This window comes from Neofelis nebulosa, chromosome 1 (assembly GCF_028018385.1).
Source record: "Neofelis nebulosa isolate mNeoNeb1 chromosome 1, mNeoNeb1.pri, whole genome shotgun sequence".
Classification (NCBI taxonomy): domain Eukaryota; kingdom Metazoa; phylum Chordata; class Mammalia; order Carnivora; family Felidae; genus Neofelis; species Neofelis nebulosa.
Genome location: NC_080782.1, coordinates 65960076 through 66093282, shown reverse-complemented (window position 1 = coordinate 66093282; position 133207 = coordinate 65960076). Strand labels below are relative to the sequence as shown.

Below are 133207 nucleotides of genomic sequence, written 5' to 3'. Positions count from 1 at the left end.
CCCAACCCTGGGGCAGGCAGGAGGTGGGGAGGGTGACAGTTGGTCATCAGAAGGTGATACCTAAGCCTCCCATCTCCTCCTGGCTGTTAAGAGGCCTCAGTGACAGGCGGCCTGTGGAGAAAATGAGAGAGTAGTTAGGCCAGGAGAAGGAACTAATAAGCAATCAAAATGGAGACTCCAGTGGACATCTGTGAGGTTTTCAGAAGAGAGTGAGGGCAACCTTGAGCTTGGGTAACATACTCTCCTGCCTACTGTTGCTAGTATTCCCCTCCACTGAGGACCTCAAAGGGTATCTACCCTTCCCCAGGGGCTCATCCACCCCAGGCTGGTGTTAAATACCATCTAGGTGCTGTGGCCTCCCAGCAGGGCCTGAGCCCCCAATTCCCCCTCCAGCCATGCGGGCCCCACCATCCATCCCTGTGTTGACAGAGGAGAAAGGGGACCCCCAATACAAGATCACCAGCCTCTTCTATGGTGACCCTCTCCTTATGGACAGGAACCCTACCTGACTCAATAGATACAGATCAGGCACTTTACAGGGATGTTTGTTCCCTACCCCCTCACCCATCATTCCTCAAATTTAAAATAGATTATCAAAGTACACATGCTTTGTGTATACCCATGTTCATAGCATACTTATTCGCATTAGGTAAAGCATGGAAACAACCTGATGTCCATCGACAGATGAATGGATAAACAAAAGGAAGGAAATTATTATACATGCTACAACATGGATGAACCTTGAGAACATTGTGCTGAGGGAAATAAGCCAGTCACAGAAGGACAAGTACCATACGATTCCACTTACACGAGGTATCTAAAGTAGTCAAATTCAGGGGCGCCTGGGTGGCTCAGTTGGTTAAGTGGCTGACTTCAGCTCAGGTCATGATCTCTCGGTCCGTGAGTTCGAGCCCCGTGTCGGGCTCCGTGCTGACAGCTCAGAGCCTGGAGCCTGTTTCGGATTCTGTGTCTCCCTCTCTCTGACCCTCCCCCATTCATGCTTTGTCTCTCTCTGTCTCAAAAATAAATAAACGTTAAAAAAAATTTTTAAATAAATAAATAAATAAAGTAGTCAAATTCATAGGGAAAAAAGTAGAATGGTGGTCACTAGGGGCTGGCGGAAGAGGAATGAGAAGTTGTTTAGTGAGTACAGAGCTGCAGTTTTTGCAAAGTTAAATGAATTCTGGGGGCACCTGGGTGGCTCAGTCAGTTAAGTGTGTGACTCTTGATTTCGGCTCAGGTCATGATCTCACAGTTAGTGAGTTCGAGCCCCGATTTGGGCTCCATACTGACAGTGGGGAGCATGCTTGGGATTCTCTCTCTTTCTCTGCCCCTCCCCTGCTTGTGCTCGCTCTCTCTCTCTCTCTCTCTCTCAAAAAAAAAATAATTAAAAAAATATTAAATGAGTTCTGGAGATAGATGGTTGTGATGGGTGCACAGCTTTATAAATGTACTTAATACTTCTGAACTGTACACTTAAAAATTGTTAAGATAGTGAATTTTTATTTTATTTTATTTTTCATTTTTTTTTTAATGTTTATTGTTGAGAGACGGAGAGAGACAGAGAATGAGTGTGGGAGGGGCAGAGAGACAGGGAGACACAGAATCCAAAGCAGGCTCCAGGCTCTGAGCCATCAGCACAGAGCACGCGGGGCTCGAACTCACAAACTGCGAGATCGTGACCTGAGCTGAAGTCAGACACTCAACCGACTGAGCCACTCAGGCGCCCTGAATTTTTTTTTTTTTTTAAGTAAGCTTCCCACCCAGCATGGAGCCCAACACTGGGCTTGAACTCACAACTCCGAGATCAAGACCTGAGCTGAGATCAAGAGTCAGACACTTAACTGAGCCACCAAGGCGCCCGGATAGTGAATTTTATGTTAGGTGTATTTCAGCACAATAAAAAAAAAAAAAAAAAAAAAAAAAGGAAGGAAAATATATGCTACAACAAGCTTAAAAAGGTGAAGAAACCAGGATGAAGGGAAAAGGTGTAGGAAAAACAAGGAGAATATAGGCCTGAATCGAATCCATAGAATATGTAAATATTTGCCTTGCAGTTCTGGTTGCTTGCCAGAGGTGGGTCATGAATTGGCTTCTGAGCTTCTCCGCAGGCAAAGCAAAAAGGGAAACAGGATCCATTAAGTCCAGCATCCAACCACTAAACACACACACACACACACACACACACCCCTTGGGTGAGTATGTTGGGGGCTAGAGAAGAGAGCATGCAATGGTCAGCATCTGGGAACCATGGTGATGTGAGATCTGATACCTGAGAACTCTTGTCTGTCTCCGAGGGGCGGATGCTGCAGGAGGTGGACAGCACCTGACGTGACTATTATAAGGTAGTTGTTAAGAGATGGGGCTCAGGGGCCGGACATCTGGGTTCAGTTGTGATAGGGCAAATGATACCATGTCTCTAAGCCCCAGCAACCCTGTCTGTGAATCACGGACAATGTATGAAGCCTCTCTCAGAAGGTGGTGGTGGGGATGAAATGGAGTCATGCGTTTAAAGTCCCGAGCACAGTGTCCAACACAGAGTAAAGTCTCAATGAATGCCAGTGTTTGTTGTAGTGTGGTGGGATTGCTGCTGACCTAACCACTAAGAAGAAAGGCAGGCCGCTCCCCCCAGCACTCTGGGCTCCGGGCCTGCCCCAGACCGAGGGAGTCAGCCTGGTCTCCCCGGCCAGCTCCAGGTAGGGCAGACCCCAGACCCAAGTCCCTGCTCCCCGTCCCTGCTCTGACACCTGGGACCAACAGCTCTGAGTCACTGCTATGGTCGCATGAGGGCATGTGCTAACCTGCCAGACCTTTGGACAGCATCTGCATGATCCAGGTGTGGCCAAACGGTGCCCTGCCCTTCTCAAGTGGCACCTGTGTGCCTGCCACAAGGCAGCCTCTGAAGTTCACTGAGCCCGGGCTGTGAAAATGCAGATCCAAGTAATAGCCCTAGGCACAGGCTCAGCTTCAGGAAAAGGCGGGCAGCCAGTCAGAAAGTGGAGCTAAGAGGCCAGGATGTGGATTCAGATGACTTGGGTTCTAATCACCGGCCCACTGCTTACCAGCTGGGGGTCTCGGGCATCTCCCTGAGCCTCAATGTCCTCATCTGTAAAATGTGTCTCGGGCATCTCCCTGAGCCTCAAAATGAGTGTAACAGCAGAACTCAACTCAAAGGTTTATTATAAAGATTAATCAGGGAGGTGCAGCTCGCTCTCTCTCGCTCTCTCTCCCTGTCTCTCGCCCGCTCTCCTATCTGGAGAGTGTACTTTTTGCTTTAATAAACTTTCCCCCTCATGTTACTCATTCCCATTAAAAAAAAAAAAGATTAATCATGTGATACAGTAAAGCACTTAGCACAAGAACAAGTGATAAAGAAATGTGCACATGAGATAGCAATTCAGATACACATCAGGGTTTCTTCCCAGCCACCGTTCTAAGTGTGTGTGTGTGTGTGTGTGTTTTTAAACATTTTTTTTAACATTTATTTATTTTTTGAGAGACAGAGAGAGACAGAGCATGAGCAGGGGAGGGGCAGAGAGAGAGAGAGGGATACACAGAAACTGAAGCAGGCTCCAGGCTCTGAGCCGTCAGCACAGAACCTGACGCGGGGCTCGAACCCACTAGCCATGAGATCATGACCTGAGCTGAAGTTGGAGGCTCAACCGACTGAGCCACCCAGACGCCCCTAAGTGTGTGCTTTTTAAATATTGTGTTCAGAAAAACTTCTCGTTGCCTGTCTTTGCTGGCAACCTACTGTGTGCACCCACTATGTGCTCAGAAATTGATCAAGTTGAAATCAAGTCCTCACTTGCCTCTAACTGGGTGACACTGGGCAAGTCACTCCTCTCTGAGCGGACCCTTCTTCATCTGCAACACAAGACACCATGTACCCTCACCTACCCCTCCACTCCACTGTGCAGCCTCACAGGTTGACCCGGAGAGCCTGAGCCAAGAGCGGCTCTTTGCTGTGAATGTGTTCAATCCCTCCTCAACTTCCTAGCCTTCCCTTCATGCCGCACATGGCTTTGCAGAGTACAAAATTCCTTCATTGTTCTGTTCTACAGTAGAGGGGCCAGCCCAAGAACAACCCCTTGGTGTCAGAGACTCCTAGCCTCCAATGCTGGAAAGAATTTGGGACAGAAGAAACTAACTCCTCCCCAACCCAGACACCTGGGCCCCTTTCCGGGGCACACATTTGCTCTAAAGCACCCTTTCCTAGTGGCTGTTCTGCCATGGCTTGCACACCTCCAGTAATAGGAAGCTCACCTTCTTACATGGCCTCCACTCCATGAGCCTAGTTGTATATGTTTCATTGAGTTGAGAGTTTCCCTGACCACTTCCCCTGGGTCTACCTTCTGAGAGCACCAGATCCTGCTTCCTGTCTCCACTGTAAGACGGCTCCTCCAGAGCTTTCCCTCAGGCTCCTCCAACCATGCCCCACTACCACCACACATAGGTATAGCCGCCAAGCCAACCTGGGTTCACATTTCAGCTCCCCCTTTCCTGGCTGTGTGACCTAAGGGAAGCCACTCTCCCTCTCTGAGCCTCAGCTTCCACATCAGGAAAATGAGGGTGGCTGTTTCCTTTCAGTCAAGTTAGTGGAGCTCCAAGATGGAACGTAATGTCTCTGGGCCCTCTAGGAACGTGACTCGATGCCACATGGCCCCCTCTGGGCCCCCTGCCACTTCAGTGTTCATTCAATAGACAGGGATTGAACATTCCCTTTATGCCAGGCACTGTCCTTGGTTCTGGGCACCAGCAGAGTTGGAGGGGATCTGGGCACTCCTGCCCCACAGAGGGATAATCTGTATGACAGCAGAATAGGCCAGGCCAAGAGGAAGGAAAGCCCAGGCAGAGGGAATAGTGTATACAAAACCCCACTCCAGAAAGAGCCCGGCCATTTGGGGAACTGCAAGAACAAGGCTAGAACTCAGAGGCCATTTGTTCAGAAGACTGGGCTTCAAAAATGATTGTACATTAATACAGCGGAATATACTATTCAGTGGTTTAAAGACAGCTCCATGTTCATGGCAGTATTGCTCACAGTAGCTGAGACATGGAAACAACCTAAGTGTCCATCAACGGATGAATGGATAAAGAAGATGCGGTATATCCACAGTAAAATATCATTCAGCCATTAAAAAAAAAAAAAAAAAAAGGAGGGGCACCTGGGTGGCTCAGTCGGTTGAGGGACCAACTTCAGCTCTGGTCATGATCTCACGGTTCTGAGTGGAAGCCCCACCTCGGGATCTCTGCTGTCAGCACAGAGCTCGCCTCACATCCTCCGTCCCTTCTCTGCCCTCCCCCCACCTCATGCTATCTTTCTCTCTTAAAAACAAATAAACATTGGGGCCCCCCCGGGTGGCTCAGTCGGTTGGGCATCCGACTTCAGCTCAGATCATTATCTCACGGTCTGTGGGTTCAAGCCCCGCGTCGGACTCTGTGCTGACAGCTCAGAGCCTGGAGCCTGTTTCCAATCCTGTGTCTCCCTCTCTCTCTGCCCCTCCCCCACTCTCACTTTGTCTCACTCTGTCTCTCAAAAATAAATAAATATATTAAAAAAAATTTTTTTTAAAATAAGTAAACATTAAAAAAATTTTTTAAAAGATAAGTTCTGGGATCTAATGTATAGCATGGTGACTACAGTTGACAATACTGTATCTTATCCTTGAAAGCTGCTATGAGAGTAGAGCTTTAAAGTTCTCATCCTAACAACAACAAAACGGTAATTATGTGAGGTGAAGGATGTGTCGACTAAGGTTACTATGGTAACATTTTGCAATTTATACATGTATCAAATCATCATATTGTACACCTTGAACTTACACAATGTCACATATATTTCAATAAAGCTGGCGGGTGGGGAAGGATCAGACTACTAATACATAGGACCTCAAAAATACTTTAACCTCTAAAAGGGGGCGGCATTTACAGAGCCAGTCATTCCATTAGCCTAAAGTTCTAAACACACATAACTAATCTATAGTGACAGATGAATAGTTATGTACGGAGGGAAATGATGTGGAGGGGGCAAGAGGGAACTTTCCGGAGTGATGAAAACGTTCTAGATCTTGATCAGGGTTTTAGTTATACAGAGGTATATATTTAAGAAAAATTCAATTATTGTAAGCTATACACATAAGATTTGTGCATTTTACTGTACATCTGTAAAATATACTCTAAATTAGGCCTAATTTAGATGCAGTTCTGAAGAAGGCAAGGGCAAGGAGAAGGGAGAAACATGTTTGTTGAAGGATGAACCAGAGTAAGGCAGAAAGCAGGCTCTAGGTGTCAGGGCTTAGTAGAGATCTTGGACCGCCTAGTAAAATCTCTTCCCCTCACTAATGCCTCAGTTTTCAAATCTATAAAAAATGGATAACTGGAAAAAAAAAAAGGGGGGGGGATAATATTTTCCCCTCACTGAGTTGTTAGACTTTAAGGAATAACCAAGTTAATTCACGTTAAGCACTTAGAATACTGCTTCGCACATGGTAACAAGTGGAAGCTTTAAAAAATTAGGTAGGCCTCCAGGCAGCAGGCAGAGGAGCAGAGACCTGGGCCGAGGTAAGAGGGCCCCCGTGGGGCAGCCTCTGAGGTCTGCAGGGACTACAACCACAGGCACGACCCAGCGTGGGGAGGGGCAAGCTGAGAGTTGTAGTTCTCGCCAGTCTAAAACAGCCACGGATGTGATGCGGGGCGACAAGGATGGGCTCCTGGGACCGGGGAATGCTGGGCCTGAGCAGGTAGCGGCCACGCTCTGCACCAGGCTGGCTGCAGAGATGGGCATATGCATCCTGTGGTCAATGGAGTCTCCTAACGTCCCGAAAGAGGTATCAACGCTCCCAGTTCGAAGACGAGAAAATAGGCTCAGAGAATGGCCCAAAGCGGGAAACCAAGATCGGCTGACCCCAGTCTTTACTCTTTGTATACCGACCCTGCCCCCCTCAATCCGAGGCGGAAGCGAGGGTTCTTTGAACGGCCACGTTGTCGTGTTATCTTCCCCATTTCACAGACGAGGAGACAGAGTCCGTCACTCATCCAAGGTCACTCGGGCAGTAAGCGGGAGGCTGGGATGCCAGGCCTTGGGCGCCTCGCCCTTGCACGCCCTTTGCCGCCGGACGCCGAGGAGCGGGGCCTAGAGACGCCCCGCCCCCTCCCCCCTCCGCTCCCGTGCGCTTGGTGCAGTCCAGGTAGTTTCATACACGCGCGGGAGCGGGGGTGAAGATGCGGAGCCGCCGTAGGCCCCGCGCGCGCGCCTGGGGGCTGAGATCCGCAGACGGTTCCACTGCGCGGGGCCGGGGAGGGGGGGCGCGGCAGGCGGCTCTCGGGCCGCCGCGGGACCGGGACCCCGGGCTGCAACGGGGAGCGACTCGCCGGCCGTCGGGTTGAGGTGGAGCCCAGCCGCGGCCCAGGTAACGCCTGGCCCGGACCCTGCGCCAAGCGCCCCAGGCGCGAGGCCAGCGAGGACGGAGTGATAGGGGGCGGCCGCGGGCTGACAGAGTAGCGCAGGGACTTCCAGCGTGGCCTCTGCCTGCACCTGCAGGGCCGGAGCTCGCTACCCCGGGACCCGGAGCCAGAGCTGCTCCGCTCATCAGTCCGCCCGCTAGGTCCTAGTGTCCTAGTTTGGGGACCCCCTGGGAACTACAAGTCCCAGCGTGCCCTGCGCCCCGCACGTGACCCGATCGCCGCTCGACCCATCCCACCACCATCACCGGCGGGTTCCGGCTTCAGCGGGGGCACTGGCAGTAGGGGACGAGAGTTGAGGAGGTGCAGCAGTCCTTTGGTTTTGTAACGTCGGTCCCAAACATTTTACCAGCGCTCCTTGGGCCAGCCGCTGGGGAGCCAGAGCTTCCCTAGCCCAGCCCTAGAGCGGCTGCTTGTCCGGGGAACAGACCCACTGCAAACCCAGCGCCGTTGTTACAGCTTTCAGGATGTCAGAACGCCGAGGGGTCCAGAGAGGGTCTGTGTCTTGCCCAGGGTCACACAGCTTCCGCTGCCTGAGGATCACTAAGCTCGAATCGAGCTGGTGGGGTGGGGGCTTCGGGGCGGCAGTGTGGGCAGGACGGGGGTAGGAAGCTGGCCCTCTCAGTAGGGGAGAAATATAAGATGGAGGGAAAATGGGGAATTCGGTTGGACTCCTCTCCCTGGGTTTGCCAGGCGCCCGCACTCCTGCAGCCTCCGGTTTTCATCTCTGGACGATGTGATACTACCTGCTCCCACCTCTGCAGACCCTGGAAGTCACAGTGACCAGAAGTGCAGAGGGAAAGGAGTCAGAAAGGTGAGCCCTTTCCAACACCATACCCACAAAGCTCACACATTGAAGTGCAGACTCAGACTCAGAAAGTTGGGCGGGTACCGCGAAGATGCACACATAGAGCCACTATTGATTCACGGAGGTGCTCTCACCTCCGTTTTACACCTGGCCAAACGGAGCCTCAAAGAGGTGGTGACTTCCTCAAGCTCGAGGACCTAATAAGAGGCAGAGCCATGTTCCAAGCCCAGAGAGGCTGGCTTCACATGTATTTAACCATCAGTGTATGCCTGTCCTCCTCAGTAGCCTATAGTAGATGAATAACAGTGGTGCACACTAAGTGCTCAGTAAATGTCATCTGTCACTAGGGTCACTGTTCTGATTTTACAGGTAAGACTGAGGTGGAGAGAAGCCAAATAACTGATCCGAGTCAAAGCCAGAGCCCCAGGTCCAGGAATACCTTTACAGACACCCCATCCTCCCCCCATGTCCACAAACACTTCTTTTTAGGGGAGCCAAAGCTTGGAGCTCAGATGTGAGGGCGACGTGTTCGGGCATGACCTGAGCAGAGAGGATTTGGCAGGGAGCCCATCAGTCCCCACCCGGTTGTGAGGCTCTGGGCTCAGATCTCTGATGCTCTGTGGTAGCTAGGAGGTCTGCATCCTGAGCTGGCTCTACCAGGCTGTGCTGTGTGTCCTTGGGTGATCCCTCAATCTCTGTGTTCTGCAAACTCCACCTGGGAAGGCTACTGGGCCCTGTGTCTGGAGGAGGATTTGAGGGGTCCTAGAAGAAAGGAATGGGGTGCTTTCTGACCCTGAGGGAGGAATGGAAGCAGCCAGCTGTCCAAGCTCTTGGCTGGCGGGGGGGGGGGGGGGGTGGTGTCCCGGGGGGGTCCCCTCCCCACTTCTTCCTGCCAAAGTGGAATCCCTCGCATCTCAAGAGGAGGCTTGGGGGTGGAAGCTGGAATGTAACATCCAGTGTTACACTAGGCACTAGGAGGCACTAGGATTTGAATCCTCTGCTGCTCATCCACCTTTGAGCCTCCATGGTCTACTCTTGCCTTTGGACATCTGTGCTTTTGACTGTTGAGCAACCTTTGCGGACTCTGCTTTGGCATTTGTATTGGTTCTGGTGTGAGATTAGAATGTGATCGCAGGTTTGCCCCTTGATGGCTGAGGCGTATCCCCTCACCCATTTCCTCATCTGCAAAACGCTGGCACCTAGCTCTTAGGTCATTGGGAGGACCAGTGAAAAGATGATTAGGATGGGACTTGCTTAGACTGTGCAGGAGACCCTAGAACTCTAATTTCTCCACAGAACCTCCCTGCAGATGCTTGGGTTAAGAGTGAGCTGCTCCCACCTGTGGCTTCTGGAGCCCACTGGGCCCCACTTCCCCAGATCTGAGGCAGGGAGAGGCACTTCCTGAGCCACTTTCCTCAGCTGTGAGATGAAAACACAACCTGTCTTCAAGCGGGCAGGGGTGGAGTTGGGTGGAGTGAGGAGAATGAGGCACACAGGTGTGCAGGCCACATCACCACATTGGGATTCCAGAGCAGAGGACCTGGGGGTTAACCTGAGGGGAGATTTCACAGGAAAACGGACTCGTGGCTTCTCTGGAAAATCTGGTAAAATTGAGCCTCCTTCCCACTTCCTCCAGAGTGATTCTGCATGTGCCCAGGAAGGTATTTCAGATCAGGAGGAGATGTGTTACTGGCCTCTGGCCGTGGGGGATCCCTGAGGGGCTGTGGGGATTTGCTGAGGGCCTCTCAGGGGAGTAAGAGGGTCATCATGAGAGAAGACAGGGCAGGGTTTTCCTGGCCCTGTAGCATCAGAAGTAAGAGTCAAGCCCAGAGCCCCTTCCTTGGGCATCCACCACCCAGTGTGAGCCAGCCCCTGCTGGGGTCGGGGAGCAGCCCCATGGAGATAGCTAATGCTGTCATGATGCAATGTGGTAGCAGTCTTGCTGTGTAATAAGGAAGCCAAAGCAGCTGAGTGCCAGAAGACAGGTCAGGGGGGTTCCGAGGAGGCAGTCTTTGAGCTGAACCTCAAAGGTTGAGCAGGATTTTGCCAGAGGTAAGGGGTGATGATGTTTTAAGTAGAATTGTATAGTCAGAGGTTTAGTAGCTTTAAAGTCCATGACTTGGTTGTGGGTGAATGCTTTCTCAGGGTGGAGTGGCCTCACTGTTCTCAGCGTGGCCTTGGGCAAATCATTTCACTCCTTAGGCCTCGGATCCTCACCCATAAAATGAGGCCTTCCAATGAAGACTGGATGATAGTGTATTTAAAAATTCTGGATCCCCTTAGACCAGAGGGGATTATGGAGACATGCAGCAAAATGACTGACAGTGCTGTGTGCGAATTAAATGGTATGAAGTGAAGGTTAGGGTAGGTCTAGGCCTGGGTTCAGAGATTAGGGAGTTCAGTACAAAATGGAGACCCCAGAGCTTCCTGTAAGAGGTGAGATGAGAACAGAGCCCCGAGGACAGAGAAGAATAGACTGATAGAAAGGAAGAGGGAGGGTATCTCAGGCAGGGAAGGTCAGCGGGTGCACCATCATGGTTGTGGGAGGACTGGGGAGAGGTGAGCCTGAAAGGGTGGGGGAAGTTTGTTAATTATAGCCCAAAAGGCAGGCAGCAGGGAGCCATTGCAGTTCTGTCCCTACAGAGGCAAGCAGGAGGGTGGTTTTAACAATGTAGCATCTTCCAATGAGGGAAAGATTTTCTAGTTGCTTTTACATAGTGGGGAAAAATAAAAGGTTGGGAGGGATATAGGAGAAGGGAGAGTTGATGATAAGGAAGTGGGTTAGAGAAAGGTATCACCGTGTACTTTCCCATTCATTCTCAAGCACGCCTAGTTTTAACTGATGGATAGAGTTTGGCAGGTAACATCTATAGTACTGCATCACGAACTTGATCTCCTGTGCTTAGGCATCTGCAAACCACCCCTGGGTACCATCTTCCTTGCGTTGCTGGCTGCACATCCACAGTGCTGTAACAGATTGTTGCTGGTCTAAACAACACTTGGATAAGCATCTCTGTTCCCCAAACCTCCTTCTGGATTGTTTCCATTGGATACCTTTTGAAGGGAGATTTTCTGACTTTAAGTGAACTGATGTTTTAATCCCTTTTTTTTAAGTATGTTTTTTAAGTTTTTAATGTTTATTTTTGAGAGAGAGTGACAGAGAGAGAGAGAATGTGAGCAGGGGAGGGGCAGACAGAGAGGAAGACAGAATTTGAAGCAGGTTCCAGGCTCTGAGCTGTCAGCACAGAGCCTGACGTGGGGCTCGAACTCAGACTGTGAGATCGTGACCTGAGCTGAAGTCAGACGCTTAACCGACTGAGCCACCCAGGCACCCCTGTTTTAATGTTTACAAGATTTAAAACATACCTTTACAGTAATTTTCTTCACGATTTTCTATAGGCTATATTGTACATGTTTTTTTCTCTTTCTTTATTGTTATTTTTTCAAAATGAAGAGTGTACTCTTTAACCCCCATACCCTATTTCACCCATCCCCCTCCCCAGATTGTACAGGGTTTTTTAAAAAGAGCAAATGTACACAAGCATATACAATAAAAAGTCTGTCCTCCTGACCCCATACTCTCTTCCAGTTTTCCCTGAGGACAGTTGTTAGTTCCTGAATATCCTTCCAAAAATATTCTATGGAGATATCATATATATCCAATTTCAGAAAAATTGATACATACTGTTACATTCTGTTCAGGAAATTGCTTTCAATTTTTATTTTTAAATTTGGGATTATGAAGTACACCAAAGAAGCATAGAAAATGACACCACCACACCTCCAGTAGGCCAACACAAAGGTTTAACAAATATTAACGTTTTGCACTGGCATCTTGTTTAGGGCTGTCTTGCAGGTGGCCCTATGTCAGTGCAGCCCCATGCAGAAGAGTCCAGTTATTGGTTATTGCACACATCATTCTTTTCGGCCTGTGCCCAGCTCTGGGATAGAGTATTACTGACTTTTATTCTTAAATAATCGATGTGGAGGCAATACCCTACTTTGTATAATGTCTGCCCCAGTATTATTAGGCAAAGGAGAACGAAGCTCGGTTTTGGTTTTAATTCAAATATCTGTTCAGCCACACTTCCTAGCTGTGTGACCTGGGGTGAGTGACGCCCACCCCGCCCCCCCTTGATTCTCTTTACCCATCTGTAAAATGTCGTGGTCATCCCTCCGTCTCATCGCTGCTGGGAGAAGTACAGTGGGAAACTGAAGACTCCACTGGGCTTAATTCCCCAATACCGTTAAAGCCCTCCGCTGAGGAGACTAAGCTCTCATAGCCACGCGCTGAAAGCACCCAGAGCTCCCGACAACTGCGGCTCAAGCTTCAAACTGTTCCCCGCCCCTTTCCCGGGCCACGCTGGGGGTGGGGCGGTTAAATGTCTCTGTGACGTCAGCGCAAGCAGGACCAATCACCCTGCCTCACAGGCGTTAGTTCGTTTGCCTGGGTTGCCCGCTATTGGTCCGTTGGGCAATCCAGGCCCTCCCAGCTTTTTAAAGCTGCCGCGTAGTATAAACAAGGAGATGTAGGGCGGCCAGGCCATGATGTCATCGCGGCGCGGTAGCTCTTGGGGCTGACGTCATCTCCGGGGAGGTTGCCGACCCAAGGCTGTTAGAGCCTTCCTAACCCACTCGGGCTGGCTTAAGAGGCCGCTCCCGCCCCGTCGAAGGTCAGTCCCATTGCACTTCAGTGTCTCACGCGGCGCCCTGTCCCGGAAGAGAAGACCATGACACAGTAAGTCCGGGCTGCGGCTCTCCTAGCGGGACTCATTTCTCCGGCAGGGAAACTGAGCCTCAGAGGCGCGAATGGTTCGCGCGTTTGCATATCAAGTTCGAGTTGCAGCCGGTTGGTCTTGCCCAACCCGGGGTCTCCCATCTTTAGCTCAGGCCATGTGGCCCCGCCCCTTGCCTGTGGTGACTGCGGTCACTTTAAGTGCGAAGGTGGGGGCAAGAAGGAGGTTTTAAAAAAAATCTGGCCTCAAGATGGCGTCCTGTTAATCACGTGCCGAGTCGCCGCAAGTGATTGGCTCTCATGGCGCCCGCGGGGCGGAGCTCTTGGCGGGGCTGCCGCGGGCAGCAGCCGGCTACTGTTTGCCGGAACCTCACGGCGCGCCCCCGCGAGCCCCCCTCCCGCCCAGCGCGCGACCCCGCCGCTTCGAATGTTGTGAATCAAATGTGGGGTTTGTTACATTCCGCTGCCGCCGCGGACAGTTCTTAAAGGGCCAGCGGCCCGCAGCTGCGCAAACCGGGCTGCGTCCTGCGCCGCCTCCCGCTCCCGGAGGGCCTGGGCTGAGGGAGGCAGACCGCGCGTGGGCCTCGCGAGGCAGACGCCGGCGGACCGACAACAAAGAAAGGGCCCCGGAAGGAGCTGTACTGCCCCCGGACCGGGGGGTGGGGAGGGGAGCACATTGTTCCGCAGGGCGGGGGCTCTTAAAGGGTCCAGGCAGCCCCCCTCCCCTCTGCCCAGCTTGGCCGTCCTAGATCGGGAACAAAGGAGCCAACGTGTGGCCTGGCGGCCGAAGGTGAGTAGGGGCCAGAGCCCCAACTCCCTATTTCCGCATCCCTGGAACTCCTTCCCCTCTCCCCTGGGGCTGGGGGCTGTGGTGTAGCTGGCTCTGCAGGGGTTAATCACGGGCGGTCCGGAGGGGGACGGCGAGACCTCTAGAATCAAGGAGGATTACCACCACCACCTCCCCCTCCCGCAACCTCCCAAGGCCAGGTCGAGTCTCCCTTCTCCGGAGACTGAGTGTTGCGGTTGGAGAGGAAGGAGCCGCCCCCTCCCCCTGCCACCGCCACTTCCTTTGTTGTTGCTTTTGTCTCACGCCGAGCACATGGTCCGGGATCCTCGGCTCTTAAAGTCACAGCGCGCTGGCCCCAACGCCGCAGTCTGGCCTCCCGCCCCCCCATGCCCTTCCGAGCACGGCACAAAGGAGTGAGAGGAGGACGTGGGAGACCCCTCTTCGGGCGGGTGTCTACATCTCGGGCCCCACTATCCCCGGGTAAGGGAGGCTGAGTAAGCTCCCCAAAGCCCCGCAACCCGCATCGAGTTCGCGTTGAGGAGGGGCCGGCCCCTCAGAACACTGGTTTCCCCTGCCCGCTAATGTGACCACCTGGTTTCTTGCGTCTTGTTTCTTCTGGCTTTATTTGGGCATTCTAAGAAGGGGAGATTTCCACCCCCATTTCACAGCTGTGACAACTGAGGCTCATGGAAGCAGAGAGATTTCCTTGATCAAGGTCATCTAGGGAACCTGGGCTGGCCAAGGACTCCTAGCCAGGAGCCTGATGGTCCTGCCCTCAGCTACCTCCAGGCAGCACATGTTGGGGAGCTCTGCTTGCCCACCAGGCAGTGGTGGCCTAGCCTGCCCCTTGGGGTGGAGGCGGCTTCTCATCCTGCCTGAGTCTACTCATGCTCTCAGAGGCTGGCTTTGCTTAACAGCAAAACAGCCCTTGTTCCTGCAAACATCACCCAGGGGCAAATGACTTGGCTGGGGCTCCCTAGACTAGGATTGGGATGGCTGTTTGGGGCCCTGGAAGTAGGGATTTGGCTACCTCCTGGGGGAGAGGGGTGGATGCAAAGTGTGGTTCCTGTTTCCAGGCAAGATTGGATTTAGGGATGGGACTCTCAAGACCCATTTGCCCAGACCTTAAGAGAGCACAGCACAGGACTATGGAAGGGCAGAGGAATTGATGAGGGTGGTTACCTGGCCACCCTTGCTGTTTGACCTTGAGCAAGTTGATAGCTCCATCTCTGGGCCTCACTTGCGTCACCACAATAGTGTTAGTCATGGGTGCCTGAAACAGAAAACTCTTGAGATCCCCTTTAGGGACTGGAAAAAGAGACTTGGGATAAGGTGGTTATTGGGGATACTGATGCTAATGAGAGAGTCAGGAGGTGGGGGCCTAGAGGGCTAGCCAGGCAAGACTAGTTCTGTTTCTCTGGCTTTGTGAGCTAGAGTAAGTTACTTCCTTTCTCCATGTCTCAGTTTCCTCAACTGTGAAGTGGGTGTGTCCCCTCTGTACAACTTGTGTTCTTGGTAGGACTTCCAAGAACCAGGTGCCCCTCACTTGCCAGCTGGAGTTTTCCCCTAGGGAGGCACATTTCCCAGCTAGCACTTAGAGCGCTTGAAGTGGCATCTCATTTTTGCTTGTGAGCCAGAGTCAGCTAGGAGGTCAGCCTATCTTAATTTCTGATAGTGATCATTCACACCTGAGCTTTGAAAATCACCTCTGCCCTTGAGCAGTCCTTGCCAGTCCATTGGGAAGTGGTTATTGGGCTGTTCCTATTTTATAGGTGAAGGAGCTGAGGCTCAGAGAGGGGAAGCGATGTGTCCAAGACTCTGGCCAGAAGTTGGGGTATCATGTGTAAGAATGCAAGGGTTGATGCTTTCACCTTCGGCACAATCATCTACAGCTGGAGGAGGCCCTTCTGTCTGCTGATCTGGTTTCTCAGCTCCTTGCCACTTAACCTTTCCTGAGGAATGGGTGTTTTTGAAGGGGCTGGCCACAGAGAAGATTCCCATGTACCTGGGCCTCTGTGGCATCCACACCCCCCAGAGTTCAGCAGGGCAGCCTGGCACAAGAGAAACCATTGAAGCCACTGCCTGGATCGTGTCCCAGTGCACTCACAACTCTGGCTGACAGGCCTTGGACCTCACCTCTCTGAGCCTCAGTGTCCTTATGAGGGTTGCTATGAGGACTCAAGATGACACATGCGAGGTGTCATAGTTATTATTGTTAATATTCCTCATCAATAGGACTGTGGGCTCCCAGGATCTCTGAGGTCCATTAGAGCACAGGTTCCCAAACCTGGCTGTGTTGTAGAAACTGCTTGTGAATTTGATAGAAAATATAGGTGTCCTTGTTCCCCAGCCTCCAAAGATTCTGATCCAGAAGGTCTGGAGTGACCTAGGAGTTTATTGTTTCAGATATTTGGGGGGTTTACTCTGAGTCTCTCTTGGCCTTTGTTTGCTAGGCTGGATTGTCAGCAAGAATCTGGAAGGCTGTGTGTGTAAGGATGTGCCCTTGGCCCACACCAGGGGTTACAAACCTAGTTACCTATGGTGGGCAGCTAGGGAATGGGCCTGGAGTGGCCTGGGGGGAAAGTTCATGCATGCTCTGAGTGAGGGCGCCAAGCAGAAATGAGGGCCTAATGGGACCAGATTGTCTCCTTTTTTTTTTTTTTTTTTTTCTTTCAGGGAAGGCCAGATTTTTATATAATCTCCCAATTGGAAAAAGATTTTTAATGTTTATTTTTGAGGGGTGGGGAGGGGCAGAGAAAGAGGGAGACACAGAATCCAAAGCAGGCTCCAGGCTCTGATCTGTCAGCACAAAGCCCAACATGGGGCTCGAACTCACTAACTGTGAGATCATGACTTGAGCCAAAGTTGGACACTTAACCGACTGAGTCACCCAGGCACCCCTGTAATCTCCCAATTTTTAATCATGGGCACCAACTTCATTGTTGGTAGACTGTGGCCTTGGACCTGTGTGATTGGCTTTCTAGTGTACATTTCCCAGATCAGTGCTGAACACAAGCTGGTCACTGGGCCCTGCCTGCCTTTCTGCCAAGTGCCAGAACTCAAGTTAGATGGGAGAAGTGTGAATTACAGCTCTTAACACTTCCTGGCTGTGGCCTTGGCCAGGTGCTGCCCTAGCAAGTGAAGAGTTTCCTCTGCAGCCTGGTTTTTTGAGATTTAGGGCCCAGGCTTGTAAAGCTGAGCACAGAGGAAATGTTCTTGCCACTGTTGGCAGGAAAAAACAAAATGTTGAGGGTGTTGTGTTGGTACACTGGCTCCCAAGCTGTGTCAGGGAGGCAACACTGAAAGCTGGGTATCAGAGAACTCACCACAACCCTGGGTATCAGAGATGCATAGGAGTTTTGTCAGATGGAGAAGGGGTGGCTAGAGGGGGCCTTCCTGTGGCAGGAACAGCAAAGGGCTGGTCCTATTTGATGCAACCTTTGGCTTTGCAGGGCCTGATAGGTTCTAGCATTCTCTCTGCCAGGGCCTCATCCCAGTGTCTGGAGTAAATAAATTGTGGCCCTGCAGCTTATCCCACTTGGACCCCCAACTCCTACCCGAGAGGAGACCTGCCCCACCCCTTTTCCTCCCAACTTCCTCCTTTAGGTTCTCAGTTCCCCTTTTTTCTCAGCAAGCCCCACCTCCACTTGAGGGCTGTGTTATGCCCCCAGAGCAAGGGCTTGGCTGTATGCCAGACCCACCCATCCACCAGTGGCCACTTCCTTCATCACCTCCTGTGAAGCCCTTGGGCTGGACCCCTCCCTGCTGGCAGCAGGGTGCAGTGAGAGGCTTGTGGCCAGCTCACCTCCCAGCTTTGAACACTTGGACAAGTCTCTTCCTCTCTGTGAGCCTCAGTCTTCTCTTTCTTGAAATGGAGCTGACAGGGGCTCCTGGGTGGCTCAGTCGGTTAAGTGCCCGACTTCGGCTCAGGTCACGATCTCGCAGTCTGTGAGTTCGAGCCCCGCGTCGGGCTCTGGGCTGATGGCTCAGAGCCTGGAGCCTGCTTCCGATTCTGTGTCTCCCTCTCTCTCTGCCCCTCCCCTGTTCATGTTCTGTCTCTCTCTGTCTCAAAAATAATAAAATAAACATTAAAAAAATTAAAAAAAAAAAAAAAAAAGAAATGGAGCTGACAGTGCCTTCCTTAAAGAGTAAATAAAGTCACATGTGGGTAGACACTGCGGGAGCTGGTTATGGAAAGATAGAAAACTAACTTGAATTTGGAGCCCCTGAGGGCAGGAACCAGGTCAGAACCTCTTACCTGGCAATACTGGAAAGAGAAAGCCTGATTGGAATTGACCCCGAGCCACCCCAGTAGAAGGGAGGAAGCTGGAGTGCCCTCCCAGGAACCCCAGCTTCCTGGAGATTGAAGTTGTAGACCTCCACACCAGGACAAGGTGCCCTGGGAACCCTACTGTGAGGGAACCATGCTGGCCAGCCCTCTGAACTCACCATAACCCTGAATGGGAACTTGACCCCATTTCATAGAGCAGGAAACTGAGGCCTGGGCTCCCTGTCCCTGATCTGTCATCCCTAAACCCCAGTGCCAAGAAGGCCAGACCCAGACAGAGTACACACTACACGTGGAGCACAGGGTGTGATGGACATCTGTGGCCCCTGGAATTGGACTCCTGAGATTTGATTCTGTCTCTGCAGTCCCTAATGGGGCAAGTGACTGGACTTCTTTGTGCCTCAGTTTGTTTATCTGTTTGCCTCCTAGGGTTGTGAGCCCTGGCCCAGCCCCTCTAGCCCTGTGCCACCCCTGATGCGACCATGGGCTCTGGCAGTGACTAGGTGGCCACCCTCTGCCCCTGTGGGTCAGCGGCAATTCTCTGTAGGACCCAGCAGTACCCCGGGCCAGCTCCGGGGAAGGTAGGAAGGAACCTCCTAGTCCTGCAGAGCCTAGAGCCCCTGGTGCTGGGGCTGTCAGCTTGGGTTGGGGAATAGGGGCTGGGAGGGTGGGGCATAGGGCCCTGAGCTTTCTTCCTTCCCCAGTGGGTAGTGACCTTGGCTTCTCTCCATGCTCTCTGAATGAGTGGCTCCCCTCAGTCCTACTGGGGCCTCCTCTCTGTGGTGCAGCCCCAGCCGCGAGGGCCCCCTGGCCAGCCTGCCTGCCCAGGATGAGCACTTACCCTCCCAGCAGCCACCGTCCCGACCACACCTCCCTGTAGAGGAGCACCGAGCCTCGGCTCCTGCCGGCAGGAGCCCCCGAATGCTGCACCCAGCCTCTCAACAGAGCCCGTTCATGGTTGATCTCCACGAGCAGGTAGGCAGAACACCCTTCACCTGTTTCCCCACCCTGCGGGGCCCCTCCCTACCAGTCTCTAGCAAACCTGTCTGAGGACCAGAGATAGTGGAGCCCTGATTGCACTTTCCTTAACTCATTGCATGTTCAGTGAGGCATTATTAGCCCTGTTTTACAGGCTGGTAAATCGAGGCCCAGAGAAGGAAAGGGCTGCCTTTGGGACTACACAGTGGATGAGTGGTTGAGCTGGAAGCCCCTCCCAGGTTTCCCAGAGGGTTCTCTCTGCCCTTTAGGGCTTGGGGCAGGGGGACAGCCAGGTCTGTACCTAGGTAGGACCCCACTAGAGAAGGGAAGGGAGCTGGTCCAGCAGGGTTTTCTCATTTAGGGGCAGCAGCATGGCCAGGTTTCCTCCCTACAGTTCTTGGGTTTTCTGTCCACCCACAGGTGCACCAGGGACCCGTCCCTCTGTCCTACACAGTCACCACAGTGACGACCCAAGGCTTCCCCTTGCCTACAGGCCAACACATCCCTGGCTGCAGTGCCCAGCAGCTCCCAGCATGCTCCGTGATGTTCAGCGGGCAGCACTACCCCCTCTGCTGCCTCCCACCCCCGGTGAGTGAGTGCTTTCACCTCCTGCCCCACTACTACCTGAAAGCCCCAGACACAGGCCAGCAGTAGAAGCAAGTCAAGTTTATGATAGCCGTCAAGGCTATCAAAGCATCTGCCCAGTTCCAGGCCCCAACACTGTTCAGTAAAGCATGTGTGCGCTCATGTACAGTTAGCACCTGGGGTTTAGGGACCTTCCTGCACCCCAGTACCTGCCTTTTGGTTTGGAATTGTTAACTAAGGGCCTTAAGAGTGTAGTGTCCTGCCTAAGTGGCCTCTAGCAGGGATGGGATGGTCCACAGGGCTTCTGTGGGGACCTCTCAATGAATGGAATGGCTCCTGGTTCTCAGCACAAGCATAGCCCCAACCCAGAGCCTAGAAGAACATTCTACAGTACACCCCCCACACCCCCTCTCTTGGCAGCTGATCCAGGCGTGTACCATGCAGCAGCTCCCTGTGCCCTATCAGGCCTACCCCCACCTCATCTCCAGTGACCACTACATCCTGCACCCCCCACCGCCAGCCCCACACCCCCAGCCTGCCCACATGGCACCTCTTGGGCAGTTTGTATCGCTGCAGGCCCAGCATCCACGTATGGTGAGTCTGGGCGATGGGTTTGATGCTATAGGGCATGGTATGGGGGGCGGGGCTTCCCTTGTTGCTGACTCTGGCTGACCCACCCTTGCCTCTTCCAGCCCCTGCAGCGGCTTGACAATGATGTGGACCTGCGGGGGGACCAGCATCCCCTGGGGAGCTTCACCTACTCCACCTCTGCCCCAGGCCCAGCCCTGTCCCCATCTATGCCCCTGCACTACCTGCCCCATGATCCACTGCACCAGGAGCTGTCCTTTGGTGTGGTAAGTAGCACCCCCACCCAGACTCTAGGGCGATCAGGAGACAGGCCCACTGGTCTGATCTGCACCTGGCACCCCTCTCACAGCCATATTCCCACATGATGCCTCGGAGACTGAGCACCCAGAGATACCGCCTGCAACAGCCGCTGCCCCCGCCACCCCCACCGCCACCCCCGCCACCGTATTACCCCAGCTTCCTGCCCTACTTCCTGTAAGTACCAGCACATCTGCCCCAGAGCCCTGGTGCTCTGGTCTCCTGGGGCCTCCAGTTGTTGGACCCAAACATAGCCCCAGGAGGTACCCAGGACCTCTGAAGCCATCTGGCGTTCCCACTAAACCACACATACTCTCAGCACCCACCAGCTGGGTTCCTTGCTCTCCTATAATGTCCTGGGACAAACACTGGAGCCCTGGTGTGAATGGTGCAGAGCTCTGGGCTTTGTTTCACGGAGGGAGTCGGGAGCAGCTCTGCACCCCCTACACCTACTGACCTTGACCCTGGGTCCCCCACACCTGTCTCCCCCAGCTCGATGCTGCCAATGTCACCAACAGCAATGGGGCCCACCATCAGCCTGGATCTCGACGTGGATGATGTGGAGATGGAGAACTATGAGGTCCCGTGGAGCACTGTCCTGGGAGGTAGGAGCTTGGGGGACCTCTGGCCTTGAGCACTAATGACCCTACCCTCCTGTCTGTATCCAGGCCCTCCTGAATCTGGCAGAGCGGCTAGGAGATGCGAAGCCCCGAGGCCTCACCAAAGCGGACATCGAGCAGCTCCCATCGTACCGCTTTAACCCAGACAGCCATCAGTCAGAGCAGACACTGTGAGTACTGTGCCCCTGTCTCCTCCAGGGGGACCCCTTCCTCCAGGGGACTTTGTGCTATGTAGTGAGCCTCCCTCTGCTGTTAGTATGGAAGTAACACTCAGTGCCCTCCTTCTAGATGTGTTGTCTGCTTCAGTGACTTCGAGGCACGGCAGCTGCTCCGAGTCCTCCCCTGCAACCACGAGTTCCACACCAAGTGTGTCGATAAGTGGTTAAAGGTAACGCAGCCCAGGCCAGATCCTGGGTATTCCTCATGTGGTGAGGGAGGTGGGTGGACCTTGGAGGGTTTCCCCCCTTATCCTTGTCATCACCCAGAAGTTGAGGCTCTGTTCAGGGGTCAAGTCCCAGAAGTAGAATAGACCCAGCTGAGGTGGGGGATAGGCAAGAGTGGAGCCTGATGTGTGCCTGCTCCCCCAGGCCAACCGGACGTGTCCCATTTGCCGGGCCGACGCCTCCGAGGTGCCCAGGGAGGCTGAGTGAGGCCCACAGCTGCCCAGGATAACCCTGCCCGAAGCTCTGGAAGCTCGGGTTGGGGGGACCTGGGGAGGACGGGGAGGGAGTGGCCCAGGCCTGCCCCGTCATTCCCGCCTGCATCTCCAGAGCTGGTGCCAGGGTCAGCCCCGAGAGAAGCCCCTGCAATAAGCCCCTGCATTTGCCAAGCTCCAAAGACTCCTGCCCCGATATGCCTGCCAGTCTGCCCACCACGGAGCTGCCTGAGTGTCTCTAACTCAGTCTTCCTCCTGTTTGCCCTCAAGTCCGTCTCCTTTACCTGCCAGCCCTGGGAGCCAGGTGTCCATCCCCCACCCCAGTGCAGCTGGGGGAGATCCTCAGCCCCAGGGTGGGCAAAGGGAGCTCCATCCTGGGTTGCCTGGTCTCTTGCACTGAAATGGTGTGCCGTCTGACTGGGTGGCACTGACAGGTGTGTGGACAGATGGTGGCATGAAGCCATTTCCTGAGCGCCCCAGGCCTGGGTCCTCCTGCCTTGACCCCAGACAGATTCAGGCAGCCAGCCCCATGCAGGCTGCTGTGAGGGGTGGGTCTGGCTCCCTCAAGGACTGTCACCCCAGTCACAACATTCCAGCCCTACCCCCAGGCTGGAGGGCATCAGAGCCAGCCTCCTGAGCAGGTGGGAGACAGGCTCTGAGCTGAGGTGGCATGTATCTTGAGGGGGCCTGGGCCATGCAGGGGAGAGTGACCTCCTGTGTTCTTCGTGGCCACCCCTCCCTGGCATTGATGGGGGCCAGACCCATGCCCAATCTCCCCTCTCTGTTGTTTTGCATGAACGTGAGGAGCAGTTTTTATTTATTCATTTGGCCCAAAATCGCGTGTAGGATTTGGGGGTGTGGATTTTTAAACAATTTATTTTCTTTTGGTTTAATGGGGGGATACAGGGACCAACCAGGACCAAGTGCCCAGGGGGCCGGGAATGGTCTGGTGGTGCCGCCTGGTCTGCATGCATGCGTGTGGCTGGGGCTGGGCTGGGCGGCTGGCGGTCACGGGTGGGGTTGGGGGGTGGTCTGTGCTCAGCTGATAACTGCCATGCACTGTACTGCACACGTCCCCAGAGCCTACCGGGACCGTACGCTTTTCAGGGCATTTCTCCCTCCAGCCAGGGCCCATCTCCCATCTGACTGGGCGAGTCTCCTCCTAGGAAGTCCCAGGAGGACAGGGACCAGGGAGGGCGTGGATCCCACCTCCAGGGGCCCCCTCCCAGCCTGAGCCCTGCCCTCCAAGGTCTGGAGGAGGCCCCCTGTAGGGTCTGGCTGAGCTCCCACCTTCTCCCTCCCTGGTCCCGTTCCTTTCCTGTCCTACCCCTAGCTGGGGTTGCTGCCCCTGAACGAACCGCGTGTGGGGCCGGCACATCCTAGCAGGCAGCCCCTGGCGCCTGCTGCCTCAGGGATGCTCCAACCACCCTCGTTCTCCCCGCAGCGGCCCTGGCTCCCTGCGTCCCCTCAGCCTGCCATGGGGCCCCATCAGCCTGGCCCCACCCCCGTGGAGAACCCAAAGTCTTACTGTATATAACTCCAGGTGACGTTTCTATATTTATAGCAGTGTTGAAACCCCACGTGTTTTACACAGAGAACCACCCTCTCCAAACCCCCCCTCCCTTTCCCACCCCAACAAAAGGTTTTCAGAATCCTTAAGGTTCCTGGGGCAGGCGGAAACAGGCTCTCGGATTGTGTGTCGGCTGCAGCAATGATTCCAACGAGCAGCTATGGGGGGGGAACACAACATTAAAAAAAAAAAAAATCATTAAAAAAAGATTTATAAACAATTATTTAGGATGTTTGTGATTTGCCGACCTTGCTATAGATGCCATGTTACCAATGATTTCCTGTGGTGGGGGCTTGTCATTGTTTACTCTTTTATTTACCAACTTCTGGCCTAGGCATGACAGTGGGCACCATCCCCCAGCCCTGGCTGGGCCCAGCACCTGTGTTCTGTGTTAGAAAGGTTTTATATATATATATGTATACATATATATATATATATATATATATGTATACATATATATAAAAATATATGTAATTGGGGGGCCCTGTTCCTTGCACATTTTACAGTTACCTCATTTTTCCCATGTATGTATTTGAGAAAATGCTAATATATAGAGAAAAAAATGGTTCTTAAAGCTTAAATGTGTGGTTTTTTCCATTCCATTGGATTCACATTGGTTTGTAGCATTTAACATAACTAGTATGTTGTATTATATATATGTGTATACTGATTGAAATTTTTAACAGATTTGTACTTTTTTTAAAATGAAAGTTGCTAGTTCTGCTTGACCAAGTAGTGCAATCATTATTTTTTTTAATATTGTTGCTGATTTCAGAGGGATATTCACTAATAAATGTATGATGTATATCAAGTATTGCCCAAGCTGCCTTTGGCTACCTGTGTTCTTTTGGTGGGAAGTGGGGGTAATAATGTCGGTCTGAGAGTGGGTAGGGGATAGGGATAAGGTGGGCAGAAAAGACTGTTCTGTGCTGTGGCACCTTGGGGGTACCTCCTGATCAAGAAGGTCTACCAAGCCAGGTTAGTGATGACATTGTGGGCCATCTGCTTCACACTCAAATTAGGCAGGATTCTGTTGACAAGTGGCAGAATTCCATCTAACTGGTTAAGGCACTTGTTGGTCTGTCATTTAAATTTTGGAGGTAGGTTCTGCCTCAAGCATGACTGAATCGGGCTCAGGCATAGTATAAGGAACCAAGACCTCCCCTCATTTTACAAGTTTGTTTTGAAGGAGCTGTTTCTGTGTGGTAGTTCTTGGTAGCTCTAGCTCCATTTTTTCTAGTTTAGCATAATTCCAGGGGAAAACCATTTTCCCCAAAATATTCTAATGGGATGGAGTCATTAGACGCAACTTGAATTATGAGTGCATCCCTGAGCCATTCGCTACCGTCTCAGGGAGCTACAACAGCATGATTGGCCTGGCTTGCATTACATACTCTCCCACCCACAGGCCCTACTCAGACTACGTGGACTTGAGTCCCTCATCCTCAGGCTCAGTGGGGACAAGGGGCTTGAGAACCACCCAAGAGACCAGGTTGGTAATGCAGTTGCATTCCTCTTACCTGTGATGGTGTATGGTGCTGCAGGGTTATCAGCTGACTTGTTAGCATGTCAAAGCAACATGGTCTGGAGCAGGAACAGTGGGCTGGGGTCAGGAGACCCAGGATCTGGTATGTGTGTGATGCCACTATCTGTAGCCTTGGTCAGGTCACTTTCCTTTCAGCTTCTGGATCATCTGCAAAATAAGGGACAATCAGTTGAGTGGTTCCCTATGTCCGTTTCAGAAAATGTGCTATGGGAGTGTGTGTGTGTGGCAGTGGGGGGGGGGGGGGGGGTTGGTTAAGAAGGGCTCTGTGGTTAAATAAGTTTGGGAAATTCCACACTAAAGGGTAACAGGAGCCTATATTGCAGGGCTTCTCTGAGCCTTGGCTATGCTGATGTGTTATAAGCTTCCAAGAAGTACTTCCTATGAGCAGTACTTCCTACATTTAGCTTGTTTGGCTACGGGCAATGTTCAAGTTGCATTTGCTGGAGTACACTGGGAAGTGCTGGACTAGACCAGTGGTAGCAACTGAGTTCCCAGGGCCCTAGTCTGAAGTCTAGGGAAGTTGCTAGACTTTTTTCAATATTTCAAAAAACCTGTGGGGGAAAAAATAAAAACATGAACTTACCAGTTGATGCAAAAAAAATCAAAACAAAAAAAAAAACACACCAAAATTCAACAGTTATCATGATAAAAAAAAAAAAAAACTCAGCAAGCTAGAAATAGAGGGTAATTTCAATGGGATAAATAACATATACAAAAAACCCAACAGCTAACCATATGTAATGGTGTGAAAGACTAGGTGCTTCCCCCTTGAGGTCAGGACTAGGCAAGGTTATCCACTCTTCACTACTTGTACTCAACATCATACAGAAAGTCCTAGCCAGCACACTGAGATATGGCAAGAAAAAGGAAATAATATTAAGCCTACAGACTGAAAAGAAAATTGTCCCTGTTTGGAAATTTGATAACCTATAAATTATCAAGATCTCATGGAGATTTTAAAAATCCCAAGGAATATACAAAAAAACTAGAAATGAATTCATCAAGTCATAGATTACAAGATGAATATACAAGAATTATATTCTACATAGTAACAATGAACACATGAGAATCAAAATTTGAAACACAATAGTACTATATAATCACTCAAGAGATATGAAACATATACATCTAACAAAACGTGTTATGAGATTTATATGTTGAAAATTACAAAACACTAGATGAAAGAAATCAAAGATCTACATAAATAGAGAAACATGTCATGTTCTTGGATTACAAGACTTGGCAGTAGGAAGGATACTATTTCTTCCCATATTAACCTGTGAGTTTAATGCAATTCCTATCAAAATTCTGGCAGTTTGTTTTGAGATAGACATTCTTACTTCAACATGCATATGAAAAGGCAAAGAAATAAGTAGCAAAGACAACCTTGAAAAAACAAGAATAAAGTGAGAAGAATCACTCTACCTGATTTGAAGAGTTACTGAAGAGCCACATTAAAGCAATATGGTAGAGAGATAAACAAGTAGATCAATGGGACAGAATAAAGATCCTTGGAACAGACCCTGTACAAGTATGACCAACTAATTTTTGAGCATTCAATGAAGGATAGTCTTTTCAACAAATACTACTGGAATAGCTGAACATGCATAAAAAATAAAAAAGAATCTTGCCTTAAGTCACAACACAAAAATGAACTGAAAATGGATCATTGATTTAAAGGTAAAACATAAAGCTAGAAAACTTTTACAAGACAAGTGAAAATCTTCACTACAACCTAGGGCTTGGTGAAGAGATCTTAGACATGACACCAAACGCAATACATGAAAGGAGGAAAAAATGATAAATTGGACTTTACCAGAAATTAAATGCTTAATTTACAAGTAACATATCTGAGAAATGACTCATGTCAGATATATAAAGAACTTTTAAAACTCAAGACAATCCAATTAGAACATGGGCAAAAGACATGAAAGGACACATTAAGCAGAGGATATTTCATTTGTTCAACATCATAAGCTATTAGGGAAATGCAAATTCAACTACAATAAGATCATTACACACCTGTAAAAACAACAAAAATAATAAATAGTGACAATATCAAATTCTGGTAAGGATGCAGGGAAATTGGATTTCTCATACATTGCTCTCATACAGCCACTCGAATATAGTTTGGCAAGTTTTTTTTTTCTTTTTTAACATTTATTTTGATACAATCTATCATAAGTAGAGGTTCCACTCTGCCACAGATGCATCTGTGAAGAGCCCTGTGCCATTCAACTGATGATCATCTAAATAGTGTCCCATCTTTTTATCTCAGTCACAGCACATACCTTCCATGTTATTTGTCCATTAATTGCTTCCAAACCCAGATGACCAATATAGTTCCTTATCCCTTAAGAAAGCTCAACATGATTGGTTCAGGCATACCAGGATTTGCACCCCCTTAAATTGCAGGTAAATCATGAGAGGAATAACACTCCAGTGGGTGGCAAATTGGCTACCCTTGAGGAGCTATGCAGCCCCTGCTTGGCCTCTTTGCTCAGCTTCACCATGGCAACAGCCTGGCAGTTTCCTATAAAACTAAACATATACTTACTAAATGACCCAGCACTCCTGGGCATTTATCCCAGAAAAATGAAAACATGTCCACACAAAAGCACGTACAGAAATGTTCACAGCTGCTTTCTTCATAATAGGGGAACAACTTAAATATCCTTTGATGAGCAAATGGTTGAATTATGACCCATCCAGATCATGGAATACTGCTTAGCAATAAAAGAAAGAAACTCAGGGTGCCTGGCTGGCTCAGTTGGTGGAGCTTGTGACTCTTGATCTCAAGCTCATGAGTTCAAGCCCCACATTGGGCGTAGAGCTCACTTAAGAAAAGAAACAAACTATTGATACATGCAACAACTTGGATGGATCTCAAGGGAATTATACTGAGAGAAAAAAAGCCAATCACTAAGGTGATATATCTATCCATTTTTATAACATTATCAAAATGACAACATTAGAGAGATGGAGAATAGATTAGTGGTTGCTGGGGTTAGGGATGGTGGAATAAGGGTGTGTGTGTCTCACTTATAAAAGAGTAGCAGGGGTAAGATCTTTGTGGTAATGCAACAAAGATTGCTTCTTGATTATGGTGTGGTTACATGAATTTATACAAATGATACAACTGGCAACTGCCCCCCCACACACACACACATACACAAATATGTATATGTAAAACTGGTGAAATCTGTGGATATTACCAATGTCAGTTTGCTGGTTTATATAAGATGTTATCATTGAGGGAAACTAAGGGTTAAATAAGACCTTTTTGTAATAGTTTTACAACTTCCCATAAATCTATATTTATTTCAAAATAAAAAGTAAAAAAAAAAAGCCTGTGGGAAATGGATAAATTATGACATTATGAATCAGATTAAAATCCTATCATTTTTGTACTACACATAGAAAATCCTAAAGACTCTACCAAAAACTACTAAAAATAATAAAAGAATTAAGTGACAGGATACAAAACTAACACCCAGAAATTGGTGGCGTTCCTATATGCTAATAATGAAGTAGAAGAAAGAGAAATTATGAAAACAATGCTATTTACAATTGCACCAAAAAGAACAAAATACCTAGGAATAAACTTAACCAAAGAGGTGAAAGAACTATCTCTGAAAACTATAAAACACAAATGAAAGAAATTGAAGATGACAAAAACAAATGGATTGGAAGAATATTAAAATTCCCATACTACCCAAAGTAATTTACAGATTCAATGCAATCCCTATCAAAATACCAACAACAGTTTTCTTTTTTTAACATTCTTTTTTAAATTTTTAAATTTTATTTTAATGTTTATTTATTTTTGAGAGAGAGAGGCAGAGACAGAGGGAGACACAGAATCCAAAACAGGCTCCAGGCTCTGAGCTGTCAAAACAGAGCCCGATGCGGGGCTCAAACTCACAAAACTGTGAGATCATGACCTGAGCCAAAGTCGGACGCCCAACTGACTGAGCCACCCAGGTGCCCCTTCTTCTTCTTCTTTTTTTTTTTTTTTTTTTTTTTTGTATTTTAAGAGAGTGAGAGAGTGAGCAGGGAGAGGGGAAGAGGGAGAGAGAAAGAATCTTAAACATGGGACTGGATCCCTCAACCCTGGGATCATGACCTGAGCTGAAATCAATAGTCAGACACTAAACCAACTGAGCCACCCAGGTGCCCCACCAACAGCACTTAAAAAAACAACAAAACTCTTTCTGCCCGTGGACGCCGCCGAGTAAGCATCGTGAAAGTCTCCCCTCCCACCGCCATCATGTCTAAGTCAGAGTCTCCCAAAGAGCCTGAACAGCTGCGGAAGCTTTTCATTGGAGGTTTGAGCTTTGAAACAACCGATGAGAGTCTGAGGAGCCATTTTGAGCAATGGGGAACGCTTACGGACTGTGTGGTAATGAGAGATCCAAACACCAAGCGCTCCAGAGGCTTTGGGTTTGTCACCTATGCCACTGTGGAAGAGGTGGATGCAGCCATGAATGCAAGGCCACACAAGGTGGATGGAAGAGTTGTGGAACCAAAGAGGGCTGTCTCGAGAGAAGATTCTCAAAGACCTGGTGCCCACTTAACTGTGAAAAAGATTTTTGTCGGTGGCATTAAAGAAGACACTGAAGAACATCATCTAAGAGATTATTTTGAACAGTATGGGAAAATTGAAGTGATTGAAATCATGACTGACCGAGGCAGTGGCAAAAAGAGAGGCTTTGCTTTTGTGACCTTTGATGACCATGACTCTGTAGACAAGATTGTCATTCAAAAATACCATACTGTGAACGGCCACAACTGTGAAGTAAGGAAAGCTTTATCTAAGCAAGAGATGGCTAGTGCTTCTTCCAGCCAAAGAGGTCGAAGTGGTTCTGGGAACTTCGGTGGTGGTCGTGGAGGTGGTTTCGGTGGGAATGACAACTTTGGCCGTGGAGGAAACTTCAGTGGGCGAGGTGGCTTTGGCGGCAGTCGAGGTGGTGGTGGATATGGTGGCAGTGGGGATGGCTATAACGGATTTGGTAACGATGGAAGCAACTTTGGAGGTGGTGGAAGCTATAATGATTTTGGCAATTACAACAATCAATCTTCAAATTTTGGACCCATGAAAGGAGGAAATTTTGGAGGCAGAAGCTCTGGCCCCTATGGTGGTGGAGGCCAATACTTTGCCAAACCACGAAACCAAGGTGGCTATGGCGGTTCCAGCAGCAGCAGTAGCTATGGCAGTGGCAGAAGGTTTTAATTACTGCCAGGAAACAAAGCTTAGCAGGAGAGGAGAGCCAGAAAAGTGACAGGGAAGCTACAGGTTACAACAGATTTGTGAACTCAGCCAAGCACAGTGGTGGCAGGGCCTAGCTGCTACAAAGAAGACATGTTTTAGACAATACTCATGTGTATGGGCAAAAAACTCGAGGACTGTATTTGTGACTAATTGTATAACAGGTTATTTTAGTTTCTGTTCTGTGGAAAGTGTAAAGCATTCCAACAAAGGGTTTTAATGTAGATTTTTTTTTTGCACCCATGCTGTTGATTGCTAAATGTAATAGTCTGATCATGACGCTGAATAAATGTGTCTTTTTTTTAAATGTGCTGTGTAAAGTTAGTCTACTCTGAAGCCATCTTGGTAAACTACCCCAACAGTGTGAAGTTAGAATTCCATCAGGGTGATGCCAGGTTCCATTTGAAATTTATTTGCAACCTGCTTGGGCACAGAAGCCGTTGTCTCCACAAACATTGGTGTGGTTGAACTGACAGTTAATGTGTTGTGACCTGGAGTTCACCGTTAAAAGGGTCACCCAAGCAAAGTCGTGGAGTTTATTTGGTTATTAATATGATTGTTGGCACATCCTATGCAATATATCTAAATTGAATTATGGTATCAGATAAAATTATAGATGGGATTAAAGCTTGTGTATCGTCCATTATCATGTGTAATCAATAAACGATTTAATATTCTCTTGAAAAAAAAAAAAAAAAACTAGAACAAATATTACCAAAATTTGTATGGAACCACAGAAGGCCCTGGATAGCCAAAGCAATCTTGAGAAGGAAGAACAAAGCTGGAGATATCACAAGTCCAGATTTCAAGATATAGTGCAAAGCTGTAGTAATGAAAACAGTATAGTGCTGGCACAAAAATAGACACATATTTTTCTCAGTGGAACAGAAGACCCCAGAAATAAACCCACAATTATATAGTCAATTAATCTATGACAAAGGAGGCAAGAACATACAATAGGGAAAAGACAGTCTCTTTAATAAATGGACAAACAGGACAGCTACATGCAAAAGAATGAAGTTAGACCACTTTCTAACACCATGTACAAAAATAAACTTGAAATGGATTCAAGAACTAAATATGAAACCTAAAACCACAGGGACACCTGGGTGGCTCAGTTGGTTGTCTGACTTTGACTCAGGTCATGATCTCACAGTTTGTGGGTTCAAGACCCACATTGGGCTCTGTGCTGACAGCTCAGAGCCTGGAGCCTGTTCCAGATTCTGTGTCTCCGTCTTTTTCTGACCACCCCCCCCCCCCCCAATGCTCTCTCTGTCTCTGTCTCAGTCTCCCTCTCAAAAATAAACACTAAAAAAAGTTTTTTTTAAATACATAAAACAAAAGAAACCTAAAACCATGAAAAGCTAGAAGAGGAAACAGGCAGTAATTTTTCTGACATCAGCCATAGCAACAGTTTTTTAGATGTCTCCTGAGGCAAGGTAAACCAAAGCAAAAATAAACTATTGAGACCACATCAAAATAAAAAGCTTTGTCCAGCAAAGGAAACCATCAACAAAATAAAAAGACAACCTACTGAATGGGAGAAGATATTTACAAATGATATATCTGATAAGGGGTTAATATCTAAAATATATAAACAACTTATACAACTCATCACAACAGCAACAATAAAACTGAGTAAAAAATGGGCAGAGGACCTGAATAGACTTTTTTCCAAAGACGACCTACAGATGACCAACAAACACATTAAAAGATGCTTAACATCACTAATCATCAAGGAAATGTGAATCAAAACTACAATGAAGTATCACTTTACACCAGTTAGAAAGGCTAAAATCAAAATGACAAGAAACAAGTGTTGGCAAGAATTTGGAGAAAAAGGAACTGTTGGCAGGAATGTGAATTGGTACAGCCACCGTGGGAAACAATATGGATGGACCTAGAGGGTATCAGACTGAGTGAAATAAGTCAGACTGAGAAAGACAAATACCATAGGATTCCGCTCATAAATAGAATCTAAAAAAATGTATTAAAAATTATTAAAAAGCAGACCTATAAATACAGAGAACAAATTGATGGTTGCCATAGGAGGAGGTGGGTGGGTGGGGGTTCAGCAAAATGGGTAAAGGGGAGAGGGAGATACAGTCTTCCAGTTATGCAATAAGTCACGGGAATAACAGGCACAGCATACAGAATACAGTGAATGATATTGTAATAGCAATGTAATGGAACAAGTGGTAGCTACATTTGTAGTGAACATAGCATAATGTATAAACTTGTCAAATCACTAAGTTGTACACCTGAAACTAATGTAACATTATACTCAAACAAAAAAGAAATTAAAAAAATTAAAAATCCTATCGTCTTGGAGCACCTGGTTGGTTCAGTTGTTAGAGCATTCAACTCATGATTTCAGGGTTGTGAGTTCAAGCCCCATGTTGGGCGTAGAGCTTAAAGAACAAATAAATATTTTTTAAAATCCTATCCTCTTTGGGTTATAGTTTTGTTATTTGAAGGTGTGGCAGCAGGTGGCGGGGCAGTACGGTGGTAGGAGGTCATTCTGGTTTCCTCCCTTGTATCAAAAGCTCTGCCTGCCAGCAACTACAGCTATGCCTGGCCCATGGTAGCCATTCTTTGAAGAGTGAATGAATTGGCAGTAAAATGCATCTTTACTTTAATAATATTGGTAAAACTGGCAACAACCCTCCAAGGGGTACATGCCACAAGTTCTTGGAGGGAAGAAGGTGGAGCTCCAGGACCAGATGCTTTCTCACCACTTTGGCCTTGGCCTCAGTACCTCAGAATCCTTTGAGCTCAGCCTGTATACTGATGGGAAAAACGTCCTTCTCTGGGCACAGAGTGGGTAACAGCCTAGATACTGTATAAGGGAAGTTTAACTGACACGGAGTCCTCAGCACCTTGTATGGTGCTTCCCATCTTGTTTGTGCTAAATAAAGTCATTCAACAAAACTGGCTGAGTGTTTCTGCCCAAAGCCACAAACTGTTCTAGGCAGTGACTGGGAACTCCAGTGAATGAGACCAAGTTCCTGCCTCCAGGAAGCTGGCATTCCAGAGGAGAGCTAGACAATATACAAGTAAACAATAACTTCAAATTAGGGGCACCTGGGTGGCTCAGTCAATTAAGTGTCTGATTTCAGGTTAGGTCATGATCTTGCAGTTCATGACTTCAAACCCCACACTGGGCTCTGTGCTGACAGCTCAGAGCCTGGAGCCTGCTGCAGTTTCTGTGTCTCCCTCTCTGCCCCTCCCCTGCTTGCACTCTGTCTCTCTCTCGTTCTCTCACAAAAATTATTTTAAAATTTTAAATTCAAATTATCACAAGGGTCATGAAGAATTCAGGGGCAGGGGCACCCTGACATAGGGGTGGTCTCCCAGGGGAGGCGATGTTGAGATGAGACCTGAATGATGAACAGGAGCTAGTCAGGAGAAAAGCATTCCAGAAGGAGGGAACAGAATGTGCAGAAGCTCAGAGGCAGGAAGGAGTTTGGGCAAGAACACAGGATGAAGCTAAGGAGATGAAGTTGAAGAGAAGGGCAGGGGTCAGGTCCCAGAGGGCCTTATAACCAGTGTTTCATTTGTTCCTCAGCTCCGAGTTGAGGTATATATTATCTTTGGTTTCTATATGAAGAAGCTGTGGCTCAGAGAGGCCCCAGTCTAAGTCCCAGGCCCAAGTAGAAAGTGGGAGAATCAGGATAGCCTGGTAGTCTTTCCACTCTGCATTCTCCAAGTCAGAGAACCCACTTCTGAAAAATCCTAACAGAGGCCTCCTTCAGCCTGTTTTCCCCTGCCACCTTACAACTTCCTGGATGCAACAGGAGACGGAAGCCCTCTGTCCCTCACATGGGTTCTTGGGAATGACAGCCGCAGAAGAATCTTGGGTTTTTGTTTTATGAACAGGGAGACTGAAGTCAGACTGATTTCAGCCCTGAAGATAAACCTCCTTTGTCATTTCACTGGAAGATGGGTGATGACAGACGTTGAGGTTCCATGTTTGTCTTTCCCTTCTCTCACCTGTCTTCTCCAGCTTCCCTATGACACGGGTTGGAAGCAGTAGAACCATTATCCCAATCTAATCTCACTCTCATCAGCCTCTGCGTGTCCCTCCTTCCTTCTAGCCACCCCCAGGTTCTCATGGTTTACCCAACATGCCATTTTCACCCCTGTGTTGTGCATGCTGTTTCCTCTGCTTAGACGACTATTCACATTTCATTAAGTGCCCACCATGCTGCCGAATTATCCCTCATGGGATCCTTCTTCTGATTGATTTCTTTACTGTAAAACTGTTATTACTTCCCTCATAGTTCCTGCTGAAGAACCTGACACTCAGATAGGGGAGAGGACTTTCCAGAGATTCCGGAGAGTTGGGATCAAGCCCAGGTCCATCTCCCCCTGCAGCCCTTGCCCTTGAGCCACACTATGTTGTCTCAAATGCTTGAACTCCTCTCCTCCTGGTAAGCATGCTCCTTTTCCAAAGCCCAGTTTGAATGTCCCATCCTCAAGTGAGCTTCCCCAGATCCCTCCCTCAAGTCAGAGAAGAACACACTTCTACCCTGCTTCCTCAGCACACCATGCAGACAGCTTTCCCCATATGCCTCACCTGTTACAATCAATCTGGTTGGCTGCCCATGTCTCTGCTTCACTAGACCAAAAGTCATCACATACGCCAAATGCCCAGATCCTAGCAAAAGGGCAAGGACACAGTAGGCATCAGTGAGGGTTATCTGAACAGGTGATTGAATAAGTGAACAAATGAGCTGCTTGGAGGGAAAGCATATGGGAAGTTGACCCCAGTCCCAGGGCCCAGATGATTACACAGGCCTTGCCCTCTCTTTCCAGTGTCCAGCATAGTGAATTAACTGTTATCTCTCCCATTTCCAATTATTTTTCTGCACGATGATACTTTGAACCACCACCACCCCGGCCTCCACAGTTCTGACAAGCTGGGGCAAACCTGTCGAACTCCGCTGTTATTTCAACCTCAGATAAAGTCTCTGACAGAGAAGTGCATGCTGGGAAAGCCCTCCTAACAACAGAGGGCTCACTGCTGTTCAGTGCTCAACACAATGGCAGGTTGCTCAGCCAGAAATTAACCACATCTGCTGAGGGCGAATGGATTTATTTTAGCAAATGTATAAACATTTTATGTGACTTTAACCCAAGTATATCCAGGGGGGGGAGAAAAAAAGCTCGAAGCAACTATGCCAAAATATTAATGTTAGTAATTTTGGGTGATGGGACTACAAATAAGGGTTATTTTCTTCTTTATGCTTTTCTGCAATTTTTCAAAAGAAAAGGCTTTCCCCAATCTACTTGCCAATTATGTTTCTTCATCCCAAAGGTGGAAGTCCCAACATCCCATGGATGTCCTCTACTTCTAACAACACCTTTCCACCAACCCACCCTTTCTGAAACCTAGACCTCACCCTTTCTAAGATTTGGCTTTCAATTCTGGGACCTACCACATAGTCTTTCAACACATCAGTTTTTCTGGTTTTTTCCCCCCCTTAAATTAGCTACAGTGGGTTTCCTGTTTGTTACCTGCAAGTAAAGATCTCTAATATAGGCACCAAAAGATAAGAGCTATGTGAGAAGATCCAGGGGTGTGCAGTTTCTATGTGTCTAAATTGATTTATATCTACACTCCTTGCCATGCCAGCACCTGTGTTATAATAAGCCAGAGTGTTATAAATATGATTCTGGAAGACCAGAATCACGTGGCATAGGCACTTGGTAGGCTGGCAATCAGAGGAGTTTGAGAAATTGACAGCTTATTTTCTAAACCATTTATCTTGAGTGTTAGTTGTGTTAGTACAGCTTTAGGCAGGAAGTGCATTAGTGTGTTTAGGGAACAATCAAGAGATCTGTGTGGTTAATTAGTATGACCATGCAGGGGAACAGAAAAACAAAGCTGTAAAGAGGCCCCAGAGTTGAAGTCCCCAACTTCTAGGCTGAAGAGCTGGACTTTCATCTGGGACAAAGCGGGTGCAGAGAGATTCTGAATGCCTGCATGTGCCCTCTGTTTTCAGAAAGAAAACTGGCAGCAGTGAAGAAAATAGACTGGCGACAGGTCCTGGCTTTTCATATCTACTCCCACTGTATATTCTGGTCTCAATCTCATATGGACTGTTTTCCCAGAAAACCACCTAAGTCTTCCTATATTCTAGTCTGCACTCTTTAAAACAGCTATTTCAAATCAAAAGTCTTCTTAGACCTCTGACCCCACCATCTCCCCACAATATGACAGAGTTACCGTCACATATGGACATTTTCAACTTCTGCCTTCAAATCTACAAATGCACTTTCTGCTCCCATCCTTCCTCTTAAGGCCAACCTTTCCACCATCCCAGGGACATCTTTCTCTGTTATCCTTTCTCTATGCACCTTCAACATTTTTCTCTAAAATCTCACTGCTTTTAACACTTACACATAATGAAGTCTCTCCTATGTTAAATAACCTTTCCTCATTCATAATGCTTCTCTGGCTTGTCCTATTTCCTCCAATACCTTCCACTGACAAATTTCATGAGAGCTGCCTACATTCCATCTTTCCACTTCATTTCCCATTCATTACTTCTGCCTTCTGATGCTGTACTCTACTGAAATAGCACCTGTGAAGGTCACCAGGGACTGTTTTGTTCTTAAAATGCTGTTGTCAGAAATCTGGACACTCCATCACCCTCTGTATCTAATCAGCCTTCAGGACCTCCTTGGTTATTGTGCCTTCTACATACTTCTCATTTCCATCATTAACGCTTCTCTATCCCCACACCATTCCTAATCCAAGACTCAATCATATCACCTCTTAGTCTTGCCCCATCCCATCCAATCTCCCCACAGTGACAGAATCAGCTTTCTGAAACCCAAATCTGATGTGTCTCCCTTGCTTAAAGCCCCTCAATGGCCCTCAAGATAAAGTATGATTCCCTAACCTAATTCACATAATCTGACCCCCAGGTACCAGGTGGGGAACTTTTCTATTTACAAAGATCTTGTAAGACACCAATGAACATGGCAATTAGGAGGTTGCAGTTGACTATAAGAGATGGTCAGTGGGGATGGAAGTTCAATCAACAGGAGGTTAAGGAAGTGGAGGCTGGTTGTGCAAGCTATCTTGGCAGGAAAGGAAATAGGACCGGGACCTGTGGGTAAGGTAAGATTAAGGTTTTGCAAGGGAGGAGATGCCAAACATTTTTAGATGGAACATGAAGAGAGATTCAAGCAAATGAAAAGATAGTTGTAAAGGTTCTGGCAATGATGACACAAATCAGAGACTGAGCCCACACTGCTGGCAGGAGTATAAATAACTTTTCTGGACTAGAATTTGGAAATCATACAATCATTTAAAAAAGTAAAATTTCCAACCTTTGATTCAGTAACTTCACTTCTGGGATTCTTCTTCCCTGAGAAAACAAGCATAGGTGTGTACACTTAGCTACAGGGATGATGTTTATCAGTCTGTACTTAGAAAAGCAAAACAGGGGTGCCTGGGTGGCTCGGTCGGTTAAGCGTCCGACTTCGGCTCAGGTCATGATCTCACGGTCCGTGAGTTCGAGCCTCGCGTCGGGCTCTGTGCTGACCGCTCAGAGCCTGGAGCCTGTTTTGGATTCTGCATCTCCCTCTCTCTCTGCCCCCCCCCCCCCCCGTTCATGCTCTGTCTCTCTCTTTCTCAAAAATAAATAAACGTTTAAAAAAATTTTTTTTTAAAGAAAAGCAAAACAAACAAAACAAAACAAAAAACAACCTAAAATGTCGTAAGAGGATTTTGATCAGTTTTGGTACATCCATTCAGTGAAATGATGCATAGTCATTAAAAATATACAGATAAGATATGAAATGGAGAGAATACAATATTTACAATGCCATCCCATTGTTGTAGAAAAAAAATGTTTTTATATGCAAAGTCTGGGAAGACATACATTGGAATATTAACAGTAGATACCTCCGGACAATGTGGTATTGTGAAGTTTTATTGTTTATTTGCACTTCCTAAAGTTTATCATGAATAGGAATACCTGAATAAAGAAAACAATTTATAAAATCACATACACACAGTGAGCCCATTTATATGAGTTTAAGAACAAACAAAACTTCTATGGTGAAAGAAGTCAGAGCAGTGGTTATCTCAGAGACGCTACAGACTGGGAAGACACACAAGAGAACTTTCTGAGGTAATTAAACATCCTGCATCTCGTTTTTGGTGTACACATAGGCAAAATTTTATCAAGCTGCGGATTTAAGATCTGGGCATTTTACTGTATGTAAATTATATCTCGTTCAAAAGAAAATACACCCACAAGACAGAAGGGAAAGAGGAAGCAGTTAACATCACAGAGCAATTTTGGGGTGAAAAAGGAAGATGAAGAAGTTCTGTGACAAGATCTCAATTTTCTCAGGAAGTAAGCTGTTTTGTAATGGGCTGTGAGTGAGGAAGATGCAGGTGGGCTTGGATTGAGAAAGGGGACACAGTGGAGCAGGGCCTATGCAGTAGAAATGCGTGGGGAGTTTCCTAGGGCTGGATCATAGGAGTGGGCATCAATCCCCGGGGCTCCTCAGTTTACTGTGGTATATGCCAGGACTCTGCAGCTTAAGGAACAAGAGGAGAGAAACCAAATGGTTCAGTTTCACTTCGTTAATTGTGACAGCGCTGGACTGTCATAGAGAGGGGGTAAAAAGCCAACAGAATTCTAGCAGGGAGAACTGGGAGGAGTGGAAAGGGACAGAAAGGCCTTGATGGCAGAGTAGAGATAGCGGAGTGGGAGCACTAAAGGCTGTGGTCAGAAAGGGTTTAGTTTTGAGGTCCTGAGGGTGAAATAGTTCAAAGTGGAAGCCATGCTCAAAGCACAGCACAGCTGGGAGGGACAGGAGCAAAGAAAGCAAACATTTACCAAGCATTCATCTTCCACCACCAGGCACTTCACAGGTTATCAGGCCATTTAAGCAGCACCTGAACTTTGCAAGGATGCACCACCATGATGTTTATAGATGAGGAAACGCCCTGAATCAGTCAGTCAGCAAGCAGCAGTTTCAAACCCAGATTGGACTCAAGGCTTCTACTACATTCAGCGGCTACACAAGTCAAATCATGAGCAATAGGACCAGAACTTTAGAGAATCCACATACGTAGATATAAGAGTCACCGAGGTTGCTGGTGGAGAGGAAAAGTATCAGTTGTCAACATCTGGGGGAATGTCCAGTAGCAACCAGAACAGGAAAAAGTAGCCCAAGCAGATGGCCCATGCTTTGGGAGCATTGTCCTGGAAGACAGTGCATTAGAGTGGCAGAAGAGAAATAGAGATCCATATCCTGGTTCAAAGATTCGAGAGAAAATGAGCAGTATTTGCTTAAGGGTTTTTTGAAGTGGTGTCTTCAAGGGAAAATCAGGTTTCAGCTTAAAGAAACCCGGGAGTTTGGGGCATGATTCCAAGAGTTACCAAGAAGGGCAGACAGAAGAGGGGAGGAGTAGGGTTGGGAGAGGGAGGATAGGCTCAGCACTGTGTTGGCAGGACCCGAAGTCATGAGGAAAAGACTTTGAGGGCTGGAGGCTCCACTGGGGTAAAAGCACATGGAGTTACAACTGCAACACCAGAAGCATGGCAAGGAAAAGTGTCAGGCATTGCCTGACTGACCATAGGCAAAGCTTCAACTTAACCCCTCCGCTTTAACCTCTCCTCCCTTTATCTAGGGTGAATGGTTAGCAGTGGGCAAGCTACAGACTGTTTTGAAAACAGTAATAGGAGCTATTACTTACCAAACACCAATTGTATGCCAGGTTAACTCTGCAGTAGCAATTCACTTAATCATGACTGCAGGGCTACAACCTACCCCTTTTTACAGATGATCAAACTGAAGCCTAGAGAGTTGAGGTTACTTGGCCAAAATCATGGCCACAGCCAGGATTTCGAACCAGGTGTATCTGGCATCAAAGTTCTAATCTTCCTTTATTCTGTTCATTGATGGCAAAAATTTTATACATAAGCTTCACAATCGTGTTCATTTTTAAAAGTGGATTGACCTAAGGTGAACAAACTCTTCTTGCAGACTTACTAGACTGAGCAGAAGACGTTCTAGTTCAGAAGGTACATTAAAAATAAAATGGAAGCCACACATCTTTGGATAAGCAACAGGGCAGATTCTGAAGGTAACAAGAATTCGTAGTTCACAGGAATAAGTTCTTTGCATGAAGTCAGACAGTGGGGAAGAAAAAGGCAAATAATTGAACCTAAAATTTCCTCTCGGAAATTAAAATACAAGGGTGTCTGGCTGGCTAAGTTGGTAGAGTGTGCAGCTCTCGATCTCAGGGTTGTAGGTTCAAGCCCCAAGTTGGGTGTGAAGGAAGGAAGGAAGGAAGGAAGGAAGGAAGGAAGGAAGGAAGGAAGGAAGGAAAGAAAGAAAGAAAGAAAGAAAGAAAGAAAGAAAGAAAGAAAGAAAGAAAGAAAGAAAGAAAGAAAGGGAGGAAGAAAGAAAGAAAGAAAGAAAGAAAGAAAGAAAGAAAGAAAGAAAGAAAGAAAGAAAGAAAGAAAGGGAGGAAGGAAGGGAGGGAGGGAGGGAGGGAGGGAGAATACAAGCAACAATACCTTAGGAGGGGAGCTCCAATAATAGTCCAGACTTTGTCAGATCAAAGGTGACTCTTCTTTAGGGACTCATTCGCAAGGACGTAGATCTGTTCTAGCAGGAGATGTGACATCCCTTATGAAACTGACAGTTACAACTGCAAAAAAACATTCCTTCAAAACACACTGCCATGGAGAAAGGGAACAATGACACCTGTGTTGGGCCCTTCATATATATTTGATTTAATCTACAAACCCATTCCAAGATAGACAGTGTTAACTTCATTTACAGTTGGGGGAAACTAACGAACTTGTTTGAAGCCACAAAAGGCCAAATTTGAACCCATATCTATCTGCCCCTCCTACCTATCCAGACTAAGTTGCCTCTTTTCACTGGAATGCACTACTGATTTATTTTAACTCCTTGCTTCTCTTTGATTCCCCCTTGCCTCTCAGCAATGCAATATCCTGTTCCCACCCCCATGGTTTCCCAAACTTTCCTTCATGAACACAGAAATTATCTACCACATCTCTCTTAAACAGAAAGACCCACAACTCATTATGAGATTTTGTTATAAAACATTTAATGTTAACCTACAATACAATGTAAACTTTTATGAAAAAAATTTAAAGTACACTAGATTTCTTCAGTAAATTATCACGTAACTATTCAGGCGCAGTACAAGTTGGGGCACTGCATCCTTTATGGATGGATTTCCTGTTGCTGCATTCCTCACAAGTCCTAAAAAAGCCAGTTGTAAAGTGGAGCTCCTTGTTCAAGCACCAGATAATACTCCCCTGATTTTGCATTCTGGGGTTATCACTCCTTCCCACAGTCATTTTCTGAAACTTTTTCCTTGGCCTTGGCACCATTAGCAATTTTCATAAAGACTGCTCAGTTGAAGATTATAGATTCTTCTTCTTCTTCTTCTTTTTTTTTTTTTTAAGAGATAAATATTCTCCTCTGGCCATTTTTTATCCAACCATCATAGTGGAAGCAAGCAAGGACAAAGTATTTGCCGCAGGAAATTCTGTAGAAGTGGAAGAAAAGACCAGAGAGGCCCCACTGAGGCTGCAAAAATTCAACTGACTCCAATTGGAGGTCTTTGCTTGGTGATTTCCCATGGTTATTCAGCTGAATCTACTTCAGTTTGGGGCGTGCAGAACAAAACTTGAAACAGGTGTCTTCGTTAGGTTGATGACTTGCTGTTTGAACAGCTGAAATAACCAAAGGTGATTTGGAAATGAGCAACTGCTTGCAGATCATCAGCTTCTCAGTATTTTCTCCCTTGCAGGTCCCATTGAGTTCTCCGAGGTCCTTGGGAGTAACACACAGATTGTACTGACTTGAAGTGATAAAATGTGCATCCTTCATGGGGGAGGAAGGGAGATGGCACCAGGCAGCAGCCCTAGGGTCAGCAAGGAGACAGGAATGGGGTCTGAGCAAAGCAGGCCTGTTTCAACATGGACTAGGAAGGAACATGTGCTTCAGATAAAACTTCTTGAAACCTAAAGTAAATGAGCAGGCAATCCCAAGAGCTGTACCGACATAGACTTTTTCTTAATATTCTGGCATCTGACCTCCTTCACTGAACAAGTTTTGAAAGGGCAAGAGGCATAAAGTGCACACTGTAGAATAAGATGCAGACTGAATTAAGGAAAAAGATTTACAACTTTCCAAGGAAGCATAAGCAAGACAGTACACCCAAACTAGAGAAGGCCCATAATACCCTCCTCTCCTGTGTAAGGCTAGGGAAACAGCTATGAATTTGACAGGGAGTGAGGCTCTGAGTTAAGTGGAAAAATTCCTCTTTGCATGGTTGTCAGCAGGAAGCAGACGTCACATAAAGCTAAGTGGAGAATATGGTTTATCCTGGTATTCACTCCAGATACATTTTATACCAACAGACAGTGATCTTCTACTCATCTGGCCCTGAGGCAGCTAGGAGCAGAATTAAGTTTTCCTACAGATGGTGCTCTAGACACCTGTGCCAAGGCCACTGGGAAATTCCCAGGCTCCCCACCCTGTCCCATGGTGTTTATCCCAACCACTGAGGGTTGCAGAAAATAGAAGCCACATCACTGCTACCTATAAGAGTGGCCCTTAGATTTTAGGTAAGCAAGAGAGAAAGCCTTTGGAGACTGCAAATCTACCAAGTTATGCTTTATTTTGATATGAACCCCCAGCCTCACAGCATGCTAGGAACTACAGTTACTTTGGTAGCTTGCTGTGTTACAAGTCTGCACCAGTCTAGCTGTAGAACACTTTGGAATATTTGCCAGCTCATGCTGGCATCTATTAATACATGGCCTAACCCATGTACCCATTACTAGAAACTCAACCACAGAAGAGACATCCAGAGGTTAAAAAACCCTATTACTTAAACAGAGCAATAGAGGGAGAGGATTAAAAACTGCCTCCAGCAAGTGGCTACATTAGAAACTAAAATGTGCCTTCCAACAACTTGGAAGTTCAGGAGTTTGGTCTTGGCTCCCCTCAAAGTCTCTAGTTCTAACCTTAAACCACCACCATCATCACCACCACCACCACCAGCACGACCACCACACTCCCACTGAGACAGGCAGGGCACTCTCATGGGGTTCTGCTGGTTCTACCATAGGCCCTGCTAGTCCTTTGGGAAGGCACCAAGCTTGGCAATTCAGGAAAGCTCAGGGATGGGCACGAAGAGCATGCATGTGTCAGAAGAGGAATGAAGAGCTGCTATCCTTTGGTTCAGATCCCATAATAACCACCTGGTACAGATTCCAAGGGAAAGCTGCAGTCATGTGTATAGGTGAGTATACACGGGAGTTCACACCACACGTATGGGTATATCTGTCTATACATAGCCTTTGCAGGGCAATGAATCCAGATTTCCTCCCCAATACTCCAAGTGGGGAGCACAGGTGGCAAGAAAGGACAGCAAGAGTTGGACCAAAAAGAACAACCTCTCTGGGAATGTGAGAGGGACAATGGCAGAAATAAGCACAAACCAGCCCAGGGCACCTTTATTATACTCTTGTGGGCTAAGGAGCCCAGGGCATGAACTCATAGGCTTAAGAATTGGCTCTTTATCAAATAAAGTTAAGGAAAAAAAAAAAAAAACAACAAACACCTACATCAGCCTCATTCCTTTGGTCATTACAAAGCAACAGAAAACATTTAAAAGTTATTCATAAATGGTGGGAAGTTCAAGGAACATCTCTGTTCTGTGCCTTCTCTTCCCTCTCTTCTCCGGTGGTGGGAGAAGCAAGTCCTCAAGAGATGCTGCAGTAGCTGGTTGATGGGGAGGTTTTTTTCACTTTTATTTTCCATAAAAGCAAGAATGAATGAGAACTAGTGAGAATGTCCCCTTCCCCAGCTGGGACAATGACTGGGTTGGAGGTGAAGAGTCTCCTTTCGTTGGAAGGTGCGTGGTGCAGAGGCAGTAGGGAAGGGTGGGCTTGCCGGCGGGAACATTCATTGCTGACCTCGCGCGCACACACAGGTGGTGACTCTTTTAGGCAGCATGGTTTCTGATCCCTCCTTAGGATGCAGCAGTCTTTTAAAAAAAATATTGTATTATAATAATAATAATAATATGAATTTCTCTCTCTTGTTTTTTTGTTTTTGTTTTTCCATTTCTTTTAGGGATTAGGGTAGGAGGGGAGAGGAAAAAAAATGTCATTCATCTGTAAGGTCCTGAACAAAGAGAACCTCTGTGTGGCTGAGTCCGGCCTCCTGCAGCGTGGGGGGGTTGGGCCATTCCTCTGAAGGGATGCAGGGCAGCACCCGCCGGGGAAAGTTGGCTTCAATCTGAAACTTTTCTGGGCTTTCTTTCAAGGAGAATAAGAAGTCGTGGATTACCTGCAGATCATACAGGAAAAGGGTGGTGAGAAAGACAAAGACAGACAACACAACTATGAAATCAAATATCCCTAGCTCTCACCAGGATGACTCTGAGATATGAAGTAATCACATTACAGTGGAATTCTATTGTGAGGTCCTTCCATTTCACACAGCAAATACGTAGGGCAGTTCTTCGAAGAGATTACACAGCCAATGCCAGTCCTACTTCCGAACTGATTCATGGTTTTTTTTTTTGTTTTTGGACAACTTGTTTGCTATAAAGCTAAAAATTTTTTACTTAGAAATAATCAAAGGGGTGCCTGGGTGACTCAGTCAGTTAAGTGTATGACTCTTGATTTCAGCTCAGGTCACGAGATCAAGCCCTGCATTGGGCTTTGTGCTGACAGCGTGGAGCCTGCTTGGGGTTCTCTCTCTCCCTCTCTCTCTCTGTCCCTCCCCTGAGCACGCTTCTTGCTCTCAGAATAAATAAATAAGCTTAAAAAAAACATAGGCGCCTGGGTGGCTCAGTCGGTTAAAAGTCCAACATTGGCTCAGGTCACAATCTCACAGTTCGTGGGTTCGAGCCCTGCATCCAGCTCTGCGCTAACAGCGTAGAGCCTGCTTCAGATCCTCTGTCTCCCTCTCTGCCCCCCGCTGCTGTGCGCGCGCACTCTCATGTGTGCTCTCTCAAAAATAAACATTAAGAGGGGCGCCTGGGTGGCGCAGTCGGTTAAGCGTCCGACTTCAGCCAGGTCATGATCTCGCGGTCTGTGAGTTCGAGCCCCGCGTCAGGCTCTGGGCTGATGGCTCGGAGCCTGGAGCCTGTTTCCGATTCTGTGTCTCCCTCTCTCTCTGCCCCTCCCCCGTTCATGCTCTGTCTCTCTCTGTCCCAAAAATAAATAAAAAACGTTGAAAAAAAAAATTTAAAAAAAAAAAAAAAAAAAAAAATAAACATTAAGAAAAAAATCAGAGTTACAGAAACAGAAGTACAGAATTTTCTTTGAACCAGTTGAGAGCGAACTGCCAACCTGACGTCCCATCAGCCCCAAAATACTTGTGCATGTCTTATAAATAGGACAATCTCCTACATAACCATAATATAGCCCTCAAAAACAACAACAAAAAAAAAAACACAAAAAAAAAACAAAGCCAGGATATTAACTGGCACATTATTGTTGTAACATAATATATATTTATTATTAAAGTTTTCAAGTTTTGCTAGTTGCCTTTAATAGCAAAACGCATCAAGTTTAGGATTATGTGTTCCATTTCATCGTCACATCTTCTAAGCCTCCTCCTCTAGTCTGGAACAAATCCTCAATCTTTCCTTGACTTTAGTGACCTTTCACTTTTTAAAGATAACTGGTAACTTATTTTGCAGAATGTTTTCTCAATTTGTTTGCCTGATGTTTACTCATGATTAGATTCTAGATGTGTTCTTTGGAGGGCGTGTTACAGAAATGCTGCTGCATTCTACTAAATGCATCCTATGCAGTTGGAGCACAATTCCAATCTGCCCAGTGCCTATAATGTGCACTTTGATCACTTCATTAAGGTGGTGATTGCCTCTCCACTGTCCAAATTCTTCTTCTCTTTGTAATTAAAGAGATTCTGTGGGGAGGTACTTTGAAACTATAGACATAGTGTTCCTCAAACTTTCAACTTATTTATACTAACACAGAGTCATGATTTCCTACTTTAATAGGTTATAATGTTATAATATTCCTTTTAATGTTCAAATTGTTCTAGATGGAGTCAGAAGGAGTCCAATCAAGATGGCTTCTGTGTCTTTATGGCAAGTCTCATCATTTTTTGAATAATTCCTTGCCTTCTGGCACAGGGTATTCCAGGCTGATCTTGTGTTTTCCTGCCCCAGCTCTGGAATCAGACATTTCTCCAAGGAGCCCTGGTTCTTCTTAATGGACAATGGTACTTAAAAGCCACGATCCAGGTGTTAGGTATGTTCATTGCTATTGGGGTGTTTCTGCTCCCAAGCACTCTCTGTGTAAAAAACTAGAGAATATGTGAATATACATACATACATTGAAATCTATATTTCTCTCTATATATGTACACAGAAAACCAGGAGTTTGCTTCCCCCTCCTCATCCAGTTCTGTCTTTAACACCCCACCCCACCACAGGCTACTCAGGCTCTGACTTCTGTGCACTCCTGTCGCCACATGTGGACACTCTCTTAATTTGGTCAAGATCTGACACACTCCATGTGGACCTGTCCTCTGTGAGAATGCCCTCCTCACCCTGCTGTGACTCTGATAAAATAAAAGTAAATTCTTAATGAGAAGTAAGGTGACATCAAGAAAACTCACATTACTAAAACCTAAAATGTGAGGTACCTATGGAATAAGCCACCTTTATCATCCCCAGTCTCTGGATGCCACACATTAAGAACAGGCACACCGGATCCACTCTGTGGCCCACTTTATCTAGCATGCTACTTCTACCAAAAAAGTCTAAAGGATGTGTTGTGGAGGGCACTGCTAACCTCTTTCCTTCAGGTCAGTCCCAAAGATCAGGAACACAACATTCAAGTTACCCTTACTATTTTGAGGGAAGTTACATCTCATAAGTTTGTTCTCTTCTGTGTGAAGCAGTCCTTTCTTCATGTGTTTTAAACTGACCTCTTTAGAGCTTTTAAGAGGCTGCATACTTCATACATAACATACATACTCTAGAATTTAAGGAGTAAATCCATGCTCTTCTCTAAATCCACTCATGATTTTATAAACTCCTCATATTTTAATCTATCAATCTCGATCATTTACAGTTCTTGTCTCTCTTTGCAATTTCCATTAACCCTCACTCTCTTTTTATCTTGAGTGCATCAGACATGTACCAAGTATTACTGTTATGAACCCAACATGGGCTTGAGAAGGGTGAAACAATATTTTGTTTCCTTTTCAACCTGGTTTAAAAATACTTAATCTGGTACAAAATGGGCATTTTCTGTTTACCACTAACAATGGACATCACCTCCAGAGGTCACTTTTAGTTCTAACAGATAGAAAAATGAATCCTGAGTATAATTTGGATTCTAATAAGTATTTAACAGAAAGTCAGCTGCCACTTTTCTGCCCACTCATGAGACCTGGAGATTTTTCTATAGTCTATCCTTTTTTATCTTAGCATTTTACTATTATCAATAGCTGAGCTTTGTGCAAATGAAGTGTTTCACTGAGCATTCACTCTTTGAGATTATTTACAAAGGGCAAAGCTCGCAGGAAGACCAAAGTCTGCAAGAGCACAAAAACACTATAAATCATTACTCGGTTATATGTTAAAAACTCCATGAATGTTGAAGGCCCATACCACCACCACACTTCTCCTTTACACTTCTTTCCCATCTCTGAGTCTTGTCCCCACCTATGACCAAGTATTTCTCTCAGTCTGAGGTTTTCGTTGTTTTTTTTTAAAATAACTTTTACTGAGCACCTATTTAAGAGTCTTTAAGGATTCAATAGTTAACAAATGGGTTGGTTCCCCTTCTACCAGAAGCCTATTCTGTTCCACAATTCTAACAGATTTTCCTCCAAAACTCTCAAGAGAGTTAAGTTTTGTTAGGTTTTTCACATATATAATGCGAGTCTGAGGAGTAGAAGCTCCACAGGGTTCAGGTGTACTATGATGTGAAAGTGAGCATGGTGACAAGCCAAAATCCATATGCAAACCATTGTTAGGAAACACATCAGGGGAAGGGAATGAACATTTAGTGACCACCTACTACATGGTATGTAGTATGTGAGGCTCATTCATATTATCCCAATTTAAAAATCAAAAGTTAGCGATGTGAGCACCTTCCCTCAATATAAATAAATGCATGAATGAGAGATAAACAGGAAAATGAGAGAGCTGCTCACTTTTCTTTCACCAGGATTCCTCCCAACTTTTTATCCTGCATTAGCGGAGTCTTACATTCCCTACTAGTCATAAGCTCCGTGAATTCCAGAACCATGTCTCACTCATCTGTATAATCCTTCGAGTGTCTAGAACAGTGACTGAGGTATCTTTAGTTTAAAGTTATCGGAGGGCAGACTATATTTCCATTTAACCGATGAGGTATCTGAGGCCCTGTAAAATACTCTGCAACTTGTCCAACGTTCTTTACTTAAACAAGAGAAATAATAAATATGCTACCCAGGTTCACTTGACTACAATGCATCCTCATTACTATTACATAGTTTATTCTTGACTACTTCGAGTGATCAAGGAAATGGCAGAATCTACTGTAGTTGGTAAATCTGGAAAGGCAACATACCAACTCTCAATATAAACAGAAACATCCTTTTGGTTATAAATACCAAAACCAACAGTTAGCATCTGAGTCCTTACTAAGAGCCAAGCACAATGTTGAACCCTTTACATATGAACTTAATCCTAACAACAATCCTATTAGAGAATACCTAGTATTATACCCATTTTATAGATGAAGAAATTGAATCAATGAAGTACACTGACCAAGAAAACACATCTCTAATCTTAGAAGCATGAAAATTTGATCCTCATTCTGTGAGACTCTAAGAGTCTCTGCTCTTAACTATTTCCCTACAGAATGACAAACACTATTTACCCTTAGATACCAAATATACAAGGTAGCCCCACAAAGTGAGGTTCCTGTGGACTAAATGGACAGGAATGGAAAGTGACAACTGCATGCAAACTGTACATGCATTTATATTCAGATGTGTAAGGTCAGTGGAGATAGAGTGAGGGGTTCTAGTGGGATCCTGAAGCCAATGTGAGCCAAGCAGCGTGGAAGAGCCTCCCACCTCAAATATACAAGTCTTTTGTGGAGCTTCTTGGTAAGGTACACTTTTTTCTCAGCAGAGCTCAAACACGATGAAAGAAAACCATAATAGCTGCTTTGAGTTGGCAGCTAGAACTGAAGGAACCCAATGGTTCATTGCACTCTTCTCTCTGTACACCCCTTCCTTTCCTGTTCATCAGCCCAGCAGATATGCCAACAACACTCTCAAGACTCTTCAAAAGCTTCCAAATCTATAGCCCAGACCCTACATACACTTTACACAACTTAGGCTGTCCTTACTGTTAGAGACTGTGAGAAGTGGAATCGTCTCTCTACTCGAGAATCATTGGGTAATTTGAAAATGATCTTGACACTCTCGGGGTCATCAGGGGAAGGCTCCGGGGGCAGGCACTCCAACTTCCTTTCCTTTTCCTCTTGTAAATTCTGTATAGACACAAAGCAAAATTGAGGCTATGGCTCCAATAGGGAAAACAGAAAACAGCAATACCATCACCACGTAGGTTTACTGTGAGGCCAGAAGAAAAATTAATGACTAATATCTAAGACAAACTTCTTGGGAAAAGTCAGAAACACCCAAATTCAAAGTAGGATTGCATCACATGTATTATTTATTAACTATGTGAGGGCATTTATCTATCTATCCAAAAAAAGGCTTAAAAAATGGCTAAAAGGGGTGGCTGGGTGGCTCAGTCAGTTAAGCATCCAACTTCGGCTCAGGTCATGATCTCACGGTTCGTGAGTTCGAGCCCCGCATCAGGCTCTGTGCTGACAGCTCAGAGCTTGGAGCCTGCTTCACATTCTGTGTCTCCCTCTCTCTCTCTGCCCCTTCCCTGTTCATGCTCTGTCTCTCTCTGTCTCAAAAATAAATAAACATTAAAAAAAAAAAAAAAAAGAAAAAAAAAAAAAGAAAGAAATGGCTAAAAGACACTGGCTATAATCAAATGGCAATACATGATGAAAGAAGATCACGAATGAAATGCCAAATTAGCTAACACTGGTGCTAAAAAAATAAAAACTGCTGTGAATTAACAGCATTTTGACTGCTTGTTATCCATTTATGCTTACTTTTCATGGAAGAGAGTTGTTTTGCCTTTTACTCACTGTTGTTTCTGTTTTAATAAACAAAAAAATTTTTTAAAACTACTTTTTGTGGGGGCACCTGGGTGGCGCAGTCGGTTAAGCGTCCGACTTCAGCCAGGTCACGATCTCGCGGTCCGTGAGTTCGAGCCCCGCGTCAGGCTCTGGGCTGATGGCTCGGAGCCTGGAGCCTGTTTCCGATTCTGTGTCTCCCTCTCTCTCTGCCCCTCCCCCGTTCATGCTCTGTCTCTCTCTGTCCCAAAAATAAATAAAAAATGTTGAAAAAAATAAAAATAAAAATAAAACTACTTTTTGTGAAAATGCAGTAAATATAAAAATGACAAGGAGTGGGTAGCTGGCTAGCTCAATCAGTAGAGCACGCAACTCTTGATCGTGAGTTCAAGCCCCACAATGCATGCAGAACTTAACTTACTTTAATAAAATGGCAAGGAGAATTAAAACACCCACAAATCCCATCATCTTCTAGTTTTTTTCCTTTCACACTTAAGACCACTTTGGGAATCACAAGGAGTAAAGACAGGTTCATTACCCGCCGACGTCTCTCCTCTGCCAACTTTTGTTGTTGTACTTCCTCTTCCTTCCGCCGTTTCCGTTCCCGCTCCTCCCGTTTCTTTCTTTCTTTCTCTTGGTCAGCCCTGAGAGAGGCCAGGTAGGCCTCATCCTGCTGTTGTCTCAGCACCTGGGTCTGGTTTCGTTCTTCCCTGTGGCCAAATCATAAGCACAGAAGGAAAAGAGCAATCTGTTTTTTCTTATATTGAAATTTTTGGGGGGTAAAAAGGTGACAATCTTGGTAGATGAGTATTTCATACTACCATAAAGGATTCCAAAGCAGAGCATGGCAGAATCTGAACAAGCCATCTTTTCCCCAGTTTAATTTGGCAAAAAAAGAACTGGCAAGCTTTTCAACTTCACAATTACAACTATTCTGTTCCTCAATTCTAACGAATCAAACAGTATTATTGTTGAAAAGCAATCATCAAGATCATGTTTTACAAGTAATACCCTTTTGAGTTACTGCATTTTTGTATATACTGCTTTCATAAAACCAAAACCACATCCGTGGATCTCATAAGACTCAGAAAATGGAGAAATATCTTTGTTCAGAATTCTACTAAGAGAAAATATTGTAACGTTCTGGTGTATTTTCTATTTTCTCTCCCAAAAATTGTATATGTACATATACATAGGAGTGAGAGAGAGAGAGAGAGAGAGAGAGAGAGAGAGAGAGAAAGACCATAAAATTATAAGAAAATATACCAGAATATTAAAAGTTGTGGTAGGATTATGGGTGATTTTAAATTTCTTTTTTGTGCTTTTCTGTATTTTCAAAATTTTCTACAATTAACGTATAATACTTCTGTAATGGAGGGAAGGGTTTTAACAATTCCACATATTTTATATTTAAGCTCTTTATATCATGGTTCAGCTATTTTAAATGACATGACATATATATTCTTGAGCCCAGACTCTTGTCTTTATTTCAATTCACATCTCCAGGAACAGATGATCTGATGGGAGAATTATTTAGGTCAAAGTACATAAATATTTTAACACTAAATAGATAAGGTTTTCAAAATTGCTTAAGACAGAGAAGTCAGGATCTATGGAGCCCTGGGTCAGCCACCCAAATTTACAGCTGGTTTCTGCTTGTTTCAGAGAGAAACTCCTCTGTACCTTTCAAGGCGTTCTGACACCAGATAAGTCTGGTTTGCATCCATGATAAACGTCAACTGGTTAATAAGGTCATCGGGCTGAATGAGGCCTTCTAGCCGTCCCACCACAGTCATCCTCCGATCCTTCAGCATGATCATGGCCAGGAATGGATAGGTGTTCTCTCGTAAAGCCTGTGACACTGACACAAAGAAAAGCCAACAGATTAAGGGCAGCCCTCGGGAAGAACCAGATCAGCTCTTAGACTTTCCACCATGAGCAAGAGAGAACTGTTTTAATTCCACCTGGGAAAAAAGGAGGTGTCATTTATTCTCTGCATACCTTTTTTTCCTCCTAGTTTCTTAACCTTTGTTGTTGGTATATTTTTGTGTCCCTATTTCCAGGTAATTTGATTAGAATAGGACAGACTTTTGTGGTGGGGTGGTTGTCATGATGATGCTAGGGAAGACTGCAGAGGTCAAGGACAGTGTCTTTTTGATAGGTAGGAAAGGATCTATAAAGAATCTGGCTACTGCTGAGCATAATTTTTCTCTATGTTGGGTATCAAGCCTAAAGCAAATAAGACTGCAAATCTCACTTTTATACTACTGGTGATCAACTCCTATCGTCGTCTCTGCCTTTTCTTCCTCTTATTCAATCCCTTCCTTACTCCTCTTTTCATGTCTCCCTACCTTGCCCTCCATTAAAAGAGCTAGTTTTTCTGTTCCAAAGGAGTTTAGAAAGTTGGTCTTCCAAATAACCAATATTTTACCATAACAGAGTTTTACTTATGTTTTTCTTATGGTTTGAAAGAGATTTTATAAGCATCTGTAAAAAAATATCCTTAGACTCTTTCTATTCACTACCCCACCCCAGAGCCATATTAGAACGGCAAAACGCACCCTGTAGGAATTTATCAGAGGTATAAATATCAGTTAGGGGTAAAAAATCAGATTCTAAAATGTAGACAAAACATCTTTGATTCACTGTGCTAGGACCTACTAGCACAGTGCCTGGTCCACTAGCATGTACTCAAAAGCTGCTGAACAGAAGCAACAGTAAAGTAACTGTATGTTTCTTCACTGGATACCTTTATATGCTATACTGACTTCTAAAAATACTTATCTCCATCTCCAGGTAAGAGTTACTGTCAACAAAGATCTGAACTTTCTGAATCCCTATCAGTACTCAAGGTACTCAAACAACTAATTCATTGTATAAGAAGGTCTGTTAAAACTGCTGCTGCTGAGAGTAAACTCCTCACTAAAAAGCCATTTAGATTAAAAGCAAGTTTCTGCACAGGACTGGGTGTTTCTAAAACTAAAACAGGCCCTGGAGCACCTGGGTGGCTCAATTAAGCAGTTAAGTGTTCAACTTCAGCTCAGGTCATGATCTCAAGGTTTGTGAGTTCAACTCCCGCATCAGGATCTCTGCTGTCAGTGCAGTCTGCTTAGGATCCTCTGTCTGCTTCTCTCTCTGGCCCACCCCTGCTCATGCACGTGCTCTCTCTCTCTCAAAACTAAACAAGAAGACATTTTAAATAAATAAATAAATAAATAAATAAATAAAATAAAACAGGCCCTGGCAATGGTTACTTGTAAATAAAAAGCTGAGAGTCTGAGAGACGGAGCTTGCTAACTGTATGATCTTTGGTCAGTGGCTTAAACTGTTTCCTAAACCATAGATAATACAACCCCCATATCTCAGGATTACTGAGAGGATTAAATAAGATAATGTATACTAGCATTATGTCTACCACAGAATAATCATGCAATAAATGGCATGTTTTTCCAGATTATTCTAAAGATAGTTCAACAATCTCAATGAGGAAAAAGAAAGACAACTTACCCCTGTATCCCTCAGGTTTATTTGTGGAGCATGCCCAGAAGAGCATCCTAGTGTTTATTAGGGAAATAACTTCAGGTGCACAGAGTGTGTTGCTGAGGAGAGGGATGAAAAGGACATGAGAAGAACCTACTTACTACAAAATATCAGCAAAAAACCACAAAAAAACCCACAAAAAAACAAAACAAAAAAACCGATCAATCCACTTACCGACAGAACTCATCAGAGTCCTGGTGATCATCTCCATGAAGATAAACCAAAAGAAAGCGAAGTTCTCGCTTGGCATCATTAAGTGCCTGTAGGAGACAGAAGACCACCAATTATTATGATGACTGTGCCTTGAGCTTTTAATTAGGCTAAGGGAACAAAAGGAGAATGAGGAAAAATGGTGAACAAGAAATCAGATTCCTGGGCTCCTACCTTCACACCCTTGGCATTTTTCCCCCTATAGAAAGTCCACGCTAACAAGCTTTAATGAAAAGGTTTTAGTGTTGTTAGGATTTAAACTGTATTAGGCACATGACAGTAGACAGGCTGACAAAGAAAAGTCCCAACAAATCACAGAAGTCAGCTGTTCCCACAGTCTAAAGGAAGATAAAAACAGAAGAATCTGACCACGTGAAAAGGGAGGTGAGAATTTTGCCACTTTACAGCTACAACATCTTTGTACATAAAAAATACTGCAAAGGTGAGACTGATCCCAGGCCACATACCAAGCAGGCACGAGAGACTGGGGGACCCAAATGCATTCTAAAGAGCACAGGATTTAAAAGATCTTCAAAGACAAGGCTAATGTCCAAGATTCCTGTGTATGCTTTTTCATTTGCTTAATCCTGAGCACATTACAATTCAGTAAAGATTTCCTGAATGACCAATGGTGATCTATCCTCAGGATCATAGCAAAGAGGGTGCAGGAGAGGTACCCATCTCATTCACATCTGCATTTCCAGCATTGAGCACACTGCCCGGGCATATAGTAGGTGCTTAATGCTTGTTGAGTAGGGTAGTAGTAGAGTCCCTGAGGAGACTATAGAGAAAAAGCTGATATGGGAGACTCAAAGCAGGAAGTACGAGAAAAGTATTTTTCTCTTTCACCAGATAGATTCAGGAATTCTGGAGGCTGCAGAATAGAACCACTGTTTGGGCTATGTTCACAGTGTTATTTGTACATTTTTCTCTGGCAAACTAGAGATATGCCTAACACCCATAGAAGTCTTAATTTTCACCCCCTGAGAGATAACAGTCAAAGGTCTGTGTGGCTTGGGTTGAAAGAGATGTGCTGCCTTGAGGCTATGCTCTATGCCCTTGTTCAATTCTGTGAGGGATCAAAGATAACTTGGGCTTTGCCTTCAAGGGGATTATTGTCTGCTATAGGAGATAAAACACAAATATAAGCAACCATAATATAAGGAAAAATGTGAAAATGCTTTAAGTTTCAAAAAAACTATGATAGCACCATAAGAAAGATTACTATTTTAGACTGCAAGGTAGGCCAGGGTAGGGCACATTAATCAGAAAGGATATAAGAAAGGAGTGATATGACCTAGCTGAAGGATGTGCAAGCTTCCATTTACCAAAAATGTGAGGAAGGCATTCCAGGTGGAGGGAAAAGCAAAAGCAAAGGCACAGAGGTAAAAAGTACAGAGTATGTACAGGAAATGGTTTAGCTGGAACCTAGGGTATGCAGAAACAAGTTATATAGGAAAGACCTCCAAAGGAGGTTTGAATTAGATCAAGTAGGGTTGGCTTTTTTTTTTTCTATAAGCAGTGAAGAGGTATTTAAGGTTCTTGAGTAAAAGAATGACATGATCAGTGCTGGGCTATGCTTTCCTTTGTGGATATAACCATATCAATAAATTGGCATCTATATGGTTCGTGGCACTGACCTGGCTGTACGTTCCCTGGTAGAAGACAGGGTGTGCCCTCCCATATTTCTCTTCAAAAGAGTGCATAAATGAAACAATGTCCCCAACGGGGTCAGTGACCCGGCTGCGAGGGTCAGGCCGTATAAAACGAAGAGCAAACCTGGGGAGGAAGGAATAAATATCACATGAATCGGCTTACTGTAGTGCATATGGAGTGGGCCAGTTTGTAAAGATTCCTACAACAGAGCCAGAGGCATGGCAGCAAAAGGAGGTGAAGGGTTTGTGAGTGGACCATCAAACCCGAGAGTATAGTCTGGCTCAAAAGGTGCAAAGCAGCAAGTGTTGTTCCATTGCCTGTTTAAGACGAATGCAAACTGCTAGGATTATAAATTCCAACACTGGTCTAAATAAATCCTGCATGCTTTTTGCAGAAAAATTCAGGACTAGAAAAATTGGGAAAGGAAGACACAGTCCAAAAAGATCACAGGTCAGGCTGTGCCCCCAGATTTTCTAGAATGGCACTGTCTAATAAGGTAGCCACATGTAGCTATCTAAATTTAAAGTTAACTAAATGAAATACAATTTAAAATTCAGCTCTTCGGTCTCGCCACATTAAGTACTCAGTAGTCATACGTGGTTAGGTGGCTTCCACACTGGACAGTACAGATACAGAACGTTTCCATTATCACAGAAAGTTCCATTATCACAGAAAGCAGCAGTTCTACTGCTCTACAAAAGAGCTCTGTCTCTTTCTTGTTGTCCTACTTGCCTCTTCCTTTCCTTTCTGTCATCCTGGGATTTTGAATTTTTAGTGCATACTCCCAAGCCATTCAAATTATGGTCAGGCTTCAAACCCGAACTTGTGCTCATGATTTACTTGCTTTTCAAGGGGTCAAGTAAAATCCTGCTTAATGATTTATGGTTGATGGCATCCATGAAGGAAGTTTATAAAACTGATCTAGAGTACACTGATAGATTTGGCACCTGGCAGCTATTGTCAAGTTAAGGGTGATTGATACCACACATCTGTTTCTTAAGAGCCTATCTTATCATAATTGTATAGCACCATTTATTTAGCCTTTGGGTTTCCACAGAAGGCAATGGACACAGTTCTGATAAGTCAATGTGCTACATAACATTAAACAAGTTGCTTGGATGATACAGTTGCATTAAAATTAGTCACACATGCCATGCATATTTTTTTTCCAAGAAAAGCAAACAATATTCACAGATTTTCAGCACAGAAAAGGCGACTAAACTATGACACTTTCCTTACCCAATCTTGAGCCAATTCCTTAGCCCCTCAAATTCCCCATGTGTATACAATTTCACTTGGAATTTCTCCTGAGTAATCAAATCAAATTCACTTACACAAACATTCCAGAGCAAATTAAAAACAAATGTAAGAAGTTGTATATATGTAAGGGAGTGGTTAAAAATCTTTTAAAAGATTGATGTTTTGATAACTTTCTCTGAAATTAAGTATTTAGGACTATCTTATTAAGTTTTTAAGTTTTCAAATTTTGATGAATGAATGGATAAAGGCTGTAACTTTTTTAACTGTAATATATTCTCATGGCCTACATAATTCAGGACAATCAGCTTTTTTTAAAAAAGATCTCAATTCAGTCTGTTATGATTTTAACGGTTTATATGTGTCCATTCTCAAATAAAACAGGATGCAAAGAGTACCAATTGATTAACTGATAACCAATAAGAACTTTGCTAAAGCAAAAGGAAGCCATTAAGCAGGCAGACTCCTAAAGCACCAAGTAGTCTTATCTGATCCTTGCACTTCTACACCTGCTGGGTCCTCATCTCCAGCCTCTGCTCCCTAGAGCAAGGCAAAGCTATTCCATGCATCAGGGGAAGCACAGGTTGCCCTGTATGCAAGGCCCAGACCACATATTCCAGCTTCACTGGTTGGCCTAAATGCCCATAAAACATTTTAGTAGTTCCCCATAAAGCCTAGGTGTGGGTTCATTTACTACTTAGTTATAGACCAGATACCCCACGACTAATGCCAGAAACTTGGGCTCCTTTGACATTTTGTAGGCCTGGCCCCTCTCTGTCTTCCAGTACTGAGCTCTCTGAATGGCACATGAAGGAAGTGAGAAGAAAAGTGAAAGTGTAAAGCAAGGGGATATATATATATGGAAGGGTGCCAGTGCCAGCATCCAATGGGCTGTCAGGACAGAGGGGAATGTACAGGAGTGTCCAGAGAGGTAAAAGTGTTGTGGGAGATGCAGAGAAAAATGGGTAATCTAAGAGCAAGAACATTTTTTGGGATTATGAGTAGTCGGATATAGTTAGATGGTTTAGGGTAAAAGTTACAAGGGGTGTGAAGCTGGTAGATAATGGTGGTTAGAAAGAAAAGGGTGTGAAGATTCACTAGGGAATGTAAAGGTGACAGACATGGTGGGAAGAGGGAGGATAACGATAAACATAGGTAGACTGATCTTGAGAAAGATAGGCAAGACTACTTTACAGGGTTACTTTAAAACAGTTCCATTTCACAACATCTGTTATGTTTGAACAATTTAAAATATTGTCATACTACAGTATTAGAGTGTTCTGAAAGAGTATTCAATCTGATGATCAATTGGCAAGTCAAAACTGACAAAGCATAAACCTTACTATTCTGGTCTATGTTTCAGCTCCAAAGTCTACCCTATTTCTACTAACATATAAATACAAATGTACATACCTAAATATATCAAGTATTGTGTAATAGGTAAACCGGAATGGAAGCATTATCAAGTAATAACCCCATCCAAGCAGCCCCTGAAATTCCAAAAACAAAGTTAGACACCATTCTCTCAATCTCCAATACTCCGCAGATGGCTAGTTCAAATTTTCACTCTCTTTTTGTTCTTTTGCATGATTCCTCCACTGCAATACAGTTCCCTCTTCCTGGTCACATCATCCTTCTTAAAGACTTATTGCCTTTCATCTCATTTCATCTAATACTATCAGATTTTTATTTTATCCCATAATTTTTGTATTAAATCTGCTTCAGTGCTTCAATTCTGCAACTATTTATATTGTCAAATTTAATTACAAGTTTGCCTCCCTAAATCATAAGTATTCATTCTTTCCTTTTTAAATTTTTTTTTAACGTTTTTATTTATTTTTGAGACAGAGAGAGACAGAGCATGAATGGGGGAGGGGCAGAGAGAGAGGGAGACACAGAATCGGAAGCAGGCCAGGCTCTGAGCCATCAGCCCAGAGCCCGACGCAGGGCTCGAACTCACGGACCGCGAGATCATGACCTGAGCCGAAGTCAGATGCTTAACCGACTGAGCCACCCAGGCGCCCCAATTCTTTCCTTTTCAAATTTATACATTAAAATATGGTATACAGAAATAACAATAACCACAATTACTACTTTGGACATTTGTATATAAATGAGAAATAATTACATAAACCACAATTATAAGTCTCCATATGGCCATTAATCTTAGTAATAATACTAATTATAATTTTAGCAATGTTGATTATTGCTGTTATTATTAACTATGTAGGGGCTCTATCATTTACAAAACATTTCTTTTTTTTTTTTTTTTTAATTTTTTTTTTTTTCCACGTTTTTATTTATTTTTGGGACAGAGAGAGACAGAGCATGAACGGGGGAGGGACAGAGAGAGAGGGAGACACAGAATCGGAAACAGGCTCCAGGCTCTGAGCCATCAGCCCAGAGCCTGACGCGGGGCTCGAACTCACGGACCGTGAGATCGTGACCTGGCTGAAGTCGGACGCTTAACCGACTGCGCCACCCAGGCGCCCCAACAAAACATTTCTTATATGTCACATTGTGTTAACCTGAGACTTTCCCTGTGTCTATGGCCAGGGAGCTCTGGAGCCCCATGGCTGACATAAGAGTCCCAAAATAATGGCGGAAACATTAGACATATACAGAATTTCTTGAGTCATGTAACTGCTCTAGGAACTTGTTTTCTTCCACTTCAGAATACCCCAAAGCAACTACTTAGAAACTCCATTTTTAAAATGTTGTCAAGTATTCCACAAAAAAAGTATGATGGGGCGCCTGGTTGGCTCAGTCGGTAGAGTGTGTGACTCTTGATCTCAGGGTTCTGGGTTTGAGCCCCAATGGTCAGTGTGGAGACTGCTTAAAAACAAAGTCTTAAAGTGTGATAACGGAGTAAATTCTAACTGCTGCAAAGTTAAAGTGAGTGCTTTCTTGGAATTCTAAATCCAAGTGTAAGAGTTTGAGTGTAATTCCAAGAGTAAGAAAGAGAAACTCTAAAAAGTTCTCTAGAGTTCATCATCACTATACATATCTGACTTTCCTAATTAGACTATGAGAACAATTTGAAGGGGGAGGACTGGCTCTTATTCATATCTGGATCCCCAACAGCAAAATACCTGGCACACCGGAGCATTCTTAAATGAACCACTTATCACCTCCCTGCTACTAGCCCTTCAAGATGAATTTTAAAGATACGGCTAAGGCTCCCACAAAGATTCCAAGTAACTTCCCTAGAAGTATGAAGCAACAAAGAATCCAGTAAACATTTTAACTTAAAATGGAAAGATTTAAGGGTGCCTGGCTCAGGTGGTAGAGCATACAACTCTTGATCTCATGGTTGTGAGTTCGAGCCCCACGCAAGGTGTAGAGATTACTTAAAAAATAAAATATTTTTTAAAAAAAGTGATAAATCTATTGAACATGCAGCCAACATTTTCAGACATGTAAATAAAATTGTGTACTCAAATAAGGTGCACAAACTTCAAATAACTAACAAAGAGCCAAAAATAAAATTAAAAAAAAAAAAAAAAAAGATAGTTACTGTATCAATTCATTGAAGAATCAAGTGAAGATGATAAACCCAACATATCTACCAAGAAGCCAGATCTACCTAATAGGTTTACATTCTGAATATTTCCTTTGCTCCTATCATACAGAGATCAACATAACCTAGTGAATGGACTTATGAAACAAACAAGGGGGAAATTCCAGCTATAAAATAACTTGCCCTTGGTTGTGGTCTTGAGACAACATAGCTGTAGATCCTGTGGTCAGCTGTATTAACTTGCAAGGGTCGGGATGGAGGTGGGTTGAAAACACTTGGTACACCCTCTTGTTCATTCAATCGGTCCTGTACAGCAGCCTGAGAAGAAAAAAAGAGCAGCAAGAGTTTCAGTGTTGCTCAAATCAACCTAAAAGTAACACCATTGCTTGGTACTTCAAAACAGGTTATATGATGAGTATATCTTCATAGACCTTTAACTTGCTTTGCTGGGAGGCAATGTGTGGTGATGGCTCCAGAATTCACAGTAGAGGAGTCCAAGAAATTTATCTGAAAGCTCCATTTGTGCAGTAAACACAACTGCTTTTATTCAGATGGTATGTATTATTTAGAGTGGCTGGGATCCAAGGTGCTTCACTGTGTGAAGGAAAGCCATCCACAGAGAATACAATGTAGGAAGTGCCCCTAGAGCGGTCTGATGGAGCAACTCTGATGAGCAGTGTTTGGTGGAGGGCTTGGCTTTGAAACAGAAACTTAGGTCTGAATCTTAGCTCCACCACTCACAATAGTCGCCTGGCTTATGAGCCTCAGTTTCCTCATATGCAAAAAGGAGGAACAGTATTTCTCAGGGTTAATTTGAAAATTTAGTAAGATGTACATACATAAAGATCCTAATATAATCCTGACAGAGGATATTCAGTAAAACGCCTTATTCTCTTATTAACTCTGCCCCAGAAAATGGATACTTGTCCCAGTGTAGTAAAAAATTTCACTGTGTCCAAAAAAAGATCTGGTATTTGGCTCTGGATTCTGGGAGATAATCTATACCTGATAGGGTAGACTGCCACCCCAGAAAGATCAACCATGGGGTTTAGGGTGGGGACTGTGGGTAATGCAGTATCAGTTGACCTGGAGACTGAGTTCAATCATAGGTAATCAATCAAAAACAATTATACTGTGTAAATAAGACCCAATGAAAACTCTGGACACTGAAGCTGAGGTAAGCTTCCCTGACTGGCAATACTTCATGCATAATGTCACAAATCTTTGCCAGAAGGATAATGCATTCTGACTGCATGAAAGAGGAATACTGAAGCTTTGTGCTTAGAACTCAACATTCTGCCTTATAGATCTCTTCCTTTAGCTCATTTTAATCTATACCCTTTCCCTACAATAAATCGTAACCATGAGTATAATAGCTTTTAGTTAACTCTTCTAGTGAATTATCAAACCTGAGAGTGGTTTTGGGAAACTACAGTTGCTGTAAGAAGTGAGGACTTGAGTGTTCTCTCACCGTGATAGTTGGCTTTAAATTTTGCAGTGTGGCTAACGCCAGGCAGTTCTCTAAGTTTTCATATTTTCAAGTATAAAGGCACAATTCGATGTGGAAAGAACAGTCTATCAACAAATGATGCTGGGACAACTGGACGCTAACATGCAAAAGAATGAACTTGAACCCTTAAATCATATTATATACACAGATTAACTCAAAACACATCAAAGACGTAAATGTAAGAGCTGAAATTATAAAATTCTTAAAAGAAGACATAGGTGAAAATCTTCATGACCCTGGATTAGGCAATTGTTCCTTAGATATGATGGTAAAAGCACAAACAACAAAAGAAAAACATTAGATAAACTGGGACTTCCATCAAAACTGAAAACGTTTGGGGCACCTGGCTGGCTCAGTTGGAAAAGCATGTTGACTCTTGAACTCAGGGCTGGGAGTTCAAGCTCCACATTGGGCATGGAGCTTACTTTAAAAACAAAACAAGGGGCGCCTGGGTGGCGCAGTCGGTTAAGCGTCCGACTTCAGCCAGGTCACGATCTCGCGGTCCGTGAGTTCGAGCCCCGCGTCAGGCTCTGGGCTGATGGCTCGGAGCCTGGAGCCTGTTTCCGATTCTGTGTCTCCCTCTCTCTCTGCCCCTCCCCCGTTCATGCTCTGTCTCTCTCTGTCCCAAAAATAAATAAAAAACGTTGAAAAAAAAAATAATAAAAAAATAAAAACAAAACAACAGGGGCGCCTGGGTGGCGCAGTTGGTTAAGCGTCCGACTTCAGCCAGGTCACGATCTCGCGGTCCGTGAGTTCGAGCCCCGCGTCAGGCTCTGGGCTGATGGCTCGGAGCCTGGAGCCTGTTTCCGATTCTGTGTCTCCCTCTCTCTCTGCCCCTCCCCCGTTCATGCTCTGCCTCTCTCTGTCCCAAAAATAAATAAAAAAACAACAAAAAAACTGAAAACTTTTGTGCATCAAAGGACACTATCAAAAGAGTCAAAAGGCAACCCACAGAATAGGAGAAAAGATTTACAAATCATATATCTGATAAGAGTGTAGCATCTAGAATACATTAAGAACCCTTACAACTCATCATCAAAAAGACAATAACCTAATTTAAAAATGGGCAAAGGACTTGAATAGATGCTCTCCAAAGATGATTTACAAACAACCAACAAACGCGTGAAAAGATGCTCTATCATCATTAGCCATTAGAAAAATGCAAACCAAAACCACAAGATACTACTTCACACCCACCAAAAGGCTATCATATGAAAGACAGATATTGGGGTGCCTGGATGGCTCAGTCAATAAGCGTCCAACTTTGGCTCAGGTCGTGATCTCACAGTTCGTGAGTTCAAGCCCCGCAATGGGCTCTGTGCTGACAGCTTGGAGCCTGGAGCCTGCTTCGAATTCTGTGTCTCCCTCTCTCTGTTCCTCCCCCACTCATGCTCTGTCTCTCTCTCTCCCTCCTTCAAAAATAAAAACATTAAAAAAATAAAATTTTAAAAGACAGATATTAACAAATGTTGGTGACATGTGAAGAAATTGGACCCCTTAGCCACTACTACTGGAATGTAAAATAGTGTAGCCTCTTTGGAAAGAGTCTGGCAGTTCTTCAAAAGGTTAAACATAGAGTTGTCATAGGAGCCAGCAATTCTACTCCTAGCTATACACCCAAGAGAAATGAAAACATACATCTCCACAAAAACTTGTACACTAACGTTCCCTGCAACATTACTGATAATAGATTAAAGTGGGAACAGTCCAAGCGTTTATCAACTAATGAATGAAGATACTGTGGTATATTCATACAAAGGAATATGATTTGACAATAAAAAGGAATGAAGTACTGATACACACCATGACGTGGATAAATCTTGAAAACATAATGCTAAGCAAAATAAGCCAGACACAAAAGGACAAATACTGTCTGATGCCTCTTACATCAGGTATCTAAAATAGTCAAATTTTATAAAGATAAAATGTGGAATTGTGGTTACCAGAGGCAGGGAAAGGGGATAATGGGAAATAATCGTTTAATGGGTACAGAGTTTCAATTTGGGAAGATGAAAAAATTCTGAAAACAGATAGTGGTAATGGCTGCACAATAATGTACTTAATGCAACAAAATCGTAATCTTAAAATGATTAAAATGGTAAACTTTTGCAATCCCTATCAAAATAACACCAGCATTCTTCAAAGAACTGAAACAATTCTAAAATTTGTATGGATCCAGAAAAACCCTGAATAGGCAAAGCAAGCTTGAAAATGAAAACCGAAGCTGGATGCATCACAATGTCTCACTTCAAGATGTATTACAAAGCTGTAATCATCAAGACAGTATGGTACTGGCACAAAAACAGACACTCAGATCAACGGAACACAATACAGAACACAGAAATAGATCCACAAACGCATGGCCAACTAATCTTTGACAAACCAGGAAGGAATATCCAATGGAAGAAAGACAGTCTCTTCAGCAAGTGGTGCTGGGAAAACTGGACAGCAACATGCAGAAAAATGAACCTAGACTACTTTCTTACACCATACACAAAAATAAACTCAAAATGGATAAAAGCTCTAAATGTAAGATAGGAAGCCATGAAAACCCTAGAGGAGAAAGCAGGCAAAAACTTCTTTGACCTTGGCTGCAAGAACTTCTTACTCAACACCTCTCCAGAGGCAAGGGAAACAAACGCAAAAATGAACTATTGGGACCTTATCAAAATAAAAAGCGTCTGCACAGCAAAGAAAACAATCAGCAAAACTAAAAGGCAATTGACAGAATGGGAAAAGATATTTGCAAATGACCTGTCAGATAAAGGTTAGTATCCAAAATCTATAAAGAACTTCTCAAACTCAACACCCAAAAAACCAAATAATCCAGTGAAGAAACTGGCCAAAGAAATGAAGAGACACTTCTCCAAAGAAGACATCCAGATGGCCAACTGACACATGAAATGATGCTCAACATCACTCATCATCAGGGAAATACAAATCAAAACCACAATGAGATACCACCTCACACCTGTCAGAATGGCTCACATTAACAACTCAGGCAACAAACAGATGTTGGCGAGGGTGCGGAGAAAGAGGATCTCTTTGCAACTGCTGGTAGGAATGCAAACTGGTGCAGCCACTCTGGAAAACAGTATGAGGGTTCCTCAAAAAATTAAAAATAGAACTACCCTATGACCCAGCGACTGCACTACTGGGTATTTACCCAAGAGATATAGGTGCACTGTTTTGAAGGGACACATACACCCCAATGTTTATAGCAGTGCTATCAACAATAGCCAAAGTATGGAAAGCGCCCAAATGTCCATCAATAGATGAATAAAGATGTGGTGTGTGTGTGTATGGAGTATACACGGCAATCAATGGAGTATTACACGGCAATCAAAAAGAATGAAATCTTGCCATTTGCAACTACGTGGATGGAAATGGAGGGTATTATGCTAAGGGAAATTAGTCAGAAAAGACAAACATCATAGGACTTCACTCATATGAGGACTTTTAGATACAAAACAGATGAACATAAGGGAAGCAAAAAGAATATAAAAACAGGGAGGAGGACAAAACATAAGAGACTCTTAAATATAGAAAACAAGCAGAGGGTTGCTGGAGGGATTGTGGGAGGAGGGGATGGGTAAGGGGCATTAAGGAATCTACTCCTGAAATCACTGTTGCACTATATGCTAACCAACTTGGATATAAATTAAACAATAAACTTAAAAAAAATGGCAAACTTTTATGTTATGTACATTTTACCACAACACAAAAAAAGGCATGCAGTACGGATACATGCTACAACATGGATGAATCTTGACAATATTATCTTAAGTAAAAGAAGCCAGTCACAAAAGACCACATACTATGATTCCATTCATATGGAAGTATGGGAAATCTATAAATGGAAAGTAGATTAGTTGCTTAGGGGCAGGGAGGGATAGAAGCAGCAGGGTAATAGCTAAAGGGCATGGGTTATTTTGCGGGGGGGGGGGGGGTTCTCAATATTTTAAAACATTTTTGGGAAAATATTTTAAAACTGATGGGGGTAATGGATGCTCAACAATGTGAATATACTAAAAACTACTGAATTTCACATTTGAAATGGGTGAACTGTTTGGTATGTGAATTACATATCAATAATAAAGCTGTTAATTTAAAACCCAAAACTAACAGCAATTATTGTCAATTATAAATTAGAATTTGCAAACTTATATCTGCCACTGTAAACCTGCCAATTTCCTAATACCTCTTAAAAGCTTTTCTCGGGGCACCTGGGTGGCGCAGTCGGTTGAGCGTCCGACTTCAGCCAGGTCACGATCTCGCGGTCTGTTGAGTTCGAGCCCCGCGTCAGGCTCTGGGCTGATGGCTCGGAGCCTGGAGCCTGTTTCCAATTCTGTGTGTCTCCCTCTCTCTCTGCCCCTTCCCCGTTCATGCTCTGTCTCTCTCTGTCCCAAAAATAAATAAAAAAAAAAAAAAAAAAAAAAAAAAAAAAAAAGCTTTTCTGATGAGTTTGGTGGTGCTTTTAACACATGAAATTATGTATATGGTAAAATGCAACAACATTTGGAAGATCTGTATTAATTCAGTGAACAATATTTTCCAAATAATGAATGCTTGAAGTAATGAAATCAAGCTACAGTCAAAAATCCTCACAAAGTGCAAGACACATCAACCACTTTTCAGCAGGACCTTGTGGGAGGGGAGTGACAAAGAAAGCACGAGGCCCAGGACAGCAAAGGAGAGACCAGATGTAGTCTTAACACTGATATGAGTCAAGTTAACCGCGAAGTCAACTGCCATGGTGGGAGGATACTCAAGCAGTCCTATGGAGCATTTCACATGCCAAGGAACTGAGAGCCTCGTGTCAACCACCAGCACTACCTTGCTAGATGCGTAAACTGGTGCTCATGGTTTGGCTTTCTAGAGAAGACAACAATAGAGAAGTAATGGGAGAAGAAAGCAGGTGGCCGACACGAGATAGCTCAACTGATAGCTGCTGCCGCCAGTTCCATTTCTGACTCATGATGGTCTTTAAGGAACATTTTATTTTTGGGAAACAGATATGGGGGAAGTTCAACATGTGAAAGGACTAAACATATAACTTAAGAAAAAGATGACTGGGGTGCCTGGGTGGCTCAGTCGGTTAAGCGTCCGACTTCAGCTCAGGTCATGATCTCAGAGTCTGTGAGTTCAAGCCCCGCATCGGGCTATGTGCTGACAGCTCAGAGCCTGGAGCCTGCTTCAGATTATGTGTCTCCCTCACTCTCTGCCCCTCCCCTGCTCATGCTCTGTCTCTGTCTCAAAAATAAATAACATTAAAAAAAAAAAAAAAAGAAAGAAAAAGATGACTGGATCCAGCATCCTGAAGCCGACCTATCCCCAAATATTCTCTCCAAGTCAGGCTCAAGGCACAAAGCCAAAGAGGGGCTAGAGTAGCCAGGGGGCTTCAAGGATGCCGGGGGAGGTAATGAACTGACTAGATCTTAAAAGTTTTCATCACAAGAATAAAGTCTGTAACTATGTATGTTGACAGACTTACTGTGGTGATTATTTTGCAATATATCAAAATAATCATTATGTTGTGCAACTGAAACTAATAACGTTACATGTCAATTATACCTCAATAAAAAACATTTTTTTAAGTTTATTGAGAGAGAGAGAAGATGAGAGAAGCAGAGAGAGGGAGACAGAGAATCCCAAGCAGCCATCCAGGTGCACCAAGAAAAAACATTTTTAATTAAAACAAATAAAAATTAAGACTAGACCTCAAAAAAAGAACTGAAGAAAAGTGATGCCTCTCAGAAAATTGTGTGTGAAAGGGTCTACTAACTACATTAGAAAGACCATTCAGAGTGTGGCCTGGATGGCTCAGCCAGTTAAGCGTCTGACTCTTGACTTCAGCTCAGGTCATAATCTCACATTTGGTGAGCCACATTTCTTGATAAACACCTAGCTGTCAACAGTGGTTACTTCTCAGAAAGAAGGAATAGAAAGGAGGTGGGGGGTTGGATAGGGATGAAATGTAAGCAACAACGAGCCCCACACATTGGGCTCTGCACTGACAGTGTGGAGCCTACTTGGGATACTCTTACTCCCTCTCTCTCTCTCTCTGCCCCTTCCCTGCTTGCACACGTGTGCATGCATGTGTGTTCTCTCTAAAAATAAACTTAAAAAAAAAAAAAAAAAAAAAGACAGTAAGAAAAAAAAAAAAGTGCAAGACAGATCAATAGATTTCAATGTAAGAGAATGAAAAGTTCCTTGGTATGGTTTCAAATTCCATATTACAACTAACCTTTAAGAAACTTATCACACTATCAAAGAACATCCATGGTTATCTGAAAAGGCTATTGAAATACTCTTCCCATTTCTAACTATATCTTGCATGAAACTGGATGTTCCTCATATACTTCAAAACTACGCATCACGGAGTGCCTTGGGTGGCTCAACTGGTTAAGTGGTCCACTCTTGATTTTAGTTCAGATCATGATGGTTCATGAGTTTGAGCCCATAACAGGCTCCCCTTGACAGCATGGAGCCTGCTTAGAATTTTCTCTCCCTCTCTCTCAAAATAAATAAACTTAAAAAAATTTTTTTTAATTTAAAAATAAAATTATATATCACAAGAGATCAGAGGCAGAAGCAGATAAGAAAATCTAGTTTTTTTCTATTTTTTACTTATTTTTAATGTTTGTTTATTTTTGAGACAGAGTGCAAGTGGGGGAGGGGCAGAGAGAGAGGGACACACAGAATCTGAAGCAGGCTCCAGGATCTGAGCTGTCAGCACAGAGCTCAAACCCACAGACCATGAGATCATGACCTGAGCCAAAGTTGGACGCTCAACTGACTGAGCCACCCAGGCGTCACAGTTTTTTTCTCTATTAAGCCAAACATTAAAGAGATTTGCAAAAATTTATGTTAACATGTAATGAGTTTATTATTTTTAAGTTGAACTAAAAAATTTGTTTTAATTTGTAATATGTTAATATATCAACTGATATAACCCATATATAAAAAGAAGCTCTATGGAGGTTCCCAATAATTCTTTTTTTTCTTTTAAGTTTACTTATTTTGAAAGATAGAGTCACAGAGAGAGCACGTGCACAAGTGGGGGTGGGGCACAGAGGGAGAACAGAGGATGGAGATGGGCTCTGTGCTGACAGCAGAGAGCCTGATGTGGGGCTCAAACTCACTATGAGATCATGACCTGAGCCCAAGTCAGACACTTGACTGACTGAGCCATCTAGGTGTCCTGATTCCCAATAATTCTTTTTTTTTTTTCATGTTTATTTATTTTTGAAAGTCAGAGACCATGAGCGGGGGAGGGGCAGAGAGAGGAAGACACAGAGTCTAAAGGCTCCAGCCTCTGAGCTGTCAGCACAGAGCCCAATGCAGGGCTCGAACCCATTAACCGCGAGATCCTGACCTGAGCCGAAGTTGGATGTCTAACCAACTGAGCCACCCAGGCACCCCCAGGTTCCCAATAATTCTTAAGTATAAAGAGTGACACCACAAAGTCTGAGAACCTCTGGTTTATTTCGGGGAAAATATATATAGAGTTTTAGACAGGCATAAAAGTATGTGTAAACAAATAAAAAATTGTTAATATCACTATGTTGGAGATTTAGGACTAAAAGATTGCAGTAGGAAAGTGATCCGAATGGGATTTTTTTTTCATATTTCATCTTAGGCTTTAAACTTTTTAAAACTAGAATTATTTTAATATAGTTCATGTATTATTTTTATGAGTTACGGAAACAGATTTAAGTGAAAAAAGCTGTAAAGGTGGCATAATCCCACCTGTGTAACAAGAAAATTATACTTCAATTTATGTAGTCATCTAAATGCATATAAAAAGTCTGAAAGGTGGGGCATTGGGTGGTTCAGTCAGTTAAGTGTATGACTTTGGCTTAGGTCATGATCTCACGGTTTGTCGGTTCGAGCCCCACATCAGAATCTGTGCTGACAGCTCAGAGCCTGGAGCTGCTTCAGATCCTGTCTCTCCCTATCTTTTTCTGCCCTTCCCCAACTTGCGTGCACACGTGTGCGCTCTCTCTCCAGTATATAAAAACATTAAAAAAAACTTAGAAAATCTGAAAGGCTATACACTAAAACTTAACCAGCTATCTAAGAAGTGGTGGAATTAAGGGAGAACACTTACTTCCTTTTTATTTATTTATTTACAGCTTTAATTCTTTACGTTTTTTGGAATTCTTTGTGTGGGTATGCACACGTGCAGTTATTTTTGCAAAAAGCTTCTAATATTTTGATAAGTTGTTTCCTATTAAAGGATGGTTGACATTATACCAGGTAACTGAAAATCGATAAAGAAAAGCAGTGGGGTGCCTGGGTGGCTCAGTTGGTTGAGCATCCAACTCTTGGTTTTGGCTCAGGTCATAATCTCATGGTTCGTGGGTTCAAGCCCCAGGTCAGGCTCTTTGCTGTCAGTGCAGACTGCTTAAGATCCTCTGTCTCCCTCCCTCTCTGCTTCCCCTATTCCCCCAAATAAATAAATAAACATTAAAAAAAAAAATAAAGAAAAGCAGGGGCAACAGTATTAATATATCAAAGTAGAATTTAAAACAAAAAGCATCATCTGATATTAAAAGATATTATAAAAAAGCTCTAACAGCCACTTGTCTTTCTGTGTCAAATAAAGTAGTCAAACTATACAAGAGTAAGGAAGTACTTCCCCGAAAATAGACATAAAATGTATTCATGCTTTTTATCTGCACCATGGACTGCCCTTTCACAGCATGTACAAAAAATAAGCATTTCTTTGATATATTTGTTTTTAACACTGGAAAAGCATACACATATATTTCCAGCACATATAAGAAGGTCCGGAAGGACATACATTAAAACATCAGACGTGGTTATCTTAAGTGGACTACCAAGAATTTTCATTTTCAATTTTATCAACTCTTGTGTTCCAAATTCTGGGAAGACATGTATTATTTTTATAATTAGAAAAAAAACATCATCAGTAAGAAATAAAGAAATCTATGAAACCACATTCAAGTTCATCATGTCCAGTAGTCTCATTAAGTAAACAGAAAAGAAATAGCGAATTTTAATTATACATGTAATAAGCTTGACTGAATACAGACACGAACCTTTATCCAATAAAAACCCCACATTCCTTGATAAACATCTAGTTGTCAACAGTGGTTACTTCTCAGAAAGAAGGAATAGAAAGGTAGGGGGTTGGACAGGGATGACATGTAAGCAACTTACACGGGGTTTAAGTTTATCCATATTTGTTTCAAAGAAATTTTAAACAAGTAATGCAAAATGTCTGGCTTTCAGGAGCTGGATGGAAGGTACATGGTTGTTTCCCTTATCTCTGTATTTTCTCTAAGTTTAAAACATTTAATTAAAAAAATATGTTTCATAATGTTAATGGAACATTATTAAGCTGTAAGGACCTCAGGGCACCTGGGTGGCTCAGTCGGTTGAGCGTCCGACTTTGGCTCAGGTCATGATCTTGCGGTTCTTGAGTTTGAGCTCCGTGTTGGACTCTGTGCTGACAGCTCGGAGCCTGGAGCCTGCTTTGGATTCTGTGTCGCCCTCTCTCTCTGCCCCTTTCCTGCTCATGCTCTGTCTCTCTGTGTCTCTCAAAAAATAAACGTTAAAAAAAACACTTTTTTTAAATTAAAAAAAAGCTGTAAGGACCTCAATAAATACCTATATGAAATAAAATGAAACACTGATATGAAAAGGTAAACAAAAAACAAAAGAATGAGCTACTACAAACTCCAAATATGTTCCTAAATAACCCTTGGGTCAAAGAAGAAAATCAAAACTTTAAAAATGTATTTTCTTCTGGGGGCGCCTGGGTGGCGCAGTCGGTTAAGCGTCCGACTTCAGCCAGGTCACGATCTCGCGGTCCGTGAGTTCGAGCCCCGCGTCGGGCTCTGGGCTGATGGCTCAGAGCCTGGAGCCTGTTTCCGATTCTGTGTCTCCCTCTCTCTCTGCCCCTCCCCCGTTCATGCTCTGTCTCTCTCTGTCCCAAAAATAAATAAAAAACGTTGAAAAAAAAAAAATTTAATAAAAAAAAAAATGTATTTTCTTCTGAAAATTCACAGCCTTCAATGCAAGGAAGAATACAAATAAATTAACCAAGCTATAAAAATCAAATGCTAAGAAAAAGAATATGAATCTACAAAAGGGTGAACAGATTTTTCTTAAAAAATAAAAAAGAAAGAAGAAAATAAGAACTGATAAATACAAGAGCTTTTTATAAACCAAACACATTAAAATAAACCAGTCTCCAGCAAGTCTCATTTTTAAAAAAGAAAATATAATAAAAACAATGAGAGGATAATAGAACAGATACAAAAGAGAGTAGAAAACATGCTACTGTGTATAGCCTATGCTAAAAACCTTGGAAATATCTAAGAAAAAAGCATCTCCTAGGAAAGCTCATCAAGAAACATGTAATGTAGCTAAGAGGTGCCTGGATGGCTCAGTTGGTTAAATATTCAACTCTTGATTTTGGCTCAGGTAATGATCTCACAGTTCATGGGATCAAGTCCCAAGTCAGGCTTCACACTGACAGCATCAAGATTCTCTCCCTCTCACTCTGCCCCTTCCCCGCTCACTCTCTCAAAAATAAATAAGGAAACTTAAAAAAAATAAACAAAAAGATGTAACAAAGAAATTGTGAATGATGGGGAAAACATGAAAAAGTTAATAGAGAACCGGCAGAAACAAAGTTTCAAGTGCTTTCTTTCAAATCTGTGCTATATATATACCCTTCTCAATTCATTTTATCAAGCCCATGATCTAATAAAGCCACTTATGCTTGAAATAAAAATCTAACAAGGAGATAGCACAAAATTATCATACAGATCATCATTTCCTCTGCCTGAAATGCAGAAAATCCCCCCAAGATTTTCACATTCATCATCCCTTTTCATTATTTGGGTGTCAGCTCAAATACAACCTCCTCAGAAATGCCTTTCTTTACCATCCTATTTATTTTTTAAATGTTTCTTTATTTTTGAGAGAGAGAGAGCAAGCAGGGTAAGGGCAGAGAAAGGACAGAGGATCTAAAGCAGACTCTGCACTGACAGCAGAAAGCCTAATGTGGAGCCTGAATTAACGAACCATAAGATCATGACCTGAGCCAAAGTCGGGGGCTCAACCAACCGAGCTACCCAGGTGCCCCTTCACCACCTTATTTAAAATAACTTCCCAGATCCTGTTACATTTCGTACACTCATCTTATTCACAGCATTTATTACAAATTGAAATTATCTAGAATTTCATGATATCTAGAATTTCATGGGAGTAGGCTATTAGTCTTGTTCTCTGGTATAATTCCAGAGCTTAAAAGTTTGTTGAATAACTAAATATAACTTAGGAATACATTTTCAGAAATCTAGCACCCAATTCAAATAACATACTATAATTAAAACACAGTAATCTCACCAGAGATCATATGAATATACTAAGGTTGGAAGACAATCAGCAGATATTTATTGAGAGTCTACGATGTCCTCGGATCAGTTTTAGATGCTCTTAGGAAGACAGCAGTTAACAAAACCAAATATATATATTTCTACTTGCATGGAGCTTAAATTCTAGTGATTTGTCTCCAAACAACAACTAACATCACACTCAATAATAAAACATCAGAGGCATTATAGGGTGGACAAGATGTTTGCTATTACCATTATTAATTGACATTGTTAGGACGTTCTAGCAATTCAATGATCAAGTAAAAGTAACAAAAGATCTATATACTGAAAAAAATCGTTGAATTGCAAATGATACAACTAACTAGAAAATCCAAAAAAGAAACACTACGAAATATGTAATAAGAAAGTTCACATTAAGGTATCTGGTTACAAACCAAATATATAAAAACCAACTTTTTCCAAAAAGCCACTGAGAAAAAAATAAGAGGGAGGGACACTACGCAGAAGGATCTGGTCACCATCTTTCATAAAATTTTATAATAAAGCTTTGATCATAATTTTTATCTTCCCCACAAATCTTTTTAAGATTAAAGAGTTGTAAATTTAAAAAATTTTTCTATGAAAAGAAAGGATTTCTGTTGTGGAAAAATACATGTCTTTGGTTCACTATCAAACTAGGGGAAAAAAATAGGCTCAGAATGAATCATACTATACCTCTATGTTCCAGTTATGCTGTTCCAAGGTATGGCGACATTGATCCATAGATTCTATGCCAGTCAGATCCTGAAAAGAAGGAAAAAACCAAAAAGTTACTTAGGGAAAAATCATCAGTAAATATGTAGATATTTTTACCCCTAAATACTTATGAATGTTGTGGGAAAACTACACTGAAAAGCACTGAAGGTAAATGCTCCAGTATGGTAAAAACTTCACTGTTCAGAATTTATCCAGTCTGTTACAGCAGGTATTACTGCCATAGAACAAAAACGTGGAGTTTCTTACCCTTTAAAACTTCAAGGCTTTCAATTAAGATGATTATTGATTAAAATCAATTTCTCCTCTCAAACTGAAGTTTAAAAACTTAAAGATTTTGGGGCACCTGGGTAGTTCAGTAGGTTAGGCGCCCAACTTCAGCTCATGTCATGATTTCACGGTTCATGGGTTTGAGTCTCATGTGGGGCTCTGTGCTCTGTGCTGACAGAGCCTGGAGTCTGCTTCAGATTCTGTGTCTCCTCTCTCTGCCTTTCCCCTGCTCATTCTCACTCTCTCAAAAATACACGTTAAAAAAAAATTATAAAGATTTCTTCAACCACTAGGTCTAGAAAAATATGTTGAATATTGTTAATGTTCAACAAAAATTCTGTTAATAATACATAATAATAAAATAATGCAAGTTTCCTGCAAAATATCATCCCCTTTTTTTAGATTTTTTACTATTTTTGAGAGAGACAGAGACAGAGTGCAAGCAGGGGAGGGACAGAGAGAGAGGGAGACACAGAAACCAAAGTAGGCTTCAGGCTCTGAGCTGTCAGCACAGAGCCCCATGTGGGGCTTGAACTTATGAGCCGTGAGATCATGACCTGAGCGGAAGTTGGATGCTTAACTGAGTCACCCAGGCACCCCAAATGTCATTTTACCTACCGTCATATAACCTACCTTATAATATGAACTGTGTGTAAACTATTTTCTTTTAATTAAAAAAAATTGAGAGAGAGCACACATGAGTGGGGAGGGGCACAAAGGGAGAGAGAGAGAATCCCAAGCAGGCTCCACATTGTCAGCACAGAGTCCGAGGCAGGGCTCGATCCCGTGAACTGAGAGATCATGACCTGAGCCGAGGTCAAGAGTCAGACGCTTAACTGAGCCACCCAGGTGCCCCAAAACATTTTATTAAAAAATGTCTGTTGGGGTACCTGGGTGGCTCAGTCAGTTGGGCGTCTGACTTTGGCTCAGGTCATGATCTCACAGTCCGTGAGTTCGAGCCCCGCACTGGGCTCTGTGCTGACAGCTTAGAGCCTGGAGCCTGCTTCAAATTCTGTGTCTCCCTTTCTCTCTGTTCCTCCCCCACTCATGCTCTCTCTCTCCATCAAAAATAAATAAAAAACATTAAAAAAAAATTTTTTTTTTAATAAAAAAAGTTTGTTACTCATGTTTCCCTATGAAAAGTATTTCCCCTACCCTCTTCTCCTTGGACTATTCTCAGGTTTTACTTTGTTTCTTCTCTGGCTCCTCTTCTACCCCTCTTAAATGGAATTTCCCTATGGATGTGTCCCTGGTTTTTGTCTCTCTATACCTCCCCTCCCTGGCAATCTCATATATATACATATATACTTATATTTATATTTATATGTGTGTGTGTGTGTGTATTTAAGAGAGAGTGAGTGGGAGAGAGGGGCAGAAGGAAGGAAGGAAGGAAGGAAGGAAGGAAGGAAGGAAGGAAGGAGGGAGGGAGGGAGGGAGGGAGGGAGGGAGGGAGGGAGGGAAGGAGGGAGGTTGGGGGGGAGCGAGCGAGCGAGAGAGAGAGAGAGAGAGAGAGAGAGAGAGAGAATGAGAATATTTTAGGATCCATGCTCAGTGGGGAGTCCAACATGGGGCTAACTCTCAGGACCCGAGCTGAAATCAAGTCGGACACTTAACTGACTGAGCCACCCAGATGCCCTGGCAATGTCATTTAATCCTTAGACTTCAACCACCCTTTCTATTCAGATGACTCCTAAACAATTTCTGGGCCCGCCATCTCTTCTGAAGTTTAGCAGCACATTTCCAATAGCCTATTCAACATTTTCACCCACATGTGGCATCAGTACCTCAAATGCATCATTTAAAACCACTACATATTTTAATGACACTATCACCCTCCAAAATATACAGGCAAAGGTGACATCTGGAACCTCAGCTTCATTTTTGAGTATTCTATTCCCTTGAATTCCACGCTTCATCAGCAATAAAGTTCTGGCCATTTTCTATATACATCTGTAACTACATTTCCCTTCCCACAGCCAGCATCTTTAATCAACACTTCAAGTGAACTGTCAAAATAACTTTTCTCTCTCCTTCTAACTATTCTTCCTATCATGTATATGTGTGTGCATGCATGTATGTGTATCATTCCTTGGCTCAAAACTTTTCATTTGATTGGATAATGCATTCCAAAATCTTTAGCTTAACATTCAAGTACTCCTACAATGTGGCCCCAGCCTCTCTTTCTAGATTATTTTCTAACTGTTTCCCTTTTGGTGTCCAATACTTAATAAATCTAACAGTTCATATGTACATCTAATGACCAGAATTTCCACAAAGCTAAATCCTAGACTTTTTTTTGAGGACTAATACAAAAGCCAAATCCATCCATCCATCCTCTCATGTAACAAATGTCTATTGTTACTGTCTATTCTGTGTGTTATTTACTACATCCAAGAGATACGGAGATGATAATGGAGATGATACAGTCTCTATCCTCAAGAAATTTCTCCTAACACCCAGCAAGCAACAGAAGAAAGACATTGATCTCAATCTCACAAAAATGTGGTAACATGCACTTCTGAATCAGGAGCCTAAGGTTCTTACATTGATTCTGACCCTGTAACCATGGACCAGACACATTTTAACTCTTTAGGATTTAATTCTAAAAGATTTTAGCTCCCTTTATGTGCACCATGAAGACTTAGTTTGGGCTGGTTGCCCTTTCCAGAGCTTAAAAACAAACAAACAAACAAACAAACAAACAAACAAACAAACACCTAGAAGTCTGGATTAGTTAGGTATGCAATTATTTATTTTTATTAAAAAAATTTTTTTAAAGTTTCTTTATTTGAGAGAGAAACAGATCAAGCAGGGGAGGGGCAGAGAGAGAGGTAAAGAGAATCCCAAGTAGATTGTGCACTGTTAGCACAGAGCCTGATGAGGGAGCTTGAACTCAAACTGTGAGTTCATGACCTGAGCCGAAATCAAGAGTCAGAAGCATGGGCTCCTGGGTGGCTCACTAGGTTAAGCGTCAGACTTTGGCTTAGGTCATGATCTCCTGGTTCCGGGGTTTGAGCCCCGCCCTGGGCTCTGTGCTGACAACTCAGAGCCTGGAGCCTGCTTCAGATTCTGTTTCCATCTCTCTCTGCTCCTCCCCTACTTGCGCTCTCTCTCTCTCTCTCAAAAATAAACGTTTAAAAAAAAAAAAAAAGAGTCATGCTTAACCGACTGAGGCACCCCTGAAAATTTTCAAAGTTTATTTATTTTTGAGAGAGAGACAGAATGCAAGCTAGGGAGGGGCAGAGAGAGAGGGAGACAGAATCCGAAGTAGGCTCCAGGCTCTGAGCTGTCAGCACAGAGCCTAATGCAGGGCTTGAATCCACAAATTGCAAGGTCATGACTTGAGCCAAAGTTGCATGCTCAACCGACTGAGCCACCCAGGCACCCCAAAATTGTTTACTTTTTAAAAGTCCCACAACAAATTTTGATTTTTTTTAATGTTTAAAGTACCATGGGGCACCTGGGTGGCTCAGTTGGTTAAGCTTGGTCCAAGTCTTGATTTTGGCTCAGGTCATGAACTCACAATTTGAGTTCATGTGAGGTTGAGCATGGAGCCTACTTGGGATTCTCTCTTCCTCTCTGTCCCTTTCCCCCACTCACGTGCTCTCTCTCTCTCAAAAAAAATTTAAAAAATAATTTAAGACTAAGAAAATAATAAAATACTGTGCAAATTTCAAAACTGAAATTGAAAAGCTCTATTGAGTACCACTGGCTTTGACAGCTCTGACAGTAAGGACTTTAGTTCCTGACCATTCTAGGCCTCTGACCAATTTGGCTACTGCCTTCTGGCTTATAATAGGCTCCTTCTTAACTTCCAATTTCCTCACAGCCTTCTGCAGAAGACTGCGATGTCCAGGGTTCCCTCCTCTTCTGTACATATTCTCTTTAAGAATTAGAGTCTACTTCTGCCTTCTTCTCAGGGTGTAATGGCCACTCAATCTTTAAAAACTAAAATTGTTTTCTCTCTTATGTACCTATTATTTTCTACTTTCTACCATGATTATTTATACTCATTCTATTGCCTTATCAGAGGATATAGGCTCCTTGAGAGCACTGTCTGTGATTCATCTATATATAATGCTCCCCTGTACTTAGCACACAACACAGTAAGGACTTTATAAGTTATAGAAAAAGTTAGTATAAATTAAACAGACCCTTTTTGTATAAGCTTTAATAACTGTTGCTATAAACTGAAACCTTTAGACATTTTCACCAGATCTCAACTATTAAAACCCGGGGGCTTTAAAATCTCAAACGTTCTGACTACATGTTAAGCTGGCTGTTAAAAACACAAATTTGCAGAATCTTCCTGAAAATTAAGAAGTCAGAGATGGAGTTTTTTTTGTTTTTTTTTTTTAAAGCTCCTGAGCTGATTCTAATGCACAGCCAGACTGGGAAATTCACGGTATTGCACAATTCTACGTAGAACCAGAGACTATATTATGTCATTTATTAACTTAAAAAAATTTTTTTAATGTTTATTTTTGAGAGACAGAGAGACAGAGAGCAAATGAGGGGAGGGGCAGAGAGAGAAAGAGAAACAGAATCTGAAGCACACTCTAGGCTTCACACTGTCAGCACAGAGCCTGACACGGGTCTTGAACCCAGGAACTATGAGATCATGACATGAGCCAAAGTTGGCCCCTTAACAGACTGAGCCACCAAGGTGCACCACTTATTAACTTTTTAAAAAAGGAGTTAGAAACATTGCAGGAGAGAACAGAGTAACTGCACATCTTCAATACTGAAACACTTAACCTAATTTACAAGCAAAACTCTTTTGTAAGTGGTGAATCAGGGTAAACCGGACGCCCAAGTGAACAAGCCTGCTTTCAATCACTACTGTCGAGTATTGGAAACATGCACTAGGACTAAGCAATGCTAGACACACCTAGGACAGGTGTAATTTATTCATCTAGCAACAGATGTTCACCAATCCAGTATTCTAGAAATCCAGATACAAATATAATACTTGGTCTCATTCAGTTTACATCCTACAGGAGGCAGACTTACCAAAGCAAACCACACACACAGAGCAAATAAATGAACAAAATTTTAGGGTAGGGGATTCCTTTGGAATAGGTGTTCAAGGAAGGCCTCTACAAGGAGCAAACATTTCGGCAGAAAGCTGATGAAAGATTAGGGCCCAGCCATGGAAAAATATGCGGGGAAAGTATCCTAGGCAGGACAACAAATGCAAAAACTCTGAGACAAATGGATATATGACATTATGCATTTGTCAAAACCCAGAGAACTTTATGGCAGAGTGAATCTTAATGCATGTAAACTTAAAAAAAATCGTTTAAAAGGTCAGAAGATCCTAGGATGGAATACAGTCTGTGACAAAAGAATTTAATTGTATTATAAATATATAAAACAACCTCTTTGAAGAGGGTGAAGGGGAGAGTTGCTGACCTAACTGTGGAAATGAGTGGGGTCTGAAAGGCTAAAGGCAAAAGAAAACGCACGTAAGTGCAATCTCTAGCTGATAAAGTTGTTTGCCATGGGGTATGAGTTCTGAAGCCACTAAATCTATATACATATACTGGAACTGAAAAATTAAGTAAACAGATGTGGGGTGGGGGGAAACAGTTTTCTCTGTGTTGAGGTGGGAAGTTACAGATAACCAAGGGGAGAAGGCTAGAATGATCCATGTGGTAATGGATTAGAGTTGGGAGACGTGAATCAATTCATGTTTAGCTTAATATAGAATGGTTACAGAGAGAAGCAGATAACTGAGTATATACACATGTATGTCCCTGTTCCATCAGCTGAGAGGGCCTAGAGGCAACAACACACATTCCAGTAAGTAGCAAGCACACATAATGCTCAGAGTTTGGTTGCTAATACTATTCTCCAAAAAAAGGAACCAGGCTCCTTAGAGAAAGAGATGATCTTAGGACTGGGGCAGGAAATATATAGGATGACCTCAGAGAATTTCATAGTGCCAGAAAGTAAGGAAGTGCTCAAAAGAACCCCACAATGATGGGAGTATATAAAGAGATACAGGAATCAACCCATATGGCTCCCAGTGGCCAAAGACGATACAATTTGAGTAACAAATAAAGTAGTAATGGATTATAATCCTGAATACAAATTAAATATCCACGAGTCCATATAAATACATAACTGAATAACTAAATGGGGGAGAGTAGACAAACAGCCTATGCAGAACAACTCCAAATAATTGTGTGGATGCTACCCCTTCAAGGAGGTGGAACATAATTCTCTACTCAAGTGTGAGCTGTGTGCAGTAACGTCTTTCCAAAGAGTATGGTATGGAAAAGAACGGGAAAACATTAACTTTATAGTGGGGAAACCCAACAGACACTACCTCAACCAGGTGATCAAGGTCAATGTCAATGGTGATAAATCCTGTTGACAGTATGCATCCTTGATAAGATGTAATAAAAAAGCATTTTACCTTTGTGTTCTTCCTTCCAAAAATCCATAACCCTAGCCTAATCATGAAAAAAACATCAGGCAGGGGCGCCTGGGTGGCGCAGTCGGTTAAGTGTCCGACTTCAGCCAGGTCACGATCTCGCGGTCCGTGAGTTCGAGCCCCGCGTCAGGCTCTGGGCTGATGGCTCGGAGCCTGGAGCCTGTTTCCGATTCTGTGTCTCCCTCTCTCTCTGCCCCTCCCCCGTTCATGCTCTGTCTCTCTCTGTCCCAAAAATAAATAAAAAACGTTGAAAAAAAAAAATTAAAAAAAAAAAAAAAAAAAAAAAAACATCAGGCAAATCCCAATCGAGGGACATTCTACAAAATACCTGACCAGTATTCCCGAAAACTCTCAAGGTCATCAAAAACAAGGAAAGTCTAAGAAGCTGTGGCAGCCAAGAGGAGCCCAAGCAATTTGGCTACTAAGTGTAATGTGGTATCCTAGATGGGATCCTGGAACAGAAACACATTAGGGGGCACCTGGGTGGCTCAATCAGTTAAGCATCACACTCTTGGTTTTGGCTCAGGTCATGATCTTGCGGCTCTGGTTTCAGGGGTTCGAGCCCTACATCGGGCCATGCACTGGCAGCACAGAAGTCTGCTTGGGATTCTCTCTCTCTCTCTCTCTCTCTCTCTCTCTCATTCTCTCTCTCTCTCTCCCTCCCTCCCTCCTTTACTTGTGCTGCATCTGTCTCTCCCAAATTTAATAAATGAACTTAAAGAAAAAAAAAACTTTAAGAAAACATCAAAAACTAAGGAAATCAGACTGAAGTATGAACTTTATTTGATAATAACGTATCAGTGTTGGTTCAATACGTGTAACAAAGGCATGAAATAATAATGTAAGAATGTTGATAAGGAACACCCAGTGCAGAAAATATGGGAAGTTGTGTACTATTTTTAAAACTTTTCTGTAAATCTAAGTAGAAAGTTTACTTGAAAATGTTTAAAAAACAAAAGTAGGGGACACTTCTGAGACAGAATGAACTTAGCAAGTTAGCAGATAATGTCTGAGAAGTAGGCAAGGAAGAGAACACTCATCTAGGGCGGTGCTTCTCAGCCTAACTTGCGTATCAGAAGTACCTGAGAGGAATCTACAGATGCCTAGACCTCTACCCCAAGCAATTTAATCAGACTCTCTGAAAATGTAACTTAGGCATAAATTTTTTCCTAGGGGAGTGAGAACTTTCAGGTGATTCTACTGTACAGGGTTGAGAATCACCAATGAAGAGCTTTAATTCTAAATTCAATGGGAGTGCCATTCTGTCTGTGAGAAGCATTAATTGCAGAGGGCATGAAAGAGAACAAGACACAAGCTAGGAGACTATACAGATGTCTGTGAGAAACAGAATGGTAGTTTACGATGGTAGCAGTGAAGAGGGAAAGAAGAGGACAGATTTAGGGTATATTGTTAAAGCTAGAGCCAAAAGGACTGAATGATAAATATGTGGGGGTGGAAGAGAAATACTAAGATGAACCCAAGCTTCAGTGGAGGGATGACAGTGTTATTTACTAAGAATGAGGAAAACTGTTGATATAATTTGTACATCTTTTTGAGAATCATTTACTTCTGGTAAAGCAAAGTGTTTAAAAAAAGATTAGGGGAAAAAGTAGAAACACACTGCCAAAGATGAATGCACTCTATTCTTAGATGTATCATATGGGAATGGACTGCCTGATCGCAATGCCAGCCAGCAAGATGGATAGTGATCTATCCAAAGGGTCAAACGCAAAACATGAGGAACTCACTTGCCACCCACTGTCTGAAAACAGTTGCACTCATAGCCTGGATAGGGTTGGCTACCTTTTCTCAGTTTCATATTTTTTTCTAAACCTAGGATAAATTAGGCAAAGAAAGTTTAAATACTAGAGAAAGATGGGGAAAAGGGAGGTTTCCCTGTGGTCCCAATCACTACCAATACAACTGGTTTACATTTTAGTATTTCCTTGTAATTCACTGCACTGCAAGAAAAGGATCTGGGATTTTGATTCAACCTCCATTCAAACATTTTAATTATAGATGGAACTGGTTAATGGGCGTTGCTTCTCTTTTCTAAACTGTAAGCATCTTGAGAAGAATCCATTTACTTTTGCTTTCTGATCTTCGTAGGACTCTTCTGGTGTTGTCTTTCCTGACTTGGGAACCAATCCCTCCACTGCTCCCTTTCCACTAATCAGCCCTGCCTCCCACATCACTGCTAACAATCACAGGTTGAGGAGTTTTCTATATTTTCTCTTCTCTGTGAGACACCTCTCTCCTAGATACACAAAATTTTGAGCACTCCTACTTATTTTATCAAGTACTCTCTTATATATTACTCTTCATAACCATTTTAACGGTTATATAATATTGTAATTGGCCAAAACAATTTACATACAGATGTTACAATTGCTTCTGATTTCCCACCATTAAAATAGCACTTTGATGAATATTTCTGTTACAACGTTTCTCTGTATTCAGAATTTCCCCCTTTAGGATCCAATCAAAATTATGAGCCAAGGGGGGCGCCTGGGTGGCGCAGTCGGTTAAGCGTCCGACTTCAGCCAGGTCACGATCTCGCGGTCCGTGAGTTCGAGCCCTGCGTCAGGCTCTGGGCTAATGGCTCGGAGCCTGGAGCCTGTTTCCGATTCTGTGTCTCCCTCTCTCTCTGCCCCTCCCCCGTTCATGCTCTGTCTCTCTCTGTCCCAAAAATAAAAAATAAATAAATAAATAAATAAATAAATAAAAAAGAAATTGCTTTAAAAAAAAAATTATGAGCCAAGGAGTATGCATAATTTTTCAAGTTCCTGATACATATTGCCAAAATCTACTTCGGAAGGACTATTTCAATTTAGGGCTGGTTTCAATGTGAGTCAAAAGCTAAGTATGTCTCGAGCCAGTATTCATTCTCATTTCAGTGCCAAAGTGAGTTGTGCAAAGCCAGCTTTGTTCGAACAAAGAATATGGAAGTTTTGGCTGGAGACACTGCATTAGCTTTGTTACCAATTCTTTTGCAGCAATAACATGTTTGGCTACCGGCACTTATGGAAGATAGGTGAAACAGAGAAGTTAAAGAAATGATGGATTTAATAACCTTAGTCACTGGTTTCCAGTTCCTCCCAAATTAATTTCTTTAGAATTCAACAAGTTGTAATTCTTTTCATTTTTAAACTTACTTACTTATTTATTTATTTATTTAGTAGGCTTCACACCCAGTGTGGGGCTTGAACTCACAACCCTGAGATCAAGACTTGAGCTGAGATCAAGAGTCAGATGTCCAACCAACTGAGCTACCCAGGCGCCCCTATAATTCTCTTTCAAAAGGAACTTTTTCTTAATTTTTTTTTTTTAAGGCACTCTCTATGCCCAATGTGGGGCTCAAACTCATGACCCTGGGATCAAGAGTCAGTCTCCACTGACTAAGCCAGCCAAGGGCCCCTCTTTTTTAACCCTGCACTCCAAGAAACTTTTTTCTAATGTTTATTTTTTATTTTTACGAGGAAGCACGTGCGTGTAAATGTGGGAAGGGCAGAGAGGGGGAGAGAGGACTGAAGAGGGCTCTGTGCTAACAACAGATAGCCCGTTGTGGGGCTCAAATTCATGAACCTCGACATCATGACCTGAGCTGAAGTCAGATGCTTTACGCAGGTGCCTCAGGAACTTCTTTTTAAACACTATATGTTAACTCTAACGGAATTTAAGATTTTTATTAAAAAAAAATTTTTTTAAACATTTGCACAGAGTGCAAGCTGGGGAGGGGCAGAGAAAGGGAGACACAGAATCCAAAGCAGGCTCCAGGCTCTGAGCTGTCAGCACAGAGCCTGACACAGGGCTCGAATTCATGAACTGTGAGATCATGACCTGAGCCAAAGTTGGCTGCTGAACGGACTGAACCACCTGGTGCTCTGAATTTAAAATTTTTAAAAAGGAACTTTTTAAAAAAAATTTTTAACGTTTATTTATTTTTTGAGAGACAGAGAGAGACAGAGCATGAGCAGAGGAGGGGCAGAAAGAGAGAGGGAGTCACAGAATCTGAAGCAGGCCCCAAGCTCTAAGCTGTCAGCACAGAGCCCCATGCGGGCCTCGAACTCACAAGCCGTGAGATCATGATCTGAGCTGAAGTCAAACGCTCAACCGACTGAGCCACCCAGGTGCCCCATGACTTAACTTTTAAGTATGATTCAAGGAAGGTATCACAAACAATAGATGATGTAGTGTTTTAACTAGATGTCTCATTCAACTATTTGGATAGGGATTAGGTAACACTCAAGATTACCCAAGTGTAATCACTGGAGTGCTTTCCTAAGAAGTGTTTCTCTTCCCATACCTCATCTGTTTATACTAAAACTGTAGGAGGTTGATGTGAAATCTCAGTTGAAATTTAAGTGTTCTCTTTCCTCAACAAGATATTAGCCAACCAGCTCCAACAGTACATTAAAAAAATTATTCACCACGACCAAGCGGGATTTATACCTGGGATGCAGGGCTGGTTCAATATCCACAAAACAATTAACGTGATTCATCACATCAATAAAAGAAAGGACAAGAACCTTATGATCTTCTCAATAGATGCAGAGAAAGCATTTGACAAAATACAGCATCCTTTCTTGATAAAAACCCTCAAGAAAGTAGGGATAGAAGGAGCATACCTCAAGATCATAAAAACCATATATGAATGACCCAACGCTAATATCATCCTCAATGGTGAAAACTGAGAGCTCTCTCCCTAAGGTCAGGAACAAGACAGGGATGTCCACTCTCACCACTGTTATTCAACATAGTATTGGAAGTCTTAGCCTCTGCAATCAGGCAACACAAAGAAATAAAAGGCATCCAAATTGGCCAGGAGGAGGTCAAACTTTCACTCTTTGCAGATGACATGATACTCTATATGGAAAAACCAAAAGATTCCACCTAAAAACTGCTAGAATTGATTCATGAATTCAGCAAAGTTGCAGGATATAAAATCAAGGCACAGAAATCGGTTGCATTCCTATATACCAACAATGAAGCAACAGAAAGAGAAATCAAGGAATCGACCCCTTTTACAGTTGCACAAAAAACCATAAAATACCTAGGAATAAATCTAACCAAAGAGGTAAAAAATCGATACACTGAAAATTACAGAAAGCTTATGAAAGAAATTAAAGAAGACACAAAAAAATGGAAAAAGATTCCATGCTCCTGGATGGGAAGAACAAATATTGTTACAATGTCCATACTACCCAAAGCAATCTACATATTCAATGCAATCCCTATCAAAATAACACCATCATTCTTCACAGAGCTAGCACAAAGAATCCTAAGATTTGTATGGAACCAGAAAAGACCCCGAATAACCAAAGCGATCTTGAAAGAGAAAACCAAAGCAGGAGGCATCACAATCCCAGACTTCAAGCTATTCTACAAAGCTGTAATCATCAAGACAGTAATGGGACTGGCACAAGAACAGACACTCAGATCAACAGAACACAATACAGGACACAGAAATGGACCCACAAATGTATGGCCAACTAATCTTTGACAAAGCAGGAAAGAATATCCAATGGAATAAAGACAGTCTCTGCAGCAAGTGGTGCTGGGAAAACTGGACAGTTGACAGGCAGAAGAATGAACCTGCACCACTTTATGACACCATATACAAAAATAAACTCAAAATGGATGAAAGACCTCAATGTAAGACAGAAACCCTTCAAATCCTTGAGGAGAGAGCAGGCAAAAACCTCTCTGATCTTGCCCGCAGCAACTTCTCACTCAACACGTCTCTGGGGGCAAGGGAAACAAAAGCAAAAATGGACTACTGGGACCTCATCAAAATAAAAAGTTTCTGCACAGCGAAGGAAACAATCAGCAAAACTAAAAGGCAACCGACAGTATGGGAGAAGATATTTGCAAATGACATATCAGATAAAGGGTTAATATCCAAAATCTATAAAGAATTTCTCAAACTCAACACCCAAAAAACAAACAATCCAGTGAAGAAATGGGCAAAAGACATGAATAGACACTTCTCCAAAGAAGACATCCAGATGGCCAACTGACACATGAAAAAATGCTCAACATCACTCATCATCAGGGAAATACAAATCAAAACCACAATGAGATACCACCTTACACCCGTCAGAATGGCTACCATTAACAACTCAGGCAACAACAGATGTTGGCGAGGATGTGGAGAAAGAGGATCTTTTTTTTTTTTTTAACATTTATTTATTTTTGAGAGACAGAGAGAGGCAAAGCAGGAGTGGGGGAGGGGCAGAGAGAGAGAGAGGGAGATACAGAATCCGAAGCAGACTCCAGTCTCTGAGCTGTCAGCACAGAGCCCGACGCGGGGCTCGAACTCACGGACCTCGAGATCATGACCTGGGCCGAAGTCGGACACTCAACCGACTGAGCCATCCAGGTGCCCCAATCTCTTTTGCATTGTTGGTGGCAATGCAAGCTGGTGCAGCCACTCTGGAAAACAGTATGGGGGTTCCTCAAAAAACTAAAAATAGAACTACCCTACAACCCAGCAGTTGTACTACTAGGCATTTATCCATGGGATAAAGGGAGTGTTTTGAAGGGACACATGCACCCCCATGTTTATAGCAGCACTATCAACAATAGCCAAAGTATGGAAAGAGCCCAAATGTCCATCGATGGATGAATGCATAAAGAAGATATGGTATATATATATATATATATATATATACACATACATACATACAATGGAGTATTACTCAGCAATCAAAAAGAACGAAATCTTGCCATTTGCAACTACGTGGATGGAACTGGAGGGTATTATGCTAAGTGAAATTAGGCAGAGAAAGACAAAAATCAGAGACTTCACTCACATGAGGATTTTAAGAGACAAAACAGATGAACATAAGGGAAGGGAAACAAAAATAATATAAAAACAGGGAAGGGGGCAAACCAGATGAGACTCCTAAAAATGGAGAACTGAGGGTTACTGGAGGGGTTGTGGGAGGGAGGATGGGCTAAATGGGTAAGGGGCACTAAGGAATCTACTGCTGAAATCATTGTTGCACTATATGCTAACTAATTTGGATGTAAATTTTAAAAAAGAAAAAAGAAAATTAAAAAGAAAAAAAGAAATTTAAGTGCTCTCTAAATTCCAATTGGATTGTTAGCTCTAGCTTGTTTGGGATAGATTATTTATTTGTTTAAAAAATTTTTAATGTTTTATTTTATTTTTGAGAGAGAGAGTGAGCATGAGTGGGGGAGGGGCAGAGAGAGAGGGAGACACAGAATCTGAAGCAGGGCTCAAACCCACAAAATGCGAGATTGTAACCTGAGCAGAAGTCAGATGCTCAACTGAGCCCCGAGGTGTTCCTTTTTTTTTTAATTTTTTTTTTTTTTTAATTTTTTTTTTCAACGTTTTTTATTTATTTTTGGGACAGAGAGAGACAGAGCATGAACGGGGAAGGGGCAGAGAGAGAGGGAGACACAGAATCGGAAACAGGCTCCAGGCTCGGAGCCATCAGCCCAGAGCCTGACGCGGGGCTCGAACTCACGGACCGCGAGATCGTGACCTGGCTGAAGTCGGACGCTTAACCGACTGCGCCACCCAGGCGCCCCTTTTTTTTTAATTTTAAGTTTATTTGTTTATTTTGAGACAGAGAGCACAAGTGGGGGAGGAACAAGAGAGAGACAGGGGAGCACGAGAGAGAGAGAGAGAGAGAGAGAGAATGAGAATCCCAAGCAGGCTCTGCACTGTCTGCTCAGAGCCTGATGTGGGGCTCGAACTCAGAAACCATGAGATCAAGATCATGACCTGAGCCAAAATTAAGAGTCAGATGCTTAACCGACTAAGCCACCCAGGCACCCCTGAATATTTTAACTTGTTTTCAGTTATTCCCAGAGAGAAACTTGGCAAAAACCAGGGATCTTTGTTCCCTCCTTCCTACTACACAGATACCTTTGCTTTATGCAGTAACAATACGCCTTCTCTGGTAGCGGCAGGAGAAAGGGAATTTGAAGTCCCTTCACACCCAGCAATCACACTCACCCAGCCTCTGATCTATACCTGAAACTCTTATACTCAAATCTTTATTATTCACATTTAATTACTAAGCTCCCAAATTAAGTAACAGCAGCTTCCATTTACTAAGCACCTACTACTATGTAATAGGCACTGTAAGTAATAAAGCCTTCATTTTCCCCACTGAGAAAGCCAAGGATTCAAAAGGATAGGTAACCTAAGAATATCCTTGTCTAGGAATAACAACAAATGGTGGAGCTGAGACTGAAACCTAGAATAACTATATCCAAAGTCCAGGCTGCTTCCTATGCCACAATGCCTCCCATTTTTATTTGATTAACTCATACTATAAAACAAATTTTCAGGGGCACCTGGGTGGCTCAGTCGGGTAAGTGTCCAACTCTTGATTCTGGGTCAGGTCATGATCTCACACTTCATGAGATCAAGCCCCATGTTAGGTTCTGGGCAGACAGCACAGAGCCTACTTGCGATTCTCTCTTCCTCTCTCTGCCCCTACCCTGCTGGTGCTCTGTTTCTCTCAAGATAAACTTAAAAAAAGAACAAAAAAAACAAGTTTTCAATAAATCCTCAATTCAGAAAATTTCAGCAAAAGTTTTGAGAATGTCTGGAATGCTTTAAGTTTATGGATTGGGAGAGAGAACGCAAGCGGGGGGGGGGGGGAGAGGGAGGGAGAGAGGGAGGGAGGGAGGGAGGGAGGGAGGGAGACAGAGAGAGAGAGAGAGAGAGAGAGAGAGAGAGAGAGAGAGAACGAACACCCAAGCAGGCTCTACACTGTCAGCATGGAGCCCAAGGTGGGGCTCGATCTCCCGAACTGCAAGACCTGAGCCAAAATCAAGAACTGGATGCTCAACCAACAGAGCCAACCAGGCACCCCTAAAACCTGTTTTGTTTTTGATTTTAGAGAGAGAGAGAGGCAGAGTCACACCAACTGAGCAAGCTAAGTGTCCCTGGTCACTTCTTTCTTAATTATACTTATTGGTAGCTAAATATCAGCCCACAGATGTATATAAAAGTGTTCTCATTTATGCGTAGTGTCAACAATTTATTGGTATAGTTTTGCTCTACAAACAAAGGGTTTGATGTCAAATTAGCCTGGAAACGTTACATACCAAAATCCCCTTTTTGGGTATTCCCAATATATCTTTTAAATTTCTTGCTTTTAGGTAAAAAGAAAATTTAACTTCACAACTTCACAACTCCACAAAGGGAAAGATCTATTTCAGAAGAACACTATTAATATCCAATGAAGAGCTTTCCTGTAGAACTGGCTTGGGAATCACAGATTAGAGGCCACCACTGGATGTCAAACTAAATGGTCCATGTAAATCAAGAGATAATCCTACCCCCTAAACAGATTCTTAAATATTTGAGAACTGACTGGACACAATGACAGTACACAGGATGCTTTATGTGCAAATATTTGAATCTATATTAAAGTACCATTTGGATGAACATTTCCAAAAAACAATCAATAGTCTTAATCCAAGCAATTAAGAGTAGGTAGAACAAGCAGTTGACCTTTGTTGGAAAGTTAGAGGATACCAACATCTTCAATAACCCTTCACTCTAATTCTACCACTAACTAGCTTGGTGACTTTAGGCATCTTTCTGAGATTCAGTTTCCTTATTTGTAAAATGTAAATAAAAAATGATTAACTCATTGGGTTGGAAAGATTAAGTATACAATGCTCAATTCAGCTATTATAAGGAAACATGAAGAAAACATTAAAAATGCAAATGTGGTTAAAACTTAGTTTCATGTGGACAAGTAAAAGACATTTGTACATCAAATGAGATTATTGTGTGGATTTTTTTTCCTTTCATTCTGTTAAGGTGGTATATTACACTTGAACCATTGTTGCATTCCAGGAACAATTCCCACTCGGTCATGGCATATAATCCTTTTAACATGCTGCTAAATTCAGGGGCACCTGGGTGGCTCAGTCAGTTGAGCATCTGACTCTTGATTTCAGCTCAGGTCATGATTTCATGATTCCCGGAATCAAGCCCCACAGCAAGCTCTGTGCTGACAGTGCAGCCTGCTTGGGATTCTCTCTCTGCCTCTCCTCTGCTTGCGCTCTCTCACTCCCAAAATAAATAAATAAACTTAAAAAAAAATGCTGCTAATTTCAGTTTGCTGGTATTTTGTTGAAGATTTTTGCATTAATGTTCATAAAGAATAATGGACTCTAGTCTTGTGTCTTTCTTTGCTGGCTTTGGTAACAAGTTAATTCTGGCCTCAGAATCAGTAAAATGTTCCCTTTTTTTCAATTTTTTGGAAAAATTTGAGAAAAATTGGAATTGGTTCTTTATACAGTTGATAGAATTCACCAGTGAAGCCATCAGGTCCAAGGCTTTTCTTTGTCAGGAGTTTTTTTATTATAGATTCAATCTCCTTACTAGTTATAGATATATTCAGATTTTCTATTTCTTTGTGATTTAGTCCCCAGGAGATCTTATGTTTCTAGGAATTTGTCCACCTCATCTAGGTTACCCAATTTGTTGGCACGCAACTGTTCATAATACTTTTATCAATTTTATTTCTGTAGGATTGGTAATAATGTCTCCATTTTCATTTCTGATTTTAGTAACTTGGATCTTCTTTTTTTTCTTAGTCCAATGAGCTAAAAGTTTGTAAATATTGTTGATCTTTTCAAAAGAACCAACTTTTCAGGGCGCTTGGGTGGCTCAGTTGGTTAAGCATCTGACTTTGATTCAGGTCATGATCTCACGGTCTGTGAGTTCAAGCCTGGCATCAGGCTCTGTGCTGACAGTTCAGAGCCTGGAACCTGCTTTGGATTCATTCTCTCTCTCTCTCTCTCTCTCTCTCTCTCTCTCTCTCTCTCTCTCCTCCCCTCCCCCACTCATGCTCTGGGTCTCTCTCTCAAAAATAAACAAACATGAAAAATTTTTTAAAAAAGGGGGTGCCTGGGTGGCTCAGTTGGTTGGGTGTCTGACTTCAGCTCAGGTCATGATCTCACCGACCATGGGTTTGAGCCCCGCATCAGGCTCTGTGCTGACAGCTCAGAGACTGGAGCATGCTTCAGATTCTGTGTCTCCCTCTTTCTCTGCCGCTCCCCCACTCAAGCTCTGTCTCTGTCTCTCTCAAAGATAAATAAATATTTAAAAAAAATTTTTTTTATTAAAAAAAAAAAAAGAACCAACTTTTGATTTCACTGATTTTCTCTATTGTTTTTCTATTCTCTGTTTCATTTATCCAGGCTCTAGTCCTTATCATTTCCTTTCTTCTGCTAGCTCTGGGTTTAGTTTGTTCCTTTTCTAATTCTCTAAGTTATAAAGTTAGGTTGTTGATTTGAGAGCTTTCTTGTTTTTTTAGTGTATAGCTAAAAACTCTCCCCATCAGCACCTCTTGCTGTATCCCCTAAGTTTTGGTATGTTGTGTGTTTATTTTCATTTGTCTCTATGTATTTTCTAATTCCCCTTGTGATCACTTCTTTGATCTACTGGTTAAGAGTATGTTGTTTACACAAATTTGTGAACTTTCATTTTACTGGTTATTTTTCTAACTTCACCCAGTTGTGGCTGGAGAAGATACTCTGTACGATATATATCATTTTAAGTCTACTGAGACATATGTACAGAAAACCCTAAAGATTCCCCTCCCACCCACACAAAAAAACCTGTTAGAACTATCAAATGAATTCAACAAAGTAGCAGGACATAAAATCAATACACAGATTTCAGTTGGGTTTCTTTACACTACAATGAGCAATCTAAAAAGGAAATTAAGAAATCATTATATTTACAATAATATTAAAAAGAATAAAGTATTAGAAATTTACTTAACCAAGGAGGTGAGAGACTTGTACAATGAAAACTATACAATGCTGGTGAAAGAAATTTAAAAAGATTTACATAAATGAACAGATATTAAGTTCATGGATTGGAAGACAATAGTGTTCAAATGTCAATACAGGGGTGCCTGGGTGGCTCAGTTGGTTAAGCATCCAACTCTTGATTTTGGCTCAAGTCATGATCTCACAGTCGTTGAGATCAAGCCCCAAGTTGGGCTCCACAATGACTGTGAAGCCTGCCTGAGATTCTCTCCCGCTCTCCTGCCACTTTCCCTCTCTCTAAAAAAAAAAAAAAGTCAACACTACTATTTTTTTATTTAAAATTTTTTTTTCAACGTTTTTTATTTATTTTTGGGACAGAGAGAGACAGAGCATGAACGGGGGAAGTGCAGACAGAGAGGGAGACACAGAATCGGAAACAGGCTCCAGGCTCCAAGCCATCAGCCCAGAGCCTGACGCAGGGCTCAAACTCACGGACCGCGAGATTGTGACCTGGCTCAATGCAGGGCTCAATCTCATGAGCTGTGAAATCATGATCCAAGCCAAACTTGGGATGCTCAACCAACGGAGCCACCCAGGCATCCCAATAAAGATTTTATTTTTAAGTAATCTCTATACCCAATGTGGGGCTCAAATTCACAATCCCAAGATCAAGAGGATCAAGAGTTGCATCCTCTACCCATTGAGCCAGCCAGGCACTCTTGGTCAGATGATTTTTGACATGGGTGCCAAGACCATTCAGTGAGGAAAGAACAGTCTTTTCAACAAATGGTACTGGAATACTGGATATCTGCATGCAAAAGAATGAAGCTGTACCCTTAACTCCAAAGATGAAGATGTATTTATACCTGTCTCCAGTTCCTGACACAGAGCTCCTAAAACTCTTGTAAGTTCCGAAATGATAAGAGTACTAGGAACATCTTCTGTTCTTTTTTTTTTTTTTTTAATTTTTTTTTAACGTTTATTTATTTTTGAGACAGAGAGAGACAGAGCATGAACAGGGGAGGGTCAGAGAGAGGGAGACACAGAATCTGAAACAGGCTCCAGGCTCTGAGCTGTCAGCACAGAGCCCGATGCGGGGCTCGAACTCACGGACCGTGAGATCGTGACCTGAGCTGAAGTCGGACGCTTAACGGACTGAGCCACCCAGGTGCCCCGGAACATCTTCTGTTCTAATGTTCGGACTTTGACCCTGGTTCCTGGCAGAGATCCTAAATCCCATGGAATTTCCTGGATGACAGCAGCACCTTTTGTTCTAACGAGGTGATCTCAGTGGGCTCCTGGATTGGTGCTGCTCACCACACAGACCAAGCCATGATTAGAAGCTTGAAATTTTCAACCCCACTCCCCATTCTCCAAGATAAGAGAGTGAAGCTGGAAATGTAATGAACAATTCATCATGCCTACATGATGAGCCTCCATAAAAACCTCAACAGAATGAGGTTCAGAGAGCTTCTGAGTTGGTGAACACATTAACACATTGGGAGAGCAATATATCCCAACTCTACAGGGACAGAGCTCCTCAACTTAGGACCCTTCCAGACCTTGCCCTATGTATCTCTTCATCTGGCTAACCTTCTGTATCCTTTATTATATCCTTTGTAAGAAACCAGTAAACGAAAGTGTTTCCCGGAGTTCTGAGTACCATTCTAACAAATTATTAAACCCAAAGAGGAGATCATGGGAGCCCCAATTATAGCTGGTCAGTATAGGTGACAGTCTGGGAGACTTGTGATTGGCATCTTAAAAGGGGCAGTCTTGTGGGACTGAGTCATTAACTTGTAGGATCTGATGCTAACTCCAGGTAGATAGTGTCAGAATTGAATTGAACTGAATCTAGAATTGCTTGATATCTGGAAACTCCATACATCTGATGTTAGAAGTGTGGTAAGTGTGGTAACAGTGTGAGAATTAAGAAGAAACACAGGAGTGTGTTTTCCCCTCTCATTTACCCAACACCAAATACAAAAATTAACTCAAAATGGATCCAAGACCTAAAATGAAATTCTTATAGAAAACAGGATGAGGGGCGCCTGGGTGGCGCAGTCGGTTAAGCATCCGACTTCAGCCAGGTCACGATCTCGCGGTCCGTGAGTTCGAGCCCCGCGTCAGGCTCTGGGCTGATGGCTCCGAGCCTGGAGCCTGTTTCCGATTCTGTGTCTCCCTCTCTCTCTGCCCCTCTCCCGTTCATGCTCTGTCTCTCTCTGTCCCAAAAATAAATAAAAAACGTTGAAAAAAAATTAAAAAAAACACCCACAGTTTCCTTAAAAGTTGTGAAAGTGGGATACACTAAAAAAAAAAAAAAAAAAAAAGAAAACAGGATGAAAGCTTCCCAACACTGGATTTGAAAATGATTTCTTGGATATGATACCAAAGACACAGGCTACAAAAGATAGACAAACTGGACTTCATAAAAAAGTTAAAAATTTGTGCATCAAAAGATATTACTGATAGAGGCAACACACACAATGGGTAGAAATATTTGCAAATCATGTATTTAATAAGGGATGATATCCAGAATAAACAGAGAATTCTTAAAACTCAACAACAAAAAAACAACCTGATTCAAAAATGGGCAAAAAACTTGAACAGACATTTCTCAAAAAAGATATGCAAGTGACCAATAAGCACACAAAAAAACATCAACATCAAAATACAAATCAAAACTATGAGCTACCACTTCACACCTAACAGGATGGGTGCTATTTAAAAAACCAGAGGGGCACCTGGGTGGCTCAGCAGGTAAAGCATCCAACTTCAGCTCAGGTCATGATGTCACAGTTGAGTTTAAGCCCCGAGTCAGGCGCTGTTCTCATAGGCCAGAGCCTGCTTTGGATCCTCTGTCTGCCCCTCCCTCTCTCTCAAAAATAAATAAATATTAAAAAAAAACAAAAACAGAAAATAACAAGTGCTGGTGAGGACAGAAATTAGAACCCTTGTGCACTGTTAGTGGTAATGTAAAATGGTAAAAACCACTGTGGAAAACAGCATGTGTTCCTCAAAAAATTTAAATTATCATATGATACGGCAATTCCATTTCTGGGTATACACCAAAATAACAGAAAGCATAGTCTCGAAGAGATACTTGTACACTCATGTTCACAGCAACATTATTCAGAGTAACTAAAAGGTGGAAATAATCCAGGCGTCCATTGACAGATGAGTGGATAAGCAAAATGTGGCATATACATTCAATGGAATATTATTAAGCCTTCCAAAGGAAGGAAATCCTGCAATATCCTACATCATGAACTCTGAATACACTACACTAAGGGAAACAGACAGTCACAAAAAGACAAATACTGTATGGTTCTACCTATATGAAGTATCTGGAGTAGTCAAACTCATACAGACATTACCATGGTTGCCCGAAGCTACAGGAAGGGGAAAAAAAGGGGAGTTACCGTTTAATGGATTCAGCAGTCCCCTCTTATTTGTGGTTTTCAGTTACCAGTAGTCAACTGCCATCTGGAAGCAAATGATCTTCCTTTTGATGTGTCATCAGAAGGTTAATAGTAGTCTAACGAAACATCACAATGCCTACATCATTCACCTCACTTCATCTCATCACATACACACTTTATCATCTCACATCATTGTAAGAGTACAGTATAGTAAGATATTTTGAAAGAGATCACATTCACAAAACTTTTATTATAACATAGTTATAACTGTTCTACTTTATTAATCTCTTATGTTCCTAATTTATAAATTAAATTTTACTACAGGTATGGATATACAGGAAAAAAATAGTATATATAGTTTGGTGCTATCTGCAGTTTCAGGTATCCACTGGGGTCTTGGAATGTATTCCTCATGAATAAGAGGATATACAGTAGTTTATATAATTACTGTATAGTTTCAGTTTACAAGATAAAAAGATTTATGGAAAAGGATACTGGTGATGGATATGCAATACTATATTATATATTATAAATTTGTTATATATTATAAATTTACTTAAGATGGTAAATTTTATGTGTATTTTGCCACAATAAAAATGGGGGATAAAAAGACATTTTGTAAAGTGTTGTGAGATGAGCTTGTACTTGTTTAAAAGGTTCTGAAGTACTGTCATCAGATTATTTTCTGGAAAAAAATAAATTACTTTTCAATAAATTCTTATTCTATGATGTATTCTTTAACACAATTCCACTTAAAAACAAAAAACAATTTGGCCTTATTCAGCCTTTCCTAAAGTGACTGCATTACTCAGAACCAAGCAGAAAAGTTGGTTAGGGAGATGTGAGGGTATTATTTTTCTCTTCACAAGAAACATTACAAGGCATCAAACTTGACCAATCCTCCAAAAGTCATCTGAGAGTCTGGCCTTCCCTGTTTCCTCCCCATGCTCTGGCCGACAAAATCTGCCACTATGCAAATGTTTCAAAATAGCTTGAAATCACATTTCTAGAACTTGCCATGCATAAAATGTGTGTGTATGTACACATAATCCAATGTCAAGTCACAAAATGTTAATTTATCACTTCAATTTCAAAACATAGAATGTTCTAAGATTTAGATACAACTCTTAAGCACTTATGAGCCAAGCACTATAATATGTGCTTTGTACTGATTCTTACAACCTTGTACAGTTAGAAATATTAGAGTCACACTGCAGATAATGGAAACTAAGGCCCAGGATTAACTGTCATACAGATCTCAAATGGCCAACCTCCTAATATGGAGCTCTTTCCCCTATACCATGCTGCATAGATGAGAATGTGGATAACTGGATTTTTTGTTTTCCCATTTCTCCTAAAAACTGGGATGCTTAATGCTGTTGGGAAATACTTTAACAAAGAGAAAAAAAACAAACATCAAGAATTACAACAGGGGCACTTGCGTGACTCAGTCAGTTGAGCATCCAACTTGGTTTCAGCTCACATCATGATTCAGCTCATGGTTCATAGGTTCAAGCCCTGAAATGGGCTCTGCGCTGATAGTGTGGGGCCTGCTTGTGATTCTCTCTCCCTGTCTCTCTGCACCCCCTCCTCAAAATAAACTTAAAAAAAAAAGCTACAACAAAAACCCTCTGGTTAAGAGAGATTTCTGGTGAATCACTCAATTCATTCAACAAATATTAATTCAGCATCTATCATGCATCAAGTACATCAAAGAAATCACAGTCCCAATCCCCAATAACTCTGTGGAGTAAAAAGACACATACATAACTGTATAATTATGACAATGACCATACACCAGTGGTAAACAAATCCTGAAGTCTTTCAGGGGCCTAAGGGAAGATACAAAGTTCTGAACTGAAAATTAGCAGAAGAAAGTATTTGAGGACAAGGGGGGATTATACACAGAGGCACAGAAGCATGAGAAAGAACGTTACATTAAGGGAACTAGAAAGTCCAGAGAGTATTAATGGAATAGAAAGGGAAGGGATATGGGGCACCTGGCTGGCTCAGTTCATACACATGCAACTAGAGCATACAACTCTTGATCTCGGGGTTGTGGGTTCAAGCCCCACGTTGGGTGTAGAGATTACTTAAAAATAAAATCTTTAAAAAAAGAGGGAGTGAGGTAGAATTATGGGATTGGACACTGAAGTATGGTTCAGATCATGAGATGCAAAGATTTCATGAAGTTCTAATCAATGCAAAGAAAATAAATCTTAAGAGAGTGACATGAAATGTTTGTTAGAAAGATTATTCTGGGGAGCGGCTGGGTGGCTCAGTCGGTTGGGCGTCCAACTTCGGCTCAGGTCATGATCTCACGGTCCGTGAGTTCGAGCTCCGCGTCGGGCTCTGTGCTATCAGTTCGAAGCCTGGAGCCTGCTTCGGATTCTGTGTCTCCCTCTCTCTCTGCCCCTCCCCCACTCACTCTCTGTCTCTATCAAATAAATGAATAAACGTTAAAAAAAATTAAAAAAAAAAGAAAAAAGAAAAGAAAGATTATTCTGGAAAAACTAGGGAAGCTGAAATTGAAGAGGAGAGAGACTTGAAATTAAGGCCACCGGTATAACGTTACTGAAATAGTCCAAAAGAAAAATAAAGTGTTAAACTAGGGGAGAGGCGAGGCAGATAGAGTAGAGGGTTAAGAGGAGTGGATATTTTGTTGGACTTTTTTTTTTAGTACTTCATTCCTTTTATTTATTTATTTTTTCTGAAGCATAGCTGACACACAATGTTACGTTAGTTTGTGTGTAACATAGTGATTCAGTAAGTCTATACATTATCCCATGCTCACCACAAGTGTAGCTACCATCCATCACCATACTACTATACAACACTGTTACAATTCTAATGACTATATTCCCTATGCTGTACCTTTTATCCTCATATTTCTTTAACTCCAAAAGGAACTTACAAACACTAAAATACTTAAAAAAATTCTCCAGATATTTAGCAATAAAGAGATTTTTCTCTTCAAAATATATCCCAAGACAGAAAATTTTTGAAATTTCTTTGGTGGGAAAAACCAAAGACAACAAGCACCTCAGTGATTACAATAATTTCTGCTATTTATCACTTCTCACACACACTGTGGTTTAAAAACACACATACACAGCTGGAAGCAGTTAACAACACACCTTCAATTTTATTACTTTACTATATTTTGCTGTTCATTTTAAGCAAAAATATTGGAGAAATGACAAGAGCTCCTGAATATGCGAAACAAAGATTTGCTTCCAAAAGAATATCTGCAGTATAGGTAATCCTCCATTCAGAGTGGATGATTATATGACTATAATATGATTTTATACTACTCTGCCAATAACACTAATATTCCTCAAATCACTTAGAGGAGTACACAAACACTGATGCCCAGCCCATTCTGAATAACCCCAAACTTGAACACTTGAACCAACCTGTTCACAAATACCTGCACTTGTCATATAAAGATGTACTTGGAAAAAAAAAAAAAAAAAAAGAGCCAGTAAGCACTAAAGCAGTTTGTCAAAAAGCTTCCAAGAAGATTTAACTGTGTTCTTGTACAGGAAGATTCAACATAAAGATGTCAATCACACACCCCCCCCCCCCATATTCATTTATGAACTTAATAAAATTTGAGTTTTGAAAAGTTGATTATAAGGTTCTTTAGGAAAAGCAAATAAGAAAATCTGGGAAAACCCTGAAAAAGAACAATGAGGGACACTAGCCCTCCAGATTAAAATATATTATAAGCCTCTGTATTATGAGTAGTACTGGCACACGTAAGACCAATGGAAAAAAGAAAATCCAGAAACAACACACCCAACTACATATAAAAATTTAGTACCGATAAAGGCAGCATCTTAAACAGTAAGGAAAAATAGTTAAAAAAAGTTTTTTTTAACATTATTTATTTTTGAGAGACAGAGAGAGAAAGAACACAAGCAGGGGAGAGGCAGAGAGAGAGGGAGACACAGAATCCGAAGCAGGCTCCAGGCTCCAAGCTGTAAGTACAGAGCCTGATGTGGGGCTTGAACTCACAAACCATGAGATCATGACCTGAGCCGAAGTCGGACGCTTAACCGACTGAGCCACCCAGGCGATGCAGGAAAAATAGTTTTTTAAAAAAATAGACATTATTGGGGCATCTAGGTGGCTCAGTTGGTTGAGCATCTGATGCTTGATTTCAGTTTAGGTCATGATCTCACGGTTCATGGGAATGAGCCCTGCACTGGGCTCCACACTAAGTGTGGAGTCTGCCTACAAATCTCTTACCCTCTGCCCTTACCCCCCCCCCCCACTAAAATTAAACCAACAAACGAACAAAAATAAACATGTTTCAGGGGTGCCTGGGTGGCTCAGTTGGTTCAGCATCCCACTCTCGATTTTGGCTCAGGTCATGAACTCACAGTTCATGGGACTGAACCCTGCAGCAGGCTCCACACTGACAGCGTGGGGCCTGCTTGGGATTCTTTTCTCTCCTTCTCTCTCTGCCTCTTTCTTGCTCCATGTGCACACACTCTCCTCAAAATAAATGAATAAATTAAAAAAAAAAAAAAGACATTATTTCTTAGAACAGTTCCAGGTTTACAGAAATATTGAAAGTACAGCCCTTCCCCTCAAAAAACCTTCTATATGGCAATAAAACACCATATGCAAAGGAAAGACCTAGGAATAATATTTACAAGTTATTTCATGGACAAAGGTTAACATTCCTAATATATAGTTTTTAAAAATAGAGAAGGGGCAGGGACACCTAGGTGGCTCAGTCAGTTAAGTGTCCGACTCCGGCTCAGGTCATGCTCTGGCTCGTGGGTTCGAGCCCCGTGATGGGTTCTGTGCTGACCACTTACTCAGAGCCTGGAGCCTGCTTCAAATTCTGTGTTTCCTTCTCTCTCTGCCTCTCCCCCACTTGCACTCTGTCTCTCAAAAAAAAATAAATGTAAAAAAAAAATTTTTTTTATAAAAAAAAGAGAGATGGGCACCTGGGTGGCTTAGTCGGTTAAGCGGCTGACTTTGGCTCAGATTCTGATCTCACAGTTTGTGAGTTTGAGCCCTACACTGGACTCTGTACTGACAGTTCAGAGCCTGGAGCCTGCTTCAGATTCTGTGTCTCCCTCTCTCTCTGCCCCTCCCCCAATCACGTTCTGTCTCTCTCTCTTAAAAGTAAACACATCATAAATACATCAATAGAAATGAAGAGAATAAAAAGAACAACAAACTAACAGAAAATTAAATTAAAACTATACTGAGTTTGCCTCATACACTGTTAGTAGGAGCACAAAATGGTCCAATCTTCATGGAGGAAAATTTGGCAATATATAACAGTTACATATGCATATACATAAGCATTTAACCCTCTGACCCAGAAATCTTTCTAGGAATCTATCCCAGAGACACACTAGCAAAAAATAAAGTCATGAATAAGGCTACTTACTGCCCTACTATTTGTAACAGTAAAAGATGAGAAATAACCCAGATGTCCATCACCAAGGAGCTATCCATACAATAGAGCTAGCACACAGCTATGAATGAAAGAGAAAAAATTCCCTATAATGCTATGCAAGACTATCAGGAGGTATTAGATATAAAAATAAGATAGAAAAAAGTATGTAATGTATATTACTGTTTATCTTTTTTAAAAGGGGGAGCAATATATATATATACATATATATATATATACACATGTATATATATATATATACACACACACACACAGTAAACAATGGAAAGATAAAGTTTTTAAAAAATTTTAAGTTTATCCTTCCTCTCTCTCTGCTCCTCTCCTGCTCATGTTCTGTCTCTCTCCTTCTAAAAAAAAAAAAAAAAAATTAAAAAAAAATTTTAAGTTTATCTGTAGCAGAAAGGAACAAAGTATAAGAAAGGAATAGAAGTTCAATTTCTTTATAAAACATATTCATAAATATATTTATGTTTACATTATATATGTATAATATATATTCATAACTATTTCCAAGACAATTTTTTTTTTTTAAGCAGCAGCAAGGGTGCCTGGGTGGCTCAGTCAGTTAAGTGTCTGACTCTTCAAAACAAAAAAAACATCCAACTTGATTTCAGCTCAGGTCACGATCTCAGTTTAAGTGCGAGCCCCACATCGGGCTCCACACGGTGTGGAGACTGCCTGGGATTCTCTCTCCCTCCCTCTCTCTCTGCCCCTCCCATGGTCACGTTCACACTCTCTCAAAATAAATAAACTTAAAAAAAACTTTTTTTAATTTAAAAAAAAAAAAAAGAAAAAGAAAAGCAGCAGCAATCCCTAAACATTAGAAGCTAAAATGAAATAAATGTACCTAGTTGGTGGCATAACAATAAACTATCCCAAATGACTTTAAAACACTAAACTGACAATACATCCTGTAAAAACAGGGACTTAAATTATTTTACATAATCATATTGTTGCTGCTAGTATGAGTATTGCTATTTTGAGAAAGTTAAGTGCTGATTATGTCATAAAGCAAAGGAATAATCATGTTGTCTCATTAAGATGTTTCTGGCATGGGGCGCCTGGGTGGCGCAGTCGGTTAAGCGTCCGACTTCAGCCAGGTCACGATCTCGCGGTCCGTGAGTTCGAGCCCCGTGTCGGGCTCTGGGCTGATGGCTCAGAGCCTGGAGCCTGTTTCCGATTCTGTGTCTCCCTCTCTCTCTGCCCCTCCCCCGTTCATGCTCTGTCTCTCTCTGTCCCCAAAATAAATAAAAAACGTTGAAAAAAAAAAAAAATTTAAGATGTTTCTGGCATGAAGAAAGAAGACAGAGAGGTAAGGTGTAGGGCTGAATTTGAATTGGTAGCCCTCAATCTGATCTGGAAATATCAAATTGTTTTATTATGAAATAAATAAATACAAATATATTTGTGTGTCTGTGTATATATGTATTCTGAGTTCTGTCAACTAAAAAGTTCTAGACCAACCCAATAGCAATAAGCAGTCATAACTCTAAGACCTATAGCATCTAAATATTATTTCTTCCCCACCAAAAATGAGCTTTTTTAGAGAACTGGCTAATTCTAGATCTAGGCATAAATTCTAAAACTTACTCAAGATGAGTTTGAAACATCTTATGTCAGAAAGCCAAACAACTATCAAAAATTACTGGGACCATGGCAATAAGACAAAATTACTTAGGAACAAAAATACGAGGCTCTTACAAACTCAAAAGGAAAATCTCTTCTGTGTCTCTGAAAAAATAAATTGTGTAAATATTAGGATTTAGAAAAAGTCATCAGGGGTCGTCTGAGTGGCTCAGTTGGTTGAGTGTCCAACTCTTGATTTGGGCTCGGGTCAAGATCCCAGGGCAGGTGGGATAGAGCCCAGGCCACGATCCCAGGATAGGGGGGGCTCAAGTGGGGAGCCTGCTTGGGTTACATTCTTTCTCTCTCTTTCTGCCCCTCTCCCCTGATTGAATTCTCTCTTAAAAAAAAAAAAAAAAAAAAGTCATCAGGAATCAAACTAAAGAAACTCACAATTGTCAAAGATGGCACAATCTGAGCCTCAATAAGCACAATAGCAATAAGTTACAATACATTAAATATATTTAAATTCAAGAGTTCATACCAATACTCAATTTTTTAAAAACCTCACTGGTTACTTTTGGAGGATGCTAGGAAATCAACTCATTATTTAAAAACTACTAAATAACTGAAAGCATCAAATGCTTATCCTGACTTTACTATACATATACTATATAACTCAGTGTAACTAAACAGATGAAGGAATATATCTTTATACAGGAATCCCTATTAATAAATAAAGAAGAAATGAGAGAATTAGAATGTCTTCATTTTGTATGTCAAAAGGCTAAGTAACAACTAATGAAATATATTAATATTAAGCTTGTGGAAAATGTGTTTAAGGATACTAACACTGGTCCCAACCTGTCTATGGTTTGGGGATGTTATCTGTCTTATAAAGTAAAGTAGAGGGTCTGTCTTCTGGGAATACAAAGTCATCTTCTCCTTTGAAAAAGCCTCCTACACAGTTGGCTTTGGCATCTTCTGGGAATAGGGAGGCAAACTAAGGCCTCATAAGTCTGGGTTTTCAGCCAAGGTAGAGAGAGAAGACAGTGCTCATAACCAGAAAGTCCAGAGCTGGATGGATGTAGCACCTCCAGGACTCATTACCATTTACCCAGCCTGGGCTTTATGATAGTCATAGAAGGGGATTCATTAACAATAAAATAATAAGTTTCAAGAAAAGAAAAAGGATACTAACACTGTAAGCTAAATTTGAATTTTTTTAAGTTTATTCATTTATTCCGAGAGAAGAGAGAGAGAGCAGGTACATGTGACGGCGGGACAGAGAGAGGGAGAGAAAGAATCCCAAGCAGGCTCCTCACTAACATTAAGGACTCAAGGCTCGAATCCAAGAACAGCAAGATCATGACCTGAGCCAAAACCGAGAGCTGGACGCTCAACCAACTGAGCCACCCAGGTGCCCCTAAATTTGAATTTTTAAGTGAAGAAATTCTACAAAATTTTATTGTCAACACTTTTAATTCTCAAATCGCAGGTTTAATTCTGTACATTTGAATAATATAAGACAAGTCTTCTGTATGTAAAATCTTTTCTATATCCTCTTTGAAAGGACTTCTACTCCTTCAATTATATTTTGGGTTACTAGGCAAGTGTTTCTTATCTACTAACTTCCAAGTTTTAAAAGGGACAACAGTTTTGCAAATTCTTAAGTCCACCCTTTATTAAATACTCCCCAGAAAAATAAACAGAAATAGAAGAGAACATGTGAAAAATTGAACATTCTCCAGGATTGGGTGGAAGCCTACCCCTTTTATGTCCTGAGATAGGACAGAACGTGATCAGAGCCCATTTGGGCTGGGAGAGGTTTGGGCAGTTAGAAAGAAGCTCTCCCTCCTCTGAGTGCTGAGGGTGTGCTGGCCACTGTAAGACTGAAGTCACTGGCTGGCATTGACCCTGAGCCTTGGGACTACTTTTCCAGCTTCTGGAGGTGATGTGTGGCACTGAGGGGCCTGGGTCCACACAGTACCTATGCATCAGGCATTTTACATGCATTGTCTCATTTAATCCTTTTAAGAACTCAAAATACCCTTTCATGATAAGAACTTAAACTAGGAACAGAAGGGAGCTTCCTCACACTAATAAAGTACATATGAAAAAAACTCACAGCTAAAATGATAATGTGAAAGACAATGCTTTCCCCTTAAGATAAAGAACAAGAAGAATGTCTGCTCTAGGGGTGTCTGGGTGGCTCAGTCGGTTGGGTGTCTGACTCAGTTTCGGCTCAGGTCATGATCTCACAGTTGGTGGGTTCAAGCCCCACATCAGGCTCTGTGCTGATGGTGCAGAGCCTGCTTGGGATTCTTTCTCTCTGGCTCTCTCTGCCCCTCCCACACACTCTCTCTCTTAAAATAAACTAAAAAATAATAATAATAATAATAATAATAAAGAATGTCTGCTCTTGTCACTTATATTCAACATTTTACAGGGAAATTAAGCAAGAAAAAAAAAGGGGGGGGGGCATCCAGACTGTAAAGAAAGAAGTAAACTTTTCACAGATAATATGATCTTGTATATAAGAAATCCCAAGAAATCTACAAAAAAAAAAATAATAGAATAATGAGTTCAATAAGGTTGCAGGATACAAGATCAACATATAAAAATCAATTCTACTTCTATACACTAGCAATGAACAATGTAAAAATAAAACAGTTCCTTTCACAGAACCATCAAAAACAGTAAAATATTTAGGAATAAATTTAACAAAAAAAGTGCAAGACTTGTACACAAAAAACTATAAAACATCACTGAGAAAGACTAAAGAAAAAAAAAAAAAGACTCCCCATGGTCGTGGATTAGAAGACTTAAGGGGCACCTGGGTGGCTCAGTCGGTTAAGCCTCCGACTTCAAGTCAGGTCATGATCTCATGGCTGGTGAGTCTGAGCCCCATGTTGGGCTCTGTGTTGACAACTCAAGAGTCTGGAGCATGTTTCAGATTCTGCCTCCATCTCTCTCTGCCCCTCCCCCATTCACGCTGTCTTTCTCTCAAATACAAATAAAAACATTTTTTTAAAGCCTTAATTTTTTTTAAGATGGCAATCCTCTCCATATTTATCTACAGACTAAACAGCAATCCCTATCAAAATTCAGCTGCCTTTTTTTTTTTTCTTGCAGAAATTGACAAGGTGATTCTAACAATTTGGAAATTAAAGAGACCCAGAATAGCCAAAATAAATCTGAAAAAGAACAAAGTTGGAGGACTCACATTTCCTAATTTTGTACTTACAACTACAACAGTCAAGACAGTGTGGTACTAGCATAAGAATACAGATCAAAGGAATAGAAATGAAAGTCCAGAAATAAATCTGTAATTATGGCTGACTGATTTTTCAACAGGGGTTCCAAGGTCATTCAACAGGAAAAGAATAGTCTTTTAAATAAATGGTGCCAGAAAAACTGAACACCCACATGCAACAGAATGAAATAGAACCCTTACCTCACATCTGTTAACTAAAAACAGATCAGACCTTATATATGTAAAACACCAAAAGATACAGATAGGACACCAAATGGACAAGCAACAAAAGGTAAAACAAATAAATCAGGTTCCATCAAAATTTAAAACTCAATAAACACCATCAAGAAAGTGAAGACAACCCACAGAATGGAGAGTATTTTTGCCAATGATATATCTGATAAAAGACTTGTATCAGAATATATAAAGAACTCTTACAACCCAAAAGCCATGTAACCCAATTTAAAAAACGGGCAAAGAATCTGAATAGATATTTCTCCAAGACGACTGACATATGACCAATAAGCACATGAAAAATGCTCATCATGTTAGTCATTAGGGAAATGCAAATCAAAATAACGAGATACTACTTCACACTTACCAAGATGGCTACAAAGATGGATGATTAACAAATGTTAGTGAGGGGGCGCCTGGGTGGCTCTTTCTGTTGAGCTTCCGACTTCGGCTCAGGCCATGATCTCGCGGCTCATGAGTTCGAGCCCCACATTGGGCTGTGTGCTGACAGCTCAGCTCTGTGCTGACAGCTCGGAGCCTGGAGCCTGCTTCAGATTCTGTGTCTCCCTCTCTCTCTGCCCCTAACCCACTCACGTTCTGTCTCTCTCTCAAAAATGAATAAACATTAAAAAAAAATTTTTAATAAAAAAAGAAAAAAGAAAAAACAAATGCTAGTGAGGATGTGGAGAAACTGGAACCCTCACACAATACTGGTGAGGAAAATAGCGTAGCTGCTTAGGAAAAACTGTTTGGCAATTTCTCAAAAAGTTAAACAGAGTTACCATGTGACCCAGATATTCTACTATTAGGAGAAATGAAAACATGTCCACACAAATATTTGTATATATTCATAGCAGCATTAGCAGTAATAGCTAAAATGTAGAAGCAAGCCAAATGCCCATTGAATGCATAAACAAATGTAGTTTATTCACACAATGGACTATTATTCAGCCATAAAAAGGAATGAAGTACCAATACAGGCCACAACACTGATGAACCTTGTGACTGCTAATGGGCACAGGTTTCTTTTGGGGATGATAAAAATGTTGTAAATAGTGGTAATGGTTGCACAACTCTGTAAATATACTAATTGTGTATTTTAAAAGGGTTAATTTATGGTATGTGAATTATAGCTCAATAAAACTGTTATAAAACAAAAAGATCCCAAAAGACCAAACTAGAAAACTATTAGTAATGATCATAAAACATTAAGAAATTAGATAAAAGATCCAAAATCTTAAGATAAATGTACAGAATTCAATAGCATTTCTATTAGTAACCATTTAGAAATAAAGAAATGTTCTATTCATAAGGGACCAAAACTATAAAATACCTAGGAATAAATTTAATAAGGAACATATAAAATTTATTTTATTTTTTTAAATATGAAATTTATTGTCAAATTGGTTTCCATACAACACCCAATGCTCATCCCAACAGGTGCCCTCCTCAATACCCATCACCCACCCTCCCCTCCCTCCCACCCCCCATCAACCCTCAGTTTGTTCTCAGTTTTGTTTTTTTTTTAATTTTTTTTTTTTAACGTTTATTTATTTTTGAGACAGAGAGAGACAGAGCATGAACGGGGGAGGGGCAGAGAGAGAGGGAGACACAGAACTGGAAGCAGGCTCCAGGCTCTGAGCCATCAGCCCAGAGCCCGACGCGGGGCTTGAACTCACGGTCCGTGAGAACGTGACCTGAGCTGAAGTCAGACGCTCAACCGACTGAGACACCCAGGCGCCCCTGTTCTCAGTTTTTAAGAGTCTCTTATGTTTCGGCTCCCTCCCTCTCTAACCTTGTTTTTTTTTTTTTTCCTTCCCGTCCCCATGGTCTTCTGTTAAGTTTCTCAGGATCCACCTAAGAGTGAAAACATATGGTACCTGTCTTTCTTTGTATGACTTCACTTAGCATAACACTCTCCAGTTCCATCCACGTTGCTACAAAAGGCCATATTTCACTCTTTCTCATTGCCATGTAGTATTCCATTGTGTATATAAACCACAATTTCTTTATCCATTCATCAGTTGATGGACATTTAGGCTCTTTCCATAATTTGGCTATTGTTGAAAGTGCTGCTATAAACATTGGGGTACAAGTGCCCCTAGGCATCAGCACTCCTGTATCCCTTGGGTAAATTCCTAGCAGTGCTATTGCTGGGTCACAGAGTAGATCTATTTTTAATTTTTTGAGGAACCTCCACACTGTTTTCCAGAGTGGCTGCACCAGTTTGCATTCTCACCAACAGTGCAAGAGGGTTCCTGTTTCTCCATATCCTCTCCAGCATCTATAGTCTCCTGATTTGTTCATAAGGAACATATAAAATTTAGATAAAGAAAGTTACAAAAAATATTTTATTTTTAAGTTTACTTATTTATTTGGGGGGAAGGGGGTGGAGAATCCCAAGCAGGTTCTGCACTATCAGCACAGAGCCCAATGCGTGGCTTGATCTCACAAACTGTGAGATCATGACCTGAGCCGAGATCAAGAGCCAGACACTTAACCAACTGAGCCACCCAGGCACCCCACAAAAAATATTTTAAAGGATGTGTGATACATATGAATAAAGAGATGTACATGTTCCTGAATGTCAACCAGTCCCAAATTAATATACATATGTTATGCACTTCCAATAATCCCACAACTGCACAAAACGATTTTTAATTATTTTTGTATATACCATCTATAATCATATAAATTTTTGTATGTAAAATAATTTTTGTATACAAAAAAGCTTGCAAACACCACCAATAATTTTTTAAAAAATAGGGAAGGAGTCCTATCTTTCAGATATTAAAACTTAATATAAAGCCTATTGTTATTAATTCAGTAGTGGTACCAGCAGACAGGTTGGTGAAACAGAATACAGTATGATAAAAAGGACTGGGGGAAGGGATGGATTATTCAGCTAACCTATAATCTCTTCTAGAAGAAAGTGAGCAATTTAACAAATGGAAGTGAAAAGATAACAAAATCAGAGATAAAGGATAGATATCATGAAAAATATTTGCTATACATATACATGACCAATATCCCTTTTTATATAAAGAACTACAAATCAATAATAAAATGTCAAATAATCCTACAGCAAATGAACAAAGGATAGACAGGCAATTTACACAATAACTGTAAATAGCCATTAGAAGCTTAATCAGGAGTTTATGGAACAATGGAATTCAATAGTAAAATAAGCACTTTTATTCTGCAACCAACTTGGCCAGAAAGCAAACTCCCCATACCTGGAGATACCTGCTAGCTCTTAAAAAAATAGAGGCTCATAAGTCAGTTCTTGTCTCCGATGTTCCTTATTCTTTCTTATTAGAAATAGGTTAAAACAAGTGTTTGCATTAGCTATTCAAACTTGACTGAAAAACAAAACCAAAAATTACAAACACCACTACCACTACAAATGCAAATTAAAACGAGAAGCTTAAAAATTTTTAACTGAATCCACAAAACTTCAAAAAGATACTATCCAGTGCTGGCAGTGGTGTGGGGAAACAGGTCCTCTCACATCCTCTTGGTCAGAGTGTGAACTGCCAAAACTCCCTAGAAAATAATCTACCGATAGCTATTAAAATGTACAAAGTACATTTAGACCAAGTAACACATTTTTAGGATTCTGTTCTACAGAAATAAAAGCCCTACTATATCAGCAACATCCCCTACATCCATAACTACATCTCTGACCACTTCCTTCACCTTCATGTTCTCACTGAAACTTGGCTTTTCTCTGAAGATACTTCTTCCTCTGAAGCCTTCTCTCTCCCATTTTCTCTCTCATATCTGTAGGTATGGAAGTGAGATGCCTACATTTATTCATTCCCACTTTTGGAGATTCTTCTCTTTCTCCTTAAAAAGTCCACTTTTGGGGTGCCTGGGTGGCTCAGTTGGTTAAGTGACCAACTCTTTATTTCAGCTCAGGTCATGATCTCATGGTTTGGGAGTTCGAGCCTCATGTCAGGCTCTGTGCTGACAGCGTGGAACCTGCCTGGGATTCAGTCTCCCTCTCTCTCAGCCCCTCCCTCACTCACTCACACTCTCTCTCTCTCTCTCTCTCTCTCTCTCAATAAATAACTTTTAAAAAGTCCACTTTTATGTAGAAGAGGTTAAGAGAATTATCATGAGTGATGATGTCCTGAATTTAGAATCATAGTTTTGACTTCCTTTGCTGTGTTTGCTTTCTTAAAACTACCACATAGCAATTGTTATTGACCCTATTCATTTACCTATAGTTGAAAACAAATCAACACTTAGGGCTGGAGAGGCAGTGCCAGGTGGTAGGAAAGAAGAGAAAGAATCCAGAATTCTAGATTCAAATCTAAGCTTGTCACGACTAACCTTAGGTAAATTACCTACAGATCTTAGTTTACTCACCAATACCAGAACCTACACCATTTATTTTTTGAAAGGAATCAATGACACAATGAATCTAGAGCACTCTGGATAGAGTACGGTAGACCCCAGAACAACATGGACGGTGGGGGACCAAGCTCTATGCAGTTGAAAATCGAGACCTTTGGACTCCCCTAAATTTAACTACTAATAGCCTACTGTTGAAAAGAAACCTTATTGATAGCACAGCTGATTAACACATATTTTGTAGGTTTATATGCATTATATACTATATTCTTACAATAAAGTAAGCTAGGGGAAAGCAAATGTTATTAAGAAAATGATAGAAAATACATTTACAATACTGTACTGTATTTATTAAAAATAATCCACTTATAAGTTCAAATCCATGTTGTTCAAGAGTCAACTGTAAATGCTCAATAGATGTTTAAGTGACATTACTAACAAAAACACCTTCAAATCTCAAATTTTCTTATGTATTCTTGCTCCACAGATAATCTAAACAGTTTCAGGGCTTTAAATACTATCTACATGTAGATGATTTCCAAATTTGTATTGCTAGCCTAGATCATTCTCTTGCACTAAGTACTAATATATCCAGTTAGACATCTTCACTTAGATGTCTAATACAAACCTCAAACTTTACATAACCAAAACTGAGGTACTGAACTCGCCCCACACCCAAATGTGCTCCTCCCATAGCCTTCCTTATCCCAGTTAATGACTCTTCCATTTCTAGTTACTTAGGTCAAAAATCTGAGATATCCTTAATTTCTCCCTCACTTAATATACAATCCCTTAGAAAATCATCCATTTTACCTTCAAAATATATTCCGAATCCAATTACTCCTCATGACTTCCTACTTCATCCTGGTCCAAGCAGTTATGCATCACTGCAAAAATCTCCTAATTGGTCTCCTTACTCCTCCCTTCTTTTTAAAAAAAATTTTTTAATGTTTTTATTTATTTTTGAAGGAGAGAGAGAGAGACAGAGCCATAAGTGGGGGAGAAACAGAGAGAGAGGGAGACACGGAATCCGAAGCAGGCTCCTGGCTCTGAACTGTCAGCACAGAGCCTGATGCGGGGCTCAAACCCATGAACTGTGAGATCATGACCTGAGCCGAAGTCGGACGCCTAACCGACTGAGCCACCCAGGCACCCCATTACTCCTCCCTTCTCTTCCTTCAGGCTAACCTCAAGAAAACAGCTAGGGTAACCCTAATAAATCATAAATCCTGTCGTCACTACCTCTCATGCCTCACAAATCCTCTCATGTCTACCCAACTTGCTTCAGAGTTAAAGCCAAAATCCTTACAGTAGCCTCAAGGCCATCTGTGAACTAGCCCTTCCTTCAACTCTCTGACCCTAACTCCTACGATTTTCTTTCTTCTTCTTTTTTATTTTTTTAGAGAGATAGCACACAAGTGGGGAGAGGGCTAGAGGGGAAGGGAGGGAAGGAAAGAGGGGAAGAGAGAGAGAGAATACCCTAAACAGACCCCATGCTCAGCACAGTGTCTGATGCCACGAGCCTGGGATCACGACCTGAGCTGAAATTGACAGCCAGACGTTCAACTGAGCCACCTAGGCACCCCTCTCCTACTACTTTCTTCTTCCTTCTCTCAGCCACACTAGCCTCCTGGCCATTCCTGGACAAGGTCTCTTGAGGCCATGCCTTAGGACTCTTGTATGCCTTATTCCCTCTATCTGGAATCCAAATCCACATTTGTTTAGTACTTCCTCCAGATTTTCACACAATTAACACACTCCCAGTGAGGTCATCCCTTGATAATCCTTTTTTATTTTTTTAATGTTTATTTATTATTGAGAGACAGAGAGGCACAGAGTGTGAGCGGGGGGGGGGGGGGGGGGGGGGGGAGGTGGCAAAGAGAGGGAGAGACACAGAATCCAAAGCAGGCTCCAGGCTCTGAGCTATAAGCACAGAACCTGATGCGGGGCTCGAACTCACAAACTGTGAGATCATGACCTGAGCCGAAGTCGGTCGCCTAACCAACTGAACCACCCAGGTGCCCCGATAATCCTATTTAAAATTAAAACCCGGGGCACCTGGGTGGTTCATTTGGTTAAGCATCAGACTCTTGATACAGGCTCAGGAGTGATCTAAAGGTTGAGATCGTGCTGTGCTGAATGTGGAGCCTGCCTATTCTCTCCCTCTTCCTCTGCCCTCCCCCTCTCAAAATAAATAAACTTAAAAAAAATTAAATGCCCTCCTCAAAATTCCCTATTAATTTCCCTCCACAGCATTTATAGCCACCTAACATACTATATATTTTATTTACTTTAATTCTTCTGTCTCCTCAACTAGAATGTGAGCTCCACAAGGGTAGGAATTATATTTAATTGTTGTATCCTGTGCCTAGATTATATTTAATCTAATTATATTTAACTGTTGTATACGTGCCTAGAACTATACTAATAAATAAAAGTTGATTGAGAATTTTATATACAAGGATATTCACTGTAGCATTAGTTGTACGAAACCAACCTGACTGTCCCCCAATGTTTTAAAACCCACAAAATATAGGAGCGCCTGGGTGGCTCAGTTGGTTGGGCGTCCGAATTCAGCTCAGGTCATGATCTCACACTCTGTGAGTTCGAGTCCCGCATCGGGCTCTGTGCTGACAGCTCAGAGCTGGAACCTGCTTCAGATTCTGTGTCTCCCCCTCTCTCTGCCCCTCCCCTGCTCATGCTCTGTCTCAAAAATACAGACATTAAAAAAAAATTTTTTTAAACCCACAAAGTATTAACCTTAATAATGTTTAACATTCAAGTGCTTAATATTTTAGATATATTAACATTTAATTACTGAAATAACCCCTATGAGGTAATACAGTAAGGGCATAGACAAGGAAACTAAGGCAGAAAGGTTAAGTAATTTGCCCAAGATCACAAAGCTAATACCTGGAGAAGCAGGATTCAAATTCAGATTGTCTTACTTCACAGCCAGTCTTCATGACAACCTACTATGCTGTGCTGACTTTCAAAATTATAATACGATCCTACCTCTATTAAGACAAAGACAGCAGACTCTCTTAACCAACGAGAATAGGTCAGTTAAGGGTGGCTCAGTTGGTTAAGCGTCCAATTCGGCTCAGGTCATGATCTCACAGTTTGTGGATTCAAGCCCCACACCCAACCCTGTGCTGACAGCTTGGAGCCTGGAACCTGCTTCAAATTCTGTGTCTCCCTCTCTCTCTGTCCCTCCCCTACTCATGCTCTGTTTCTCTCTCTCAAAAAATAAACATTAAAAAAATTTTTAAGTCATTTAAAGTGGGGAATAAAAATATTCCACGCATTATTTTATTTCATTTAAAACATAAAGCACACACATTCATGCAGCAATCTTTTGACGAAAGCCTACCCTTTTCTTTAGGAAATGGGTCCACTGGGGTGCCAGGATGGCTCAGTCAGTTATGCATCCAGCTTCGGCTCAGGTCATGATCTCATGGTTCGTGGGTTTGAGCCCCACATCCGGCTCTGTGCTGACAGCTCAGAGCCTGGAACCTGCTTCAGATTCTGTGTCTCCCTCTCTCTCTGCCCCTCCCCTGCTCGTGTTCTGTCTCTATCTCTCAAAAGTAAACGTTTAAAAACAAAAAAGGGAAATGGGTCCACTGGCATTCTTTGGAGGCTTTCTAGCATAAATCATAGCCATAGACACGGATTTAATTTCTTGGAGTGCAAGAACTCCAAACACTTGCCAAGCAGAAAGGGCACAATACTGAATCTCAGTGATTTTTCCCAGAGTTATCTTTATACCTGTTTTGCCCTCACCTAACTGAACAGCTGTTTTTCAGCAACTTGACCCTATAGACCTTCCCCAAAGCAGTTAATTGTCAGATAAAGGTTTCAGATAAAAACTCCTGCACTGATATTTTATTGGTTTCTGTATCATATTTTTATGACAAATATAACCAGCACACAATGGTATGGTAGCAAACACAACTGTTAAGAGTACAACTCAACTGATGAAAGCAGAAATACTTGGGACATATTACAGAGAACATATTAGGAAATGGAAGCCATCTGTTCCAACTAAACAGTCAAGGGTAAGTTAGCATATACATTAAGCATGTATATCTGTATATGGAGAAGAAAAAAGTATACAAAGACACACAACAAACTGGGAATGAGGAGGGGGAATGAGATGAGATTTAATTACCCTTTTAAACAATTTTACATTGCTGACTTGCAAAAAGTATGCACTATTTGGGAGATTTTTTAATTTTTTTTTTTAAATTTTTTTTTTTCAACGTTTTTTATTCATTTTTTGGGACAGAGAGAGACAGAGCGTGAACGGGGGAGGGGCAGAGAGAGAGGGAGACACAGAATCGGAAACAGGCTCCAGGCTCTGAGCCATCAGCCCAGAGCCTGACGCGGGGCTCGAACTCACGGACCGCGAGATCGTGACCTGGCTGAAGTCGGACGCTTAACCGACTGCGCCACCCAGGCGCCCCTGGGAGATTTTTTAAAAATAAAAAACAAAAATCAATGTGAATTGGGGAACAGTATCCCTATTTTATAGATGAGGAAAGATTTAAAAAAGTAGGAACATGCCCTAGGTCACAGAACTCATTAGAAGCTAAACTGAACAGCTAGTTCAGGTTTGCCCAAGTTTCCAAGCTCATGGCTTTCCTACAATACCAAATTCCCTGGCAAAAAGTTCAAACAGCTCACTCTATGATTTTTTAAAAATACATGAACAAAGAGCATCATATTACTCTTTTTCCTTTAGGTAATAAAGAGTCAGATGAAGCCAACGAGAGATTTTCAAAATGAATTATAAGCTTGATTCTACAGCCCAGAGTTCAGGCTTAACTTTCTATAATTTAAAAGAACAAAGATCAACCCTAATATTCATTTAAAAGGACAGAAATTTCTTATTCCTGTACAAAAGCAGAAAAGGATAATTTCTTCTTCCACTGGCCATGCATATAGCTCCTTTAATCCCTTCTCTCTGTCCAGGTCATCTTTCTCCAGGTGTTCAAACAGCAACCTAGAAGCAGTAAACCAAGGCACTAGAGGAGTCTGTTATATTTGGAATCTGTCCAGGTCATCTTTCTCCAGGTGTTCAAACAGCAACCTAGAAGCAGTAAACCAAGACACTAGAGGAGTCTGTTATATTTGGAAATTTAGGGAAGTGGATTTCAATACCAGTAACCTTACCCATACCTGCATTAACTCTTACTAAAAAAAAAAAAAAAAAAAATTTAATGTTTATTTTATTTTTGAGAGAGAGAGACACACACACACACACACACACAGAGCATGAGCAGAATCTGAAGCAGTCTCCAGGCTCCAAGCTGTCAGCACAGAGCCCGACGTTGGGCTCGAACTCACGAACCATGAGATCATGACCTGAGCTGAAGCGCTTAACCGAACAAGCCACGCAGGTGCCCCTGCATTAACTCTTCTTAAAACCTATTCTCTTCCATTTGGAACAGCTTGAAACAAATGTGTGCTTTATTCATAGTCAATTGGCTCCAAAATAAACAGGAGAAAAGGATAACTAGAAAAATCTAAGAAAACATCAGACTGAGAAGCATGATAAATACACCCTAGGGAGTTCAGTCAAAACACATGTCACAAAAAAAGTGAAATAGAGGAAACCTAAGATTTCTAAAATATTTTACTTTTGCTAATTTCAATATATCAAATGAAACAACACACTGAGAACTAGTTCCCAGCAGTACCACCCTTTTCTGTCCTAACTCCTATGGATATTCCAAGCACACGCTCCACACTGCTAGTGAAGCAAACCTGAAACCTAGTATTATCCCATTCTCTAGTTGAAAAAACCTGTGATGGCTCCCTATGTATACAGATTAAAATTTAATTCTGCACAGCTTTGAAAGGCCTCCAAAATCTGGCTCCAATTCACCTTCCCAATCTTATTTTTCACTTCCAGATTTCTAAATCCATCACAGCAACACTCCACACTATTCCATCTTCATGCATTGCTCAAGCCATTTCCTCAGCTTCGAGCATCTTTCTGCCTACCACCTGTTGAAATTCTATTCCTCCTTCAAAATTAGCAAAGTACAGTGGAAAGAGCCCAGCCTTGAAGTCCAGACCCAGACCAATTAGATTTCTAATTCCATCTCCACTATTTAATAGCTTAATGAACTTAAGCAAATACTTCAATAGATGTGTTTCCTCACCGAGGAGCAGCCACATCATCTATGGCACTTTACAAGAATTAAGCACAATAGTTATAAACTATCTCGCACCATGCCTAAGGCATAATAAATACAAAAAATGCTTAACTACTAAGTCATCCTCCTCTCTTCTCTCCCTCCCACCTCCATCAATGTTCCTAACCTTCCCCTAATTCCCACAGCACTTTGTTTATACCATATTGCACTATGAGCACTAATATACTGCAGGATACTCATTGTTCATGTATGTGTATATATATATGTATATGTATACGTGAGTGTGTATATGTGTATACACACACACACACACACACACAGCTCCTCCAATAGGTTATACAAAAGGTGGTAATGGGTATGGACTTCTAAATTTCCATTTACAAAACGAATGGGGGTTAATTCCTTACAGAGTTATTATGAGATTTTAAAAAGTTAAGGTATGTTAAATACCTAGTATAATGCTTGGCACCTAGTTAAGTTTCAAAGAATGTTTAATGGCAATTGAATGATGAACCTGATCCAGGAACTGTTTAAGGAACACATAAATGCAAAATGCATTTGCCTTAGTAAATCCAATTTCATAAAGCAATCTTTTTTTTTTTTTTTTTTTTTTTTTAAAGTAAGTTCTACACCCAACATGGGGCTTGAACTCATGACCCTGAGATCAGGAGTTGCAGGCTCTACTGACTGGGCCAGTCAGGGTCCCCTCATAAAGCAATTTTAATATAGCTTTAATCTACTACTCACCTCTTACTGATTTAAATGTCTAATGAAGACAAAATGGAGGTACCTATGTACTTTACCTCAGAAATACTACCACATATTCATGTCTTGCCACTATGAGACTAAGTACATCATGACATATAACTCAAATCACCTCATAACACTTAATCTGGGAGCTTACCCCTAAAGCGTTGTAAGGGATAAGTTACATGGTTACCTTCCTACCCTCTACTAGGAAGAGGAAGCTGGTTGTCTGATGTTTATTCATTCTAATTTATATTGTCCTCAATTTCTTTACTCAAATCTCCAATCAAATGTCAACTATTTTTTTTTTTAACGTTTATTTATTTTTGAGACAGAGAGAGACAGAGCATGAACAGGGGAAGAGCAGAGAGAGAGGGAGACACAGAATCTGAAACAGGCTCCAGGCTCTGAGCTGTCAGCACAGAGCCTGACGCGGGGCTTGAACTCACAGACCGTGAGATCATGACCTGAGCCCAAGTCGGACGCTTAACCGACCAAGCCACCCACGTGCCCCAAATGTTAACTATTTCTACAATAGTTTTCTATTATACACTTCCAACCCACTGCTCAATTTAAAGAAAACCCACCTCAAAATTAATTATAGTGAAATCTAATCAAAGAAATTACAAAAAAAGTAGTAACTTTTTTTTTTCCCCAAAGACTTAATATCACAGCATTTGCATTCCACTCTCGGCTGTACACAGGTGGTACAGCACACAAGAGATCAGAAACGGTTTTGGAAAGAGGGATCTGGCTTTAAATCTGACACCACCACTTACTGGCTGTGTAACCAAAGTATGTTACTTCTTAAACCCCATGGCTCATCTGCGACACAGGGATTGTTAACAGCATGAATCTCACAGGGTTGTTGTCTTAAATGAGATCATGCATGCTATGCATGTGTTTAGCACAGTACTTACAACATCATGAGTACTCAATAAATGGTATTTGAACTAGCTGTGCATAAGCACTAAGGTTCTTGGTAAATATTGCTGAATTAATGAATGTTTAACCCATTTTCTATTCGGGAATAAGTGTACCACTAACTTTAATTCTATCCTAAGTTAAATAATGATTAATAGGAGCAATACCATTTAGCAACATTTCAGTTTACAAAGCCCTTCATATATCCATAAACTCATTTGATCTCCACAACATCCGTAGGGGGTAGACATTTTTAAGATAAGTATTTTAGAAACAAGGAAACTGGTATCCATTATAATGGTAATAAAGAGACAAGGTTACCCACCCTGGTGGGTACCCACCCAGATTCTTCAGGTCAGAGACAAGTGCTTAGTGCCAAAAGTTCTTAACACGACAACCACTAAAAGGAGGCAGATTTCTGCAAATTACCACCCACCTCAAGCACAGTCAATAACCGGAGTCCAGGAATAAGCCCAGGGTAATAAACCAAGTCAGAAGCCACTGATGACACTTACAATGTTGCATTGTTTCCTTACGTGGTGTCCTCCCACACCTTTAGGGCACGGGGGCCAGGTCTGCCCCCTCCCCCACCAGAGCGCCCAGTACAGGACCAGGCACCCGAGAGGCCATCAATAAATATTTGCAGAAATAGCATGGGATGCTGGTAGGTTTTCCACAGACCCGAAACGAGGCCAACTCCTTGGTGGGGATTAAGCATCTCGGTAGGTCTAGAGTCGATGGGCGGAGAAGGTCCGACGGGTAGCCGGACTGGGAAAGATAGTTGAGGACAGGTGCCGCTAAGGGAAACCAGGGAAGCTGACCCGCTGAAGGGAGAGGAGAGGGCCGCAGCCCTGGCTGGAAGGCCGGGGACCGACAGAGGTTCGGGGCCGGGAGCAGCAGGGCAGTTGGCGTCTGGGGGGAGGGGGCCGCCGCTGGTCTGAGAAGAATCTCGGGCCCAATCTGAGGAGGTTTCTGGGCTCCTCTAGGGGCCCATTCCCCAGCCCGTGGCGGCATGTGCTGCACCGAGTACTCGCTGCTACCTGAAACTGCAGCAGCTTCTCTGTCTGCTCCTGGGTTAGATCCCGCTCCTCAGGCGCCGCCATTTTGCCGCCGCCTCTACGCTTCTGACCCGTCCGCACCGTCACCCGCCGGAAGTGACCTCAGTAGCAACCACGTCCGCTCTGAACGGGCCGCCGGCGCGCAACTGCGCCTGCGCCTACTGGCGCAGCATGAGGGTTCCCGTGGTGACAGTTCCTGCCGTCAGAGGGCGCCACTCTCGGGCCAATACCGAACGCTTCCGGAAATTGCCGAGGGACTGTCGGTACCAGTCGCCCTTACGATTTAGGCGGCGAACAGACCGGCCAAACGGAGACCCAAAGACTTCTGAATAGATCGCAAAGAGCCGAGAGGTACCGAGTGCTCCTCGAGAAGCTGCGGAAATTCCCGAACGCCAATTGGCCGATTTCGCCTGCTTCTTAACCATCTTCCCACAGTCTCCAATATTCCTGAATATTTTTTAGGAGATTGTGCCGTTTGGAAATATCGGCTGTTTGATGTCTGATTGCTTCCTTTACATTTTCAAAAGCTCCTGAACATCTCTCGGGAGATTCCGAAAGTCTCTGGAATAGTGGTTGGGTATTTTCTGAAGCCGACTTGAGCTGGAAGTTGGGGAAAGCCTCAGCCACGTGAAAATCGTGGCTTCAAATTCGCTTCCTAGGATTGTTTGGATTTGGCTACCTGGGTCTTTGTTAATGGCGCTATCGCCAACCAGATGGCGACTCTGCTACCTGTCTCAGACCCACTGGCCTGTCTTCCCTGTGATGAACAGAGGGAAGATCCTGGACTGGGATCGAGATACTTGAGCTCAGGATCTAGGGCCCACCTGGCAAAGTGCTGGACGCCCTTGGGCAAACCACCTCCCTTCTGGGCTCCATTCTGCCATTGGTGGTGGAATGAGGTTCTCCCAAAGCCACTGACATAGCGCCTCAGCTCATTCTCCTTGCAGGCCGTCCCTCACCCTTTCCACTGTCTTGTTTCTACTCTCCAATATCTGACTTCCTCTTCACTTTCCTTGCCCCTTCAAACTGCCACCTCTCTTTAGGCCTTTCTTTAGGCCTCTTTCATTTCCACCTTTTTCCTCCTGCCATCTGCCTCTGTTCACCCTCCAGAAGGCAGAGGGGTCTGGGTCTGGTGTATGCTTTTCCACAGGCTACCTGTGTGCCTAGGAAGTCACTCTAGCTCACTGTGGAATCCCACGCCTACACACTTCTCAGAGTTGATCAGGCAAGACAGGACAGGAGGTGCTTTCAAAGCTGAAGTTCTGTGAGGAGTACTTTAAGGGACAGAAGGGCACTATCTACTGCTTTCAAACCTGTATCTTGTAGGTCTTAACCAGGTCTACACAAACTGCCTAATAATACTTTGGAATTTTTCTTAGACCTTTAGGGTAAATTTGGAAACAGACAGATGTGACTTGACATCAACTCAAAGCTCAAAGGAGACCTGGTATTATTCAACATCTCCTATAATGTTGGATCCAGCCAGACCAGATGAGGGATTGCAAAATCATACACTCGCCAGAGTTGTTGCGAAATTCTGACTTAAAATATAGTCCTTCAACAGACAAACTTTGTAGTTATATTAAACACCATTGAATGTTCTTCACTTCCTCAAAAAAAAAAAACAACCCATATATATATATATATATATATATATATATATATATATATACATACATACATACATTTCTTGATCTACCTTTCTGTTTTCTTTGAATTAAGACATGGTTACAAGAAATGTTTTACTTTTTTTTTTTTAACTCCACCAGTAAGAATTTGCCTCAGTGTAGGGAATACAATATGGCAAGCTCGAGAGTCCATTCCCTGTCCTAAGGTGGTTTCTGCTTTGTAGCTGTAGCTGATGGCCAGAGGTAAGGCCAGTATTGCTAGAACTTGCCATTTCTTTTTATAGGTAATACCTTTATTTTATTTTTTTAGGTAAGCTCTACACCCAACTAGGTAGGGGCTTGAACTCATGACCATGAGACCTAGAGTCACATGCTCTGATTATTGAGCCTGTCTGTCCCCCAAGAGCTTACCATTTTTAAAAGAGCACCTACAAATTTGGAGCTGCATATGAAATCTCCCCATTTTAAAAAGGTAATAACTTACTCAGATTTTAAGAAAACTACCATGTCAACTATAATTGCAAGCCACATTCCAGCCTATGAACTGCCATTCTGCCCCTCTGACCTAGATAGAATCCTGATGGTCTCTGTTTGCCATGGGAGAACGTGGCCTTGGAAGAAACCTAAGATTTTTTTGATAAGTTCAAGGGGAAAAGTATGGAAAGTGTAATTAATTAATGGCTTGTCCTCTCCTTTAAGAACAGTTTTTCCCCCTGAACTTTATTCTTTTAGAGCAGTGCTGTCCAATCAAAATATAATGTGAGCCACATGTGTAATTTGAAATACTCTATTAGCCATATTTAACACAAGTGAAATTATTTTTAGTAATGTATTTAAGCCAGTACATGCAAAATATTCTTTTTTTTTTTTTTTGTATTAAGTCTGCAAAATCTGATGTGTATTTTACACTAACCCCACATCTCTATTTGGACTAGTCACATTTCAAGTATTCAGTTGCCACATGTGGATAGTGACTACTGTATTGGATAGTGAGGTTTTAGAACATTCTAAAGATCTTTTTAATAGATTTATTAATTATATTAGTCTACAGATTTTTAGGAATTCACCCAACAAATATTTATTGAGTGCTTATTCTGAGCCAGACTCTGGACTGGATGCTACAATGATAAAGAGGGCATGGCTGCTGCCCTCTAAGAACACACAGTTTATTGGTAAAGTAAACAAATTTCATCACTCTCTGGAAGGATGTGTGGGTGTAGGCATGTGTGTGTGTGTGTGTGTGTGTGTGTGTGTGTGTGTATGGGTGTGATAGGTCTTTGAATCCCAGTTCTATGCCTATAACATACTAGGATTTGTGACTGAGAGCTATTTTAGAGAATTTAATGAATATATTTGTTTCTCTAATACTAATAATAGGGCTTTGTTTATGCCTTACCATTTTGGGCAGACAGACAAAATCTGTCCTGCCAAGTCATGGAAATCCTAGAACAAGCCTTCAATTTCTGAGTGCCTGGAACATAACATATTTTCTATCAGTTGGGGACACAGCATCTTGATTGCTGAGTAAAGCAGACCATTGATGTCAGCAACAGTTTTTTGTTTGGCCTCCTGCCCCACCAAATTAATGAGAAAGGTAAAACCTGCTCCCAGGCTTCTACTAGGAGTATTTGGACTGACAAAACAAATCAGGCTTGGAGGCAAAGTTTTGGCTTACATAAGTCACCAAGCACATCTCATGCTCTTCAAGGAGGCCTGAGTACAAACTGATGCCACCATTAACTGTGTGACTTTGGCAAGTTAACCTCCCTAAACCTCAGTTTGCTTATCTCTCAGCTGTAAACAAATAGTCCTTACCTCATCAGGTCATGGCAAGGATTAATTCAAAGGGGACATGTAAAGTCTATGACCTAATCATATCTACCTTGCATACTTGACAAGAGGATGGGATGGAATAATGGATTAAGAAAAGGCTTTGCCAAGGCACCCGAGTGGCTTAGTCACTTAAGCATCTGTCTCTTGATATCACCTCTGGTCTTGATCTTGGGGTCATGAGTTCAACCTCCATGTTGGGCTCCACTTTGGGTGTAAAGCCTACAAAATTAATTAATAAAAAATTTAAAAAATAAGGAAAGGCTTTTGTCAACGCTGAAGTTCTTTGCAGAAGTTAGCACTGTAGATTGATTCAACATGTGTTTGTTACTATCTTACAGTTGTTAGTTCTTGGGATGACCTGACATCAGTAATCTCCTAGTCTAGCAAGAAATTAACTGCAATATCAGGTAGAAAGTGACATAGACCCAAAAGTATGTAGTTGGTGGTAGACTGCATCAATGACATAGGTCCCCATCTCATCTTTCACCTGGGTCATTGTAATTACCTAGTAACTGGTCTCCTTGAGTTTACTCTTATCCCTCTCCAATTCAGTCTCATCACAGCTGCCAGAAAATCTTTTTTAAAAACTAAATCAGATCCTAACATTACCCAACTCAAAACCCACTATTGGCTTCCCATTGTCCTTGGAATGGAATCCAAACTCCTTAATGTAGCCTACAAGGCCCTACCCATCTGGCCCTTACTGGTTCTCTGACCTCATTACTGGGAACTCATTACTTTCAAACCTCCACTTCATTATTCTCATTTATACCTCAGGGACTTTGCATTTGCAGTGCCCTCTGCCTGGAACACTCTCCTTGGGTCCTTATGTGGGGGGCCCCTTTTGACATTTAGATCTCAGTACATGTGTGCTATATCCTCAATGAAGACCTAAACATATTATGTTTTCTTCAAAGCACTTATCACTAGATGCTGTTATCTTGTTTACCTGTTTATTTTTGTATTTCCCTACTCTGCATCCCATGAGGATAACAGAGGCCAAGTTGGCTTCAGCCACCAATCAGTCCCCAGTGATGAGAACTGTGCTGGGCACGAAGTACAGGGTCTGTAAATATTTGGCCCAGGCCACATCCTTAGAGCAGGGCCTAATGGACTGGAGTGGGGGTGGGAGGCTTATGAGAGTAAAGCCATGGAAACTAAATGGGAAATTAAGCTACTGCCTGTAGGATATAGAGGGATGATTTTTTTTTTTAATTTTTTTTTTCAACATTTTTTATTTATTTTTTTGGGACAGAGAGAGACAGAGCATGAACGGGGGAGGGGCAGAGAGAGAGGGAGACACAGAATCGGAAACAGGCTCCAGGCTCCGAGCCATCAGCCCAGAGCCTGACGCGGGGCTCGAACTCACGGACCGCGAGATCGTGACCTGGCTGAAGTCGGACGCTTAACCGACTGTGCCACCCAGGCGCCCCAGAGGGATGATCTTTAATTAGAGTATCTCAAATCAAAAGATACAAGAAGGACCACATCAGTTTTGGGTGATGGGGGAAAAGAGTGCTGATGACAGGTGATCTTTAAAGCAGAGATATTTTATTGCTCATTTTAAAGCCCCATGCCCATAAAAAATTACATGATTTGTGAACTGCGAATGAGTTCAAACAACACCTCAGTTGGCAGAATGGAAAAGGGAGGAAAAGCAGGACACCTATTTACAGATGGTTTAAATAACCCAGATGCATTTAAATTGTCCCCACAATCGTAGGCTCTGATTCAGAAAGGAGGAGCATGTTTCTCAGAGGGACAGAGTGTGGGTTCCACTGAACCGGGTGCTGCAGTTACCATCTGGACACCTTGGGGTCCTGATGGCTGTGAACCTAGACATGGTGGAGCTACCATACTGGCCGGGTAATGCCTCTCATTACAATGAGGGGCCAGTACTCCTGTTACACACAATGGAGTCAGGAGGAGTATGCCCAGTGCCCAGGGGATTCACTAGAACATCTCATGGTAGGTACTTCCATACCCAGTGATAATAGAAAGTAAGCAATTGTAACAGCTACAACTTGACAAGGGAACGGCACCTAAAGGCTCAGACCCTTCAGAAATGAAAGTCTGGGTTAGTCCACTGGAGAGCAATCCGGCCAGCTGAAGTATAAGCCAAGAGTGAGGGAATCTAGAATGAGTAATGGAGGGAAAAGATGCTATGATTATCACTTACAGGCTTGAGACCAGCTGCAGCTTCAGAGAACTGTAGCTTATCTCCCTAACGTACTTGCCTTCAGTCTTTAGAGACTCTAGCTGTAAAAGAGGGACTTTTGTAAGTGATTGGATTTGCACCGTCTTGGAAGGAGTGAAGGCATTTTGTCCCCACAATGGCATACCCATATTATAGTATGGGACTGGACATGATGAGGGGAAGGAGCAGCACTGAGCAGTACAAGGAGGGTTACTGTGTCGAACTTCTTAGGTTTTACCTCAGAACTTTGAACTCTCATCTATCTCCAAGGCTCTTGGCCTTTTGTTTCTCTTTAGCCACTTCTGTGGTGACCAACGCTATGTGGATTCTATCTAGCCAACACCCTGGTGACCATCTTACTCAGACACAATCCCACAGCACCTCACCTCACACATGCACCACAAGCGTCCTGCCTCCTATCCAAAGCCTGCCTATTCCTAGTGAAGCATGAAACACCATAGGCCAGCACAATGCCCATACATGCATAACTCAGAAGGGCTAAGGAATGGAGCAAAACCCTGACAAATAAGATATGGGATCTACCAAATAAAAGCTCATTTCCGGGGAGCCTGGGTGGCTCAGTTGGTTAAGCGTCCAACTTCAGCTCAGGTCATGATCTTGCGGTTCATGAGTTCAAGCCCTGCGTCAGGCTCTGCGCTAACAGCTCAGAATCTGGATCCTGCTTTGGATTCTGTGTCTCCCTCTCTCTCTGTTCCTCCCCCACTTGCACTCTGTCTCGCTGTTTCTCTCTCTCTCAAAAATAAAGAAAGAATAAAAAAAAATCTTAAGGCCCACTTCCTGCCCTATGTTGAGCTATTCTGAGACGCAATTGTTCATATGCTTTCTCTGAGGACAAACCCCATGAATGGAACAACACACTTGCTATCAAACAGCAGCCAGGCCCTTGTATTTGCCCTCCATCTTTCCCTGCCCCACTCCCCTGTTCTGTCATGCCATGCCGTGTTCCCTGGGATTGCACTGCCTGGTAAAGTACAAACAAGTAAGCTTTTGATTCAGGGAGGCCATGTTTTCTATGCAACCTGGGCTATGAGACTATGTATCAAGTTGGTGGCTCAACTACAGAGAAAAGAACAATTTCAAGTGAATTTGCCTATATATTCCTTATAGGTTGGGTTCTAAGAACAGAAAGAATAGTGAAGAAACCTTAAATGATACTCAGTAATTATAGTGTCGATAATAATATATTTTTTAAGATTTTATTTTTTTAAGTAATCTCCACACCCAGCATGGGGCTCAAACTCACAACCCTAAGATCAATAACTGCATGCTCTACCAAATGAGATAGCGAGGCACCCCTCAGTAATAATATTGGTGTTATTATTTAAAAGATTTTTCAATGAAAGGGAAAATACATCTAAATTAGAAGAGATTAAGAGAAAATATTAAGTTTGAATTAGAAATTATTTGGGGTGCCTGGATGGCTCAGTAGGTAGAGTGTGTGACTCTTGATCTCAGAGTTGTGGGTTTGAGCACATTGGGTGCAGAGATTACTTAAAAATAAAATCTTCAGAAGTACCTGGGTGGCTCAGTCAGTTAAGCATCCAAATCTTGATTTTGGCTCAGGTCATGATCTTGTGGTTCATGAGTTCGAGCCCCACATCGGGCTCTGCACTGACAGTGAAGAGCTTGCTTGAAATTCTCTCTCTCTCTCTCTCTCTCTCTCTCTCTCTCTCTCTCTCTACCTCTCCCCTGTACTCTCTCTTTCTCAAAATAAATAAATAAACTTAAAAAAATAAAATCTTTAGGGGCATCTGGCTAACTCAGTTGTTTGGGCATCCAGTTCTTGATTTCAGCTCAGGTCATGATCCCAAGATCGTGGGACTGAGCCCCACATTGGGCTCCGTGCTGGGCATGGAGCCTGCTTAAGATTCTCTTTCTTTCTTTCCTTCTGCCCCTCTCCCTCCCTCTCTCTCTCTCAAAAAAATTTTTAAATTAAATAAAATAAATAAAATCTTTTAAAAAAAAAGAAATATTAGTAAGAACACAATGCATTTTTCTCTTTAAAAAAAGAAAATGTATTTCCTAGTTCTGTTGACCAAAGAGGTCTATAAGAAGTACTTAACTACTGACGGGCCCAGACAATGGTTTCTGCATATCATTTCCCACTAGAAGTTTGTAGAACCCTTTGAAGAAATGACTGATTCAAGTCTGGGACAGGAAATTTACAGAATGAGCCAGGAATACCTTGCTGTACCAAAAAGCAAAGAAGGTATCAAATTATTACAAGGGCCCAAAGATGGGAAAATTTAAGCATCAAAAAGTCCAGGTATCAGATATGTTTATTATCTTTATTGTCTTGAGGGTTTCTTAAATGTACACACATGTCAAAGTTTATCAACTTGGAAACTTTACATATGTGAAGTTTATTGCATGTCAATCATACCTAAATAAAGGTATCTACTTAAAAAGTATAATGCCTACAATAAGTTGGAACACATCAAATACCTATAAATACAGGAGTTCATTATGATCCCTCCCCCCCAAAAATAAGCAACCAACCCAACAACAATAGCAACTCACAACCAAATAGCTCATTAATCACTTTTGGAGACTGTCAGCATATCAACTAATTTTTTTTTTCTGAAAGCTGGCAATTAAGAGAAGTAATCAAGCATTTACTTGTCCTCTGTGAACTCTACCTCTAGGTAACCAAACTGATAATGAGTGAAAGTTCTTTAAAAATTTCCAGCTAATGACAAAATTTTCCAGGTGAAAATTTCCACCTTACACCTGTCATAATAGCTAAAATTAAAAAAAAAATACACACCAACAAGAAATACAAGTGTTGGTGAGAATGTGGAGAAAAAAGAACTCTCTTGCACTGTTGGTGGGAATCCAACCTGGTGCATCCAACTGTGGAAAATAGTATGCAGTTTCCTCAAAAAGTTAAAAATAAAACTATCCTACAATCCAGTTGCTGCTGTTGTTGAGTTGTTTTTTGTTGTGGGTTTTTTTTTTTTGGTATCATAATGAACCCCTATATTTATACATATTCAATATGCTTCAATTCATTGTAGGCATTATACTTTTTGAGTACATACCTTTATTTAGGTATAATTAACATGCACTAAACTTCACATGTGTAAACCCAGTAATCACACTGCTGGGTATCTACCTTCAAAATACAAAAACATTAATTCAAAGTGATACATACACCCCTATGTTTATAGCAGCATTATTTACAATAGCCAAATTATGGAAGCAGCCCAAGTGTCCATCGGCAGATGAATGGATAAAGAAGATGTGGCATATATATATATATACATATATATATATATGCCGTTATATATGCATATATATACTCAGTCATAAAATGGAATATTACTCAGCTATAAAAAAGAGTGAAATCTTGTCATGTGCAATGACATGGATGCATCTAGACAGTGTAATGCTAAGCAAAATAAGTCAGTCAGAGAAAGACACCACATGATTCCACTCCTATGTGGAATTTAAGAAACAAAACAAATGAGCAAAGGGAAAAAAGAGAGAGAGGGAGAGACAAACCAAGAAACAGACTCTCAACTATAGAGAACAAACTGATGGTTACCAGAGGGGAGGTGGGTGGGGGGATGGGTAAAAGAGATGACAGGGTTTAGTGTACACGTCATGATCAGCACTGGGTGAGGTATGGAATTGTTGAATCACTATATTATACATGTGAAACTAATCCAACGCTGTATGTTAACTACATTGGAATTAAAATAAAAACTTAATAAAAATTTTCCAGCTAGTACAGAGATACTGAGAGAAATAAGACTGCCACAATTTTTAAACCTCAAATAAAATAATTGACTTAGATGAAGATCACAAAGGTTGCTAAAACCTGAGGTGAAAAGCTGATCTGGAACTTTATTATTGATGGATCAGGCTGACAACACCTAAATCTGCTGATCAATTTTTTTTTAACGTTTATTTGTTATTGAGAGAGAGAGAGACACAGAGCATGAGCAGGGGAGGGGCCGAGAGATGGAGAGACACAGAATCTGAAGCAGACTCCAGGCTCTGAGATGTCAGCACAGGGCCCGACGTGGGGCTCGAACCCACAAACTGTGAGATCATGACCTGAGACGAAGTCGGACGCTTAACCGACTGAGCCACCCAGGCGCCCCAATTTTAATGTCACTAAGGGCAACTAAACATGACATGATGCAAGTGAATTTCCCAACATTATATATGAAATAGCCTTAAAAAAAAATTCATGGCGAATCTGATCAAGCCTCTAAATCAGGGTTTCAACTTGGGCATTAGTGACATTTTAAGTTGGATAATTCTATTTTTGTGAAGGCTGTTCGGTGCATTGTAAGATGTCTAGCACATTCCTGGCTTCTACCCATGATGTTAGTAGCACCTATGCAAGTTGTGACAATAAGAAAGGTCTCTGGATATTGCCATATGGTCCCTCGGTTGGGGGGAGTGCAAATTGACCTCAGTTGAAGTGGGACTATATTTGAGGGCAGTAAAGAAGCTGAAAGTCAGGAGAATAAGACAGGCAGTTGCAAATCTTAGAGAAGAAAATGTCAACTCAGTGCTCAGGTATAAGGAGAGAGTTCCAGCACAGGCAGATGCTTTAGTTGGACATCCCTGCAGCCTTCATGTGGCCTTTGAGGGCCTGAATTTTCTAGGCAGAAACAGACAATTCAGAAACAAAGACAGATGCCATAGGAAAATTGTGAGATTCCAAGATCAGCAACTGTGGTGGAGAAATTCACCTTCTCTGCCCCCCTGGGATCCTGTGCCCCATCTAGCACCAGCCAGGATGCACCAAGGGTGCCAGGATCTCAGAATGCTCTCTCCATCTTTGGGAATGTATGTTTCATTGTCAACCAGAAAGTCTTCCACTAACCCCTTTGGAGAAGAAAACTGCTCAAAAAAATGTCTCTGTCTAGTTTCAGCAACTCTGTTAACTCCCACAGAAGCACATCCTCTAATGACAATTAACTCTTCCTTTAATAAGCAATGATATTAATCCTCTATGGACACATTTTTTTTTTCTTTAAAAAAAAAAAAAAAAGACTTAAGGGGCACCTGGGTGGCTCAGTCGGTTAAGCAGCCGACTTTGGCTCAGGTCATGATCTCGCGGTCCGTGAGTTTGAGCCCCGCGTCGGGCTCTATGCTGACAGCTCAGAGCCTGGAGCCTGTTTCAGATTCTGTGTCTCCCTCTCTCTGACCCTCCCCCGTTCATGCTTTGTCTCTCTCTGTCTCAAAAATAAATAAACGTTAAAAAAATTTTTTAAAAATTAAAAAAAAGACTTAAGAGATGTCTACTTTTCTACACTGACCATGAAGGAGTATTAGGATTCAAAATTACTCTCCCACTGTAAATAACTTGAAAACTGGACAAAATATGTGCTAGCATTGTTTTTAGATATTGACAAGAGAGCACAGAACTGTGATCCCTGGAAGAAGAGAAACAAACAAGTTAAGCCCTATGATTTTCACGCTTTCTGCCTAAAGGAATTTCTAAACTGCTGAGTAGGAAAGGGGAACTCAAACAGAGCCCGTCGGTCTCAAGAGTCAAGGGGACAGAGATAAGAGTTTGGGGAGGTTGAAGTAGCTAGGATTTATAGGGCACAGTACTGGAAAGGAGGGAGATAGGTAGAGAAAGTATTCCAGAAATATGCAGAGAAGTTGGCCTTGAATCTTTAGCTAAATAACAATCTGCTTGTGATGATGTGATCTTATATGTAAAAAACCCTAAAGTTTTACACACACACACACACACACACACACACTGTTAGAACTAATAAATGAATTCAACAAAGTAGCAGGATACAAAGTCAACACACAAGTTTCAGTTGTATTTCTTTACACTAACAATGAACAATCTGAAAAAGAAATTAAGAAAACAGTTCCACTTATAATAGCATCAAAAAGAATAAAATACTTGGGAATTAACTTAACCAAGAAAGTGAAAGACTTGTACAATGAAAAATACAAAACATTGCTGGGGCGCCTGGGTGTCTCAGTTGATTAAGCATCCAACTCTTGATTTAAGCTCAGGTCATGATCTCAAGGCTTCGTGGGATATTTGCTGATATTAATATTGTTAAAATTTTTTAAAATTTTGAGAGAGGCCGAAACAGCCTGAGTGGGGCAGGGGCAGAGAGAGAGAATCCCAAGCAGGCTCTGTGCTGCCAGCACAGAACCCTACACGGGGCTCGAACTCAGGAAACCTCGAGATCATGACCTGGGCTGAAACCAAGCATCGGACACTTAACCGACTGAGCCACCCCCTCACGCTGATTTGAAGCCTGGCAACTTGGGCCCAATTTACAGGGCACTAAGTATATAATTGGAAAAGAAAAGAGTGAAGGTGCCTTATTTCAAAACTGAATTCCAAGATCTAAGTCAGAAAAAATCAACCCACATTTCTGCTAAGGGTTTATTCAAAGAGGTGAACTACGGCTCTCTGGCAGCTAGCCAGCCAAGCTGGCCTATTGCCCTGAGTACTGAACACGGCTTTGTTTCTGGATTTAGGGTCAGGCTTATTTTCCAATTGTTAGGCATGACTGTGAGTGCATGGGAGACTGTGGACTCCAAGGTGCCTTTGCCAGGTAGCCAATCCATTTAAACCAGTGAATCCGTGTTCACCTAGTCCTTCCACCTTTGCCTCATCTCTGCAGGTGCTGTACAGGTTTTCACTAATTCACAGCTCTCCACCTTCCTCCTTCCCTCTCCGGGGTGACCGGACAACTCCTGGTGGTCATTGCTTCCCAGGAGAAGTGAGGATAAAGTTGGAAAAACTCAATCAGATCTAGAGCAGAGTGCCAAAACACAGTTGGGGGAGGCTTCAGCGAGCCAGAAAGGGAAAATCACTTTAAACATAAAGTCACATTTAATGGATGGCAAAAGATACCAGGTAAGCACTGATCATAAGCAAGCTGGAATGGCTATATTAATATCAGACCAAACAGATTTCAGAATAAGGAGTATTACCAACAACAAGAAAGATCTTATCATCACAGTAAAGGAGTAAATTTATGGGAAGATCTTACAATCCGAACTGTATATGTACCTAATAACAGTCTCAAAATACTGAGAAAGCAAAAATTGGTAGAACTGAAAGGAGGAAAAGACAAATCCACAATTACTGTTGGCCATTCCTTCTCTCTCAGTAATCAATAGAACAACTATAAAGCAAATCAGTAGGGATACAGAAGACAAACACTACCCACCGCCTTGACTTAAATAATGTAAAATACTGCACCTCAAAAGTGCAGCATACATATTTTTTAAAAGCACACATGATAGACTCTATGCTGGGTCATAAAACAAGCCTCCTAAAACCTCAAATTATTAAAATTATGTAAAATACATGCACTGTAAAGCTCTCAAACATTTGTAAATTAAACAACACGCTTCTAAATGACTAAGTCAAAGAAAAATTCATCATGGAAATTAAAACTTACTTTCACTTAAATTAAAATTAAAATATTTCAATTAAAATACATATATCTAAGTTTGTGAGATGTACCTGCAGTTTGACAGTTTTAGCATTCGTGTTTGAGTCTACGATCCATTTCAAGATAATTTACGCGTGCAATGTGAGATGAGGATTGAAGTTCATTTCTTTCTATATGATATCCACTTGTTCAAGTTTTATAGGTCACCAATAAG

General features: G+C 42.4%; 3 protein-coding genes and 1 pseudogene across 19 annotated transcripts; 2 read left to right on the top strand and 2 right to left on the bottom strand.

The window, feature by feature from the left end:
• The first annotated feature begins 8150 nt into the window (after nucleotides 1-8150).
• On the top strand, nucleotides 8151-24197 carry RNF44 (ring finger protein 44). Of its 16 annotated transcripts, none has more exons than XM_058724026.1 (11): nucleotides 8151-8278; nucleotides 18512-18663; nucleotides 18841-19057; nucleotides 19481-19648; nucleotides 20066-20239; nucleotides 20338-20499; nucleotides 20583-20707; nucleotides 21023-21110; nucleotides 21199-21320; nucleotides 21439-21538; nucleotides 23250-24197. In XM_058724026.1, exons 2-11 carry the CDS (start codon nucleotides 18557-18559, stop codon nucleotides 23340-23342), a joined length of 1356 nt encoding a protein of 451 aa, XP_058580009.1. In that variant the 5' UTR covers nucleotides 8151-8278; nucleotides 18512-18556; the 3' UTR covers nucleotides 23343-24197. The 16 variants fall into 16 exon arrangements, with proteins under 16 accessions (XP_058580009.1, XP_058579902.1, XP_058579912.1 ...); XM_058723919.1 differs by having other exon boundaries at nucleotides 8158-8278; nucleotides 18871-19057; XM_058723929.1 differs by having other exon boundaries at nucleotides 8158-8278; nucleotides 18871-19057; nucleotides 21738-24197.
• A 2760-nt stretch (nucleotides 24198-26957) lies between these two features.
• Nucleotides 26958-28914, bottom strand: LOC131508894 (mitochondrial import receptor subunit TOM7 homolog; annotated as a pseudogene).
• A 248-nt stretch (nucleotides 28915-29162) lies between these two features.
• LOC131508850 (heterogeneous nuclear ribonucleoprotein A1) lies at nucleotides 29163-30867 on the top strand. The gene has a single exon (XM_058724035.1). It carries the CDS (start codon nucleotides 29192-29194, stop codon nucleotides 30152-30154), a length of 963 nt encoding a protein of 320 aa, XP_058580018.1. The 5' UTR covers nucleotides 29163-29191; the 3' UTR covers nucleotides 30155-30867.
• A 10422-nt stretch (nucleotides 30868-41289) lies between these two features.
• Nucleotides 41290-120023, bottom strand: FAF2 (Fas associated factor family member 2). 2 transcript variants are annotated; one of them, XR_009260166.1, is made up of 12 exons: nucleotides 119894-120023; nucleotides 74210-74278; nucleotides 60791-60925; nucleotides 58501-58577; nucleotides 55815-55953; nucleotides 54139-54224; nucleotides 53932-54023; nucleotides 52108-52285; nucleotides 50963-51134; nucleotides 49615-49758; nucleotides 46380-46564; nucleotides 44456-44569 (listed from the first exon to the last, which is right to left on the bottom strand). XR_009260166.1 is itself a non-coding variant. In XM_058724034.1 (11 exons), exons 1-11 carry the CDS (start codon nucleotides 119954-119956, stop codon nucleotides 44387-44389), a joined length of 1338 nt encoding a protein of 445 aa, XP_058580017.1. In that variant the 5' UTR covers nucleotides 119957-120022; the 3' UTR covers nucleotides 41290-44386. The 2 variants fall into 2 exon arrangements, 1 of the variants encoding a protein (XP_058580017.1); XM_058724034.1 differs by lacking the exon at nucleotides 46380-46564 and having other exon boundaries at nucleotides 41290-44569; nucleotides 119894-120022.
• Between the last annotated feature and the right edge of the window lie 13184 nt (nucleotides 120024-133207).

What these genes read in the sequence shown, in the direction of transcription:
- RNF44 (XM_058724026.1), top strand. Translation starts at nt 18,557, where the DNA reads ATGCGACCATGGGCTCTGGCAGTGACTAGGTGGCCACCCTCTGCCCCT. An exon ending in TGGTTGATCTCCACGAGCAG is followed by an intron (nt 19,058 to 19,480) that starts GTAGGCAGAACA and finishes GTCCACCCACAG; the next exon opens with GTGCACCAGGGACCCGTCCC. An exon ending in AGCTTCCTGCCCTACTTCCT is followed by an intron (nt 20,708 to 21,022) that starts GTAAGTACCAGC and finishes TGTCTCCCCCAG; the next exon opens with CTCGATGCTGCCAATGTCAC.
- LOC131508850 (XM_058724035.1), top strand. Translation starts at nt 29,192, where the DNA reads ATGTCTAAGTCAGAGTCTCCCAAAGAGCCTGAACAGCTGCGGAAGCTT.
- FAF2 (XM_058724034.1), bottom strand. Translation starts at nt 119,956, where the DNA reads ATGGCGGCGCCTGAGGAGCGGGATCTAACCCAGGAGCAGACAGAGAAG. An exon ending in AGAAGCTGCTGCAGTTTCAG is followed by an intron (nt 74,279 to 119,893) that starts GTAGCAGCGAGT and finishes CCTTCTTTTCAG; the next exon opens with GATCTGACTGGCATAGAATC. An exon ending in GACTCTGATGAGTTCTGTCG is followed by an intron (nt 54,024 to 54,138) that starts GTAAGTGGATTG and finishes CCCTCTCCTCAG; the next exon opens with CAACACACTCTGTGCACCTG.